The following is a 144179-nucleotide window of genomic DNA, read 5'->3' as shown; positions in this document are numbered from 1 at the left end:
AAGCTTGCAAAAACTTTTCAGAAATATGTTTTCGGGACGGCAGCGTATATCTCGGATCCAATTCTTTTATGAAATTAACAAATGAGGGTCTTTACACTTTTATTAATGGCGCTAAATCTTTAATTAAAAATTTTAGAAACAATTTGGTTAATTGAATACGTGATAAAATCGGTCAGCAGTTGGTTGTTACTTTTGAATATTATTTTTTTGATGCTATGCATCCCTAGAAAATGCCTCGATATAGTCGATGTAGAACTTTTTTCACTGAAGCCGGTACCACAGTGTATACAGATTTTTCTACTGCATATATATTTTAAATTGCCTCGAACGTGCGATACTTTAGTTCTTGAAGCCTCTCTCTGAATTGGTGGGTGTTTACGTTTGTAGAATTAGAACATGGTAGAATTAAAGTATAGTCAACCTATTAAGCTAATTATCATAAAAACAATATCCTCCAGAGTTATTATCTATTTAAGATAAATGATAATACAACTCTCGAGACCATTAACAGCCTTCTTTTTTTTTTTTTTAAACATAGTGAATAACATGACCCTTAAATTAAATTACTAATAGTTAAAAAGTTATCTTATGACGAAGGAAGTAGTTCTGACAAGAACCATTTGTTTTTGTTTAATGAACAATATATAGGTGACCACAGAGTGAGAGTTCATGGTCTCTAACTATGAGGCTCCTGAGGAAATCGTTAGTCTCCCAAAAAAATTAACTATTACAACTTATAAAATTATATTATTTATTAATATTATATTTGAGAGTGTTATGCTATGTTCCTCCTCCAAGAAATTATTGATGTCGAATGTAGAATCATAGAACTCTGATAAATATAATGGATTAGAGATCTTCCTTGATCTTCCAGTTAGTTTATCCAGACACTTCTCAAAAAATTCGATCAAACATTTTAATAATAATGAAAGAAAGAAAAATAGATACAGATATAAGACAACACTTGACAATAGTGTATTTTAGGCTTGTGTTCTTAGGAATGGAAAAATTGTACTTTCATACTTTTTGGTGTTCATGATTAATCTCATATCCTGTTGTTTCTAAATTTTTATTAAGTAATCATTATGAATTCCTTCTCTATTTAGTTTTCATGTTTTTGGCAGGAGATAAATATAAATGTATAGCTTCAAAATACTTACTATTACAAATGACTCCCTATATTCCTCGGATCAACTTCGTTATGTTCCATTACAATATATTCTACAACCATTTTATATTCCAAATTATCTTTATTTTCTTCTTCCATCAGGAAGGTGGGTTACCACATCTATCCTGCATGTACTTGTACATGTGCATATTTATATCTATATATAAATGATATTGGGATAAGTGCTACTATAACAAAAATATCATTTATATATATATATATATTTATACCTATATAAAAACTTATACGTGTACACCCACAATAGATGTGATAACTCGCCACTCGGATTAAGGAAAATATTAAGATGCCTAGATGAAATATCAAGAAAAGACTAAAAAATATTCATATTAGTGACGTCATCAAGCACCGAGCTTATAACTTTATAAGTCATATCCTTTGGATAACTAATACAAAAAAAAAACACTGCAGTACAACTGAGTACATTCCCTCAATTCCGATTGTAAGTATGGACATGAGACGATAATACTTATTAGTACTTATAGTTGGGTTTTTTTACTAAATAGATTCATTCTGTTATTAAAGATGTATGGAACTCACAAACTATTTCTTGGTAACTACATGTTTCAAATGATCGTTAATCATTATAACTTAAATTTTACTCTCCGTAGAATTTTCCAGTAGTAACAATGATTGAGATATATATCTGGCAATATAAAATACTATTCCTTGCAGGTGTTCAACATCCTGCGAAGAAAGATTTAAGGTTAGGAGATTTTTCATAATGGTCTTAAACGACCCAAAAATTTCAAAACATTTGATGTACTTGCGGAGATAAGTGATTTGATGTCATATATAGTCAAACCAAGTTGATAATTTTATGTCAAGATTTCAATTTGATCTTTTTTGCCTTTATATATGCGGACTTGAAGAGATGAATTGTGTTACTAATCCTTCTATTGGACTAATATTAATATCCAAGACTATAATGAAATTACCAACGTTGCTAAAAACGCATCATGAGGTACGGAAATGTATATTTGAGAACCGTGAAGGACATTTTGATTTCTAATTGAATAGTCCAAAGCTGAAATTATAGAAAGAAACACTTTAAATATTAAAAAAGCAACGTTTGTATCTCTGTCTTTTTTTAAATCTAGCTTTGAGTTCTGAGCTCCTTTTCATGATCAAATTGATCAAAAATTGTCTCGAAAACCCTTGCACTTTGGATTGTAGTTATTAAACAACTCATCTGATGGATGCATATACTACATCATTTGATAGATATTAAGTTATGCAACAAATTACTTTAAACAACTTTTTTTATAAAGTCATAAAAAGGTATGGTTCACCCTGACCATGAATTTGACCTTAAATATAACAAACATAATGTTTTTACATGCATGAATATATAATATCAATAGAATTTATTTATGATTTAAATTCTAAAGATATATCAAGACTTGTTTTTGAAAGGACATAAAAAAGATCCAACCTCAATAAATTATAATATGCCTATTTTCAAGATAAAAGTGGTTCACGACTATTTTCATATTCTTCCTCTATGATGGTTGAAATCATGCCACTTAAACAAACCATTTAAACAACCATTCCTATCCATATTGTATGAGCAGTTTGAATTATTTTACCCTTTATCCTTCGGCACTGGGGTGTATTTACTAACTTGGGAGGGGGTGCGAATTATATAATAGCAACGTTATAGTGAAGACGTTTAGAAATATTACACTTAGACCAAAAAACTGAGAAGGGGGAATACCCCCTTCTCCCAATGGTTCAGTCTCAATTCCCTATGTCATATTTAGAGATAGGATTTTGTAAGAACGCGAGGAGAATATGGGAGAAGACATACAGTAGTACTACTAAATTAAGACCCTTGTTAATATCAGTTACCTTTTTTTGCGATTTTGGAGGGAGAAAATAAACTACTGTTAAAAAAGAAGAGTTTATTTACTTTGAAATAGATGTAGTGTAGAATAAACATCTACACTGTATTTAAATTAGAAATTTTTATGTTATTTTGCACTTTTAAATCGATTTGCAGCAAAGATAGGTGAGAATGCTAACTTCAGAAGAGGGAGAAGTTAACATTGCGAGTACGTATTAAAAATGAACAAAAAAGAAGAAATAGCACACGCAACAGTCGTTTTAATCGCTAAACTTAGTTTTTTCTTTACATAGATCCCTTCTTTAATCATATTCATATGTCCACGAAGGGGCCGCATGGAAACAACAAACTAGATATAAAGGCTCTAGACATCTGAAATAGAATAAAAATTGATATGTCTGGAACATCCCTCTTTTAACCACCTTCATTCTATTCCCAACAAAGTTTCCAAAATGAAATAAACCTTTTTTTTTTGTTTCACTCAAATCTAAAATAATTACCAAATGTAAAATCTATTACTCCTAAAAATGTACTATTATTTAGTTTACAAAAAATATTTTCGCTGTACAGAGGCCCTCCTTCAGACCCCTATTAACTAAAAACAAAAATAAATATCAATAAGTGCTTAGATGATTAACTCTTAAACTAATTCCAACTAGTTATACTTTTATAAAATAAAAAGAGTCTACGAATTTAAGATAACATCAGAGTTTCAAAAGAAAATTAAATGAAAATGAAAAAACAAACAAAACATTCTGCGAGTCTGTAAAGTCAGAAAATATGTCACAGTTCAGCATCGGGTTGCACTCACACCTTCAATTAGATTCTGCTAATGCAACAATAATAGGTGGTGAAAACTAGCGAGAAATCGAAGAAAACCAAGTTTTTTCGTAGCCAACTAATTTTGAGCAAAAATTGATTACGTGATCGTCATTTCGTTTGAAAGAATTAAAATAAGAAATGTACAGATGAATAGAAAAAATTGAACAGAAAAATTGTGAACGAGTCCAAGCCAATGATGAAATGATAATAAACTAATATTTTTAGGGTGGCAATGTTCTTGAATATAAATATTTTAAGATGACGGCCTCACATGGGTATAATGAGTTTTTTCATATTGAAGAGAGGGTGAAATATATAAGAGCACTTACACTTTCAGTATTGGAGCTCGAATCCCTATACCAAACTTGTAAAAATATCCTGATAAAAGAACATGATAACTTTGCCGATAAGACCTAGATAAATGCATCCATTTTTTACTACTAGTTCCACTATATCACTAAAGGTTTGTTGCTGCAAATATTTTTATGGTGTGTATGTCGATACTAAATAACCGATTTGATTGTCTAGGGACTTTAAGAATTATGCAGAAGCCCGAAACAAGAGCAGAACTCCTAGGAACAGAACTATTAATACGGAGTGTAGGATTGACACCCCTGTAGATTATTAGAGTCAGAAACAATTAAATAAAAAATATGTTAATTCAAATTGGTTTCGGAATAAATTGGATATTCTTTTGAAAGAATAAAAAAGCCTTCTTTAAAAATATAAGTAAATATTACTTTCTAAAAATGTCCTTAAAAGAAATATAGACACAATTTATATTAATTAAAAGGCTAACAGAAGGTTTGGCCTTTACGAAAAAAGTTAATTTGAAAAATAAAACATTATTTTCTAAAACAAAAGAAAGTTCATTAATATTTTTGTTGGGAAAAAATGGGATGTCAGTCAGAGAATTTAAACAACGGATGATTTAATGACGGAATCGTGTTGGCCATCTATCTTAAAGTGCAGGGGCTCTAATATATTTGGCACGCTAAAATATACCTACACTGGCAGGGGCATCCAAATTATTATATATATATTTATTTATTTTCGGAGGGGGAAAGGGGGTGGAATTTTACAAAAAAAATTGAACCGCTGCATATTTTTAAATTAATTCCTTCATTAAGAGGGGGCTACAGCCCTTTTAGTTCACGCCCTGCAGACACCTCATTAGTGGTTTAAAGGATTTCTAGGACTTTTTTTGAGTTGAAATGTACATTGACTATATCAAGTTTAATGATGAAGAATTGTGACCTGTAACGATATCATTTGCTTTTAATGCAGTGCTTAAATTATATAAAAGTTATTGGATTATTAATAATAAATAATAAATCAAAATTATAAGCAACGTAAGAAAAGTTATGTTTCATTCAGATCAGACTAGTTTCTTAAGCTCTGGAGGGCAAGCTTGTTTTTTCTCTAATAAGTTGATTTTTTCATAAAAAAAAGATCGATTCCCCCTGTCTGAAAGTTTTTTATGGTATGGTTTGTAGATTCGAAAATGCACAAAACAAGTTATTGAACTCATTGAAAAAGGAGAATGTATATTACATACGAATAAAAAAAGGGAATTATGTCAATAAGTACAGTACAGAAAGGAGTGGATTAGCAAGTTAATCTTAGTATGTATCTTCAATCTTTATTATGGTTGAAGAAGGGGAACATGACAGGCTAGCAATGGCAATGACAATAAATAAATCACAAGGTCAAACATTTGAAAAAATTACTTTATATTGACCAAAATCAGTATTTTCACATAATGGTTTTTCAAGAGTCTCATAAGGGGTGCAGGTTTGATTATACTTAGATCAAATGGACAAAAACAGCAAAAAAATTTGTTTACAAGGAGGTTTTACAAAAGAAATTTACCTATTATATAATTATAGGAGATCGGTTTAGCTTAGAATTTAATTTTAACATAAACAAGCTAAATATAAATAAAATATTTTTAATTTGTTATTGTTAAGATAGCGCGTTCGTGCTAGTGTTAATTTTAACAAACGTATTCTAAGTTGCAATACTCGTAATGGAATATTCCTTACCAGTATATATCTAACAAAGCAACTTCTGTTTACCACAATCTATAATAAATATAAATAACTTCGGTAGACCGTCAATTTGTACCTATTTATTTGGTTTAAATCTAATTGGTATTATTATGTCACATTATGTGTGGTAATTTGTATTCAAAGTGGATAATATATAATAAATTGGATATCTATAGCATTTAAAACGTGATTATTTATATTATATTACAATCCTTTTCTTCACACAAAAAAAAAAAAAACAACAAGAAAATATACACAAAATCAGCTAGTAGTAAAGAAATTCTTTACACCTATAGATCTATTATTCGATCTTTTACTGGTAACTGTTCTCAGTTACACAAAAACTAATTTGAGTTCAAACAATCAATTTTCAGAAAAAGAAAAAGAAAAAAAGAAGTAGAAAAATCGACAATTGACAAAAAAATAAAATATAATTTGTATTCAGCCTTGGTTTTTGAAATTTTTTATAAAATATATACATTTTTTTTAATTTGACAAATCTACAGTTTTTACAAAAAAATTATTTTTTTTGGAAATAATTTCAAAAATTAATTAGTTTATTAAATTTCAGAAATTCATAGCTATTCAAAAAAATTAAATTTTTTATAAAATGTTTAAAAATTTAAATTTCAAATATTAAATTTGATGGAAATAAAATTCGAAAATCTATAGCTATTTAGAGAAAATTACATTTTTAGAAAAAATAATTTCAAAAATTAAATTTTTTGGGAAAAATTTCAAATATTAAAAAAAAAATTCAATAATTCATAGCTATTCACAAAAATTTCAACATAACTTTTTGTGCTCTACTACATAATTTGACCGAATAATTTTTTTTTTTAAGAAAATAAATCTTTAACAAAAAATTTTACTTTTATTTTCGCGTAAATTTTTTCATCATGATCTAGTAAAAGGAACAAATTCTTTCATTTGTGGGGTTGGGCTACAGCCCCTCCAGACCACCCTCTGTAGACGTTCCTATAATTTTTATGTTGCTGAAGTAACATTGTGCTACAACTTTTTATCAGCTTTTGGGTTCCAAGTACTAGCCTCTCATTATTGTATTGAACAAGATATGTTGAAATCAAATTACACTTGGAAAATTAAATTTTTTTTTTTTAAATAATTCAAAAATCCTTAGCTATTCACAAAAAAAAAAAAAAAAAAAATCTGGGAGTGCACCCCAAGTGTAAACAATTCCCCTACACTGAAATGAATAATGTCAACCAAAATCCAACTATTTTTATTTATACCAATAAAACAATAATTTAGAACATTAGATCCAATTACGTTGTTTATTACCTTTGTATCCATTATGTTATAATATGTCCTTAATAAAGTGGTTTGGCTTCCTTGCTTTATTTACAGTTTGCTTGTTAAACTTGATTTTTTTATTATTACAATGTAACATTTAGGACATAGGTAGGTTCAAAAGAGTATCAGATTTTTTACTTGTTTGGTTGTTCACAAAGACTCAAAATCTCTGCAAGATATAGTGGCTATGAAGGTTTGAGTAGTTTACTCATGTCATATTGGCAAAACTAAACAAATTCATTAGTCGTCATAACAAACATAGACCCGCGAACTAAGTAAATCCTACTTCTTTTGGATATTTTGAACTCTTTCGATGAATGAGATCAATAATAAGCTGGATAATGTTGTGTAACAGATATACAAATGACTAAAAAAATAAAAATAATGGAAGACAACATTAATGAAAAAGATTTACTAAGAAATATTAACAATGCACCATTCAATTTTGATATTTTCTTTAGTAAGTAGCACAATATTAAATTTCAAAGTTTTTTCGTTTTTAATTTACCCAAACAGGATCTTTCTTTGCTATAACAAAAGTTATCTAGAATTCAGAGAGCATTTTCCAAGTAACATGTTTGCCCTGTTGAGGAAACTATAACTTAAATGTATTTTTATTTGATATTATATTTATTAAAGTCTTTCAAATTCCCTTATTAGTCCATACTATGATTAGGGGTGGGTATATAGTTGAGTTCGAGGAGAGGGCGGGAGCGAGACATATGGTACTATGGATTAAAGTTTTTTTTTTTTTTTTAAAACCAATGCCTATTATGTAATTATATTGGCAAATATAACATGACCTGTTTCTACTAAGAAAATGAGAACCTTCAACTTTTATATAACACTAAAGGAGAGTGAATATAAGAATAGTTAAAAGTTTCAATATCCGGAATACATTATTTACTTCGTGAAACTAATGAAAAAACTTCCATATTACTATTATAGATCTATAAACATTGAGATCTCTTCCATTTCTTTCTTTAAAATAGAATGTGTTATACGATCAGAAATCAAAAATTAATTATTACTTTCTTTGTGGTAGTTATTATTTGTAGTAGATTACTAGTAAATTGATAAATTAAAATATTATAGCGCCTATTTGTGATAATAGATTAAATAAGTATGAGTAAATTGAAAAAATACAACTAAAAAACAAAAACTATTATTAATAAAGATTATGGTTATTAAAAAAATTATAATCTTTACAGACAAAGCAGGGAGCGCTCTAAATGCTCCCTGTTATTGCTTGTGAGTAGTAAAAAATATACAATACCGATATGTAAGGCAAAAAAAAAAAAAAAAGTGAAATGAGGCCATAATTACAAAAATGTGTTACATGTTTAAAATTTTAAAAACTGCATCTTAGACGAGCTCGAAAATTTATGTAGTTGCAACCTGAACAAGGATTCCTTTATATTCCTGGGGAGATAACATCTAAGTATACAGTGTGCGAGATCATGGAGAATGGAGAGTGTGGTGGAACTTATTTTTTAAATGTCCGAGACATGCGATCCTTAGGATCTTGTAAGTTTTTTTAGTCTATAGATTGGCTAGTTTTAAAACATTTTTGATATATATTAAAAAGTAACTCAACCTCCTTAAAGTTTTGTAATTTTACATTTTTTTAGAAAAAAAATATGTTTTTGTTTTGATATTATCATTACAGTGCTCATTCCAACTCTTGGTTCAAAATAACAAATTTAGTTGAAAAACATTTCTAATAACAATAATTTATAACTTTTTATGAGAATTCAGTATCTATGTCTTCAAAAGAACAATAAGGTTTGTATGATGCATTCTATCTGTCTGTTCGTTAGAGTATCACAGTCAAATAATTCAAATGTTTGCAAGTACTACGCATATTGTTTACTTAGATAAACACAAAAGTTCAAATTTGGATTATCTGGACCTGGGTTATCTTTTTGAGGAAAAATACCTAGATAACTCAATCTTAAAAATATGTAGGAAATGTTTGTGAAATAAAAACAGTTACAAGATATTTTTTGTAAAGTCACTCACAATTATCTCCGAGGTCAAATAGGCGAAAAGGTCAACGCCTATTTATATATACAGACTTATACCAGTCCTTAGTATGGCACTTAAAGTCGGTCCCGCTCCCCGCTCCATCCAGTCCCACCTCGTCCCTGTTATTGGTACAGTTTACCATTGAAACTAGTTTTGTAAGAGCTTAAGTATATTTAGTAACTGTGGAAATTTGCCATTATTCTTAATTTATGCCAAATTAAAGTGTAAAGTAGCCTTACTAAAATAATATAAGATTAGTTTATGACGACGTCACAGGTAGATTTATATGATGACAAGATTTTTTATAGATTGTACTTTTGTGTAGTTTTTTTAAAGTAAAATTTAAATCTAGTAAATTTAATCTTGGTTGTAACAAGCACACCACGAGAAGGTCAATGTTTTGAGAGGTAGATACTCAGAAGAAATCAAGAGCGATCTTGAGAACCACATCACTATATTTACTACCTACTTTTTAGATTGATATTAGCCAAAATCTGAATTTAGCTAAATATATCCAAGGAATAATCATTGCATGGTATGGCCATTCTTTGTTCCGCTATTTTTTTTTAGATCAACTACAAGTAATTTATTATAATTGAATAGTTATGAAAGGAAAAAGTGAAAAGAATGAAAACAATCTTGAAATAAATGTATTAAGAGATAAAAAGATTTTTTATAAAATAAAAAATTTTATTTTATCAAAATAGTAATTAATAAAACAGTTCTTTTAATTCCATAAGACATTCAGTACACGATCGTTTTAATTCAGTTCTATTTTTGAGTTCATAACTCTTCTAATAAGAGAAAAATAATATTAGTTGGTCAACAAAGAAAAAAAAGTACGTGTTTCGTCTATTATTTATAATATTATTTCAATGAATTGAAATGAAACTTAAACATCTTTATTATAAAGAGGGTTCTTCTATTCTAAGCGCTTGTAAGTCGAGAAAAAAAAAAAAGTAAAACGCTTCTGTGACTTTATTTTTTAACTGATTTTATAAAATTTTCAAAAAAAATCAACATTATAACATATATTTGACATTCCATCAATAAAATTGCCGTTTCCTCGAACCACCCGTTTACAACGCCGCCGGAAAGTCGCACTGCCTTCTTGACTGCCTCCTAAGTAAAGTCCAGAATGCGCTCCTTATCATAGCACTCATGGATCTTCTGGTGCTGTAAGGACCTTCATTGAAAACCCGTTCAACATTACTCAAGATAGAATAGTCTAAAAAGTTCAATTCCGCGGAGTTAGGAGGCCAAGAACACGGCGGGATATGCATCATATTTTCATAATCAAGAATCGAGTGTCCTTTTGCTGATGTGACAGGGTGCTTCGTCTTGCCACCATATCCAAGGTTAGTCTTTTATGATGCTGCAGATCCAGGGAAATACTTTAGTGCATAGAACACTGATGTAGATTTTGGTGTTGACCTCAGGCCCTGTTTGAAGATGAAGGGATGTATAACTTGACCCTCACCTCTAACAACGATAAGAACCCTAACTTACTGTGGTACTTGCTTTAATTATCCTAGGGACGTCATAAGGCCTTTTTGCCGACTATCTATTGTTCTTGGATTGATTTCTCAGCAAAGTAAGACTTCGAACGATTTAGGTCGCTTCTGGGTCACAAGACTTCTGTCAAATCAACGTCAGTGGGTCCTCAATATCCTGATTGACAATTTATATTAATTTTTGGACAAATCGTATATTACAACCGATTAATATAGCCAAAAACACGTCGTCTATTTTACCATTTAAATTGCACAAAATACACAAAAGTTTTTTTGTGTCCGATCCATACGTGTCTTTATAATTTAGAACGAAAATGACAGGACGTCAACCTTTTTGGAACCAATACATCCATAGTAGCTACTTAACATGTATTTTCTACAGGCCGGTTCAATGTAGTAATACCTAAAGTTGACATTTTTTCTAAAGAAAAAAACTATTTTTACGAATTAGAAAAGGAGAAACTGTGGTTGCGTTTGATCTTTCTTCTTTTTTCCTCATTATTTAATAGGTCGATGTGGTGTTAACTTTTCCTTCTGAAATAAACATTATCTCTATCTTTGGTGTATTTTTTTTTTTTTTAATGCATAATAAAATAAATAGGTACATATGAATTTAAACATAATTATGGTATTTTTCCCACACTAATACTATTTTAAATGTAGAAGCTTCTCCTCTACAGGGTTGATCATATCTATTTGTACACATTTTATTCTTTTCAATTTTTCAAGAATAAAATTTAAAAAAAAGGTTTTGTGAGGACATTTATTATACAAAATCATGTCAAAATAGTTCTTGGCACAGCTTTTATTGAATATATTTACCCTCACCTCTAATAATTGCATCAATACAAGCCCTAAATCCCTTGCAGACCTTGATGGAAGCCTCTAGAGACTAGACACTCCTGTGAGGAATAGAATACACCCACTCCTCCAGACTCGCCTATAAAGAGTAGTCCAAGTGGTTTGCGTCTGCAGAGGAGGGCGGTAACATGTTGAGGTCCCAAAAGTCCGGAAAGTTGTAGCTACCGAAGGCCTGGATCTTAATGGTCCAATGACACGGAGCTCCGTCTTGAGTAAAAACAAAGTTGTTCTCAAACTTTTTTTTACCACAAAATATTACTTTCTTATCCAGAAGTTCGATGTAAGCATCTGCGTTGAGCCGTTCCTTCCTCTCCACAAACATGGGAAGACAGACTCTACAACGCCCAGGACCATGGTTCCGGTCAGATTTTTTGTTCTGAAGACATCTCTCACGGATGTTTGGCTGTGATGTAGCGGGGGTTCTACTTATTCATAGTGGCATCAACGGGGAAAAATTTTTCTTCAGAAAAGAGCAAAACTTTCCCAAAAATGTGTTGGCCTTGTGATGATTTAGATTCTTCTAAATCTAAAACACAACCACTCATAGTCTATGACGTCACTATTCGTATAATTTTCAACTTAATATATCGTACCGACTACCGGGCAAAAAAAAAACCCGGATATTCAGAAAACACGCAACCACTCATATACTATGACATCAATATTAAAAAGCGTGGGGGAAGTCAAATATATTAACGTCGTGTGGAATAACGATACAATTCAACTACTTACGAAGATGTTGATCCAAATCTTTTTTTATGATTCGTAAAAGTTTGGGTACTCGAAGCTGGTTCGAGCCTCTGATAATACAAGTGTATCCGGGTTCAATACCCATCCTATCTCTAGTCGTTACTAGGATTTTTCTTCGGGAGGGGGGTCTGTGACAAATGTATTTTTGTCAAATAGAGGCTCATCCTAATTTTATACCAGGATTGCATTTTTTCACTAATTATTGACATATTAATCAGGATCAAAATCATTCAATGTCCCAAAAGGATTAAGTTTACTTTATGTACTCCAAAAAGTTGTTATTATTTTGTTCATTTAAATATGTATATACTTGAAAAATGCATATTTGTACATATTATGTAAGTATAAGTTTATATAATCCAAATATATTCCCTGTAGCTTGACCAAATAATGAATAATAACGTGATTAATGCGTAAATTATACAATCATACGGAAGTTATAACTTGATGATTCAAGGAACTGGAAACATTATTATTTCTTATATTTCTTCTTTATTTCACTATAGTTCATCATTTAAACAAAATTGAGATTGATTTAATCATAAAGCTGTGACGAAACATTTGTTCATCAATAAAGGATAATGTTTTTAAACGCCTTATATTTATGTCTTTGCCTCTATTTGTTTGTTAGTCAGCAGGACTACGGCAAAAAATTACAGATTGATTTTGCTCAAACTTAGTGCGAAGATTATATATGGTCACTCTAGGAGTCCATTAAATTTTGAGAGGTAAAGGTAACATAATACGAAGGTAACAAAAATCCTTAATTGATCATAACTTTGGAATATATTGTTGTATAAAACTCAAATTGTTTTCCTTATATAGGTTTAATGAAGATACTTCATATAGCTAAAAATCCAATTAGTAAAAATGACCATAGGCGGAGGTTTGCACTCCACCAAGTGCCTATTCTAGTTAACAAGTTCTAGTTAGCAATTGAACCATTCTATAAGCAAGTATTTTTAATTGCATAAAACTACAATTCAATCAATATTCGATTGCTATGAAACTGGATCTACTAGATTCAAATAATTAGTATTACATTCGTCCTCATAGAGAGACTTAAAATCAGAGCCGTGGCTACAGGAGTTATAGGAGTTGTAACATCCCCACTTCAACTTCGAAATCGAAAGATTATTATAATAAAACAATTATCCATTTTTATTTGGAAATGTTGCAAGTCACTAATTTCAAAGTCGAAGTCAATATAAACATCTCAAAATTTCTCATAACATGTTAAGTAATTGAACAACATTCTAGACTATGACGTTTAATAAAATTTAATTAAAATCTCAGGTTTTATAATAGATATATATCACAACAAACATTTCCCTAAAATGTATCTTTTTATGTCAAAAATGACAATGTTGAAGTCCTCTATAACAGTTAGCATTAGGCAACCCAGGTTTTATGTTGATTTGATAAACAAAAGACGTCATTCAATTGTATAAGAACAGGGTGGTTAAATAACTTTACATTTTAAAGTTATTGGCAATGTAACATGTCTCCGCCGTAAGAAGTATCCTCACTCTGCCCTATATATCTTTCTATTGGATTGGAATCGCGCACACATATTGGGGTGAGCGGAAACTGGACGGGACTGCAGTCTTCAGTCCTAAATAAACCCAAACACAACACTACATATATACATGTGTGCGCATCTAAAACTGATTACTCTGAAATTTAAAAAAATAGTTAAATAATTCAGTAATTTTTAAAGTGGTCGACGCATTAATTTAAGTAACATGAAAGATGAGTCTTAGACACATGTCTATTCAATATGGCCGCCCATGTTCTCGACTACCAACTCCAGCCTGGACCGGAACTTGCTGCATGACTTGGCGATGAAGCTCTGGTCGAGGTTGGCTCAGGCATTCTTGTGGGGAGACTTCAGCTGGTCCTTGAACTTGTATTGGACTTCCGACAGCATCCCCTTTAAACGCACAAATACTGCAAAGTCAAGCGGCGAACAATCAGGCGAGTGAGGCGGCTTTTTCTTAAGCTTGTTGAGAAGAATCTTCGACCTTGCAAGTCTTTTTTCCCTGTCTACAGGCTTGAAGGCCTCTTGTAGACCTTAAGGCCAAGATCTTTCTTAACTAGCCGGTCCATGGTCCTTCTGCTGACGTTAAACTCCCTGGAGAGGCCGCTGACGGTGACCTTGCCTCTCGTCCTAGACAGACTTTTTAACGGCAGCAACCATTTCGTCCGACCTTCGAGGCCTTGACTTAGATCTTGTGCTCGCCTCAGGAGTCCCTTTGGCTACCACGCTGTAAACGGTGGTGCGGATGCAGTTCAGAACCTTGGCAATTTCAGTGGGAGTTTTTCCCCGCGCGGAAAGTTCCAAAATTGCGACTCGATGTCTCTCCATATTATTGGCTGTTGTTTCACTGTTGCTCTTTAGATTTTGCTAGAGTTTTGTTTATAACTAGTCAAGACCCTTGCCTCGAAGTATAAATCGGTTTCAATTCAATAAAATCACGAACATGTGCATGACGTAAAATTTAAAGGAGTACAGTTTTAGACGCGCACACCTGTATTAATAATACAGTATTATGTACAAATAATTACGTAATATATGTATACATTTAAAACTGAAGATAAAATGGGAGTAATTCAAAATTCAATCAAACTTTTGAAAAAAATTAGCAGTTGAAGAATTTTTGGAAACACTTTTTTTTAATCATTTCCGTGGAATTGGCTGTTTGCTTCAGAAGCAAAAAAAAATGTATCAAGGAATTTTGATGTAATTTGACTGAAAAAAAGTACTGAGTTGTAAATTTATTTTTAGAAGAAGTTCCTGTTTCTGATGTCCCTGGAAATAGTAGAACTTGAACTTAAATAAGATGATTATCGATTTTAAAACGTATACAAATTGTATCAAAAAAAAAAAAAAAAATCCTTAACCAATTGTCTGGATGATGTTCGAAATACAAATTTGCAGTTTCAATGCTTTTTTATAAGAGTTACTACAATTCTTATTACAGCATCGTTCCATCTCTCGTTAACATTTATAACAAGTCAAAATGAAAAATTAAGGTATCAATTTACAATTATAAATAATAAAATTACTGGTGAAATAATTTAATTAAACAAAAAAGTCACTTTCGAAATGTAAGAGTGATTTTTCAGCAAAGTATAGATTTAATCAAAGGGATATAACTAAAGTATGAGTGTGTTTTCCTTTAAGATGCATTTTTTTGGATTTTGAATGTACGGCAAATACGAGATGGGTTTTAATTACAATTTCTACTAGTGATACTTTGAATGTTCAAATCGGCATGTTAGAATTATATTCGCATTTTTAAATATTCGAATGTTATTTTCATTCTTTTGTACCAAATTTATATTCAATACGAAATCTTTTGATACTTACCCCATCAAATTATGCAATAAATATCCCTATAAGTGAGAAATTGTAATTTAATTAATGAAAAATATCAGTTAAAAGTGTTATATCAACAAAAAAAACATTTTAATATTAAAGATGAATATAGTTCAAAGAGGTTATTTATTCAAAAATTCAACAAATAACGGTACATACTTATATCGACATTGATATATCTCAACTAAAAATAGATTTTACATAAATAAAATATAATTTTTTTCTAGAAAAATAAGTAATTTCCTATATAGAAGATATATTTAAAAAAAAAGATTACTTTGAATCAAATGAGTTGATGTTTTATGAGTAGATTGATCACGGATAGGAAGTAGTTTAAAAAAAAAAAGACTTATAAATAAATTATGAGGGAAAAAATAGCAGCGTGCTAATATGTACATAAATGTATCGTGAATTGAGTAAAAAAAAAAAAATCCCCCAACCAAATAATTATAAATCAATTAAGCATATATAATTAAGTATTTTTTTCAACCTGAGAATTTGTGACTGTTTGAATAGAATTAAGGAACATGGCATCATTCTATTAATTAATATTCCTGAGAAGCTTAAGCTCGAGTTGTGGATTTAGTATCAAAAAGTTTTCGAACGAAATATACTTGAGTCACTCCGGAGATGATTATAATAACACAGCCAAGGAATGACCAATTCCGGATGTATGTTCCATTGGACAGTAAAGTGTTGAAATCCCGAGATTCAAGACCTCGACTTAGCTGTTGAAATTGTCTCATGATTTGAATCCTTCTGTCTACACCACTAAGAGTATGAGTAAAGTTTTGGACGCTCATATCTAAGTCCTGGATGAAAATAAATAGAATTTAGTACATAATATGCAAATATTTTATTATGGTTTGAGTTTATACAGGATCCGCGGAAAGTAATATAAAAATGACTGGACTCAACAGTACTTTCAAAGCAAACACTAGACTTCCGGGATGGTGCAACTTGCAACACCTTCAAAAAGGCAGATTAGTAGTAAGAGTCTAAATTCAGTATTTTCTGAAATAAGCTACGAATCAAACACTGACCTGGATACTACAGATTACTTTAAGTGGTCTATTCTTGAAAATAGAGTCTTTGCAACTCCTTGCTGGAGTTTAAAAGTCTGGAAAAGCAAGTCGATGACTGCTTGGAAGATACAAGGCATTTCCAAGCTAATTTAAAGCTGGTGTGAAGGCAAAGAGTGGTAATTTTAAATGAAATTTTGTAATAAGGTTTTATAAAAGCATGTCTCTATGGATAACGTTTTAGCCAATCGAATAATTAATTATGTCATTAAGAAAATAAAACTTTTATCTAAACACTCTACAGACTTTGTAACTATTAAATATAATCTACCTGAAGATCCTGTGAATATTTTTCCCATTCGTCATATCGAAAGGTCGTCATATATAAATTAACTAACTTGGCAGCGAATTTGGAGAAGGAATTATCCAAACAAACACTATAATAACCCCCTTGAGTAGATGCCTCTTCATACTCTGCACTAGGCTTCCACTCATATGGTTTAACAACCACATTGTCTGGTTTTCTAACAGCAAATCCAATGGCTCCATCTCCTCCTGTAAATGGAAACAAATAATATGAGAGTACATTTTTAAACGACAAAAGAGAGTACATTAATTAAGAATCAGCAATAATTGATTAATGTGCTATAATATTTGACAATACTTACCCTTTAATACTTGATATGACACGTAAAACGTTGCTCCAGGATGTACATACTGCCAATAACAGTCCTCTTTTCCAGCATCCACATGGACTTTATACTCCATTGCAACTCCAGGGGCGGATCCCAACCAATTTTGAGCATCCTGAGTATAACTTACACCAATTATGCTTATGAATAAGAGTACCAAACATATTTTTTTCATTTTCCTTGGTGTTGTTATTTAAATGCCGTGAAATCGGAATCCAGTGAAAATAAAATAAATGTACTTCAGGTATGAGTCGTCATCAACAGGTGAATGACGATACAAGGAAAAACTTTTTTTTTTAATCATCATCACCAATTGAGAGAGGAAATAGTTTTGCTAGTGTTGTAAGCTAAAAAAAAGAGTGGGACTCGAGGGCAAGAGGAAAAGCTAGAAAAAGAAAGACAAGAAATTAGTGTATGCAACTACTATTATTTAGTATAACGTTGAATGATCAATCTCAATTGTCTCAGTAATAATGACCTTCAGTCATCTAGATACTTTGATTTATTTAGTATCAAAGCTCTATGTACTCTTTTATATTCTGTGACCCCTCTTATTACAGAATTTATCCCCTAAAGAATGGATTCATGTATACAAATGTCGGATCTATATCGAACATACCATCAAATCCTGATTGACATGATCAACTTCTCCTCAGAAACTAATTTTTAAAATTAATCAAATTCATCAATATTATGTATACACTCATACAGCATATACAAACATGAACTCCCGTTACTTTACCATAGGGAGAGATCCGGAAGAAAACCCTTCGATACATTGGACTTAATTAGCAAAAACAAAGACAAATAACTGATTTTATACATTGAATATGCCCAAAATGAACTATGAACTAAGTAAATGAATAACTTTAATCTTAGATACATTTGGGATAAAAACATCAGCTATTTTTGTTGCTGTTATCGTATTTAGCTGCAATGAAGTTGTACCTTCTAACATCTTATTCATTAAAGACGAACATTTACTTTAATATAAACGATTTAATTATACATAATATAATTATAAAACTAATTTAATCATCAAAGTGCCTCGCCGTCTTTAAATAATCATATAATATATATTTGAGCAGCTATCATGGACTATTAAGGATGTAATAAGATATAATATATAATTTGAATTAAATATTGTTCATTCATAAGTCATCAAAAATATTTCTGGGAGGTGATGAGTGAGTACGACTTATAAAACGTGATGGAGAACTGATAGGATCTACATCCTTGACTAATAGTTCCCTTTCTGGACTAGAATTCCCAATTGGATCATTTGAATAAAGATGAGTATCATCAGGAATCTCTAGATCTCTATTATTGCTGCTAATAGATGTTGTTGTTCTACGATTACGACGTTGACGCCCAGACTCATCATAGCGAGATCGCATTCTTTTCTCCCTATCAATATGTTCCTTTCCTTCTTTGACCATTTCAAGGGTCAATTCACTCTCTCTGTGGTCAAAAATTGTTGAAATCCCAAAGCTAAATTGAGATAATAATATCAATTAATTATTCATCAAGAAAATTCATGTACTATCCTACCTGATATGCATCTAGCTCCTAAGGAAAAGTATGTAGCTGTCGAGAAAGCCAAAAGTAACATTGGGAAATACACGTTGAAGTAATCGGAGATTAAAGATATTAAGTCCATATGACCCATCACACTTGTATATGAAGTCTCCTCTTCCGTATTACCAATAATATGAGAATCCATGTGAATAAGGGATAAAAAGTTCAAAACAAGGGGCGGGGTTAAACGACAAAGAAGAGCTCCCGAAAAGAGAAGGGTATACTCATCTGACTGATGATTTTTTGCCAAGTAGTAATAGTTTAAGATCCTTATTTTGAATACTGTGTAAACCGTAGCTGTGCATAAGTACAGAGTTGTGATCAATACACCAAACTCTAAGAGAAAATATCTTCCGGCATTTGATGACAGTTGAACAAAAATTGCAAAAAAGGAAAGTGGTGGACTAGCCACAAAAAAATGTTATTTCTGACCATATAATAAGTGTTGACATTATGACTGCAAAAATGGCTCCAATTTTCAAAGTTAAAGGTCGTAAAAGGCACTTCCAGTACCATTCTATCGTGGGATTATAAAGAACTCTCAAAAATATGTTTCGATTAGGCTGACCAAGTCGATAGCGAAACACATGTTCATTTGATATAATGTTCCTATTTATATCCTCAAGCTCCAATATCGTATCTGTCAAATCCTGCCATTGCGTTTGTGTTCTATGATGTGTTTGAAGGGATTTAATGACTCGTCTATGAAGACTAATAATACTTTTTTCTGTTACATCCATTCCGTCAAAATTACTAACTCTAGCCCTCACTCGGTGATGCTGATACAGCTCCACAGGGATTTTGGAAATGATGGTATCCACCATTGTCCTAATTGAGATAAAAAGATGAAAGGTTAATATGCAATTAAATATGAATTTCAATTACTCACTTGAGCTCAGGAGATCTTGAGGATTTTATCCTTTCATCAGCAAAAAGAACCATCGAGAGCGAGTCTTCGACCTCCTCTTCAGACTCAGCTTTTTCTGACATTAGTTTAGCCAATTTAAAATAGGCTCTGTTAAGAGAATATCCTCTTAGAGATGCGTTCCATAAATTCCTTGGAACTTCAATGAGTCCATACCCTAACATAAGTACTAAAACGAAGAGACCCCAAGTGTTTGATGCAGATGATGCAATGGCCTTTAATCGCTCAAGATTAAGATGGAGTCCGGGTTGAAAGAGAATGTATACGAATATAATTAATGCAATTAATAAGTAGGTCGTGTAATAAATAATATTGTCCCATAGAGCGGATTTAAGCTTCCCTCCAAATCCAAACTCTCCAGCTTGTGTAAAGGATCTCATTAAGGGAAGTACAAGCCACGTTAAAAATTGGGATGTCCAGTAAACAATACGCCATAGATTAGGTAGTACATTTGCTGGCAGAATGGAGTAAGGAGGCTTTTTTAAAAATAAAAATAAATTATGATATATTGGAGTCCAAATAATATAATATTAAATAATGATTACATAATAAACTGTATAATAATAAGACTATAACTCATGTTTCAGAAACACAAAGGTAATTAATTGTATGAATACTTACGTAGCAAATTTGAGACGTTTCATTCCTTTGAAAATTTTCTTCAAAAGTCAAATTGTGATTGCTTAAACAGTGTCGATACTTTGTCATAGATACATCCAAAGGAATAATAAAGACGATGATGAATGAAAAATACCATGCAATAAACACCGCAATCGTGACAATTATCCTTTGTCTGAACCAGTCGCCATAACGATAGAGAAGGAACCCAGATATAATAAATGCCAATAGGAGATCTGATATAAAAACAGTAGCACTCATTTTTTGGAATTATTACTTTTATTTTATTTTTTTGTGTGTGTGTTTCTTCTTTTGTGCAAGAGAGTTTCTTTAAAGTGTGCAATGGTAGTCCTTTTGGGAAAAAATTGTATTCAATCCTGAAATGAAGATATTAAAATAAAAATTATTTCTTTCTCTGAAATAAGATCATAAATATTATAATATATGAAATATTTATGCAACTTTGAGTATTTTAAGTCTCAAATATGAAATAACTATTAGAATAGCAGAATAATTGGTCGATTCATTGCTCCACGATGGATCATATAAAATGTTAACTTGTATCAGGTGGATAGAAAGGAATGACTCATGCCTAGAAGCTATCATAGCTAAAAATCGATAATAATTGACGGATCAATAGTAAGAAAGGAGAGCGGAAGGAAGAAGAGAACCAGACCTTGTAATCACTGATGAAATACGAAGCAATTGGTGGAAGACTCTTCGGACTCTTCTTCTCTCAAAAGAAGAGCCGCCTTGGCTTGAGATTCTTCTTGCATTTGTTCGAGTTTTTCAAGAGTAAAAGACTTAAGTGGAAGTAATTTGGGTTTACATAGAATGGGTTGAGTTCCAGACTCAGAAGCAAATGTCAATCCACCTTTTCTTGGAATATATTCACGAAATTGGGTTTCTGGCAGATGCGAGGATGATGAATTAGATGATGACGATTGTGATGACATTTCTTCTCCACACACGTAGAGTAGTATGAGTTGAAATTACTAGTAGTTGTTAGTTGAATGTTAGCTGGTTGCACTTGCTATTAAAGGCTTCCTATCAATTCGAGGGAGCAGAAGTGAAGAAAAAGTAGGAGAAAAAGCCATAGGAAGAGAGAGTAAATCTACTATGTGCATAAAATACTCATATAAATTATAGTACATAATATGATACCAAATAATACGCATGCATTCGAATTAATAAAAGGCATAAGGTCTATAAAATATAGTAGTAATATAAGAACGTTCTAACATAATGATTAGAGAAATAAATTAACAAAGAGTTAAAATAATGTTATACATAATTTATGTGTGACAAAATATGGAGAAGCACTAGCTAAATCACGTAACCTGTTGTTTTGCTGAAAAATAAATAATTAATTAATTATCTTTCATGACGTCGCTCACAACTCACAATATATACAAATGTTCTGAATGTTGAATTGTTGAACAATAGTTAAACTCAAATTAACTCTGAAACAGTGTCAATTTTATTGTAAGGAAAGATAATTTTTTTTTTTTTGTTTATAAATTTGAATTTAGAAAAGACATTTCTAACTTTATTTCGAATGATCTTTTTTTAAATAATATTCATTAATTTATAATCAAGTGCAGTCGGAGTAAATTTCTCAAATACCTCTCCCCTAAAGTCCACCCTGTTCTGGAGTATATAAACAATCAATATTACTAAATGATGAATAGTTATACAGTAGAGTTAGGAAAAATTGGATAACAAGTAACACGAACTGATTTAAGGTCTTAAATTATATTTCTCTTCTTTTTTTTTGAAGGAAATTTTGAGCTGAAATACAATAAAAATCACTTGAATGTGGCGAACAAATTTAACTTTTCAAAAATATTTATCAACTTCCATTCAATAAATATATTTATGACCTAGCGATAATTAGATAATGAGTTCAAAATGTGTACTAGAACTATATTAAGAAACGTGTATGTCGGTATCTTAGTATGATTTAACAAAATGACAGATTATTAATTAATAATAATTTTATTTGCTGTAATTGTGCAAAAATAAAATAAGTTAGCAAGTTAATTTAATGTTTTGTCTTCACTAAACTAAAAAAGGATATTTCCAGCATTACAACAGGTTCCGTGATTTAGTCAGTACTGTCTTTCAGATAATATGTTAATTAGTGTTGGGTTCGCTCTGAAAATCCTAGACCGGTCTGAGACCTTACTGATTTATAGTAGACCAAACTTCTTTAATAAAAGAATTTCCGTCTGGACCGGTCTCACAAAAATAATTCGGTTTAAAAATCCAAAACGATTTTTTTCGAATTTGATCTGGATCGTTCTTATTTAAAATTTGGTAAAGACCGATTCTATAGATGAATTATTAATGAAGTCAGTTGTGTTTCAAAATGGTAAAAATCGACTATATCAACGAAAACTGAAGTTGTCCTTCACATCGACCAACAATAACGTCATATTAAGATAAATGTGTCCCATAAATCAGGGAACACTGAAATATGTGTTCCCTGCATAAATTTGAAAACGATTAGATTTCGGTTCAAGGTCTAAAATCGGGGTCTGAACAGATATATCAGTTCAAATTTTTCCGGGAGAAAATCACTTAATTCGGGAAACATATCGGTTTTGGATCGAGTCTCAACAATAATATTAGTAAAAATAATTCATTAACCAAAGAGTAGTTAACTGATGACCATTTATTGATGAATTGATAGATTCATTATTGATAAATCATTCAGAGAACACTTCATTATATAAATGTTCATTTAAGTGTTCCCTGATTCGGATTATTCATAGTCCATAGTTAGAGAAAAGAAGGATGAAGATGATTCGATGAATAATGTAAGGACATCTACCACATAGATATATTAAATTAATATATATATATGCGAGCCGAAGTTCTTTATTTTATAATATGACAAGAATGACGTCATATGAATCGGCTAAAAGAGTAATAAGAAAGAGAAAAATAACTTGAATGATGTCATAACTCAATAACTGAGCGGGAATTCTTTTAATGATTGACGACGAATACTTCAAATTTTTGACGGTTGATAAGATCAAATAATTAAGAAATAAAATAATAAATAATGGGAGGTCATCAGACCAAACCAAGTCCCAAAGAAAGGACCACTGATGATGAAAACAAGGATCCTTACACACCAGTGAGCACTGAGTCCAGGAGCAACACTTCCGCCTCGCCCTCAGGCTTAGAAGAAATGGATGAAACTCCTGTGCGTAATCCACGCTTCAAAGGTTTGTTCCACATTTCTCAATAAATTTTGCTTATGAAAGTCAATGTTTATCATTATTAGCCTTATCCTCTGATCCCCGCTCACCCAGTGGCCTTCCCAGAACTCCTATCCTTGTGGAAGAGGATGCCAATAAAAAGAATATGACGCCACGCATCCCGACCCATCGAATGCTAAAAATGACTCGTAGTGCTGTGGAAGCATCCTGCCGTTCTCCTTTATTGATTGAAAATGACGAGGCCCTTGAACATCAACCAAACCATCTTCTTCTAAATAAAGTTCCGAAGAACCTCAACGAAAGTTTGGATGAGGGAGAATCCCTTGTTATATGATGGTGTGTCGAGTCCCATACTCAATTCATGTGATGTAATTAATTAATTCCTTGGAAACAAGAGTTCCTTTATTCCTTTTGAAAAAAAAAAAAATCTTAACTGAAATTGTAAATATTTTTGTATAATTATGTTAAATATCGCCTGAGCCTGTATTTTTTTTTTTTTTTCTTAAAGTTTTTTATATTTAAATATATATCATCTCAAATTGCCTTCTTTACTTTCTTTTTGCCCCAAAATCATTAAACCTTAATGAACGTTGTTCAACATTCCCAATAATTTTTTGAGGTGAGTGTCAAGTTCTCTGATAGAGCTTGAACAGATTATGAATCTATATGTAGCATTACTCTAGAACAGACTTGAGAATTGGTTCTGTAGATATACTAAATTGACTGTCCTTCCTCTGAATTATTACTTTATTGTTTTCACTTTTAAATGAATGATTTTACTTCTAAAAAGGTCTTAAATTAATGAAAGTCCGGACTGAACGGGATATTGCTGTATTAAGAGGGGGGGGGGATCCTAAGGAGTAATGTAGATTGAGAATTTCCAGTCTTGGTTCGTTATATGGCTCTTTTTTTTTTATAGAATATACTGTATTTCTTCTAGAATATCGATTTATTAGGTTGTGTTTTATTTTCTTCATATAATATATAATGCAATTATTGAAACTCCATTACATGGTTGATGTAATAATGGTGTAAGTTTTAACTTATGATCAAAAGTACTAATTGATAAGTATTTTTTGATACATTAGATAATTAAATGATCATTTCTGGCAAATAAATTTCAAATATGATTAGATAAAAACGAAATGTTAGCATTAATTAATAGTAGATAATTAAAATTACTAGTATTATGAAGAAATAAAACGTTTTGATACTTAGAAATTACAACTTGTCCCTGAGAATTACATTAATGGTTGCTTATATTGGAGGTATCAAATTCCTTTTGGTCTGTCTGATATCAATAGAAACCATTGAAAAAAGGAGGACTTTTTCTTCCTTATGCAGATTCATCATCAGACTGAATCCTAAGTCTGGTCCTCAGGATTTTCAAAACAGCTTTGCTTTCATCTCCAAACTGTTATTCAATATCTGCACCCATATACAATGAATTTACAATTTATTTGTTAAAATTTTGATATTTCTGGTGAAAAAGTTTTATTTGAAAATCGATCATTTTTATAATATGACAAACGAAGATTATTCTTAGCATATTCGAAGTGCATTTAATAACATAATATCAATGTTTGTTATAAAAACATATTCAAGTAAGTGAACAGAGCGGTTGGATATTTGTGAATATAAATATCTATACGTATTAATTAAAATCTATTTATTAGATATAGTATCCTTAAATAAACATAATATCACTTATTTAAAAAGCTAGAATTGAAGGCACTCATGAAAAAAGTACTTGGTCACACATCCATAAGTGAATTGACCCTATTTCTATAGCAAGGGAGAAAGGCAGGAGGCGAGATGGCGTACAATAAATTAAAAATGAAAGAAGCGAGGTTATCATATTTTGTATACATATATAAAGGATCCTTTTGGATGAGCCCATATATGAAGCGCCCTCTTTTCGTCAATTATATTAATTTTAAGAATCCTTAATTCATTGACATAATTCGGGGGAGGAAGAACCATCGCTCATGCTGTTAATTTTATGAAATTAATTCCAGTTCAATTTGAAAAAATAAGAAATTGATTCTAAAATATGAATGCAGGAGATTTACAGTAGTGCCTCTGTAACTGCTTTAAAAACAAGAATGGAGTTAGTTATCTTTAAAATTCAAATTTGTTTTCTCTTCTTTTTGGGTTTGTTCTTTTACATAAACCAGGGAACACAGAAATGCTGATGGAATGATATTGATATCTTCTTTTGGCGTGCGCTTATTTTGACTCAAGTGCAAAATAATGTTTTCTTATTATTAAAGTAAATGTTGTTGTAAATTCAAATATTTAAGGCCTTAGATCTTACCAATTTCAAATAATCATTAATTTTTTTAAAAAGAAAAGTTTAATCAATTAAACAATGATTTTTGCAACGGTATAGAATATGTATTATTAATGTAACACAATATTTTTATGTAACATTAAATATTATATATAGTATAGATTTTGACACTGAAGATAAAATGGGGCTAATTTACGATTTAAGTTAACTTTTCGGAAAAAATGTCTTCATTATAAAAATGGGCAAAATTAGAAATATATAAGTCATATTATATGTGATTGAAATGATAATTGCTAAGTGCTTAAACTTTCTATATAAAAAAATGTAACCATTTTTTAAAATGGGTAAAATATGAGCTATTTAAGTTTCAATTTATGTCCTTTACGTTATTAATATGATAAAGTTATTTTGCACTTCCGTCAAGAACAAAAAAGAGGGCGTTCCATATTCATTTCATTTTAGTGTTCCCTGCTGCCTAAACCTCTGGTGTTATTTAGCTTGAGTGGTACGTGAATGAGAAAGGAAAAAAAAGAAGGAGACTGAAAAAAGGGAGAATGAAGAAGAAGAAAAGAAGGGAAGATGAAAGAAAGGAAAGAGAGAGAGAGAGGGAGAAAGAAAGAAAGAAAGAAAGAAAGAAAGAGTGAAGTAGAAAAAGACTCGACTTGACTCGACTTTAAGAGGTGGCTTTTTTTACTCTCTTTTCTTTTCTTTGGTGCTCCGGTGTTTATAATGAGTGAATCCGTGATCCTTATGTTACGATAAATCAAGGAGTCATCGAAATTGGATTGATTCTTCATTTCCTCGTTATCAGCACAGGTACATGACTTGAGTTGTATCCTCCTGAGGAGGTGCACCGCCGTTGAGAGCATTTCACTTGATCCTCGACGCAACTCTTAGTTTTTGGGATGTTATATTCATGGTGGACATATGCAGCACTCATTTGCAGGATCCCGTTCATGAGGATTTCACGGATCTATTCCTTATATAAGGGGATTTTTAAGAAACTCCGCCTTTGCACCCCATTTTGGAGCGGGTCCCTCACTCACTCATTTGTATCTAATGATTGAAATCCCTATGAACGTAACGCTCCTTTTATATATTGAGACAAACGAAGGACTCTTTATATCAGCGTTTCTTTCAATTTCACGACACGTAAAACGTTGAGGAAGGATCCAAGGACCTCCACTTCACTCACTTTTACTCCATTTTATTCAATATCAATGCATCTTTTACTATTCAGCGTTTTCACGTTGCACATTTTGTGGGCCTAAACCACCACAAGTTTTATAACTAGAAACACCATTTTTTCATTAATATCAAGTGAACTATCATATGTCACAAAGGGACCAACAAATAAAAGGACTTGAATCTTTACCTTTTATCAAAAATATATCCCTCTATTGCCTAGTTGAATTATATATCTGACCCTAATATATCTATTATATCCTTATACAAGCCTACTTCCATAGGGTATCTCAAAATTGACTATAACAATGGAAACAATTAGTTGTTTTTCTCTAATTATCCTACTGTTATCGTTCATAATCAATCAAAAAAAAAAACCCACATTTTCAGACATTTCTTGGTGACTTTCAGTACATATTATTTTTATTTAATTCAAATATCACTGTTTATTATTGACAGTACTAAGTTTTTTAAAATTCTTAAAGCAATATAATGAAGATTTATTGGAATTTTTTAAAATTTTATGTTGTAAAAATAACAACTTTGAGCCCCCAGGTCTCCTTCAACTATAATGCAATTTATGACGTCAGTGAAAACGCTCTATATTGTTCAATCATTAACTAAAAGTATATTGAATATAAAATCACTTTATTTTGCAATTTATTAAATTGTTCGTAGGACTGATTACATAAGAATCCCTATAAATTGCAAATATCTACTACCCAATTGAATATAATTTGTCTTGTTATAAAAAAATGTATTGCTTATAACAATTAAGTTTTTCCCCACATACATGTAGTAAATGCATAAAAAATACGTCTATATTATTTTTATAAAATTAACAAATTATTTTTCCAATAATTTCCTGATAAAATAATATGAATATTGAGTTTCTTGTTTTGTTTTATAAGATGCAGGATTTATTAAACATTATCTATAAAATATATCAATATTTTATACAGGCTTTAAAGTAAAGGCGAACTTATACGTGGCAAAAATGACGAATATACGTCGGATTTTTATGACTTAATCTCTCACAAATGAAACAAATTGTTACAAAAATATTAAGGTATCATTCTTAATATTCATGAGGAAAAATGACTATTTTTATCGGGTTTCTACTTGTTATTAAATGTATTTAGGGGTTTAAAAAAAAATATGAGTAATTGATTGATTTTTAAGTCCCCATATTTCGTATTTGTTATTACAAAAAATCGTGTTTTTTTTTTAAAACACTAGATATTCTCCGCATAGTTTTCATATATTTTTTAATTTGTGAACATCTGTTCAAATTAGGTATTGTTTTTTTATATTACTTATCATTAGTTTATTTTTTCAGATACATGGATGCACCAAGTTAATAGCTATTTTATAAGAAGAGAGTAATGTTTGCCACCATGAAGGAACATGTGGAAATATAGTTTTTCTGCTTGAGAATTTTAGTATTGGGTGAAAATCACCTCTTAACATAGAGGGTTTGTCATCCTTTTTTTTTTTGGAAAGAGACATTATTCTTACAAATGCCAGAAGCAGAGCCGCCTACCTCTTCATCTTTCTCATCTTCTAAATCAAAGACTGCCAATCCTATTAACCAAGTCCCTCCAAGATCAAAGCACCCCGTCAAATCATTATTTAATGAACATGATAACGACTGGCCTACCGTTGATCTTGGGAATTTAATTACTGATTTAGACGCTGATATAAATCAAACAGCTTCACCCAAAATGAGTGTTAACAATAATTCGGTTGCTTCCCCATCAGCAAACAGTGGGAATTCCTCAACTTTAAATTCAAAATCAAATTCTAATAGTGGAGGATCGAAAACCCTTCCTCTTGTTACAAACAAAATCTCAGTACCTTCTAACTCGGCCAAACAAATACTGAGTTCTTCAACTACTAACATAGGGAATTGTGTCTCTGGAGGGACTGCCACAGCGACTATTACAGAATCCCGATCAATACTTGAGGGTGGTAATGAAAAGGGATTAAAAATGAAAATAAAGAGGAACAAGACAAGTATTAGTCATGGGGGTACTACGTGTACTACTAGCACATCCACAATTACTTCTTGTAGTTCACCCATATCGAAGACAGGAGATCCTGAGCCAGTAAATACTGTATTGTCACCAAATGCACTCTCAGCTTGTAATAATCCCAGTACAAAACCCGAAATAACGGCCCCTACTTTGCCTAATGTATCTACTCCAACAAATAATATTAATTCGAGCAATACAACCAATTGTTCTGACTCCAAATCTAATTCTCAATCTAATCCAAAGTTTAACCCTAAACCACAGTGTAACACAAAACCTTCTTCTGCGGGGAATAATATTACTCCTCCAATGAATAACAGCAAACAAGCCGTGAATGGGGAAAATTCGAAGGCTTCCAACCAATCAGAAGTAGTGACCTTGTCTCAAGCCACCAACAATTGCTCATCTCAAAAAGGTTTTCTTAAGGTAAGAAAGTTATTATAAACTTTGTCAAGAGGGAGCTGATTAAATATAAAAATAATATATTTCTTATCCATCTAAATCTTTCTTAGATGGATGCCTCTGTAGGAACTGAAATGGGAACGATGACCGAACCTGATTGTTTAGGTCCCTTAGATCCTGGTACATCTGTAACTTTAGAAGGGATTGTTTGGCATGAAACTGAAGGTGGTAATACTCTACAAATTTTTGATAATTGTTCCTTCCTTACTATAATCCCTGTCCATTTATATATAGGTGTCCTTGTCATTAATGTCACTTGGAGAGGTAAAACATACGTGGGCACTTTACTCGACTCGACTCAACATGTTAATCAATGGGCGCCACCAAGGTAATCTTTATTTTGTTTAAGCGTTTATAATACTCATTTTCCTTTTAATAGATATTCAGAGTCTCCAACAGCAGAGATCGACAATAAAAAAGGAAGAGGAAATAAAAGGTCTGGGAGACCTGGTTCTGAGCCAGAGCTCACCCGCAAGAATTTGCGCAGCAGTAAAGGTAAACCTATGAAAAGTGCTACAAATTCACCATCTAAACGCAAGAAGGGTATAAAGGATGAAGATAGCAATGACTCTCTAAGTAATTCAACTTTAAAACGCCAGCGAACTTCTTCCAAAAATAACTCCGCTGATGAAAATGAAGATGGAGTTGATTCAGAAAAGGAAACTTGTAGCAAGGAGATGAGTGAGACTTCTTCTTCTAACAATTCTAACATTAAGGAAAATAATGCTAAAGACAAAGACACAGCCGCAGCTACTGAAGAAGAAATGACTCCCAAGGATCCGAAGGAGGTTAAATACATTCCTCCTCCACCATTGCCTTATGCTTTGACCTGTCCTAGTCCAGGTTGTAAAAAGCGTTACCGACAGCACAATGGACTACGCTTTCACATAAGTCATTCACATAAGGAATTAATAGACTCTAAAGGTGACATTCGAGATACCACAGACATTGAGAAATGTGAAGACGAAGCGAAAGAGCGTCTTAAAAAACGAGGAATCATTTTAGATGAAGATAAGCAAAAATTACAACAACAATTGCTACTACAACAAGAAAATGATTTGTCTTCAGATTCAACCAAAAATTCAAATATTCTTTCGAATGTGGTACAAGATAATTTATCGGAAGTTAATAGTATTTCTAATTCAAAAGAGGACATTTTGAAATCTGGCGAATCAAAATCTTCAGAACTGACTCCAATGGAAACAGAACCCCCCATTGTTTCCACACCATCAACATCCACTACCCCAACTGTCACAACAACTACTGAATCATCATCGAAGCCATCATCAAGTGTTCGGCCACTCATGGTGTTAGGGGGTAATCAAACAAATGATTCTAATGAAGTTAATGAATCTCAAAATGGCTTAGTAGTCAATCACTCTCAGTTATTGTCCAAAGATGATACTAATACTTCACCTCCAACCAATAATATTATTAATAATAAAAAAGTACAATCACTGGAAAAATCAAAGAAGGATCAAAATGTACCAACCCCTGTCTCAGAAAATTCTACTTCATTAATGAATAATGGCCCAGAAACTTCCTCTAACCAGGTTAAAAGCCCGGCTTATTCAGATATTAGTGATGACGGCGGTGAAGATGAGTCTAAAAAGAATTCTGGCGATCTCAAAATGATGAAAAGTAAGCCCTCTACTCCAATTACAAGTTTACCTCCTGCCTTCCCTCCCTCAAATAATGAACAGCAACAACAGCAGAAACAACAACATCAACACCATCAGCAGCAACAACATCAACACCATCAGCAGCAGCAGCAACAACAACACCATCATCAGCAGCAACAACAACATCAACAACAACAGCATCAGCAGCAACAACAACATCAGCAGCAACAACAACATCAGCAACAACAACAACATCAGCAACAACAACAACAACAAAAACCAATAGTAACCTCATTTCAACAACCACCAATTCCACCACCAGCTGCTCAGCAATCATCACTAGCCTCGTCGATTTCTTCTTCGTCAAACAATCATTTTCCTTTTGCACCTTACATTCCTTCTACAACTTCAGCGGCTATCACAACGACAACTTCATCTTCATTTAAACCAGAAGTTTCATCCGCATCATCCAGAACATCAACTATTCCACATTTGCCTGGAACGTCGGACTATCAAAAAATGTTCCAAGCATATGGTTTTCCACAGTTTCCTCCATATCCTCCAGGGATCGATCCGAATCTTCATGTACACTTGATGAATTCAGATCCTTCTTATAAAGCTAAATTTGAGAAGGAACGTTCTGATAAGGAAAAGGCATTTAAAGAGCAGTTGGATCGTGAGCAAAGAGAAAAAGATCGTCGAAGATCTGTTGGTATAACTCCTCCGCCACATCCATCGGCAATTTGTAAGGTCCCTGAAGATCTGAGAAAGCATCCAACAGTAGCACCAATACCCAGCCCTCGTTCTATGATAAGTGTTAAACCGGAGTTTAATGTTCCCAAGTCTGAGCCCGGTCGAAAAACTCCTCAAACCAGCAAGGACGAAGGTGCTAAACCAACAATGGAGACTCGCGGACCTCCTCCAACCAATATCAATCCCTATGGATATCTGCATCCTTCATTAATCAGACCACCTGTAGGACTTACTTATGAAGCTCTTGCTGCTGCAGCAGCGTCTGGATCAATTAATCCTCTCTTACTTAGTCCAAATCCTTATATGCCCAACCCTTATTTACCTCCTCATATGTCTCACAGCATGAGACCTCCTTACGTAGGAGGTACACCCGATCTATTAAGAGGATCTTATTCTCAAGGACCTGAAGATTTAAGTCGTTCAGTGAGTGTTGGACCTCCCTCTGGAGGATCTAATTCTTCAATGGGTCATGTGGGACCATCCTCATGTCCACTTCCTCTCCCTAGTAGTAGTAATAGTAGTAATAATAATAATAGTAGTAGTAACAGTAACTCTTCGTCGAGCACGAAGGCATTAGATCTCCTTCAACAGCATGCATCCCAATATTATTCTAATTCACATAAAATACATGAACTCTCTGATAGAGGCATGAAATCTCCTTCAGAAAAGGCGGCAGCAGCAGCGGCGGCAGCCAACAAAGACTCAAGTAGTTCAAGGAAACGAACTCCATCTCCTGCTAGTGCATCATTGAGTGGTGGACTAAACCGTTCTCGGTCCCCTCCTCCTCTTAGACATGTACACACTCATACTCACACGCACTTTGGACTTGGTTATCCCTTACTACATCCTCCTGGAGGTGTTCCTCCCCCCGCTGCTCATACTCCCTTTACTCCAGGAGCATACCCAAGTAAGTTTATATTTCTTATTTGTACTATATACAACATTACTCTATTATAAATCATAATATTCATTAAACCTTTTTGTAGTTTACATGACTATGATCATGTACATTTCTATAGCCTTGTTTGACCTCAAATTTAACTTTGTGAAAGTCTTATCATCAAATTCTAAAATTTACATTTTGTAATGTTAATTTTATTGTCATCCATTATTTATCTGGCAATGGATGGGTTGTCATATTACAATAAGGCAGGTCGTTACTCTATGATTTAATATTCAATAATTATTATTTGGTTGATCCTGGGAATAATTTCTAGTTATGATCAATTAGTATCAATTCATTTATCGTGATTTACTATTATTTATATTATATTCATCAACTTAAGACCAGAAAACATTCTTTTAATGGATAGATGTTAATTTAAAAATAATTATCCATCAAATATAATCAAATTTATCTTAAGACTTGATTTTTCGATTAAAAATTACAATAAGATAAATTTTATTCCTACTCATACTCCTTAAAGAAATACCTTTTTGTACTCCATTTCAATTTCTCATAATTATTTGAAAATTGTGTTAATTTGGTATATATAGTAGGCCTGTGATGATATGCAATAAATCAATTAATTGTGTGATAAATTAAAATGAGCGATAATTTTATGTTGGCTCTAATAAATTCCATCCGCACGCTTCAATCCCGTTGGCGGATTTGTTTTTTGTTTTTGCCCCAACATAATTCTTCAAGGCAGTGCACAGGGTGAGACATTCAGTTGGTGATGGCTATTATTAAATATGTTAAAGGATTTCAAAAAATTTAGATTTGAAGGAGATAATTAACTTTATTTGGTGTAGCTTTTTCTCCTGATTTCAGTTATGCTAGTAAGTACGGATAATACTTGCACTATTATGCCATTATCAATATATAAGTTGAAAAAGGTGTGAAAACGGCAATTTGATTGCTTATCACAATAATTTCTGGGGCAATTAATGGCACAGAAAAATGTGTCATTGTGACAGGCCTACTACATACTTTTTTAGCAAAAAATTATTCGATTGAATCAAACATAAGAAACCTAAGTATCTGGACTCAGGATTTTTAATGAATTTGTTAATTGCAAGTATATTCAATGAGTGAAAAATTTACTTAATGCCAAGGAAAATTATTTTTTTATGATAGCAAATCCCATAGGCGGAAATTGGTGCGGAATTTTGTAAGAATAGCCTGTTTATTTAGAGGTATATAATCTATCTAATGGAATAGGCCATAATAAGCATCTCACCTCGATGTATAGATTTTGACATTTAACTACATCTACACCTATATATGTTTATACATATAAATTAATTGGAAGAAAAATCTTTGTAAATACATTGTGACCTCGTCCTTGATTAAATTTGAAATATTTTGTGTAAAAGACAGCGGTTTTTGTCAAAAAATGAAACTATGTCGTTATTTTTTTTACTTTTTTGTCATTATTATAAATTTATGGGGATTTTTTTCTTTCATTACAATAAAAAAATGATGTTGCATACTATACCGGTTTAAAAAAAAAATGTTATTATTATTTTTTTAAATTTTCTATCAAAAATTGTAAAAATATGTAAGAGTTTTGCTAAAAAGTAACCCAACATCCTTCCAAGGTAAAATGATACTCGTTACTCATACGACGACGATAGTAGGGCCAACTTTTGGCCATATAAATTCTTTTTCTAAACATTTTACAGATACGTACAAATGAAATAAATATCAATAAAATTATATTATGATTTATAATATTGCTATGCTGATCTGGTTCAATTTTCATAAAATTATGTTAAAAACATAATATATTTATATTATTAAAAATGTACGTACGGTATCAGTATTTTCATATCTATTCATGGTAATTTCGTGAGCTCAGAGTAAACATGCAACAAGTGTTAGTTCCTGTTTTAAGATATCAGCGATTTCTGTTTTCAAAATCTAGATATTAGAATGTCTCGTTTTTGGGGTAACTTTTTTTTACTCTAATTAATCATTTCCTACTGGAAGATATAAGAAACGCCACCTGCAAAAAATCAGATGTATAATGCTATTTTTGCCATAATACACTTTAAATATGAAAAAGGTCAAAAATGGCCCTTTTCAAATATCTGTTATCATTCCTATTTTAAAGCCATGTGCAAAATATTGAATATTGTTGCATAGGTCTTAATCTTGTCTTTAATTTTTTATTTTATAATTATATATAAATGAACCAATGAAATCTATCATATCTAGCACAAACCACTGCATTTTTTATAGTAAGATATTGGTTATACCTTGCACTGATAATTTTTTTATCTGAGGCTTTCAAATAGAATGATTCTTGTTCATATAATATATTAATGTGAGCTAAAAATCTCACTTATGACAAGAAACTTGTTGCAATTAAGATTTGACCCCACAATTTGTAGTTATACTTGATTTTCTTTGAAATGAAGTAATCCTTTCATTTTGTATTACCAATCATAGAAAGTAAGGGAATAGCTATTAGTGTAGGACTTGAACCGGTCTAAGACCATTATAGTTTTTTAAGCTCGGGTTTATTCGGTGTGGACCGAATTTTCTAGTAAAATTCGGTCTACAGACACAAAAGTTAGTCTTGATCGGTCAAAAACGATTTCTTTTTTTTTTCTTTGAAAAGAGAAAAAAAAAATTGCTATGTATGATCTTTTAAGAAAAATCGGCGCACGATTTAAGAAACCTGTCTGGACCGATAGTTCAGTCTAAGAAAAATTACTTTAAACCAAATCGAAAAAAAGAGTCAACACTAGAAGTAACTTTTTCTTTTACTTGTGATGAGGTAAAGGTGAATCTTCATATTTTAAACTACATTCACCAGTTGTATTCATTCCATGAAAAATAATTGTAATTTTTTTCCTCAATTTTTTTTCAGGTCATTTGTTACCCCCATCTGGAAACAAGGGGTCTTTACCTAGTGGCCCCTTAGGACAGAGTTTTCCCCCACCTCCCAAATAAATAAAAACCATTGGATCACTGGGAAATTAATTCTCTGTAAACACACACAAGAAATCGAAAGGACAATTATAATTATTATTTAATACTTTAAAAAAAAAATGATGAAATATTATTTTGTCACAGATAAATATACCAACATATACATAATTGTATGTATGTATATGTATTCATGCACACGTTTATAATCACATTTATAAAACAATACAAAACAAATACAACATGGACTACTTCTTCAAATTAAATTGAAGGCTGATGAAAAGAATAAGGAAACTGTTATTCATGCTGTGAAAGATATCTTAACGTTTTATGACATATTTTATCATAGTTCCTTATTTCTTGAACCCAACAATCCTCTGACGTTTTTTTTTTTTTTGATTATTTATTATTTATTTATCTTTATTTTTTCGGTTTGATTATATTATTATTATAATTACTACAAATATCTTAATGATTCAACTTTTCTTTATATACTACATACATATTATGTCAATGATGATTTTTGATTTATAAAACGCCATTCGTACGCGCCTTAGATAATAATAAATAATATCGTTTAAAACCTAGGTATGCTTCCAAAAACTCTTTATTTGATTTTAAATACGTAGTGTTACACATTATGTACACAAAAACATTCAAATGCTACAGTGAAAAGATGTTAAAAAAATCCGGGGACTTCGTAATGACATGTTCGAATTCATTGGGGCTCAACTTCTTGTCGTCATCAATGTCTCCTTCTATAAGGACCTGCAAACGGATAAAGAACATCATACTAAATATAATAGGTACAGCTCTGGTCAGTGGCACCAGAACCATCAACTATGAACTTTTGAGAAATGTTTATAGTTATCACAAAAAAAAAAATTCAACGTCATAATTTTCGTGAAAAGAAATATTAATTTCCATATCTTTGAAAAATAATTTAATCGTTCAAATTTAGTCTCTTCTGAAATTTTTTAACTCTTAATTTAAAAAGCACACTTTTCTGTCAAAGAAACCTTACACCTAGTCCTCCCCCCCAAAAAAAAAAAATCGAGCTGACGCCCCAATGTCGTCACCATAATATGATATGCTCTCCCGCCACTTGAAAGTACATTTCGACGCCGGTGACTGGTACTCTCTGTCGAGAGGTAAGAAGGTTCCTAGATTTAGGTGCATACAGTTTTGGGTTTAAGGGGGGACATTATGTGTAAAAAAAAATAGAGGAATAAAATTATCTCAGGTCCGTTATATTGGAATGGGAGTCAGAGTTACTCTTGATAAAAATTATGTTATCAAATGTATAATATTGTGTGTTTAGCTATTCTCAAAATTTCAAAAATTCATAGTTATTCACAAAATATTAAAATTTTTTGGAAAAAAAAATAAATTTTTTTTTAGAGAAAAATTTCAAAAATCCAAAGCTATTCACACAAAATTAAACTTTTTGGAAAAAAAGTTCAAAAATCTAGAGCTGTTAAAAAAATGAATTTTTTGGAAAAAAATTTCAAACAAATAAATATTTCGGAGAAAAATTAAAAAAAACATAGCTATTCACACAAAAATTAAATTTTTCGGATTTTTTTTTCAAAAATCCAGAGCTGTTCACTAATGAAGTTTTTTTTCTAAAATTAAATCAAATAATACATTTTTCGGAGAGAAATTTCAAAAATCTAAAGCTATTCACACAAAACTAAACTTTTTGGAAAAAAAGTTCAAAAATACAGAGCTGTTAAAAAAAAAGGAATTTTATGGAAAAAAATTTCAAATAATTAAATATTTCGGAACAAAAATTAAAAAAACCATAGCTATTCACACAAAAATTAAATTTTTCAGATTTTTTTTTTGAAAATCCAGAGCTGTTCACTAATGAATTTTTTTTTTCTAAAATTAAATTTCAAATAATACATTTTTCGGAGAAAAATTTCAAAAATCCATAGCTATCCACAGACGATAAATTTTTTGAAAAAAAAATTCAAAAATTAAATTTTCAAGGATCAAAAATACCTTAATTTGGGGTGGGGGCTACAACCCCGTCAGTCCTCCCCCTGTGGATGCCCCTAACTAGTGCGTCTCCTTATGAAAGACGGAGAGTAACAATGAGGGTTTACTTGGGAGTTATAAGTGTAAGTCTCTTTTGGACTCTGAGTTAAGGATCGAAGCTGGAGCCTATATTTAGCTTTTTCTATAGAAGTAGTGGGATTTGTGTTTATTTTCTTCTTCTTGCAGCTGCTTTTAATTGATCTGATATAAACTTCTCAAATATTTTTGAAATTGTCAGGATAACTACGTTCATTTTCTTTTATTTTTATAAACCGGCAAAATATATTTTATAAATCCCTTCTTATCGCTACTTCTATATCTATAATTTTAACTTCGAAAAGACATGGAATAATTGATTGTTGCAATTGATTTTTTAAATTTGTAATTACACGAAGAGCAAGAACTTATTTCTGTTTCGAGGTTGGACAATTCTACACGGAAAGATCAGTCCTCAGTGTTCTGAAATACAATTTCAAAATGAGAGCTCCAGATTAATACATGTACCATAACTTTAAATATTGGTTATATTAATATAATAGTTATACTGCTTTTGAATGATAAATTCTGATATTTGCTTGTCGTCGTCTTGTTTACAAAGCTGCGTAACAGCTTAGAGTCTCATTAATTCAAACCAATGTTGAAAGATGTGGTGGTTGAACATTAATTTGGGGGCTCTTATTCTAAGATTGACTTCCCTACAGCTCATGACTTTACTTTTCCTGAAGAAATGTTCAACTTCAAAATAAAAATAACTTGTGGTTTGTCTTTATATATAATCACTAGGGGTAGGAAAAATATGTGCAAATATTATAGAAAAATCTAATTTATAAAACTTTATAATAAAGGATGATATCCCCTTTCTTTTACATAATTAATGGAGATTGCAAACTTAATTATAGAATAATTCATGGTACACTCAGCGCCTTAGTGGGCAAAAAAATTAATTTGGATAAAAATTGAATACGTGGTCTTCGTTTAACCACTTAGTTTTATAGCTTTGGTGAAGAGTGAAGTGAAGTAGGTTGCATAGGCTCAGTAGACTGAACAGAACAGGCAGGACTAGTACAGCTACAAAAAATTTCCTATACATCTGTAGCAAATTACTAGGAAGTGCCAAATCCAACATTTTCTCCCTACAAAATTGAATTTATGTTATTTTCCCTCAAATTGAGAAAATATGTAAAACATATAATGAAAAATGTCATCATATGTTTTTCCGCTCCCTAGTAGTTACAATTAGTAAATCTTTGTTGAATTTATTTTAAAGGGTTTTCGAACATAAAATTAAACATGTAGTAATTAGTACCAACATTTATCTCTGTCAAACATTATAAGTTAATTAATTAACTAATATTACATCAATTTTTAAAAAGTATATTCATTCTAATCTTTTTCAACTGTATTAGAACAGTTTTAAAATTGAAGTCTTGTTGGAATACCATCACCATGAATAAAATAAGACACACTCAATATTCTTTCTTTATGATACTGTAACTCTAAACGTTCTGTTTAATTACTCTGAAAAAATTCGGGTTAAACAATGGATATACTTTAAAAATTACGCAACCTCTCTGAATATCACCCTACTGTTTTGATTCGATTATATAATTTTTTCTTCAACACTATTTCAAATTCTTTGCTTTTTATAATAAAATTTAAGTTTAAAAAGCTTTGGAAAAAAAATTCGGAAAAGTTTTCTTTTATTTTCTAAAAAAAGCCCATCCCAAAATAAAATCCTGGGGACGCCTATGTTAAGGTTTATTGATAGTATATAAAATTATGCTAATGTAGAGCATAATTATTTTTTTTGGGGGCAATAAAGGTTATTTTAATATTTGTTAAGGTAAAATCAACCAAGAATACAACGTCGCAATCTAAGGGGGAAAATGTATCAATTAGTGTAATGTTAGTTGGTTAAGAATTTATTGCCGTTTGCCATAGTACATACATACATTATAAAATAGTACATATATGCATACATTACAAAACTATACAAACATACGGCAAAGAACACGAGCACACAAAGGTGTATATATGCTACTACAGCAGAAATCGATCCTAAGTCCTACTTAATGTTATAGTTATTATCAATAATTTGTTGAATTTTTTTTACATGTAATAAATTTAAGAATACGAATGTCTTCATAATTTATTTAAAAAAAACTTACACTTTCCACAATTTCTTTAATTTCTTGAACACATAACTCATTCTGGGTTAGTAACTTCGCTGCCAGTTCAATATCAGAAGCATTAATGTAGTTGTCGCCATCAAAATCTGAAAATATAAGTAGAGCCCTAGTAGTATCTCCATGAAGAGCACATAAATCATTATAATTATATATTATTATGAATAGTTACCATATATTTGAAAAGCATAATGAACCTTGATTTCTCTTGGTGCATTATCACTAAACACGGAGTAAAGCATAAGGAACTCGTTAAAATCTAATCCTTTATTTTCCACATCATCATTGGGATAGTCGGCTGAGAACACTTTGCAAATCCGTTTACGAAATGGATTTTCCTTTTAAAAATATAAATAATTGAATAAAAGATTAGACAAATCAAAATCTCACTTTATTCAGCATTTTATTTATAATACATAAATAATTAATATGTATAATTATTTATGTATCAGATTCAGAGGACTGGAGTACTTATGTCAAAAATTAAGAATCTATGTATAAATGATTCCTTTTATCCCTAATAACATTTGTACTACTTTATTAATAAATTGGACAGATTATCACACATGTAGTCATGGTAACAACTCATGATCTTTTAATGAATACATGCAACATAAAAATAATGTTATATTCTTCAAAAGATTTATTAGGAATAATGATAAAGACTCATATAATTAGAGACGAAAGAAAATACTCTCTTAGTTACGGATTTGTTAACACGGTATAAGAAAACAACACAACGTTAATATCTGCAAGATAGAGCTCATATCCTCAGTTATCGTAAGAAACAAGGAAACAAACTACTAATAAACTAACAAGTATTTGGTTTCAATTTCATAGTCCCAAGGTGGTACAGAGATCCAGAGTTATATTAAACAATGCTCATGTTCTATTAACTCAATTTATCATTATTTTATTTGTCAATCTTTCCTTTGAAAAGAGAAGGTCCAAAAATTAGTTGGGAGTTAGCTAATCCTTCTCAATTATGGGACTATTGTTAAGTAATAATAGTATGCAATTATTTACAAATGAAAAGAGCTCATTTGATTCAACCAATCAACGCTGATATGGCGTTTTCACATGACCTTTTCATTATGAAAGTTGACATAAATTACATAATTTTATAACAATAAATATCTCTTTCTTTTTTTAAAAAGTAAGGAAAATGGGAATTATTGCATTTTCACTTACATGAATTAAGGATCAGCACTGGATTGATTCCTTCGTTGATACGGAGTGGGATTTGTGTTCATTTCTGTCCTTTCATAGCTGCTTGCAGCTAATCAAATGAATAATAAGCTGCTCGATTTTCAAAACATTTTTCAAATTGTCAGGGGTGCCCTTTAAATTTTCGGTTCCTTTTTTATTACATACTGAAAATGCTTACGATTTACAACCATATACAGATACCTATTATTAAAGTAAAGTTTGTCTGTCTTTTTGTTTGTTTGTCGACGCCTAATAACTCAGGAAATGCTGGGTACTCCCTCTGGTTACGATATAATATCTAATCATGGGTATAGGTTTATAGATTTGTTTCAGAGAAGGGAATAATGTGTTGTTTCTTGCTTGCATCGAATGGTTAATAAATAGTGTATTGAAGTATGTTTTTTTTCATAAATGTAGATATAACTAAGGATAATATGTGATAAATGAGGAGCTCTAAATTCTTTTATTATTAGAAATGAATTAATAATTCGGGGTTTTTCTATATATGTACATTAGGCCAGTTTGTTTTTCAACTTTTTCCTATTTCGATTACAGCTAGTTCGAAGAAGTTGTTATATGGTAAGAAAATACCTATATAAAATTTCATTGCCCTAAAATGTCATGTTGAGGTAGCACATCTTGTTCAATGTTTGAAAGGAGACAAAAGTTCTTTATTAACTCAACTAAGATAAAAAAACGCATATGTAATTATTTTGCATCAATATTTGATGAGATACATTATTCTAACCTATAAAAAAAGTATTTTTCTTAAGTTACCCTATGGAGCAAAAAAAAAAAAAGAGAAAAAGAGGTGCGCTATAGACGGAGAACTTTTTTTTTGGTCCAGAAAAGAATTTAAATAATCAATTTTTTTAGGATAAAAAAAAAGTCTTATAAAAATTATTTTAAGCAAAATAACTAAAAATGTTTTCTTAGTGTCTATATTTACTAAGTCAAAGAGTTTTTTTTTTTTTCATAATTTGATCGTGATGTACGACCTAAAGATCACTTCATGGGACAATGCTATTTTATATAAGTAATTTTTATACTATATCACAACTTTTCTGCAGTAGCCACAGTCAAAATTCGAAAAAAGTTGAAAAACAAACCACTCTAATGTACATATGTGTATGCTCCATGTTTTCAAAAGGAGAAAAAATAACCATCAATTATTTCTGTAATTTAAGTTTGACTAGAAAAGGTTGTATACATACAAGCTCCAACTTGTACATATAAACAAATTGTACAAGTCAAACCCCCAACAGAATTTGTAATACTTGTGATGAGGAAATGTAAAAAAATCTATAATAATTTGAGTATTTCTTAGATGGTTAATATATTATCATTAGTGTAAATTTTGAGTATTTTGAGGAAAATGACTAGTTGCACATTATAAGAGGGTCGTTGGAGAAGTCCAACTGTGCAAAGTCCCAGAAATGACACTACTGGGGCGTATCGATCTTATTTTTAATTAATAGCATCTCTTGGAAGAACACACACCATATTTCAGCCAGATCGGTCATTTCTTTCTGTTTGTCATTCATTTGAATCGAGGAAGTGGAGTGATTTTCAAAAAATGGACAAAAAATAATCTCGAGTGTTGATTAAACATTACTTTATGAAAGTCAAAACGCGTTAGGAGACTAAAAAGAACCTTGATAAATCTTATGGGGATTTCGCACCTTTGATTAGAATAGTTTATTAGTAGTTTCAAAATTTTCGGAGGGGCCATTTGAGCACAAGTGACGTTGAACGTTATGGACGCCCTGTTGATATTACTACTACATAAATCATTGATAAAATTCATGATATGTTGATAGATGACAGAAGAGTGGAAGGTGTGTGACATTGCTAGTGCTGTGGGCATCTCGAGTTGGAACCCTATTTCCATTAATTTTGCGACCACAACTGCTGGCGTATTGTCATGATGGATTAAGGACTTTTTTTTGTGGGCCAATCGTAGCTCAGTTTTCAAACGGCTCAATAACGATGAACAATATGCAATTGTAATAGTTTTACTCTTTTCTAGATAGCCGATGAGGAGTATTCCTTGCGAGTCGAAGAGACAGTAGCCATAATCTTTCCGGCCGATTCATCGATTCAAACGAATGCCAAACAGAAAGAAATAGACTGACTTGGCTGCTGAAAGTTGATGTGTTTTCTTCCAAGAGAAGCTACTAACTAAACTTCGATACGCGCCAGTTATTACATCTCTCGCACCTTGCAAGGACTTTTCAAACGACCCTCGTAAAGTTCAAATGCTCACTTATATATTGTACATAGTGTTGTATCAGTCCTTATTTAGGACTGAAGACTGCAGTCCCTTCCAGTTTAGCCTCTATCCGGCCCTGTTCAGTCCTGCATATCATTCCTAAAGCTTATAAAGTTTAGTCCTTCATGACGTCACTAATCTTTATTTATTTTAATCAGTTCTAGTACTGATTAATACCTACAGTTTTAAGGACCAATCTCAAGCGCTGATAGGACTGGTCCTAAGACTGGACTGAATAAATGAGGACTCCCACAATACTAATTGTACATGCATCTTACATATTATGTATATAAATACATTTTACGGATTATATTGTTGACAGCTTTTGTTTTTAGATAATAGTATTCCTCAATGAATGAAGTGATTCACTATTCCTTCCCCAATATGGAATTAATGAATTTGCTAACTATCAAAAGATTTTTGTTCTTTTCTCCGGTTTCATTTCAATCAAAAAGAAAGGTTTCAAGATAATTTAATGATAGTGACGTGTAGTTGTCAATTCTTCCCAGCTATGATTTTTAATTCAATGATTGGTCGCAGCTTAAACAAAGAGAATTCGAATTCAATCAATCAATGTTCATAACACTGATAAAAGAAGAAGAAAAAAAATAAAATAGTAGACATATTGAGAGTTCATAACAAAATACAAAGTAAATTTTAAAGTATGTAGAGTAATGCTGCGCGAAACACTTGATTTACAGGTGTTTTGGACACTGAATGCTAATTACCATTTTTTGAGTGACAAGGTATTTCTAAAATTTGGTGTTGTTATCAGTTCCCTTCTCCTCCAAATTTACCCTCCGAGACTGGATTTTAAGTTAAAAAACTTAGGTGGGAATGTAATCTGCTGTGGTCATTAATATTAATGAAGGGAGTGAATTCTAAAAGCGTTGCTTATAATTAGTGATGAAAATCGTGTGTGTAATGGGCATCGAAAAAAGAAAGAAAGCGAGAATCAACATGGTAACACTGACAATTTGAAAAATGTGGATGAACAACAATGAGATGTGACAAGGGAAGAGGGGGAGAAGGTAATAAACAAGGACTTTTGCTAGGATTACCCCGATGTCGATCCCCAATTCTACTCTGAGTCCAACAAGAACTTTCAATTATAACTCTACAACAAATCCTCAAGGTTACTTTTCGTCTTTTATGAGCACACACGAATGTTCAACCAGGGTTTGAATATAATTGAATCTATTTAGGACAGGAAGTTCACCCCTAAGGAATGGAATAATAATGACAACTGCTAAGGAAAAGAAAATTCATACTTGAAATTACCAATTCCAAAAAACAAAAGAGGCAGCTAAATAATTAACACGATTTACATCACTACTTATAAGAGTAAACGTAAAGAAAATTAAGGAATTTTTGTGGCTAATTTTGGATTCAAAAGGAAATCTTACATAGTTTATGTAAGATATGCCAGGGGCAAAAAGAGTGAATATTAAATAATATATGTATTAAGTTTTCCCCTCCCCGAGTTCTCTTCCTTCTCATCTCCTCTGGTCATAACCTTTACTCAAAGTGCAGTTTGTTCCCTCAAAGGACACTCTTTGTTTTATATTATTTATAACATTGAACCAGTCAACTTAATTTGTGAGGAAGGGTTAAAAAAACAACACACATTTATTTAATTAACAATTGTTTTTTTTTGATGATTTATTTGATTTCTGTAAATGCAGCATGGACAATTAATGGATATAAAATGTAATAACTTGATGAGGCTGTTATGAAAAGGAAATAAAAATGACAAAAAAGAGAGAAAGAACTGATTTCAATTGCACAACAGCTCTTGCTAGTTTAAATTCATCTAATAACTCTGCAGATAGCTCTATTATCGAGGTTGTATTAATAGATGATTCAGTTCAACCATCAACTTCAGGACTGCACGATAAATACTCTATAATTGTTAAAAGATGACAATGTAGGAGTGCGAACTTTTTGTAGTTGCAACTTGAGCAGTGTTTTATATAACCACTACAAAGCCTTTATCATTATTATTTTATTCTTGAAAAGAGAACATCAAAGTATAAAGTAATCACCTGTGCATAAAAGAGTGGTTTATAGCTTTGTCCCTACTAAAGCTCAATAAATACCGAAAATTAAGTGGTTCTAACTATCATACATATAGTCAAATCTATATATAATAATATTTAATGTTCTCTAAGATACCAATTTTTTTACAAAATAAAATATTTTGTATAGAATAAACTTGAAATAAAAATCACTTTTTTGGTATCAACTTTATAGGAATTCATGAGTCTAGCCGAAGGACAAAATTGAAATGAAGAATTCCCATGAAGATTTTCCCTTTTTTGTAGGCACAAATTATAAGATGGCGCCTTACATTTTTTTTTCTTTTCATGTTTCTTTTTAAATTAATTTCACATTGCTTTTCCCTCAGTACGTGTACATTTCATGAGTTCCCCCGAAAAACAATAATAATAACACAAAAAGCAAACATTAATGAATAAATATTTGAAATATATATTAGACATTAATAGTAAAAATTTAGTTATTTAAGTATCGGGAAATTGATTTTTTTTAAACTTCGGATTGAAGAAAAATTCTAGAAAAGTCCACTTTTTATCTCAAAAATAGTCATTTCCTTAATGCTGATTTGACTGTATATACGATGAAAGTTTTACGGGATTAATTCAATTGGTATACTGAGGCACTTTACTCTAATTTGAGTGTAAATGATGTCTTGTTTATGTAAGTTGACCTAGGTCGAAAGTGTCCCTGAAAATGTCCCCGATTTTGACACTGAATGTAATTTCTTTGAGAAACAAATATTATTACTGGCTTTGTTCTTGCAGTTTTTCTCATGTTCCCCTCTGGTCTTATTCTACCTAGTCTAGAAGGCGGAGGTGGATGAATGAGGATATTACAGTTATTTCAACCATTTTTTGATTGTCACCTTTTGTGTCAGAAATATCAATGCAGTATTCAGTTGTGAGTATAAAACTTCTCACTAAAAAATCCATTATAACTTATATTGATATTTGAGTCTTTCTTAGTGACGTCACACATTTGTTTGGAGCAATATGATGTATTATGTAATAAAAGCTGGTTAAAATATTAAAAAAATACTTGTAGTGTTTTTTAGTTCATAATGATAATATTGAAGGATTTGTCACAGCCGTATTGAAATTGTCCCTGATATTGAGGATACTTTATAATTTAGAACATTTTTAAGGACAGATAACAGGTATGGGAGTGGAAAAAAAGGGATGTTGTACAAAAACACATTTAAGGCCCTTATTAAGTACTCTAGTTACCCTATATATTCGTACTTACTAACATTGCAAATATTTATTTGCTCTAAAAAAAAAAAACTATCTGACACAGACACTGTCGTGCTGATTAATTGGAACCTAGATAAAGTTTCCTTGTTTGACATACCTACATTTGTACAGAATTGGCACACTTATTCGTAACTCTCTTTAATTCTAAGTATCACTGCATTATTTAAAAAAATGACAACGCAGATAATGATGGTTGATAGCATTAACAAGATTTGCAAAAATATATGTATACATACATATTCATGGATATAAATTTGCCATTTCAAGCATTTCTATTTTGTATTATTAAAATAATTGAATTTTACTGAAAATCCGTTTTGGAATCCATTAAATAAATGAACTTCTAGAAGCAGAAAAAAGCTGGAAAATCAATAAGTTAAATGCAATTCTTCGAATTATATATAATTTGTTTAATAATGTTGTTTTATTTTATGTAGGTATAATATTGTAAGTGGTGTCTTTTCGATAGAATCCTCGGTAGAAGTTGATATATACATATGTATGTGTTTCTTTTTTTACCATTTACATACACATAGTCGACATAAATTAGCTGAAAGCAATAAATTTCCTCTTTGACACTTTTCTTTTTTTTTTACTACTGCAAAATTATTATCATAAATCCTCAATTTGCAACCCCATTTCTTCATATCCCCAAAACGAGGATAAAGTTACTCTCTCCCAAATGAGTGAATAATGAATATTAGATATTAAAAGTCGTCAGAGTTTGTTGTTTATACATAAATGTATACATTATACATACATATATATTAATACCCAAGTCTACAACTAATTCCACGCTCAAATCTAATAAATTAAAACTTTTGCTCCTACTTTTTTTATTCACATATTTTTTCTTTATAAATCATGTCGATCTAAACATTTTTATGGTCTGCTTTGATGGTTGAGTATTAATATACATTTATTTGAATGTATACATCTCTGAACTGCAAGCTATTAAACTACAAAACCAATTTTGTAAGTGCTTCACATAGAGTTGACCACCACTTGACCCTTGATCAAGACTTTGAGGGATTGATATCGAAATAAATTAAATTGATATTTTTAGAGAAGAAATTAAATTTATTTTCTTTGGCTATGGCCAATGTAACGATATTTGGGGGAAAATCTTAAGAGGAAAATATCTTTTAAAAACCATCACAAAGTGGGGTAGTAAGCAAAAGCGTGATCATGAGTTCTTGAGCGGTACATATACTTTATTAATCTAAAAAATCACATCACTTTGCTCTACATCTAACAATAACCAACATCTTGGTTCGTATAGATAATAAAATTAACAAACCTTTAATGATACGTATCGATGATAGTGTTATGTGGTCCTTATTTGTTATTGAAGACTGCAGTTCAGTCCTACAAACTTTTAAAGTATAGTCCTTGATGACGTCACTCAACGTTATTTATTTATTTTAGATCAGTTCTGGTACTGGCGGCAGTCCTAAGGAGCGACAGTCTTAAGGAGCAGTACCAAGGACTGATAGGATTGGTCCTAAGACTGGCTTGGACCAAATAAATAAGGATTGACACAACTCTAATTGAGTCACAAGGAGCTGAATGGTCGTTCTCGTAACAAAAGCTGTTTTGTGTTCTTTTTCATTTATGAAGAATGGTTAAATACATTTACTTAACGAGTCTAGTCAAAAGAAGCTGAATTTTTCTCATATCTACAGTGCAAATTTTACTGAAGAACCGGTCCACTAAGAGTTATGTTCAAAAAGTAAAGTCACTTTTTAAACAGTGCCCAGTCTCTATACTTAGATGTAAGAATATGTGGCGTTATTAACATTTTAGAGACGATATGTCTTGCAAGAGAGATCATTATAAATTAAAGTACTCCTTGCTCGTTGATACATTATACTTTTTAAATAGGTAAACAATTTAGACAATATTTACATCCCAAGTAATGACAGCTAAGCTATAAAACATTTTTTAAATTATCTGGTTACAGGGTTAATTTTGGTTTTCAATTTTTTTACATACTGAAAATGCTTAAGATTTACAATTTTAATCATTCACTTTGTACTAACTAAAAATCCACCTTAAAAATACGTAACAACTTTTACAAACATGAAATTGGTGTAAATAGTTGATTTTACTCTATAAAATGTTGCGTTTGGAGAAGAACATACAATATTATCTATTCAGTTCCAATTCTCAACTAATATTTTATTCTAAATGTATCAATTATTCATCCAAAATAAGATATTATTGGATGTTCTTATACCTATTTCATTGATAATGTCTCTGAATGGTCGACTATTTGGCAAGACAAAAACCAAATTTGTTCCACTCGATAATAATAATAGATACATCAATATTGATTAACTATTTCCTGTAGAGATTCAAGTTGCAGTATTATCCATATCATTATCAAGAAGCAAAAAAACAAAACAAACCTTATATTATCTTTACTCATTCAAAATATATTTTGCCATAAAATAATATGAATACTATAATAGTACTTAAATTTGTTTTTTTTCCTCTCGAAATATTAGAGAGACATAGTTCAAAAATGGAAAAAATATAAATTTGTATTGTTATTGATTAACTAGTACTCTTTATTGCCCAGAGTCATTAGGCGTCGTCAAACAGAACAACGTTCTCTAAAAAATTATAGAACGCATGTTGGTGTCTATCCCATTCTCAGTAACCATATAATTTTTCTTTAATCATTGATGAAAATTCTTCTCAGCTTAACCAGAGCTAATGTAAACTCAACCAATCAATGTTTCTAACACTGATAAAAGGGGAGGGCAGAAAAATCAGCAGCTGACAACAAAATACATTGTACATTTTTGTGCTAGTGAGGTAGCGTCGTGACTTGTAATGTATGATTTGTCAGCTGCAACATAGGCAGCTGACAAATCATACATTACAAGTTTCATGTTAGGGAGACAAGGCAATGTTTTGACAGATACAAAAATAAGTACAGCAGCGACGTTATTTTGGACAAATTGTTGTTGATATATCATTTAGTTATTAACTTACTCAATACTTGACCGTTCTCTTATCAAGAATCGTTGCTAAGCCTCACGTTCATTTTTCTAAATTTTATATAGCGTACGTTCTCTCCTTTTTTCTTTTCTAGTATGAGCTGAACTAATTTAATTCGTTTTATACAGTGCTCACTGCTCCCTGTATATTATATTCTTTAAAAAAAATATTGTATTAGCATATGACATACTACATCAGGGATAAGGATATACAGTGCACAATGTGACTATTTTTCATACATTCAGAAATACATACAGAACTACAGAAAACTTTAGTATTTTCATTAGATGATATCAGGCTGCACACCGCACTCGAAGAGTCTAAATTTCCTCATTTTTAGAACAAAATAGTAAATATAAGTCAATATAAAAGATTTTGCATTAAATAGTTTTAAAAGTTTTTCTATAGCTTTCCCCTACAATAATAGTTTCTTAAAAATAAAAGACACACAAAAAAAGTGTGTGCTATACAACAATACTTTATTTATAAGACCTAAACTTTTTTTAAAAGAGTTTTTTTCGAAGTAAAAGCTTCTTTATTCTTCTAAAAATAATTTTTACAAAGGGTTAAATTTGGAAGAATGAAAAATCGTTCAAAAGTTTTTAAAGAATGTTCTTACAATTGATATTTTTTCATTTGATTTTTTTCATGAGGAAAAAATTGCCGAACAATCCAAAAGACGTCTAAACTTTTTATCTGATAAATTCAAACTATCAAACAAACGTTGTGGACATGGATACCGACATAGTAATATATAAAAAAAAATGAGAATTCAATTCGGAATTAGAAAATAACGGTTCCGTTTTGATCATAAAGTATACTTTCTTGTTGATTGGATTTTATCTCCACCAACAAAGTTTTTTGCCTCTCTTTGTTTGTTAGTCTGTTGGACACTAGGATTACGGCAAAAGTTACGGAGTGATTTTGATCTAACTTTGTACGAAGTTTATATATTTTCACAGTAAGAAGGAATTCAACTTTGAGAGGTCAGGGTAGCACAAAAGGAAAAATATACATAATGGACCATAACTTTGGAACATATTATGGCACAGAGCTTAAATATGTGTGGAGGTTTGCGCTCTACGGAGTGCCTCATCTTATTTAGTTTTGTAATTATGTACCTGTGTCTTTGTTTTTCAATAATGAAAGTTGAAGGGATTTTTTTTTACCCATACATATTTATCCTATAAAGATAAATTAATAATCCTAATAACGAAACAAGATAAATTATCCGTGAAAGTCTTGTACTAGCAAATTTTTGATATATTTTTATGTTACATATATAATACATACATATTCTCTGCCGCCATTTCTCCCTCACATAGATAGAAAGAAGCAAATGCATTTTTGCGAAAAAATAGTTATGTTATTTGCAAAATACATTCATTCATAATTTGTAATGAAATAAAAATTGAAATATTACAAAGTCACTTTCGATCCCTAAAATATTTGTATATACATATAATTATATGTTTAAAAACCCTTGCAAAAATTCTAAATATGATTTAATGGAACATAATTCCAATTATATCTTTGATTGAGTGATGCTTTTTCACTTTGATAGATATACTTGTATAATATTGTTCTTAACTCTTAAAGTTTTGATTCGTCTCTTCAAGTGCATTATTTTAATTAACATGACATTTAATGCACTATAAATGCAGGCTCACAACATGTTCACATTGAATTTTAATTACATACATACAGGGTTGCTCATAAGTTTTAAAGGAACTTTTGCTTTTTACTAGAAAATTTAAGATTTGAATTTTTTTCAAAAAAATTAATATTTGAAGTTAGATTTTTTAATTTCTTTCGCTAAAAAAATTTAATTTTTCAAATTTCCTTTTCTGTGAATAGCTATGCATTTTTGAAATTTTTCTTTAAAAAATTTAATATTTGAATTTTTTTCCAAAATATTTTTTTTTTTTGAAAAGCTGTGGATTTTGGAAATTTTTCTCCAATAAATTAAATTTTTTGTGAATGGTTGTAGGTTTTTTAAATATCGAATTTGGATCGCTAATTTTTAGTAGAATCGCATGGAAATCGGATTTTTTTTTTTAAATCGCCCCATTAGTTAATGAGCTGTTGGATCCTATGGTTTTGGCGCCACTTCTGAGATGACCAGGCAAGAAGTGGTCGCTCAATTTAAGAAAGAACTCGGATGAATATCAAAAGGTCCAACTAAAAGTGTATCAAAACAGTAAACGATCGATAGATAAAATGGCATCAGAAATGGAAATTTTGTAGGCATCAATGTATGGGTTGCAACGGAATTACTTGAAGATGAAACTTTTTAAGCTAACTTAGGGTCAAAAAATTACAGAGACTATAAGAGTTAAAATAATTTTTGTAAATTTGTACCCTGTAAAAAAGGAATATGGATCAAAAAGTTTACTAGCTTTTGGTCCAATGCTCTTTTTGTTTTCGTATCTTAACCAATACTATTTTCTTCTTCAAACTGTTCAGCATAATTTTCTTGAGATTGCTAGGGATGAATGGCATGGTTTCTTTCAGTTTTTCATGAAAATGCAAAATATATTTTCTTAACTAATCTTCTATCAATAGGAATTTCAAGAGAATTTTTGTAGTCATTGTCATTTGTATTATTTGTTAATGCTTTTTTTAGTGTCCGACAGTAGTTTTTTGAAAGGTTGAACTTTATTCGTAACTGAAGGGAAGTTTTCAACTTTAAGGTGTTTAACGCTTGCTAAATAAAATAACGAAACATCATTATAGCTTGATAATTTTGATCTCTTTACAAATATGGTAGATGCAATATTTTGACACATTTCAAAAAAATTACAAAACAATGGTTAAAATCTTAAATCATTTATTAAATCAAAAAATTTAAAACTATTTGAAAGCTTCTGGCTTCGAAATCTACTCAAAGTAGACACCCTTAGTGCTGATGACTTGCTCTACCCTGGACCTGAACCTGTTGCAGGCGCACTCAACCTGGTCCCTGGGCAACTTGTTGAAAATCACGGATGATGCACATCTTTACTAGGCCAGATGTCGGGGATGATGTAGTCCTCGAAGTTACTGGACGACAGTCATATCTGAGACAAATGACCATGATAGTCTTCACAATGTTCCTCAACATGCAGGCACACTTCATGACATCACAATCCTTAAAACCAAAACCAGCACAAATCGTCATAACTTTGGTTATTCTTTTCCATTGGTTAGACGGGTTAAAGTCGTCGGATTCCATTGTTGTCAGCACTGCGTGCTCTCAAATACTGACCCAATATTTTGGAAAAATGCTACAGTAATTTATTGCTACCCAACTGTCATTATGTACAATAATATCAAGTGTCAAAAATATTGTGTTGACCCCGTATATACCCTTCACTCTTATTGTGATTTCATTATTTGAATTTCCATTCTGTACAAATTAATTTTTAGATCACCCATGCCAATAATCCTTTGTTGTTGAAAAAAGCATAACATAGAAAAAATTTAGAACAAAATATTTTTTATGTTATAACATTGATCGAAAATAAGAATGAGCTAACACTAGATTTTTGATTATTTTTATAACATGCCGGATTTAACCTCATATACCGAACCTCAAAACTATGCCAATGGACACAAGATCGAACGAGGTTGGGGCTGAGCAACCACCCTAGTAGATCTTTTGGAAAAATACATACAGTCTTTTTCCACTTTTGTTTATTGGGTAAATTGGCTAATAACAGCAGTTATATTGAATAAGTAATTTATAAAAAATAAACTCAGAAATATAGTATAAAATTTATATTTTTACTGTTTCCTAAATATAATTTTGTCTGATTGATTATCGCATAAAATAATAAGTTTAATAACTAAATATGTATATATTTATATCAACAGGCATTGAAATAAATTAATTGCATTCTTGACGTCAATGTAAATAAAAAAACATAACTTAGTAGATATATTATTATGCTGTTATGAGGAAAAAATACAGAAAAATAACAGCATTGTGATTAAAAAATGAAACACGCTTGGTACTACCTATAACTTTTTTTTTTCGTTCTTTAAAAGTATAGTCAAGGCCAAATTGATATATTTAAATGATAAAAGAGAGTTAAGGTATGTTAGGAGCTATAGATGGCTGGCTAAAATTGGCGGGAGAATACCCGAAATTATGCTAGCTTGGGGTTTGAAACAAAACAAACTTAAAAAAACAAGCAATACTAAATAAAGCGTACATGCGAGGTTTATATAATGAGAGTTATATGGAGTATCATCTCATATATCTGAATTATATAAGGGAATGTCAACTTTAAAGAGTATTTTACGCGATAATCAATCAGACAAAATTATATTTAGGAAACAGTAAAAATATAAATTTTATACTATATTTCTGAGTTTATTTTCACTTATAGTACTTATTCAATATAACTGCTGTTATTAGCCAATTTACCCAGTAAACAAAAGTAGAAAAAGACTATGTTACACTGGGTTGATACAACAATTAAAAAAAAAATTGAATTATGACCCCGTTTTTATTTATTTCTTTTCTGAAGAAAGTTTTAGAGATACAATAAAGGCAACGATATGTCATAGAGTCATACGCTAACAGTTACAGTAAGCAAATAAATAAGTGAATAACTGTTATAACCTATTGAATAAGGTTAAGTATTTATATATATAATCTCAAATTAAATATTTTGATATTATAAAAATAATGTCTTACAAAATGATTGAATGCATCCCACTTGACGAAAACTAGTGGTATGGTGGAGGGATAATTGAAATAAATTTCACAATGTTCCCATGTAACTTCACGATACCTCAAGACTACTGGTACATTTGTATCAAGTGAAGTAATTTTTTCGATAGCTGGCAATATTATGACCGCCGATCGGTCTTGTTTATTACCAGAACTGTATGTAGACAAGCTCATCTTTTTGCTTTTTTAAAAAAAATAAATTAATGAATTATATAACCATGTATATTTTATATCAATCTTTGTTTTTAAGAGAAGTTAAGTATAATAAAGAATAATTTATTTTTACATAAAATATCGAAAAAACTTGAAAAACTACTTTAATTCTATTGGGAAATCTATTTTACTATTATACCGAAGCGAATTACGGATCTCTTTGAAAGAGGTTATGAATCATGACGAAACTTCAGCGACTCAAAAAATGTTGGTACTACTAGTAAGTAAATGACTTGAGTCTTTTATTAGTAAGTATTAACTACATAATTTCAGCTTTTTTAGTTTCCTTAAAAGACCGATAAGAACCGGTCGTAGGACTGACACATTTTATTAGGACCGAACTGATAAGACTGCAGTATTTTTAGTTTTTTTAGACCGATCAAATCTAATTGTTAATTATTTGTTTTTTATATTTATCAAAATTTGCCAAGAAATTGCTATGGTATATATGCGTTGTTTATCATAATAGTTTGTAAACAATGCGGCAGTGAGTTGCACATTCTTGCAGCAAAAAAATACACCTCCCTGAATGATAATATTATTGAATATAAAATATAGGCATTTTCACACCACCTTGCGGAGAATGGTTTTTTTAGTTTGCTTATGCCCTATTGTAATGCTTCAGTTTTGTAAAGTGTGAATATAAATTACGTTAATACGAGGCTGGTCTGAAAAGTTTCCGACCTAACAAAGCTATAAGACATTTTTCAACTTAGTCTTCTTATAGCTCTACACACTTTTCCTAACGATGCTCCCATCTCTGTAACCTGTCCAAGTAGTAGTTGGCGTTTTTCTATGCAAAATAATTCTTGACGTAGGGGATTGCCTTTTCATTTGACGAAAATCTGCCTTCAACTTGTCAAGTAATGATGTGTAGTATGCTCCTGCATTGGTTTTTCCTTTTTGAAGATAATTGATGAATATAACTACATGAATATACCCAAAAAATATTCACCATCACTTTCCTAGAAGAAAAACCAGTTTTTTGTGCATTTTAACAAATACACCCACATGACCCCACTCAACCGACTGTTACATAAAAACTACGCGTACAAAATGGCTAAATCTTTGGTCAGTAACTGCCAACAGATACTAAATAGAGGTGATTAGCTTTTATTTACGAGTGCTGCCTTTTCACGTTGAGGTTGCAAACTTTTTAGACCATCCTGGTATTGACATTTTTGATTAATTGTTAATAAACTAATTTCTTAATTTAAAAAAAACAAACAAAAAACTACTTTCAATTATGACAGATACTTGAACTCCGAGTGGCAATGCATTTTGAATTTTGACACTTCATAATGGATTATTTCAGGAGAAACCTATACATTAGAAAGGTATTAGATTCTACTTATATAAACATAAAATGCAAATTTTAAGGACCCAGAAGTAGAATTTGCCAAAGAAGACTGTTATCAAGACTTGCTCTTATATCCGAGTTGAGAACTTTAAAGGCGCCATAAGTGATTATATTAATATTTTTTATTTATTCAGCTTTCATTTAGCATTCATGGCTTTTATTAAAATCGATGAATGGTTAGTAAGAAAATCTATTTAAAAAATTGTATTGGTTTTTAAATAGAAGTTGACCCTGTACAAGATCCTAAATATCCTTAACAAAGATTTAATTAAAAAAAAGACTTGTGTAAATCTGTAATTTAAGAAACCTAAAGCTTATATATGGCTTCTTCATGCAACTGGAGGCAAATTAGAGTTCTATCGCTATGTCTACAATATTTTTTTGACAATTTCAAGTTGCACAAATTTCAAATGCACAAGTAACCCCTTTATCACATGATATGTATACATTGATAATTACAAAGCATCTACTTTCAATTATAATGAAGGTATCTTTTCAAGAAACCCAATATTCATTTATAATGATGAATGTTAATAAACATCGTTCATAGACGTGTTAGGATTAATGAGTTTTGAGGGATTAATTAGAGAACCATAATAGTAAATATATATGTATATCAATAATTGTAAAATGTTTGTTAATGAAATTATTCAGTCTACATAGTACATACGCATATAAAAAGACAGGTTTAATATAATTTTTCAGATAATTATTTTCGTGGTTCTAAGAAAAATTTGTCAGAAAAAACTCATTCAGCATTCTAATACTCAAATAACATTTTTTACTTTTATTCTTGTGTCTCTGATTTTTGGAAAATCAAATGCTTAGTCATTTATACGAATATAAATTATTGATTCACTTTACAAAGTTTACATTTGGAAAATAAACTCATATTTTTCTGTCAATCACTCCTTTCTTCTTATTCAGCGATGTATATGTATAATTTGTAATTTTATAACAATGCTTTTGAATAAGCCGTTTAAGAAGTATATGGTTAATTTAAGATTGAGTTTATAAAATATTTGATATCAATAATATAATAAATGATTTATGTGCTACTTTATTGGAGAATAACGAAAGCTAATCATCATGTTTTAGCGAATGATCGAGTATGCCTCAAAAGTAAGACCTACTAGGAGAATATTCAAATGTACAGGGATCGGAAGCAAAACGTGGACTGAATGACTGATTTTAGAAAAATGTCGATAATTCTATTTTTTCATAAATAATTTTTAAATTTTTTTAACAAAACTTTGAGACACGACTTTTGTGAACACTCAATATGACTCTCTAAGCAGCAATCACAGTCTTCACACGGCGGCGGAAAGTCTTTCAGGAGTTGATGATGAACTTCTCAGACAAGTTGTTCCACTCTTTCACAATGGCCGCCTTCAAGGAGTCCACGTTCGGATGAGATGTCTGGTTAGTCTCCCTATCCAAAGTGCCCCACATAGGAAAGTGCAACGGGATCAAATCCCGCGAAGATGATGGCCACATGTCCTTGTCCCAAAAATAAGCCATGTTGTCGATGCAGAACTTCTGGCATTTGACCAATGTGTGTGAGGGTGCTCCATCTTGGGTACACACATAGTTGTCCTCTGGGTAGGTGGCTTTGAGCCATGGCAGAATCGTGAACCTCAACTTCTTGTAGTAGGGCTCCTGGCCGATTTTCTCCCTAGCCTTAAAAAAGAAGGGAGGCATCTTCTTGCCGTCGGACGCCACAACCACAAGACCATTATTTGAGCCGGAGGCTTTGTATGGAACACCCCCTTTTACCTCTTCTGGTGATCCCCCCCCCAAGACAACAGTCGTTCCGGCATTTGCACATCTGGTACACAGTGAAAATCTACTCGTCGGAGAAAATTTTTACTGTGGATCAATTTGCCTTGATCGACTCACCAACTTTCTTTCCCATCTACAGTATCCTTTCCTTCAGAGTGTCTGTCAACAGGTGGCGTGGGGTTCTTGTGTAAGAAGACAAGCACAAAATCATCCTTTACAGCCCTTCTGATTGTCCAATCGTCCACGTCAAAATAGTTAGAGAGGCGATTCATGGATTTTGTGGTGTCTTCCTTGATCTTCTTCTTCAGGTTCCTACAGACTCAGAATCCCTTTTCAAGTTTTGTCCCCCACTTCCTTCTTTCCTTGAGAGGTCTTTTCCATACTTTTTCATATATGGAGCACTTCACAATGTCCACCTTAATTTTGGCATACAGAAGGTCTAAGATCTTCTGCCTTTTTGCTTCTTGCTCACTCATGATGAAAGATTTGAGAAATGTTTATTAATGTCTACTTATGCCGAAAGGACAGGAGATTCGGAATATTTGGAGGGAAAAAATCATAAAACCTCTCTATTTTAATTACATATTCGTTTGTTTGTGTTTTTTAGTAAAATGTCCATTAGGTAAATGTCCATTTCGGAAATTTCATTTTGATGAAATTACATTGTATTTTTTTTTAACAGAAAATAATTACAAATCTTGTTTTTTTTAAGAAAATGGTTTACGTTAAAAACAGCGCCCAGGGCACATGGACCTAAAGCCCCTCTATAAAATCAAAACTATATGTAATTGTCATGGTCGTCCTTATTCTAGAAATTTAAATTTATCTAGTTTGTTTTGGTCTCAGCAACTAAATTGATTTTTCTCTCTCTCAAGCAAGGTTGTCTGCAGTCTTGATCACTCCATCAGAATTAACTATCAATTCCCTGTTAAGTATGTAGCTAATTAATTTAACCGACAAAATTTCAACTTTGCTTTCCCTAAGGTTGAAATGGTTACCTCAATTGTTTTTAGCTCAAAATACATAAATATTATCTTTATAATTTAAAATTTCTGTATTTGTGGCCTACATAGTTATTTATTTTGCTTTTTGTTCAGAATTATGATTTTATAACATCTACATGATTGGCTGGTATTTTTTTCCTTAAAAAGATCTACATAATATATAAACAGACATAAAATATAGACAGTTTGCAGTTACATACATATTCATAAAATATTTTCATTATTTTCCATTTTTTCATAATAAAAGAAAATGACTTGTAAGTACAAAAAATCATAGAAAATGAACAATTTCTTTGTAAGCTTGATAAATTAATCATTTTTGAACACTATGATTAAAATTATAGTTTGTTTTAAAATGAAGACATATAACTTTATTTTAAAATAAAATATATATAATAAGTTATTTAAGATTTATTGCCTGAATTTTGTTTTATTAATATTAAACTATCAAGATTTATTGACATTTTTTTAAATTTTGTACTCTTTAGACCTTAAAAGCATGTTTCTTGAGGTAAACTAACATGGGACACGAGAAGAAAGAAGAATATTAACTGATACTATTGTACTTGCTATTGTTAAAAAAGTGATGTTAATCAGAAGCATTTTGGGCATGCTAAAGAAAGAAACAGAAAATCGACCCGACCATTTGAAAAGCAGCTTAGCTGTCGTGGCATTTTATTAAATCAGCCGTAAGAATAAGGCAATAAATACAAATCCCACTCAATTATAACTCTGTAACAAATCTTCAGAGTTATTCTTCGTCTTTCACGAACTAGTGATTACTTTATACTAACTTTCGGCTTCAAAACATTATCCTTTCTTTTGCTCAGTGTAAGAAATCTATGCATTTTATCTCGATGCATGATGATATGTATTATAAAGAGTTAAACCAGCATAAATAAGAAACACATTAGTCATATTTTTTGCTTTTAAAAATAATACATTCCAATATCCATTAATAGTACATTCAAGGGACTAAGTATTTATGATAAGTTGTATAGAAAAGATGAAGGGAATTCCATGACGACTAATGTATAGCACAAAAAAAACACTTTTTCTTATAACATATTTGTACTTGTTGTGTATTTATTTACCAGTGTTATAATAATCAATGGTTCTTTTCCCATTAAAAAATTTAAATACAGTTTATGTAGTCACTTCCTTTCAATCGTTGAAAGTTCTTTTTCAACGATTTTTTTTTTTAAATATAGGTCTGTTTTAAGTTGTATATTAGAGTATGCCATTAAGAGTATTATTTTAAAGGGAATATTCCTCCAAAAAGTAAACTTTATTTATAACAAGATCAATACAATAATTGAAAAATGTGAGAGCTGCATTAACTTATATAATATTATACATCGAATGTCTGTTGCAAGACAACTTAAAGACATGTGTGAAACAAATCACTCATTACGTACGTGTCTGAAATATATCTATTTTTAGTTAGTAACATGTTTGTTTGTGGGTTGCCATTTCTCTTTTAGGGCAGAATAAAAAGTTTTCTTAAAAAACTGCCAACATACCATAGAGAAAAATAATAGCCTATTTAACCATTAATAAATAATTTAAGATAATAAAAATAAGTGAAGAAGAAGCTCTGTTGCAACACATTTTTGGCTGCCATTGAACATGTTTTATATAATGTATAATATAATAATATCTAGTCTTTTTTCTTTTCTTCAAGAAGATGGAGGGAGAGGAGGGGGGATGAATGCTTTTAACATAAAAATACATATTGTCTATATTTTTATGTTATAAATGAAAAAAAAAAAATGTCATTTAGAATAAACAACCCCAGTAAGAGACTAGACTGCTGCAATACGGCGTTAAAGAGTGAATAAGGGAAGAATATATCATAATAAAGTTTTCAAAATTAAAAAAAAAGACTATTTTCTTTACACTAAGGTTGAGTCGTTAATTTGTGACTCGACTCAAATTGTATAAATTGGGATGTTTATGCGGAAAAACTTGAATTCAACTACAAATTTTTTTTTTGAGTGGATTGTACAATTAATCGCAAAATAAAGAAAGGGATTTCCAAATGTCAAATTGTAAGAGGTGAGGACTTGGACTTGAGTCTGTATTTTGTATACTTGAGACTAAAATCAAAAACTCAATAGTTGACTTGGACTCAGAAGCTAAGAGTCATGATTTGTTAGACTTTTTTAACTTATTTTAAAAATCCTTTATTCCTTACTAAATATAAAGCTTACTCTTCAAAGTACTTTTTACAGAAAATAAACTCAGCACAAGGTAGAATAAGTAGCAACATATTAACGATTCTACTTAACAACTAAAGGTTGATTGTGAGAATTACTTTTCATTTATTTTAACAAATTTATAATGGACTCAAGGGGAATCTGAAGTGGAATTTCTCAAAAGTCCAGTATTATTAGAGACTCATAAGTACATAAGGAAGACTTGGAATCAGGAAAGGATAGACACACAACATGTCGACCAGTAATATACTTTTGGAGGAGTCTAGCTTGAAGTGGATACTTTTTAAAAACAGAAACATATCAATAAGAATTATAATCGTCTTCTTTACAGGGCATCTTAAAGACATGGGAATGGTGGAAAATGAATCATGCAGACTGTTTGGTTATACAGAGCAAGGATCATACTGTCGCCTACTTTAAACCTTGATAACTTGAAGACGACATTATCAAATAAAAAACCGGTTACCAAATAGGAAAGCTATTCTCATCAGCTGACGATACGTAGTTCAGTTAGCATCATGCCGTCATCATATGAGGAGATAAAGAGCTATAAGTGGAACGAGGAGCTTTGGAGGTCCGCCGTAGTCATGGCATTGGTTAATAATCGAGGTGAAATCTCCAATTCAACGATTGCTTCAACCTTAGGAGTGAATTTACAGCGTATCTGTAAGAAGCTAGAGGACACCTGGGATGTTGATGCCACCATAAAGAGGGCACCCAAGGAGGAGGGCGCCGACAGGAAGGTCAGAGACACCGACTTTGTCGACAAGGTGAAGAAGATGGTTGAGAATGACCCTACCAGGTCCATGAAGGCCATGGCGAGGGATCTGGGATGCTATGAGAAAACAATATGGGACTGTGTATCTGAGGATTTAAGGTGCAGGAGCTACAAGATGCAAGTGGTCCCGATCTTGACCCAGAAGGCAAAGGACAACAGGCTGATGAAGTCAGCAAAATTGCTCAACATGCTCAAGTACCCAAAGCAGCCGGGATGCTGTGGTTTTTCTCTGATGAAAATAATTTCTGTCAAGATCAGAAGGTCAACAAGCAAAACAACAGGTGGATAGCCACCTGCACCAGCCATGTGAGGAAGACCAAGTTCCCTGCAATGGTCATGGTGTTCGGGGTGGTCAGCAGTGAAGGTCATGCTATGCCTCCCCACATGTTTAAAACGGGTCTAAAGGTCAATACAGAGGTCTACCTGGATGTTATGGAGAAGGTGGTTCTGCCGTGGATCCAAGGGGTGGCCGGAGACAGGCCCTGGGTGTGGCAACAGGACTCATCACCCTGCCATGTGTCCACAATATCCATGCAGTGGTTAACCGAGAATTGTTATGACGTCGTAACCAAGGATTTGTGGCCTCCTATCTCTCCCGACCTTAATCCTTTGGACTAGTTTGTCTGGGCTATGTCGAGAGACATACCAACAGACATCCCCATAGCACCAAGGCCAGCCTGATGGACTCCATCAAGGAGGTATTCGGCAACATGGACAATGAGATGGTCAGAAGAGCCTGCGGCCGTTTCAGAGGCTGTATTGAGACCGTTATTGATGCCAACGGTGATTATATCGAATGAATGGCTACTTTATACCTATATGCTCGTCATAGTTTTGATTTTCAATAAAAAGTTAAAAAATGTATATGTTGTGTTGTTTTTTTTGTAGAAAAATATTTTGGCGACAATTTGATCCCCACACCCTGTATAACATATACTCCAATTCATTTATGGGCAGAGTATGATGCCCTGGAGAGTATCAGGAAGTAAATATGGAAAACTAGACTGAATAAAAAATAAATCTTACTCTTCATTGAAGCTGTTAAGGAAACTGGCTATTTGAATGACGCTTTATAAATCAGTGCTATTATTTTGAAAGACTATTTAAAGGCCTTGTTTTGCTTTTTTTTGTTGTAATCTATATGATTTTAATAGATGCAAATATATCCCAATCTTACGGGTATATGTTACACAGGTTACCGTATTTAATTGGGGCTTCTGTGGCTATAGGGGTAGGTGGCTCTCTTTTCGAAGTAATCTTAAGGCATTTTGTAATTTAAAAAAATGGACTCAAGAAAAACATTAAAACTCGATTTAAGAAACATATTTATGCGCTTGAAATGAGCTGTAAATATATTTGAGGACTACAACTTGACTCGTTTGATAATATTTAAGGACTCAGCTTAGAATTGACATAATACTCTACCCCAAAGGTTTGATAAACTGCTTGGACTTGCAATTTATCTAGAGTCTTTTTCCCATTTTTGCAAATAAGTGTATAAAAGTCACATACAAGTAAAAAAATCAATTAATGTTCAGCGATTGTTTACAAAACATTAATCTAATCAATCACTTCTCGACGTTGCTTGTTCGAATTAAATGATCAAATTGGAGGATTAAATAATCATATTAAAGTTCTTATTTACGTCATAAATACGATAAAATAATATAATTGAAATTTTTGACAAGTCATTCATTATTTTGTATATCAGTTGATAAATAATTACATAAAATAGTATTAATATCCTTTGCTCTAATGTAGTAAATAAATATTGAACTACATATAACGTTCTATATACGACGGAGGTCTTAAAAGTTTCCGATCTTTTCGTGGAGATACAGTATTGTTAAATAAAAGCTAGTCACATCTATCTAGCATCTGTTGAAAGTTACTGACCAAAGTTTCAGTCATTTTTGACGTGCAGTTGTTAATTCACAGTAGTTTGAGTGAGTAAATGGGAGTGTTTTGTAAAAAAAAATAATTATGAATTTTTATTTTATTTTTCAAAATACCACATGTAACTCTAAATAATTCTCACAACGATGCACCCATCTTTGTAACCTGTCTTGTTTCTAACTTTGCTGGGAGAAGTCTGTGAGTTACTAAGATACTTTTTGGGGGGAAAAAACCCTCACATAAACTCTTTCAAATGACTGTTAGATAAAAAATATATTCCCAAAAGGACTGAAACTTTGATTTGGAACTATCAACAGATGCTAGATAGATATGACTAACTTTTATTTAACAGTGCAACCATATACATGAAACACAACAAATATATATAGAAACATTTCGTCTTTCATGACTTTAAAAAAATATTTCTGAAAATAATTAGACATATATTTAGGAATGCTAATCAAGATTAAGTAATACATAATTTATCTTTCAAATGTTATAATATTTTTTGTCAAATATTATTAACTTTAGTTTTTATCTAATAATAGACAATACCAAAATAATGCGCTGAGAACTCATTCACAATAGCCTTTCATGTGGTAATCTACCGGCCTTGTTCTTTTGTACCATGACAATAACGAAACATTCTAGTGGATTTCAATATCAGTCATGTCAAGCCCTCCTATGGATTTGGGAGCTGGGAGTCTTTGATGTCCAACTAACTTTGGATATCCTACAAATTCAATATTCCCTTTTCCCACAACTGCGCTTGTAATGAATCTATTGGAGTGCATCTGAGGATATGATTAATTCTTGGTTGTACTGTCATATTCCAGCTCTTCATTTTATATAACACCCTCATTTTATGTTTTATGTATAAGCACCGATAGGAACTGAGATATCTTCTTATCTATCCATACATGACTCTATAGTCTCTACTCTCCAATCGATACAACGTTTCCAATGACTAATAAAAAACTTTGAAACATATTGAGAGAGGGAGATGCTATATATAAAGGTGAGGCAGCAAGGATGTGTGTTTTTCATTATCAAGAGAAGAAGGAAATTTTAATGACGTCAATATTGATACACATAGCACTCTGTCCTATATAATTGTAAAGTAATAATTTTAAAATCTAGACTTAATTCATTCTAAGGCAACATAAATTAAGTGAATAAATTAAATAAATATAATTAAAATCCATTTATAGTACACAATGGTAAACTTAAGACCATGCCAAAAAGAATAAAATGCAAAAATATTTAACTTATATTGATATTAATATATATAAAAGTAAACCCTTTCCAATACTTCTTTCGATTGTTATGAAACTTGACGATATCATTGCTTGATACTTTATAGTATAATAAAATCAATTTCATAACTAATTATATAAAAAGACTAATATTAATTGGCATAGAGTATATTTTAATAATAGTAAACTATCTTTATGTTAGCTTATATTAATATGTTTTATGTATATTATCTGATGTTCCGTTTTATTACATTATATAAGAGTGGTGAATAAAAGAATAGAATAAGTAAAAGTTATAGCATGCATATTTTTTTACATGCAAACATGAATAATAAATATTAATTTGCAAGTTTTCTCAGATTAGTACTTCCGTTCTTCAGTTTGAGCTTTATATTAAGTTTATTTACTTTAATTCTTGTCATTGTTTTCACGAAGGATATGATGACTTCTTTTGGCCTGTTACGATATAATATTTATTGATGGCAATGCAGCCCATAGAGAAAGAAATTCTCTATGATGCAGCCATTCAAATACGTTTGGGTTTATGTCAATTGCGTCTTTATGATTACAATGAAAATCTTTGGAAAATTTTCCCAGACAATGACAATGTCTTTTTCCCCTAGTTTTGGATAAATTTCTTTAATCTTTTTTGCCCAAAAAACCTACAATATCAGCCAAATCCTGATCTGAACAATAATTGGAAACTTGAAATCCTTCTTTCTATCTGCTATAATTAATTTTTTAGCTTCAAGAAGTCCAAGATTTCTTAAGACAAGCTTATGATTTTTTCCAATCAAAATTACTTTTAATCTTCTGAATGTTTCCACTGGGGATGGATGAGTATTGTTTCCTGTGATGGCATTCTTAATATTAATCGGGGGGTTTCTCCTGCAGGCTGAGCTCTAAAGACACTGGAGTATCAAATTTTTCTTAGAAAATCCAAAATACTGGGTATCCCGTGGATTGGGACAACAGTGCATGGTACAAACACGATTTGAACCTTGAGATCTACACAGATCTAAATAAGTACACTTCACTTACATGAAATTATCTGAACTGCCGCAACAGTGACATCACTATGTCAGCTGAGTCAGCTAACGCCAACCAGACTACCTCAGAAGATCCTTGTTGCCTTCTCTTTATATGTAGTCACCTTTGGGTGAAGCCAGTAACACAATGTATCTATCCACTGCATGTGAAAACTAAAGGTTTGGGCATTGCTGATGCTGCTGCAATGTCCCCGACTCTTGTTAATCAAATTGCCTTACACCATGATTGCTCCATTTTTCGTGTGGAGAATACGGTACAACGTACAATCGTTCCCTTCAGAATGAGGATTTCAATAGTATCGGTGTCCTTATTTAGAAAATGCTCTCAAACTCCTACTTTAGACCCTGTTAAGTACTATCGAAAGCGGTGGAGAATTAAAAAGGATATTTGTGGGTGTATAAATACTTTTAAGAATTTTTTATTAACGTCTGCAGAGAAATAGTTCAGATATAGAAAACTTACGGGAACTCTTGAAGTGGGAACCAAATTTGATTGGGACAATCGAGGTGAAGGCTTTTTAAGCGAAGTATTAGAGACGGCATATCATTTTTTCTGGGGTTGTTTGATATTAAATAATGATTATGTGGAAGTTAAAATTTTACAGGATGTAAACTCGATTAGAATGTTTTTAACCTTTTTTATGGTCCTAGCCATAGGGAGATTAAGGGTTAATTAGCAAAACGCAGTATGTTTTATATAGGATGAGAATACAGGGAAACTCAAAAACTAATGGATTAGTAAAACTTGCAGAACATTATATTTGTGTTTTATTAAATATTTAGCTTTCATTTGAGATAATTTACTAAATTATTTGTGTTATTATGCCATAACTTTGGAGATTTTGTTCTTTTTTTTATGCATGTCTACCGATGTCATTTTGTATATAGTTACTGTTATATAGTGTCATGACGTATTTTGAAATTATATGGATGCCACAAATAAAGTGAAAAAAAAAAAAAAAAAAAAAATTATGTTTTTTAGGACCCATAAGAACTGAGATATATTCTCATCTAACCTTCCAAGGCTCTCGAGTCTCTACTCTCCCATCAAGACTACGTTTCCAAAGACCATAAGAGACATAACTAGAGATGATGAATGTCCTTATATTGGTGATTCTTTCATGATTAATCAATAATACTGATTCTCTTCCATTTTATTCAAGTATTTATTTTTTTTTTTGAGGATGAGTTGATTCTTATCAATATTATTATCGCAATGTGCAGTTTTCTAAAAAAAAAAGAAGTTTGGTGATCATCTTTTAACTTGGACATTTTTTCAGAAGAGATTCCCCCACAAACTAAAAAAAAGGAGTTGACTTATCGTATCCCCTTAGCAAGTAATCTTTTGCAATCTGATGACTGGATTCTCCTCAATATCAATCACCAACTCAGCATTTGATAAGACATTGTACACACTGTTGTTAAGCTTTAGTTTTATAATGTCTGCTTCAAAATCCCAACTATATTTTATTTTTGGATCTTTTATAAATCATTTATGATTCAACACATTTATTTTGTTATTTAATGCATATATAATATAAGTCGGTAAATACAAGAATATGATAAAGTATAATGTGAACTGGTAATATAATACTGTCAGAAATAAGAATTTGATATCATAACTCCCTTAAATGTATAATAGTTTGTTGCTGTCTGTGCTTAAGGACCTAGTAGGCTTGCATCCATTGTTGAATATTTCTTACGCCACTACTATTTTTATCCTGATCTATAAATAAGTTATTATCAAATATAACACAACCCCTTTGGAATCAAGGTACACACCAGGAAGCAGGTAGACAGGAGCCCAACTTATATAACTCTTGAATTTATGTTTCCCCCTTTACATTTACTACAGTTTATAAAACAAAGCATTTTATGCTATATACAAGCAGTAGTACCAGGCATTGTTTTGAATAATTAAGTGTCGATTAACAGATTAACTTTGCTATAATAATATAGAGCCGGGCTTTATATTAACTTTTTTTTTTTTTGAAAAAACACTTTACTTGTACTACAAAAAAACTGTTGCAGTATACACTTTTGTGACGCTTTGTAATTATGCAGGATGTATAAGTTGTGCTTACACATTGGGTGAGAGCTATAAGAAGAAAAATGTCTGTCGATATAAATTTGTTAAATTAAAGCAGAATCTAATGCCTGTAGAGAGACAGTAAAAACACATTATTAATCTGTCTGATACAAAAAGTTTAGCCTTGTAGATACGCTAATTTTTTTTTGAAGATAACTCCCGAACAAATCCTCAATGTAATTTCTCCGTTTTTCCATGAGCACACTCACGTGTAGTTACTCTATATTTAGATGTTATCTCCTCAAGAATGAAAGAATAATAATATCTGTTTGAAAAGAATACTAAACATGGTAGAATTTGCAAACTACAAAAAAACACCCAGTTAAAAAATGCTTAACATTTACAAGCATAAATATATGTACTTCCCCTGTCTTTTCTATTTTAATATGATGCGATGCACACTCTAGAGTACTCGTAAATAAACTTTATCCATTGTCAAATGTACAATCTTTTACTTTTGATATGTTCTCTTGTATTACTTTTCCTTTTCGGATTTATCGATTTAAGTCGTTATTATATGACTTTACTTAACTGAAGTTGGCATAATCCTACTTTAAACTTTCTTTACTTTCATGCATACAAATGCAAATTGCATACGAGTTATTGATCCCTACCGCCTTGGAATAATATGAAAGCGGCCTTGTTAAATCTACTTTATAAAATTGTTAAAAAGTATTATTAAATTTTGACATTTATTACAAACTGGAGGGAGTATCCGGTCTCAGAATGATTAGTCGTAGACAACATACAAACTTTGGTTTATTAATATATACTCCCTTGAACTCTTGTCTTTTTAATATGACCCACAGAGCTTTAGTTATACATGTTCGTTGTTACATTGTTATTTGTTAGATAAAGCAATCATGCAGTTCTAAGACTTTAATCTCATATTAAAAAAATACTAAACGCACGGATCTTTAGCTACACACTCTCGTATCTTTAAGATCATGATTAAAAATAAGGTATTTGCAAATATATAGAAAAACTTTACTTTATTAATATATAAACAAATTTATAAATATGTATTTAACATAATAATTCTGCAAGTTTTATTATTTTAAACTTACACTAAAAAAAGAAGTAAAAAAAAATCTATGAGGTTTTATAAGGTGTAAATTTGAATAAGCAAATCTTATTTCAATTCAGAAAAAAAGTGTTTAAAATTTCTGATTCAACATACAACAGCAAAATTTATAAAGTTAAAAGTTGAATCTTTTCTGATTTTTTTTTAGAATTCAAATTCTGAATATTTATGATAATCCAATCATTTTTCATGGGAGTGAGGGATTAATTGTAAGATGTGATTTATATAATATAAAAGTTATATGTTAGTTTCAAAGGCTACATAAATAAGCAGTCTAGTTTTTGGTATAATATGAAAGTACATATAAAGCCTTATATTCATAAGACATTATCCTTTTTTTACCAGCTTTTATTTTCTTGGTATTACTGTTTAGCACTAGTGATGTATTGATTTCAATATTTCCGTTCAGTTTCGTCTTTAATCTTAAGGACAAGTCCAAATGGGACTCATGTTTAAAATGGAGTAGTTTGTAATGAAAATACTATCTATGAAAATTGCGTCTGGTCTTTCTTCTTCTCCCTTTAAAAGAAGTATTCTCGCCTATTTTTGGTGTAAATTATTTAAAAAATGCATAATTAAATAAATTATAAATGGATTTAGATATAACTACAATATTTTCCCTACACTAAGGCTATTTTAAATCTAGAAGGTTCTATTCTTTATAGGAGTAATTCATATTCTCCCCCAAAATAATAAGCAGCTGTTATTAAAAAGGGTTTTAATTCAGTAGTACCATATGACTCTCTCCCGACTTGTCCTCGCCGTTTTTTTTTCATGAAAGAATTTTCTTTCTACTCATCATAATAATCAGTGACACCACCATCTTAGATGTACAAACCTCCAATGATTTTATGAACAACAAATTGGTCCTAACTGAATCTGTATAACTAAATAAACTATAAGAATAAAGTTGACAAAACATTTGAAATAATAATTAAACAAAGATATTAATCAAGTTAAGTTCCTAGGAATCCAAGGTGTTAATATCTTCCTCATTTTTATGCTTATTACCTCTTTTCTAAGAGTTTCTTTTGGTATAATAATGAAAGATGCATACAATTTCACCGAATTAATGAAATTGGTAAACTGAAAAACTAAAATTATGTATCTTTAAAGACCCATAGTAGGTGCAGAACTGATTTTAATTCCCATATTTAGGATTGTTTGCTTATAATTTTCCTCTTCCCAAATACAAAAATAAGCCCAAAATATCTTGGTTACTTACAAAGTGTTACCCTTCTCCGCCAACAGTTGGACTAATCTTTATTAAATGATAAATATATGTTTTCAGATTACAAAAGTCAAGAAAAATTTATTTAAAAAAAATAAAAAATCGAAATCTATTTCTACATAGTAGCACATGGTACGCTGATCACATAACTAGTTATTTCATATCAAATCTGGTATTTGAATATTTTAACCCTTTTTATAGATTTGAAACGATTTTTGCATAGAAAAAATGAGTAAATTTACTCTCTGCAAAATTGTATGCTAATTTCAAATATGGGTTTATATTTTAATGTCGGGTTATCCAATCATGAGGAAATGCAATTTCAAGGTTCTAAAACTAACTATTTAAAGGGTTTTATTTGAAAAGAAATATCGCTTTGATGTGTTTAAAACAAAGGAAATTATTTGAAACGAAAATAATTAGTCTTGGATTATCCAAAAATAATTGCTTACAAGGATTCCAATTCAACAACAATACTGATTTGATTTTTTTTTTAAATTAACAGCTTATAAAAATTGTAACGTAATTTGGATGATGAACTCTCGCATTGATGGAAATTTGCTCAACTATAGAACAATTAAAAGGGCTCAACTCACTAAGGTTCAAGTCTACATATATTATTTCAAATCTTAAATTCTTCATTAAATTCACATGATTATATCTTTGAGCTCCGTCAATATCTTAAATAGAGGAAACGAAAAAATTTCAAATAGTTATTGCATTGGAGTCCTTAGTTCACTACCTTTAAGAATGATTTATATGTAAATGTATACTCGAAAACACACAATTTTAGACTTTAGATTTTTTAAATTCATTAAATCCAATCATTTACCCATATACCAGTTAACATGTAGTAATATGTCACACTCTTTTGTGAGCAGTAATTCAGCCTGACTGTGTTTATTTTTAAATACATTTTGTAGTGTATATCACACTATACAACAGTATTTTTCCCACAACCTAAAAAATACATTTATTGTTATTATTTATGCAATAAAACACAAAAAAAAGTTCAATCGATACAGGTTTGTCTTTTGCATAATTTAAAAAAAAATCACGTTTTTCGAGTATAATTTAGTCTCAGAGCCATATTTTGGAATGAAATAACTATATAGATGACAATTAAAATAAATAACAATTGATGAAAAACATTCCGCCATTCAAAGGATAAAATGTAGATTAAGATATCTTAAATACAGTTCCTACAAAATGCGAACTTTATATTACAACTTAAAAAGATTTGGCATGAAAAAAAAGTTCGATTTTGATTGATTTTTTTAACTTTTTTAGAGAATATTTGATAAATATCCAATGTAAGGTTGCGTGAAAATGTTGTGAAATACAATATAAGTAAGTAGACTATTTAACTAATAGTAGTAAATAATTTAGAGGTAGGAAGATTAAGCTCATTATAGATATATTTCATATACAATCTATTCTATTAGTACCGAGTGGTCCATTAAAATTTGAACACTTTGAATTTTAAACTTCAACAAGATCTAATTTATAAATTAAAAATGCAATTTCAAGAAAATTAATACAATAAATAGATGTGTGTATGAGCTTTCTTAATAATTATTGTAGCCGTCTTTAGCGGCTATGATGGTTTTCAAGAGGCGCAGGTCTAGCACCTGCTATAAATATATTCTCTGTCATGACATCCCAGTGCAGGCTGACAGTGATATTGATACCCTCGGTATTTGGATGACATACATTGAAGACCTTTCCCTTGAAATGCACCCAAAAGGTGTAGTCGAAGGGGTTGGCATATGGATGTAGAGGGAGGGACAAAAGCAAGCTTGTGTCCTTATTGGTCTTGCGGTTCAATCGATTCTCGTTCTTAAACAGCTAGAAACGGAACTGTCTAATTTGGACCAAAACCGGAATCGGTAGGGCAATATATTGCTTATCGGTCTCGGTTCTTCTGCTTTTGTTCCTATATAATGAAAATTAAATATATATATTAAAAAAATAAATTAACTTTAACCAATAAGTCAATTTCCTGAGTTTTCTTTTTGGAATTGCAGCGTTTTCCAATGATTTTTTAGGTCGAGGGTGTTAAAAAGGGGGAAGTGGTGGGGTAAATTATGGATCCAGGTCTGCTAAAGTTTGTTGGTACCCTATAATATGATAACTATAATATTTCTTAAGCCAAGGTTTCCCAATGCTAGGGCCCCTTACACTAAAATATTTTTAGCTGAGGCTCCCTCTACACGAAACATGTATGTATGTGTTGACTGGAAGCAACCCTCAATTATCCATTTTCCTACGCCCCCCTAGCCTCCCCTCAGAGCTTCACTTTGAAAACCATTGTTTTAGGCAATTCTAGTGGAACTTGGGGCACTACGCAGCACTTTTTGTTAGTATTGAATACCATTTCCTGGGTCCGAATTTTCTAGTGCCCCTTCTAGTGCTGTTTTAAGTGTCTCTTTCCAAACTGTTTGAAACAAAGAACCGAGACATTTTACCAGAACTGAGACCAATAAAGATATATCGAGATCGTGACTGAAACTGTTGAAATGAAAGAACTGTAGTCCTGGAAACGCACAACTTTTTGGAGTGTACAAATAGAAATTCGTGTATCACGCTTAATTGTAATTTTCTCAACTTGTCCGCAGCTAGAGAGCTCAGATTTTTTCTTTTTTGTAACTAATTGTTTATTCTTTAATATATCGAAATATAAATAAATTAAAATCAATCTTCCTTAGTTAATAATAGAATTAGGAAGTATTTAGATTTCAATTGACCACCCTATATTTATTCATTAGATATAAATGATGTAATCGTCTTATTTATATTAAATTCTAAACTTTTACTGTTTCTAAATTATTCATTACTTCTTACAATTAGTCAAATAATTGACTTGGGATATTTATCACAAGTAAAACTAGTGATCAGATCGGTTAGAATCATTTTTGAAGAACACAAACTTGGATCAAGATTTTGTAGCCAAGTTGTAAGAAATTGTAGAGAATGAACCCAACAATTTTCCTCCTGTACTCTTTAAATTGACTTAATCTATTCAATCACATAACTTTTATACATCGATTTGTGCATAAATAAATCAATAAAACATCATAAGTTATTTATTGAATTAGTTACCTTGAGCTCAGGACATCTTGATAACTCTGAATATTTGATTCGAATATGTTGTAGATCCTCAAAAGTAAGCTCCTTATTGTCCTTTTGGCCGCTGATGTCCTGAAAACGTTTGAAGACTCTTTAAAGAGAAAAAAAAAAAACATTTGAAGCAAAGAAAGTTTTTCCAGAAAAGTATTTTTTTTTAGTTACAAATTTTGTTAATTTTTGTGAATCAGTTAATCTTAAAGATATAATTTTTATTTTTATTCCAAGCAAATATTCTTTTTTTCTTTATGAAATTTAATAGAAAATTTACATGTGTTTACATACGAATCTCGATATAAGACGTTCATAAAATGAAATATTATCTTACGCGTGTGCAAAATATATATTTTTATATTATGTACAATATATAGTACCCTACATACAGGCAAAAATAATATGTAAATTAATATGTCAAATTATACATATACTGACTAAATCATCATCAGAAATATTTATTTATTAACAAATTTTTTAAAAGTTTTCTTCATTAAATACTCACTTGTATTAATTAAGCTCTTCTGTAAAAATGAAAAAATAAAAAATTTACACTTTTAAGCCTTATAATTTATATTGTTATACCAGTTTATATTCTGTTGGATTGTACTTATGTGACGTAAATTAGAACCTAAAGTTGATTTGTTCTTCATGCGAAAGATCAACTACGTTTATTAGTGAGTGAGTGATGGACTCTATGATGTGATTAACTAGAACTTGCAACTCAATATGGACTTGAGTTTATATTTTGAAGTATAGTGATGCAACATGGACTAGCAGAACAAACACTTTTTCCCACGTCTGGTATTTAGTCATTTTTTCAAAAAGGGAACTGTTTTTCAGTTAGTAAGTCATCGACTACTTCAAACCCAACCAATCAATATTCAGAACACTTATAAGGGACAAAAAGGAGAAAATTTTCCTAAATGTTCCTGATAGTAAAGTCATGCCTGCCGTAACTTATACAAAAATATGACTTTATAACGTTCATGCAACCTCTCTAACCACAAAAAATAATGATTAGGTAATATCTCAAATAGCTACACACTATTCCTAAAAATCTAAGAAAACAATTAATGTCTTGTTAACAATGTGTGCTGTACGGGCTTCTTAATCAACTTTTGGTGATAAGGATCAGTTCCTTTTAATAGCTTTTTCATTCCTAAAAATAGGACTTTTTATTATTGAGGATTAAGAACGTGAGTAATTACATGGTATTTTGACTAAATCGTGTCAACAACATGACGGAAATTACATGTATATTTCACTTTCTAATTTGTATGAAACACAATAAATTTACTTTTCTAATGTTCCAGGAACTAATTTTGTAAATGTTAATTCCCTCGATTTTATCAGGAATAAATAATGCTAAACACTATATATGGAATTAAAATTGATGTGCTTCTTAGGTATGTCAAGATAAAATACTTTTCTGTATTTCTCTATAAAATTATAAATTATACTAAGGATATGATCTTAGATTAATTTTAGTAATGTTCAAATGATAATTTATCATATTCTATTAATACAGTGGTTTCCAAAAGTATTGAAAGTAAGGTATCCCCTTCTCTAAAGCTATATACAGCTTAGACTTACACCAAAAGTACCCAATAAAAATATCAAAAATACATGTTTTCTTTCATAACAATGAGTGTAATAAATATATACAATCAAATCAGAAATATCAAGTTATATGTTTTTATTATCTTCTTTAAATGTCAGCTCTAATATTTTAAGGTATCTTAAAGCATCATAAATAAGTTTGTGGGGGTGCTTTTTTAGCTAAGTGGCACTTTTTCGTGTGGTTGTCGCAAAATCTAAGTATTAAAATTCTGCTGTATCTTTCCCTAATCTTCCAGGCAAAAAATTTCAGTACCATGGACACATGGTAAAGATAGGGGAGCATATTGAAATCGGCACTTACAGAAGTCTACAAAATCGTTATTATAAAGGAAGATCAAGGTTGTACTGGAACATCTTCAATGAATATTAGTTGATTAAAACACTGTTTGCTGCATAATTAAATCACAAATTTATCAAAAACCATTACATATAAAAAATACTTATAAACTACACTCAGTAACAGTTTTTCAGTCACCAGACAGTTTCAGATCTTCTCCTGATTCCACGAAACCAATCTGTGACGGCTGAATACTACGTAACGGATATCCTCAGCAAGTCTCTGATGTCAGCTTTGTCTCATACTGAAGAAACTGGACCTCCTTTGAAGGGAAAAATGTAGTCTGACACAACAAGAGCTATTTTCCAGCAGGATGGTGCCCCTGCTCACCACTCCAAGAAGGCAAAAAAGTGGTGTTCAGACAACTTGGATTCTTTCTGGGGGAAAGGCATATGGCCTGCCAACAGTCCTGATTTGTATCCCATTGAAAATTTGTTGTGAGCCTTGGTCCAGGGGGAACCCAATGAAAATGTGTCAGCAACTTCAGAGGAGGAATAAAAAAAAAAAAAACTGACATAAGCTGGAGAAAAAATTTCTCCAGATACTTTGAATAATCTGTATGAAGAGATGCCGAAACGCATACAAAATGTATTAAGTTTAAAGGTCGTCATATTGGGAAGTACATAAAGTTTTTCACCTAAAAAATCAATTGTTTATGTTATTTCATGATTTAAAAAAAAAACCACCATAATTTTTGGACATACTGTATATTTCATTGGTATTTTTAATCGATTTTTAACAGTCTTTTCCATAAAACCGGACAATTCCATGAACATAATCTAAAAGGGGATATGTCTGGTCAACAGAAGAAAGTTAACCACTCATCTATAAACATTTAATTCTCAGCTATTTTTTTCGAAGCTAAGGGGGAAAGAGGCTCATATATTTTTTTATAAAATTTAGTAAAGTATATATTTACAAAAACTTGTTTTTTTCGTATTTGAAGGAAATTTTTGCTTCTTGCTATACCACAAAGTGATATGTTTCTCACTTATCACATGCTGCAATATTAGTATCCCCAAAATATCTACAATTCCTACTTTTTTTTTTAGTTGTTGAATTGCATATGTATATTCACTACACTTAATATTATTTGAAGATTTATTTCCTATAACCAAATTAAATCTCATCTAGATGTGAATATCGTACCATTTGAAGATTGAAGAGACAAAAGTTTAACAGAATAAGAGGTAATGGCGACATTGACCAACTACTATTTTATTGAGGGTAATTTCTATTCCCTTTTAAGAAGAAAGGTACAGTGATGCAATGCATACTCCAAGTAGTTCCATCGTAAGGCTTTCCCCCCATCGACCACTCATTTTTGAGTATAAGGTTCATATCTTAGAACTGTGTAATTTCTTGATATAAGAAATAACTTTGTAGTAACAAACATGTTGAGATAAAACTTAGAGCGTAATATTTAAAAAAAAGAGAAAAGTGGAGTACAAAATTTATATTTATTTATCAAAGTTTGTCTTTTTTTCCTGTCAGCAACTCCTTTTTGAGCGTACGTTTAATATCTTAGAGCTTCGTGATTTCTGAATATGTTAAGTAACATTGTAGCAACGGGCATATTGAGCTAAAGCTCAGTGCGTCATTTAAAAAAAAGAAAAAGCGGATTACAATATCTATATTAACATGACGAAATTTGTTTTCATTCAAGCCTTAATATTTTAAAGAAAAAAAGCACATACAAACTTTGAGCAAACTTCGCTAGTCATCAAAGAAGCCACTTTAATTTACATACGAATAAACAAATAAGTAATAGTCCCATAAATCAAGCATCATGATTCATGTTTGGACCATAAAATATCACATTTAAGCACATTCATTAATAACAACCAACATATATATATTCAAAACAATTTGATTTTTTTAATGATGATTTATGAGAGTTTTTGATTTATTTTTATTTTTTCAAAAATAAATACCACACCATGGAAATAATTTGACTCAAGTAAACAATTTCTTCTTAAACTTTAAATACCACTTAATATAGGGGAGACTTATAACAAATATAAATAGATATCTCTTTTTCACAGGTAAGTTTTGTGTTGTAGTAGGGGAGATGGGCAACCGTTGTCATACATTTTGTTTTTGGATTGATTACTTGGAGCAAAATATTATCGTTTAAATATATTTTAAGATTAAGAGTCAACTCCAAAATGTCCAAAAAACTCCAAAAACGTTACTATATATCCCAGAATTTACTAATCTTACATTTCTTTAAACTACATATTCTCAGCTACACGAAAGCAAAAAAAAAACAAAAACAATTTGTAAATCTAATCAGTTAGGTATTTTCAAGACTGAATAAAATAATCAAAAATTTACCTATAGTCATTGCACGTTCTTACGTCGAGGAGGGTACTTTTTATATATATATATAAATACCTATTCCATAATTAGGCATTTTTTTATCAACAAATATACACTATCCTGTTCTACAAATTCCATGTTCTTTAATTGATTAAATCTAGAGATATGGAGGCTTAAAGTCGGTAAACCAAAATAAATTATGTTTAATCAAAAGTCTTTATGACTTTTATTTAAATTTGAATAAGTGCTCCACCCATTAGATTTGCAAGCTAATTTTTTTCCATGTTGTATGTGGAGTTTAAGAAAAAAGATTTTTTTTTTTTGCCCTGCTTTGTCACATTTATAAAATTGGCCTCGAAAATTGGTGTTATAAATTATTGCTAGTTATTTTTGAGGGGTTATATGCATAACTAAAATGTTTTAATTGATATATGAATTATTATGTTGAACATAATTGGATATCAATTAAGCAAGTTATTTATCTTGAAATGAAAGTACCTTTTTTATGATAATATTTAAATTTTACTAACTTTAGAACCCCAATATCTCTAGAATTAAGAAACAAATTGATATCAGGTTTTCATTATTTATTTTCATAGCTAAAAAGGGGCGTCGCTTGCATTTTTCATGGAGGTTGAGTACCATAAGTTTCAATAGTTGAATAGAATACACAACGCGCGGAAAATTTCAACATTTATTGCAATGGATCCCTTTGTACTGAGCGTTACAACATTTTAAATTTGTACTACTAATGGAGCAAGTTTTTAATTTCGATTATATTATATTAAATGACTACAAATAACATACAATTCGGATGGTCTTATAAGCTATGATAAAAAAAGGAAAAAGTGATTGCATTATTACAAAAAAATTATCCCCCCCACCCTCCCGTGTAGACGGACAGACACACTTTGCTTTAATATTATAAATGATGACTCCCCATCAAATCTTCAGCGTTACTCTCAACTTTTCTTTAGCACACTCACACGATTTAATGTGCCAGGGAGTACTTTATCTCGTTGTTAAACCTCATTTAAAGTAACATTTATTTATTTATATTCATACAAGGTACTTCCCATTTTTTTCTTTTTTAATCTGAGTGGACTTAAATGGCTGTGAATTTTCATTTATTCTTACAATTCGTTTTTATACAATTATATACCCATCCTCTCTTTATTACAATTACTTAATAAAACGTTCACGCTTGATTGTATAGTTACTTCTTAGATAAAGTATCTACACTCAAAAATGACTTATTAACAAATATATACATACAAACTTTGCTTTATAGATTAAAATTTAAATTATGTAGCTGTATAATCTTTGATGTTCTTGAATTAGGGACCGTGTTAACTGTTCCCGGACTCCCCTACGATTAAAAACCCAAAAGTAAAAGTGATCTATATTTATAGACCTATAAGACAATAATATAAATATACTACTTTAAAACGATGTACTTAAATAACATTGCCTTGTAAAGTATGCATGCATGGTTATGCTATGTAATAACAGGAGCAAAAAATACACAAAGAAACCACACAAAGAGACCCTTGCTATAAATGTATTAAATTATTATCATTTTTTTCTTATAAACACATAAAAGATGCATAAAATTACATACTTTTTGGAATATATGTAGAGTGGTACCATTGTGTTTTGTTTCTGACGAAACAGTCAATATTTGAAACAAAAGGACATTGCTAAATACAACACATTCGTTTTATAGCAGTTTGTTTACTAAACATCAGTATTTCTAGGATTATGACTTTTGTTGAGGTAAGAGATAGACAGGGCGGATATTAAAATATTTCCCGATCCGATATTTTACAAATGTTTAGACCTATACGTAAAACAGGTATTTGCTTTGTTTTGTCATAATGTGGTTGTCTCGTTTGCCAACAGATCCATATCCCAACAAAATACAACTTCCTTCCATTTTCATTATAGTCTGTAATCTGACCTGTCCTTCTGGAGCTGTAATCATTTAATAGTATTTTGCTCACTCATCTTTCTTAGTCCTTGTTGGTTAATGTTTAATTTTATCGAAAAGGTTGACTTGTGAGAGACAAAGATGTTAGAATTAAAATATTTGAGCTTTAAATAGGGTTTCCTCAATTTGATTCCGGCTTAGTAATTTTAGTAAGGTGTCCAATTAAAAATAAAGAGTGATTATATTGTAAAACAAACTTGACAAATAAAACCCATCTTGAGTTATGTACCTAATGTTACCAGGGAGGTAAATTTTCTTGTATTTAAAAATATGCATCTTTTACATGGGCAAACTTTTTTATATTCAATTTTTAACTTTAATTTCCGTTTCAAATCCAATGTTAAAACATATGGTATAAGATAACCTTATTTTTCTTTTTTTAAAGTATTTCCACATTTATATAGTAGGTACAATAGAATCATTTATTTTTGCAAAAGATTGATTTGTTAAATTAAGAAGGGCAACAAAAATGTACATTCTTACATTTTACAAAACATTACAGAAAAAAGATTTAAAATGATAGAAAATTTCAAATATAACTACTAACGAATAGGTTGATCACATTTTTTCCTATTAAATTTCCTAAGCATAAATACTTATATAATATAATTAGTGACAAAAATCGTTCGTATTTTGGGCATGTTAAAAAAAGAAAGAAAATATCTAGATGGTAACCCTAACAAATTTGAATAATATTTTGAAGGAGAGCAGCTTAGCTGTCATGACGTTTATTTAGATCAGCTATAATCAGCTGTGATAAGGAAGAAGGGGGAAAGGAAATAAACAAGTAATTGACAAGAATTACTCCAATGCTGATCCTCAATTCTGCTCAGAGTCTAAAAATACTAACAATTTTAACTCTGCAGCAATTCCTTTAGGTTACTTTCCGTTTTTTATGACTACACTCAAATGTTCCATCAGGTTCGGAATATAATTGATATGTAACAGGAAAGGAAGTTAAATAATAATGAAAACAAATCATTCTTCCAATTATATAAAAAAAACCATCCACCTGATACAAATATACCCGATTTACATCACTAAGTATAACTAATACTCCTGTTGAGTCTTAAGGTGAGTTACTATATGTATTTATAGTCATGAATATTGGATATCTGGGGAATAGTGGCTCTCACGAAAATTTATTTAATCAACTGACGAGATTTATTATGTTCATGCATATTAGGGTTGAGACGGTACGGTAAATCCAAGGTACAGTACGATGCAGGGTACACTCTTCACAGTACGTGGTTATGCACGGTATAATAAAGTCATTCCACGTCAATTGTACACACTCTCACGGCATGCCCATCACCGATTTTGAGGATTTTTGGTGAGCTGGCTTTTCTATATGAAATAAGAGAGTGTGTGAAATATTAGGGTTCTGTGACACACTCGGACCATTCTAGGCTCACTTAAAGCTGGGTCTAATGTTTTGGACCAGTGTTGTTCAGAAGCACATTATTCCGCTCATAGCAGCTTGATTTAAAAAAAAAATACGTAAAAAGATACACACATCATAATCTTATTTTAATAAAAAAACACATTTTGGGGCTCTAATGTGGCATTCAAAATGGGTCCCCTGTCAAGCAGCCAAATCGATTTTGTTTTTATTTTGGTAGAACATGTTTCAGTATATTTTTTCAAACATATCCTAAATTCAGAGGGGGATCTTAATGGGATAACTTCAACCGGGAGCTTCTGAGCAACACTGGTCTAACTCATTACTTTGAGCGGCCTAGAATGGCCCAGGTGAGTCACTGAACCCTAATGTTTCACACATTATCTTATTTCATATAGAAAAGCAAGCTCACCAAAAGTCATCAAAATTGGTGAGTATCATCATCCCGTAAATTGCAAAAAGTGATATCGAATGACCCAATAGAAAAAAATTATAAGATATTTTTTCACAAAGATGAGCTTGTTTACACTATCAGGTAATAAATAAGTCCGATTAGCAGTCACAATATCACCAGCCGTCGAAAAGGAAAAAAAAAAATCGCTTATTACATATGCACCTTTAGTTGCAAGGAATCGTGATGCTAACTTGGAAACATTGATAAATTTATATGAATAATCCTTACATAATAACAATGGGTTTTTGTTAACTGGGATGTATTTTATCAATTTGCAAGTCATGATCTCTTTTTTGTATAAACAAATACATAAATTGTTTCTTATTTAAAAGGATGCATATGGATTAAAATCTTACCTCACTATCTAAATCTATTAATAAAAAAAAAAAAAAAAAAAAAAAAAAAACAAATATTAAAATATTTAATATTTGATTTATATACATATTTTTACGCGTTCACACACGATAGATGTGGTAACCTGTCTTTAGAAATAATTAATTTCGTCAAATAAATTAGTAAAAAAATGTTTTTTTTGTACGATGATTAGAAAATAAAGACAAAACCAAACATTAAAAAAAAATGTTTGATTTGTATAAATAACAATTCATTTCTTTCCTAAACGAAATAATGACAAGAATAAATTTGAAAAAAAGCAAGAAGAACTTAACATTGGTCTCATATTCGTATTAAGAGATTATCTTAAATATATTGAATCGAATAAGTAAATTTTCATGTATGTTATGGATCAAATGGTGTTATGCATCCGTGTTTACAGCGATAATATTGTGACACTGAATTTTACAACATAATACATCTACATAAATCAGTCCAGCTTTGAGTTTAAATATGAAAGTAAGTTACATCAGATTATTAATTAAAAATCTTTATAACTGAAACAGTACGTACTATTGTAATCTGTTTTGTCAAAAATAAAAAATGTAAAAAATGAATAAAAAAATTCCCTGATTTGTTTTTTTTTTGTAATGAAAAGAATGTCACAAATTACATATTTTTTGCAAAATGACTTCTCACTTCGTTTTCATAGAGATGTGTACAAATTGATTTACATAAAAATCTGCTACGAGATAAATAATTTAAACAATGACAACTTCATTTATCCCTCCCATAAAGAACTTTTGGATCACTCAAGTTTGTTGAACACTCCTGTAAAAATATGTATACTCTCCTTTCAGCCCTTTTTAGTGGTTTTACATATCATAACTAAACATGTTTTGTACTAGTAGGTAGAAAACTATTAAATGTATATGCAAAAATGTTTGTAAAATTTCTCACAGTTCTAAATTTCTTAAATTAAATATGATTAAAACCATACTTATATTAGTACAAACACCAAGAAGCGGTTTTTTATTTAGTATGGGAAATACATAAAACAATCGATGGCCTACGATCAGTCTAAGTAGAAGTTGTCGATGGCCCCTCTCTTATTTCAAACAACTTATATGCATTATATATTGTAAAAGAAATAACTGCCCGAGGAAGATCGCTCGAGTAGTAATATTGTTTTGTCAAAACATACCAATCTAAATGCATAGCTAAAGTGCCCTTCAAAAAATATTTTCCTGGATGTTTGGATTTATCTATCCAAGTATTAGTTATAGAAAAAAACTCTTTAATAATTTTACGGATAAAAAGCTTAAGAAAGTCACAATGGATTGTTAAACAACGTAGATTGTTCTATGTTTATTATGTTTCATGATCTTTGGAACTTTTATCGATCAAATTGAGACAATACTTATTGAAGTGAGACAATCATTTGTAAAAATAATTATGTTTAAAAAAAACCCTTGAAGATACAATTAAACAACTAAGTCTTTGTATTCTGTACCGCGAATGAGAAATTGAAGCTTTACCACAGATGTATTTGCAATTATATTTTTTTAGTTTACTCCTTTTAGGATATTAATAGATGTTATACAATTTTCTATAAGTTTTTTATCGTGTAATATTCCTAGTGTAAAGTATTTTCTGTGATTACCGTTAAAAACAGCTTTGCATAACTTTTTCCATACCTAAGTGTATATTTTTCATTAATATCTTCATATCATTTATCAACCTTTTCTTCAAATTTTTTATTTGGAAAATTTGTCTATTTTTACTCATATAAATAACAAATATACCTCCAACATGGAGTTACTTTGGTATATAATGCAACCTGGGACACCAGTTAAAAGGTTCCATTGTTTAGGCTATGGAAATCTCCTTTTTAAATATGTAATATTCTTACTCTTGGTTAGCTACAGAATTCAATTTTAACGCTATTTGATATTATGAATAAATAATAATTGGAGATAATTTGGATAATAAAAAAACAAATCACTGTTACTAAAGTTGAAGGAAGAAAGAAACATAATAATCTCTGGATTAACTGCTTAATTAATTAAGAAAATAAGTGTGATCAAAATTTAATATACATACAATGGTAAGCGTAGAAATGAATGAGTTTTGATTAAAAAAAGTGCATATTTAATAAAATTACATTTTATATGCAAAAAGCTTAAATCCTTTGCTAGAGACTAATAATATTTTGAAGATACAGTCAAACCATCTCATAACCACGTGTTTTAAGTGTGTCACCGCACTAAACCGCCATATTCAGATATCCAATTTATAATTGTGACAAAATAGGAAGTCTGGGTTAAGAAGTGACATGAACTAAGCAGAAACATTACCATTTTTATTTGCCAGATATTTTAATATATGTTTGATTGTATAAGGGTGCATAGTGAAAACAGTCCTATTATCTCTTCTTATGAGCTAAAATACAGTCAACCCTTATTAAGTTGTCAGCCAAGGGGAACTAAAAAAGTGGCAGCTTAATTCAGGTGACCTCTTACACCTCGTTACCTACTTTGTAAGAATGATAAATTTGAAAACAAGATTTGTCCGCTTAGTGCAATGACACACTTAAAAAGGGTGGATGTTTACCAGGTTTGATCCAAGGTAGATAAAAAAAATTATTTATTTAATATTTTTTTTTAAATCCTTGCCTGCTTAGATGTTGTCATGTCACATCTAGTCTCTTTTTCTTCCTCCTCTGTCTGTCAAACATTCAAAGTTTATTAATTTATCTCATAGAGCTCATCGACCAAATAAAAAAATTGAACTGAAATAAAAAACAATATAAACATGGATTATATATTCTCAAAAAAGCAAAAGGGTGTTTATTCATAAAAATTAAATTAATTGAATCTCACTGACAAAAATATTTTATTATTATATATATATATATTGTAACACATTAGCTAAAAAGTTCTTGGCTTAACCAAGGAACCACTTTCTTTTCGTTCAAAATTAATATCAAGAGCAACACAATCATTTCAGCACCGCTCTAACATTCCAATACCACTTTTATAAAACGTTTTATCTTTTGCCTCAAAATAATTTTGAGTTTCAGCGACTTGGAGGTGAAATTTCTAAGAGGCCAAACATTTTTTTTAGGTCTGCAAACAGCCAGTAGTCGCTGGAGACGAAATCTGGAGAGTAAGGTGAATAAAAAAGTAATTTTAAAATCAATTAATGTAGTTTTGCCTTTGTTTTTTTTGCTTTGTGATAAGGGTCACTTGTGTGATAACTTGGTGTGTTGTCCTGGTTAAACATTACTTTTTTTTTGGTACAAATAATAATATCATTTATTTCATTATAATAACCATCCTCATATACATACTCAACCATTAACTATCTTAAAAATTCATTACATTATTATTCTTATATTATTAACAATAACTAATCAAATCATTACCATTAATCATCTACTCAGAATAAGAATTAGATAAAAGAAAGGAGGAAAAAAGAAAGGGGGAAAAAAGAAGAAGAACCTGTAGATCTAGAGAGAATATCGAGCCAGTTCTAAGAAAGATGTTGCTAAACATTATTATTCCAAACCTACCGTAGCTCCTCTCCCATCAAAAATACTAAAAATTCTTATGTATATCTTCACCAGATCTTCCAAACCTCTAGGCCTAGCTGACTCGGAAGACCTTGCACTATCCATTAGAAAAAGCACCTTCGAGATTATTGCATCTAATTTTATATCCATCCTTAACCCTTGGATTGGTAGTCACCAGCCAATCAGATTTTTATGGCTCAATTCAGTACACATTCCGGATTAATGAATTAATTACAGTCCTTACTTGAGTAATGTATTTGCAATAATATAATAGATGTCCTGAATTTTCCCTCTCGTATTTGCATAAAGATCACAGTCTTTCCAGCAGCGTTTTTATTTATTTATACACAAATAGTGACGACGTTGTCATTCGGTACCAAACCCACTTCTCCTTCAGATCCATGATGGAGTTTCTCATAAATATACTGAGACTATTTCTCACCCTTTCGTTGAGTTATGGGGCTGGATCATTGGATAATGTTTCTTCAACAATATATTTGGAGAAAATACTTCTGAAGTCCTCATCAAAGTTGGTTGGACAAATTGGGAGTTTAATGCTTCTAAACCCAGGCAAAATAGAGTTGGTGTTCCATAAAAGATATCAATGGTTACTATTTCTACTGACACTATTCTATTCAGATAAAAAAATTTCCATGTATGCTTGATGTCTTAGTCTGGATATGTCCAATTGTAGTCAAATAATGTTCTTTAAATAGGACATCCCCCGAACATATCATGGAGTTAAAATATATTGGCTCATTTGGTCTAAATAATGGAAGTAGTACTTTTGGAGTGGAAGCCCATGAGCTACACCTTTGTTTCCAGTAAATATTAAGCGCTCTCACACATATTAATAGTTCATTTGGTCCCATAGCTATTCTAGTATCATTCATCCGATTGAATTCGTGTTTTATTATCCTTACTCTAATTCTTTTTAGCCATGTGAGATTCAGCTTTTCGATACCCTTTCAATATTTGAGAAACCCAACCCACACCTTCCTATGGGAGTCTCTATTATTGTATTTGAAGTATAAAACTTCTTTTGAATACCACAGGAATTCCTCACGTATCTTGAATACCTCTGAAACAGTAGAACATAAGGAATTCATTATTCCTTTTCAGATGAGTAGTTTTAGGAAGTATATTTTGGTTCCACGCAATGATCCTTTCAGGTATGTTTAGGTGGAAAGTGTCGAAGGAGTCCTGGTTTTCTTTTAAAATCTTTAGTAATCTTTTTCCATTTAGTTTTATAGTGGATTCTTTGCCATTTTTGGAGATAAATATGGATAAAAGAGTTGCATGAGGTTCTATCATTATCTCTGGAAGATTTTTTTTACTATAGAATCTAATGAAGTTATCACCAGAGTATTTGCTATGTTTATTCGGATTCCAGCTTTGGCCTCAAATTCTTTTAAGATATTGAATATTCTATTGATAGACCTTGCGATTTCTTGTTCATTATTATATATAATATTGGAAATGTCGACTGCTTATAAGAGATCACTCATAGTCTTGTCCCCTATCGATTGAGTTTCCACTAACTTTTTTATCCTTCTGTATCCGATCCCATAAAGCATTTATTGCCATGATAAACAAGGATGGTAAAATCAGTCTCCTTGTTTACATCCTCTTGATATATCAAATTCTCATAGAACACCAGGTACGTTTAATTTTGACTTGGAATTTCTAAGTCACTACTGTTATTTTTGTATCAAATCCTTAGGAGTTTTGTATCTTTGGAGTTGATTTATTAGAAACTCGTAAACTATGGAGTTGAAGGCTTTTCCAAAATGAACAAGCAAGATTTTCGACATCCTCGCCATTTTGTCTTATGGTATCTACGGCGTCTTGGATAGAACGAAGAATGTTTTCGCTCATTTTTCCTCCATAAATCCTTCTTCTTAACTTGTTGACTTCAATCGTTTTTTCCAGTAGGTTGTTCAGGATACTTGTTTACTTTCTTTTTCTTGAAATTGGGCCATTTTACCATGATTTCGTCCTTCAACTCCTCTAATAAGGCTATATAATATTCACCGTTGATGGTATGTAAATATTTCCCTTCACAAGGTATTTTATGATTATTATGAAATCTGAATTCTAAGACACTAAGAAATACCTCTACAGCTGATGATTGTGCTTGCGGCATTTCGAACGAGTTTCCCCAGTTGTTGTCCTCTCAGATGATGATCGTTTTGATTCCAGAGTAAAGTGATGGATCCATTTTTCATCCATCATCACATAACGCAATAATACCAGATATTTTTCATATCCAACTTATTTCATTAGTATTTATTCATTAAATGTAAGTAATCTAATTGACTCATGTTTATTTAATTTCTGAACTTTTCCTACCACTAAAATACTCATTGTTTCTTACAATCGAAATTATACGTAAACTTGATTTAAAAAAAACAAAACAAAAAAAACAAAAAACATTAAATGCCAAATTTACTGTATTTAAAATTGATAATCAGTGACACAATCATGATTCTATATTTATTAATGATTCACATGTTTTATATCATTAAATAATGAACTACATTGCTCTAAGCAGTTATTAGGCGTCGACAAAAGGACAGACAAACTTTGTTTAAAGGACGCGTTGAGCTTTATCTACACACAATCGTTGCTTAACTTTTTATTTCTTAGATCAAATAGACTTGTTTTTCTAAGATATTGAGTGTAAACTTCATTTTATGTATATAGATTTTGATTAATGAATCAATGTTAATACATACACTTTTTACGTTTAAAATGAAAGGATGGGTGCACTATATATGTTTGTTCACACATCATACTATCTCTTTCTAGATAGTTGACAGCAGAAAGTTGAAATTCAATTATTGCAACCTTTAAATACTAAGGAAATAACTTTGTGAAGCGAAGAATATATTATTACCATTAGAGTAGAAGGAGAGGGACTCAACTTTTTTTTTTGTAGGTATTTGGACAATTAGCACTTTGGAGGATCAAGAAAGTAGATGGAAGGTCTCAATATGTGGAGAAGGTTATGCATTTCTCCCTTATAGATTATAAAGGAGAAGGAGAGGAAAAAGAAGGACTACAATTCGATCCAAAGACAGAAAACAGGCCGGAGGAGATCACATCGTAGAAATAGACGTAGTACTTTACATAATGAGATGTGATCTCCTTCGCCCTCATCCTCAGGCCACAGATTGACTCTTAGTTCTTCTCCTTATATGTACTCCAATAGTATAGTTTTTGCGTAGCTTCAATGAGCGAAGTTATTTTTTTATTAATAAAAGGTTTTAATAATTGAACTTCAACTTTCGACTGTCGCTGTCTCCAATTTTGAGATCGAAAGAGAAAGTATGCCGTTCAGGTAAACTTATACAGTGTACCTGAACAGATTATCTAATGTGAAACACTTTTCAAAAAGTGAAAGGATGAAATAAACGGAATGAAAAATAAATGGGCCAATCCTGGGCGTAGCACATAACATGTATTTTTCTCTGGGTAGTTTATTGTAAATAAAATAACTCAACTTCTTCCAATATCCCGGCTGAAGATATTTCTATAAACTTTTGTATTTATCTTAGATAATTTATTTTCGTCTAATGCACAGAATATTATGTAGGTACATATTACACACATTTATGCGAAAGTATAAAAGACTAAAATATTCATAAATGAACATATTATGAATATATGTATGAAAAATGAAGACTATTCATTTTTGCATATATATTTATATTTTCTTCTTCTCCAGGATTACATGAAATAATCCAACTTCGTAGATTATAGAACTGTACGTATTTATATGTATATATTAAATAAGTTTCTTATATATATACAATGGTACATATGTAGTTGAATTCTTTTTTGATATATTGTAATGCAATTTTTGTATTTTGCAATACAGGTTGATGAAAAAATACATTGAAGAAGTGCGTCTAAAAAATACAATATCAGAGTTTGATTAGTCTAATCAATCTATGTACCCAATTCAAATTTTCATACATTGTATACCCCCCCATCGTGTGTTTTAATAATCTTTGTATTTTATAGCATGCATATACACATATTGATATTGAATATCCTCTTCTCACCGTCTTGGATCCCTCAATCCTCGACTATTTATCAAATAAACAAAACATAGTACATACTATATTAAAAGGACATTAATTTGTTCATAAACATACCTTTGGAGGTTTTCAAGATACGGAAAACTACATATATGTACAAATGGAGCAGAAAAACCCTCCGTCAGTCAACAGGTATTTTCTGCATCCCAATTTTGACAAAATTGCTTTAAATCTGTTTAAAGCAGATTTTTTTTTTTGGTAAAAACAGCATTAATATGCTTCTTAAACATCTTTCAGAATAAATGCAACTTTTTGTTGCAGCAAAAGTATACTTTCTTGGAACTATTTGCAAAATCTGCAATTTTGAATAATGGTTTGATAAATTTGTTGACTTTTAACTAATTATTTTGCATTGTTTATTTCCCTTTTGCCACCTCAAGGTATATACATTGCTACAAATGTAATATCAGCTGTTATCCTATATATAACAATCAATCTCATCAAAGTTAAGGAGTATATTTTTAGTATCAGCAGTTCATAAAAATTAATAATATGTCATCGAAAATTATTTGATAATATTTCAACTATAATAATCACAAAATTAAATCTTGTTGATACCCAAATCTAATTTTATTATGAGTAATTAGCGTAATTTTGAGTCAATGTCAACTGAATATCAAGAAATTAAATTCGCTTCATATTTAAGTTAAAGTTGAACAAAAATAAATTAATATAAAGGGTGCAGCAAGTTTGGCTTAACACAGTTTTGAAAATCATATCAAATTCTCCGTACACTGAATAAAACAAACTTCAATATTTGAATGCACGGCAATTTTTCCATTTCCTATTTCTCTTTAAAGTAGTTTTCATTGAGAGGTTTTAAAGGAATGATTATTATATAAAATTAAAATTAGTAAACAATATAACTTATTTACTACTTATCCATGATTTTTTATTAGACAATTAGTAATTAACGATTACGCAAAGGTATTAAAAAGGGTAGTTTTTCCAGAATAAATCAAATTATGAAAATGAGTTGATTTAAAAAAAAAATTAATAATTGAATCAATTAACTGATTTTCATAAATTGCATAAATAAAACTCAAGTGGTAAATAACGATTAGTTTAATTTTGTAAAATATTTGCCATTTTATATCAATATTAATATTCGATAGCAAACGCAGGTTTAAATATTAAAATAAATAATATAACACTGTGTTTATCCGCTTCATCAAACATGAATTTTCTTTTGTCTTTCTGAGGCTTTTTTTTAAGGATGTATTTTTTTTAAATTTACACTCGAGTGGAATTACTCAATATTTTGAAGACTCAGACTCAACATTAAAAAAGGCGTGTAGAATAAACCTGCAATGTTTATCACAAATCATATTTTTAACAATGACGTGGAGTCAAAATATGAATTTTAAATTTATCGCAATTTAAGAGAATATTTTTTTTAATTGATATGTTTGTCGCATCTTTCCTTGGAGTTTCTTTCGTTTTGATTGTGTTTTTTTGGGTTATATCTTTCTTTCCAAAAGAGAAATACACTGACATATATTATTTTTGTACACATAGAACCCAAAAAATATATATCTTTCATCTCATATATGCCTTTCATCTTTTATTCCTTCAATATAAAAAAAACAGTAAGTACATTCGTGGTATAGCTCTATTTTTTCCAAGATATGATTACAATAACACTCTTAATGAATATTTAAATACTCTATGCCTTGAGCTAAACTAATGTATGTTTATTGTACATAGACATATTACTTCACCTACAAAAGTTTTGTAGTTCCCTGTTGTATGATTTTGCAAGAGAAAATTAATTATTTATATAAATGAAGAGCCTTCATTTAAAATACAATTATTATAGGGAAAATTTATTTAATAATGCATTTTGAAATAAATGTACACCAAATATAGGCGATAATTCTTCTTTTGGAGGGAAATGTTAACATCCTTTTCTAATCGCTAAACTTAGTATTTTCTTCACACGAATCCCTTCTTTAATAATTACCTCCACCAAAAAAGTTGAACAGAGGTTATATTAGCATAAAAATGACCATAGGGAAGGTTCGCACTCTACCGAGTGCACATATTATTTTTTATAAAAAACGTCTTGTTTGACAAGAATTTATTAGTATGGAAATAATCTGTCAGTCAACCAAATTTAGCAATATTTTCTCCAACTACCATTTTAGATTACGTTATAAATTCATCTGTATAACTTAATGCCATAAATGTATTTAATTTTTTTACTGATGCTGCTATATTATATTATGTAATAACTATATCAGGTTGGGAAAACAAAATTTTATAAAGTTTAAGTTTCCGATTTAATGTGGGGGTGGTTAACCAACTTGTGGAAGATTTCACGTTAGGTCTTTAATATAAGATGCCAAGAGGCATCAATTATCTCAAATTACGATATCCAACATAAAAACATTTAAGAACCATTCTAAAATTTTAAAGATAAGCCTACACAATATGTTGGCAATATAATTTTAAACTTAATTTGCGTGATATATGGACTTATTTAGTTCAATTATAAACATTGAATTCAAATTTCTAGGATGATTTGAGATATATTTTTGATCATTCATTTTATTTATGGGACTTCCTTTGGTTGTCTGGTCCTGCAAATAAAATATATCCAATTATAATTATGTAATTGCAATTGGGAGCATTTAAAAAAAATAAATACTTGTAGGAAAATTGGGGGAAAAAGTTAACATTCGTCAGAGTTTTTTTATTTTATTATACATTTCCAAAAATCACCAGTTATTTTGGATATTTTATTTCCAGCTAAAACACAATTTAGTTACTTTTAAATATCATAAATGACAATTACTTGAATTACTCAGCCATTGCGGATCCAAACAAGACTGACGCAGCCATAAATATACAAAGCCCAAATACACGATATTTCCAAATTACTTTTGTTTGATTTCATATATTGGGATATGTAAGGTTCATTTTGAAATTCGAGCGATTAACCCTGAAACAATTCTGACTCAATTACAAGCTCTTCAAAATTTATTTTCTTTAATGGTATATATAACGAGTACAAACGAGTATCATTAGTGATAATTATGTATTTTTGGTGTAGAGCGTGCATTATGTAGTTTTTAAAAAGAAAGTTAACTCATTGTATAACTTAATTAATTATTTTTTTTTGTTTCCTAATTCTATAAATATTTTGTAAGTTTTTGATAAACTATCAAAAACTTTTGACAGACTTCATCTTTACTGTCAGTAGTTGGTATTTAGCCAATTACAGACATCGTTCATCTAAGTCTTTATTTATTTATTTCCTTAAAAATATGCAGTTTGACTACTAAAAATCAATGACACTTAATTTGGAAGAATAGTAGAAAAAACGTCAGTTGACAACATTTTTGAGCTGAAATAAAAAAGTTTTTTGATTTAAAAACTTAATTAAGTTAAGTTTTTCAACTTAAAAGTGTTACAGATGTTACTTTCAACATTTTTAAATTAATCCTTATTCGAATATTGCTTTAAAATTGTTATTAGTTTGTTCACGTCCTTTTCTTTCCAACTGTTTCTATTTAAGAGGAAGAGTATTCGCAGATGAAACAAATTTAGTTAACATTCAAAAAATCAACGTGAAAGAGACAAATTAAAGGGAAAAACAACATTTAAAAAGTGAGTCTAATTTTTGCTTTAATGGAAAAACATTGGCTGTGAAAGGGCTCATAATAAGAAGAATCTCCGTTTTTCTCGTTGGATACCGTTTCTTATTTATAGTGGGGCGAAGGCCGAAAATAAGGACAATTCTATAACAATTATAACGTAGTTTCTATAAGTTCTTAAACTATAATCAACCAACAAAATTGTGGATGTAGTGAAAAACTTAATCAAATTAACAAAAAGGATCTAATTATCAAAAAGAGTGTTCTTAATTGTCACATAGTTTTTGATATCTACGTATTTATGGAGTAAAAATCAGTTTAGGAACACTAATCTTATTGTTTATTATTATTTTTAGGTATATATTTTGCCTCTTTACGAGGAGTAAAGGGAATGCCTACGTGACTTGAAACACTAAAATTATAACCCTTTCTGAGTACCTAAATATGTATATGTACGTTTGTATATAAATAAAATAATACTTTGAGCTGTACTGAGTTTCTTAGAATTAAGTAAGAATTCTTCAAGGTGTATCTGTTATATTAGAAAAGGATATTAAAATTATTATTAAGTTTCCATGTTTTTACGATATATAGATATATATTATATAGTTATCAAAATATTAAAAAAGGAAATTATTTTTTTTGTCACTTTATAAGTATAGATAATTACTCAAAAGTTTGACGTATCTATGTAAAGAATCGACGTTAGGCCTTAATATTTTTGTGAATTGATTGGCTGTAAGTATCTCCAATTGCCAAAAATATAAACAAATTTTACTTAGACTGATAGATGGTGTCCTTGTCGCCCATATTTCCCATAAAAAACAAAAACAGCTGCGTGTTTATGAAAACAGCTGTTTTTCATTGGATTTAATTAAAAAAATTGGTAAATATATAAAAATTGAATTTATAAACAAAATTAGTTATAAGACTCCTAATATATTTTTTCATATAAATTTGGTAGTAAATTATGATTCATATTTAAGAATATTAATTAAGGTCTATTGCATTAGTTATTCAGGATACATATTTATGTATAATATACCACAATGATCTAATTCAGGGCTTCTCAAACTGTAGGGAAAAGTAAGTATATTTAAAAAAAATTGAAATTCCATTTTATAAAAATGAGGCCGTGAAGATGCTTAAATGTGATTTGAAGGAAGTTGCAAGAAACAAAATTGGAGAAGAATTGATATAATTAATTAATAGAATAAGGATTTTATTCCTATAAAAATGATTTAATACGCCTTTTCGAAGATAATACATTTCTTTTATTATGATATCATGAAAAAAAACTCTATTTTTCTTTTATTACATCTTTGAATACCCTTTACATTCCAATGAATTAAAATCAATATGAATTAAGTCATTTAAACACCTTTAAACTACTTTGACAAATGCATTAATATTCCCTCTGATTTTCATTTTTTTAGAATGTTTCAAAATGAATACATTTTGATTGTCAACATGTATATTTTCTCTCACTTTAATTAAATTCGAGTTGTAATTTTTTCATTCATGTCAACCGTATTCGCAACTTTTATTTATTTATTATATAACGTCTGTTACAAAGAAATATATTTCAAATATTACCTAACCATTTATATATATATATATGTATATATTGTGTACAAGTTTTAATTTGTATACTCATATGATAGAAGATTCAATTTCTACGTTTTATTACATTTGATTTAACTATAGATCCTTAATTTCAATCATCATATATAAATTGATGCTATAATTTCATTTCATTTAACATATTATAAATTTGTTACATATTGATGAGTAACTATGGACATTCAAGCTTAATAATATGTCATAGAATACTTATGAGTTTATAATATTCAATGAAAAAGTACAAACACTGCATCATTAATATATAAAATTACATAATATTGTTATTCATTATTGCAAATCATAGTTTTTTTTAAAAATTATTCCATCAAATACTTTTTTTGATTTAGTCGGCTCTAAGGCTATTAAGTATAACGTCCTATACGGCTAATTGACTTCATGCTGATTTCAGCACTAACATATATTTTTCAGTAATAATAATGATTTCTCACTCGAATATAAGAAAAGTAGTTAGCTTCTTCGTTCTTTTCAGACATAAAATGAGTTTTTATACCTAAAGAACTCTCTTCACACACATAACTTTCTCAGCAAACGGAATGACAAATAATTTGTTTAGTAATTTGAATAAAGTTAGTTTGATCCAAGATATCTCAAAAATTCAAAATTCAACAAAAATACTTATAGGGAACTTATGGTTTTAAAAAAGGGTTAATTTTCTCAAATTAAAAATTACGGCAAATTATTCTTGTTCATGAAAATATTAAACTTTTTACGGATCGAATTCAATTGGTAAATTATGTACCATTGGAATTCGTGATAATCATGACATGCAAAATGATTTTTAAAATTTAGGACGTTTTTGAAGGACCTATAACAAAGACAGAGGAGATGCAACCTTGCACCGAATAAAATGCAATATCTTTTATGATAAAAAGATAGTAACAAATATTTCTTGCAATTTACAAATCCCTTTCTAAATGTCAAAATATAATTTTAGTTTTCCATACACCGATTCACATATATTCAAAATAAGCAATTTCACTCTTATAATACTATAAAACTTACCGTAGAACTTCTGTCTTTGTGAGAAACGTTGCATCCTGTAACAGGTAAAATCATAAATGCATAAAAAGTTTATTATTTGAGGATAAAGTTATAAAAAAAATAAAGTATTATTTTTAGGTAGTTTTTTTCTTTTTCTAAAAGACTGCATACATGCCTACGTATGTATTTATATTATATCAAGGCATATTAAATTTCAACATATTTATTTTTTTGCTTTCTTACTGAGACAATTAAATAATTATTTCCAAATTACTTGTAGAATAAATACAAACGTCCATACATAATGTGTACTAAATTATAATAATTATTTTAAATGATAAATTGCGTGACCTTAAATTAAAATATTGTTTTTAGATTATCAAAACATTTGATTTAACTCCTATTAAATATATTTAGAAAAAAAACAAAAACGTACAGCCAAATTTGTATACATATAAATTTTTAGGAAATAATATTTACAATATTATTTTGCATAATTTAAGCGTTGTCGCTTTTATTCCATTTTGCAATATTGTCGGATTTTCATTAATATGTATTTATCTCTGTTGAAATTTAAACATGCATTCAATGTTGTAGAGTTCTTAACAGAATTTCAAAAATGTGTGCATACGACATCTGGAAATACAGGGTCGATATTATCAAATAGTAGACATTTTTTTTTCAATTTTTCAAGAGTACAATTAAATCAAGAGGACATTTATTTACCTTATCTGAAAATATTCCTTGGCACAACTTTTATTCAATGTATGAACACACGTACTAGGTTTTTTTTTTTAACTCATGATTTTAATTGTTTTCCAATCCTATTGTGATCTTGAATTGTTAAATAAAATCGTATGCCTTATGGCCAAGAAAAAAAAAATATATATATATGAGCACACAGCTATAATAATTAATACGAGGACTAAATCCCTTGCAAATCTTGACTATGTAATCAGACTCGAGCTCTGTCCACTCCTTCTTGATGAAAGCCTCTAGAGACTCGACACTCCTCTGAGGAGTTTCACTAATCTCTCCTCCAGACGCACCTAGATAGCTTAGTCTATGGCCATAGATTGACATTATGGCGTGCATTGAAAACTACAACTTTGTAAATATTTATATATCTTCATTGTTTATCATGACATTCAAGTCCATAGGTTACACAAAGGCTTAGAATATTTAATACACATTTGTTGTAATAAAACTTTTTAATAAATTTCACAAATGCTTCTTGCTGCAAAAAATACATTCTAGGAGCACCTCAGTTATTTATTTATTGTCTATCGGACTGTTCTAAAGTCAACACACCTACATGTAAGAAGGGGAAAAAAGTTCAAAGGTCCATATTCATTCTTTGATTCACATAACCATTCTTTTTAAAAAAATCAAAATTATCTTCATCATTGTTTTACTTTAGAATTTGTAGAGTCTTCATTATCTATTTGATCATTCTAAAGATATTTTTTTAACAATATTTTGAGGGTTAGGTAACTCTTTCATTGTACATATAGTAGTGTCCTTATCTATTCAAGTGAATTGCAATCGTGGAACAAGCTACCACAAAGTTACTTATATTTTTTTAAAGGATATCTACTAACAAATGTCTAAGAAGTATTATATCTTTTTAAATAAATTAAGTTGAAGATTACTAACAATGGGATGTGTATTAGGTGCTTAGAACTTTACCTTAGATTTATGTAGATTTTTACATACATTTTTAGTAAATAAAGCGTGGAATTTACTGTAGTTGCATGATGCATTGTATATTAAAATACTTTCGAGGTAATATGGTTATTACTTTAACATGGACTTGTACTCAAGTATTTATAGAGTTTGGGTTGACTTACTTATTACATTATAGATATTTCCAGATCATATTCATCATGTGATATGCCATACGCACACATGATAATATGGCCTCAATTCTAGATATAACTAATCTACATGATGATAGAAAAACTCTCACTCAACGATAAAACGGCCCCTCTACAGTAGTTATCATACACATACATACAATCATTAATAATATACGATTATAGAAATTATAATATACTGAAATTAACTAGATAATATATATATATACAATTAATACAAGAAAGATATTAACAACAATATAATATCGATGATCCTGATCACGACGATCCCGAATGACACTGCCAATATATTGCAACTAAGCGCTAAAATAATATTGAACAAAAATCAAGAAAAGCAGAAATTCCCAATTTATTTATTTAAACTAATATTTGAAGCACATATTTCGATCAATTTTGAGCTTTTTATCGGAATTTATGGGAAAAGATCAAATATTAAATAGTGTTTTATTATATGTGTTTCGTGTTTAAATATTAATTTCATGTATGAGACTTAATTTGTCTCCGCTTTGGCTTTTCAAATGAAATCCATTAACTTCTTAGTCCTTTTTTTTTGGCAGTACATTTTGGTAACTGTAATTGAAATTTTTGACGAGTACAAAGGATTAATCAGAACAATTTAATGATAGAAATTGATGCTAGTTTGTTAATAGTACATATGTAATCTAGACTCAAACTGTCGGAAAATATTTTATAAAATTTTGGATTGTCTTTTTGCAAAAAAGTAAAACAAAATTATTTTGAGTGATGGAAATACAATTGTCTGTATTAAAAAAAATTCTAGCTTAATTTTGGGCTGACGTGCCACAATATGTATCTATACTATACTTACAAATACAAATCTTCTGACCCTATGTACCATCACAAAATGCCTGTCAATTCTTATGAGTCTACTAGATTTTTAAGGATATTCATTTTGCTCTTACTAGCTGGAAACGTTTCCAAGTAATTTTGCATCGGGAAATGTTGCCTTAAAGCATTAAGCCTTATGAGATTTGGCATCAAAGCCAATTTGCTTCAAGGATATCTCGCCTTATTATATAGATAAATGAGGTATTATTATTAAATCATGTATTTCTACACATCATACAAAAACATACAATCAGTACATGCACATGTAAAAATAACTTTAACTTGTGGTACCCTCACAATAGTTTGCAGGATTTGATCTCGTGCTACAGTCCGTCCTGGACGTGTTCTAGGGATGGTGCATTGTTCAGCCAGCGTTCAACATCAGAATTTATTAAGAAACTGGAGAGACTGGAGACGGAATGTCCTTGAAAAGGTCTAAAACTGTCCAAAAGTTGCGTACGCTCAATTATAAATTTAGAACACTCATAAACCAGATGAAGTGTCTCTTCATGTCTTAAAAACCACACGCACGACATAGTGGGCTAACTTCATGGTGCATAAGGGGATAGAGTTGGCATAGGAAATAATGCCCAGTGGTAAACTGAACCAAGAAGTTCATTTTTCTTATTGAAAAACCCAATAGATGCATCTAACTTTCTAGTATAATTCTAAGGAACATCACATGGCTTTGCCGGCAGAAATGAGGTATATTCGTCATAATTGTCGATTATTTGGTTGAAATGAAAATATGCAATATTGATTAACATAAAATGGATTAAATGTTTATTTTCTATTCAAATAATGATAGAATTATGTTCTTGTCTCATATTATGCTTGTTCGTGAATCCAAAAGTCTTTTATATTATCAAAAATATATCATGTCTAATGATTGTTACTAACGGAGAAATGATTAGCAATACTTGTATTTGAATTGCTTTTGTATTTTTATATTTTTGTTTTTCTTATTATGCTAATTTTATTACCTACAATGTCTTTGGTTCAAATTAATTACATAATGGGATTTTGTTGGTGTTTGCATTGCAATTTTGGGGCATGATTACATCATTTTTCCAACAGAAAACAACCGTCTAATGTCTTTTATAGAATTACAAATTACATATTTTCATTAAAAAATTCCAAAGGAATGTCAATTTTAACCAAAGATTACCTATAAAACTCATTTATTTATATATTAAGAGACATAACTTTCAGCCCTTTCTAATTCGCTTCTCACTGAGTAATTAAGTGGGTATAAGAAATGAAAAGTTTAAATAAAAATGTATATACATTTCTGGTAATTGATTCTTTTTAGAAATGGTTTTTGTTTTTTTTCTTTAAATGACATACTTATATTTGAAATATAAGTTGGAAAATCTACTCATTTAAAACAATGGCCGTTTAATTGAATGCATTTTTTTGTTCGAGTATATAAAAAAAAAGAACAAGATTTTTCTATTTTCTTAAGAGTTCCTTTACTGCAGGCAATAACACAATAACCTCATTAGACAGTTGTGTCTCTAACGATTTATATTTATAGTCTATATGTCTAGTGTTAAACAAAAGCCAATTCAAAAAGATTTAGTTATAGTTTACTAATTATCATCAGTCATATCAACATCCTTTCGGACGGGCTCTATAAAAGTTGTTGACTTCTTCAAAGAATACAATAAAAAAGATTGAATCAAAATGTATATATTGATTGTATGCTGAAACAATAAATGAGTATAATACGTAAGTACTTATAGTTTAAAAAAATAGGCTTCCAATTATGATTTTGTGTTTAAAACATCCATTATAACATTTTCAACTCTTTATACGTTCATATCAACACATACATATACATATATGATAGCACTAGCAACGGGTTGCCCGGCGTTGCTCAATCCAAGGAGAGAGCGGTAAATAATATTGGCAATGGTGAATGCAATTTTCTTAAATTCTTTGCTTGCGGACGAGTGTTAGAATATTCTATAATGGATTATAATAATATAGGGTATGTATATTATATAAAATGTCTTATTAAGAATTTAAAAAAAAAATGTGTTTCAAACAATATAATAACATATATGTAGAAAAAATAAAGTCAATTTTTTATTTTGGGGGAAAAAATTGACAAACGAAATTCGTGAAGACAATTGTAAAAACGATTTTTCAATAATTTTGCAAAAAATTAGTAAATAAATTTAATTGCCATTGTAAAGTGGAACACTAAACTAACAAGATTTTTTTCCTACTTGCAATACCCAAAAAAGTTATGGAGAATAATTTCGTGGAAAAAATAGCCCTCGATAACTGGTTCATTCTTGCAAATATTGCAAAAATTATGTATTAAAATTGAAAGCAGAAATTGAAAATACTCTATTGTTTGCAGTAATAATTATTGCTGCAAAATTGAAAAATGACTTTGATGAAAAAAAGAAAAATTAAAGAGATGGAATTTTCTGTTGATTATTTATTTTTATGTCACATTGAAATTCAAACAAATTTTCTGACAAATTTCTACAAACTTTATTTTTCACCAAATCCCATATTCGATTATAAATTTATTTTTTTGCACCTGTATAAACTATAACAACTTTATTGAAAATCATATAACTACTCACGATCACGAGATAATGAATGCAGTTAAAATTAATGCAAAAATTTTGAAGACTTCAGGCCCATCTGGCTTTACTTTTGAATTTTATAACAAATATATCTTTCACCTATTTCATTAAAGTTTTATGAAAAAGTCATGAGTGTTGGTTATTTTTGGGAATACGCATAATAATGCCAATAATGGCAGTTGACTTTGCTAAGACTTTCGATATGTTGTCTCACACGAATTCATAGTTAGGACGTTGTATCGTAAGGGATTTGGAGACTACATCATTCGAATGGTTGGAGTAACCTTGTCAAGATCAAACCAATGATACACTACGGATAGCACAGTACATTTTTCTCGAATAAAAAGGGCGTCCGCCAAGGTTGTCTCCATACAGTAGCTTTATGGCTAAATATGGCCAATTAATAAATTTACTTATAATATTAATATCTTGGGATCTCGGATTGGCGTTAACTCTACCACATTGAATTACAAAGAGATTCAGTCAAAAATTAAGAAAACAATGAACCACTTCCCACTCCTTCATTTACATACTTGGGATAAAATATGTGCATGAAATACGTATATTGTACCAAATGTCACCCATATTCTGCGAGTAACTCATTTCAGTGAGAAAATGGCTTTTGAAATAAGCGCCGTTCAGGAGTCTTTTTTTGGAATTTATAAAGAAGAGGAACATATCCTTTCAAAAAATACAAAATCCCTTGAAACTTGGTGGTTTGAATATCATACCTATTGAAGACATGAGGAAATGTCTTAAATCCTACTGGATTAGGAAGTTGTGGGATAACCGCTAATACTGGTCCGACATATTACTTGCCTTTCTTGAGAAACATAATATTGATTATTGTATGCACCCACCCGTAGCCTCTCAAAAACACTATTAAAATTTGTACAATTCTCGCCCAGAATTAAAGGCTTATGCGATGGATCAGTCGATGTATTTAAAAAAGTTGAGCTTTCCTTGTGGTGGGAGATGCCTATAAGATACACATTTAACGTGAACTGTACTACAGATGGTGATTCAGAAATTGCAGCGGATGTCGTCGCCGCAATATTGCAAGGACTCCCAAATTAAGTATTAAAGCAATTAAAAATAAATTGTTGACACCACCCGATAAGTGGTTCAAATATAGAGTTTTGTCAGGCACTCTTGAAGTTGCTGGCAAATACTTTAAAGACAGTCGATCTAATTGTTTCTTGTGTGATATAACAACCGAAACGACTGACCATATTCTATGGGATTTTAAAAACTTAGCTCACACTTATAAGAGAATTCGAAAACTCTTGGCAGAAAATTTTAAATACCAACTACATCAACAAAACTTTTTATCTACTTTGAACAACGAAAAAATCGATGCAATTACAACCAAGGCACAATATATTATCTATACATACCGAATTGTCAAAGAAAATAATATTTCTTAAATCATGCCTATTGTAAAATTGTATTATAATGTTTTAACAAAATTAGCTTGATTTTTAGTTTTTCACTATTGTTGTTTTAAACACTTTATAATAATCTTGTTTTTTGTTACATGGTTTTTTTTAACTCATGATTTTAATTGTTTTCCAAACCTGTTGTGTTCTTGAATTGTTAAATAAAAACGCATGCCTTATGGCCAAGAAAAAAACAATAAAAGTACGAAAAATAATTAACTAATTAAAACACATCAATGATAACATAATGTAATACTTGAGTAATACTCTTCAATGATACTTTTTTATGAAGTTAATCGCTCTTCAAAAATATTTTATGGTGCCAGACAATCCTCTTCAACGTAGAATAGTATTGCAGGGAATCTGATAAATTATACTTAATCAAATAAAGGGCATAGGCCCAAGAGCTACCTACCAAGATATGGAAAGTGGAATAGCGTGCAGATATAATTATTGCCCTGGAATCTTGCAACCAAATTGTTACACTTTTAGATAGTTTTGAAGCCATAACAGCGTTGGCACTTTACATAGCAAAATGTATCGCTCGACTTTCTTTGGATGGTTTATCTATGTAACGTCCAATAAAATTGTGGCTTTAATTTTTAAACTTTTGTCGTTGACAATGGGAACAATCCACTGTAATTTTTTTTTATGAAGTAGAATAGTTCAACCGTGAAAATATTTTCGGACATAAAAAAATTCACAATTGACCAATGACTTTCAAAATCAAGAATATAAGTCCCAGTGGTGCTCCACTTAAAAAATCCAGCCAGATTAATGGCCCTCGGAGTAATAGGATCTGATGGAAAAGTTAATCCCCTATACTTCTTTAAGCCGAAAGATAACATGTTGGCTAAAGTATATATATGGGTTCTGGTCCATGTTTTTTAGTAAAAATTAGGCTAATTAACCCAATTGGAGCTATGTAAGGTAACACCTTGTAAGTGTAACACTGCCTTTACAATACAGGAGTTCTGAAGAACCAATTCAAAAATTTCTGGGATAAGTCGAACTGGCCTCCCTCAACCCCAGACCTTAAAATCCTTGACTACTATTGGTGGAGTTTAGTTGAACGTAGGTGCAACACAATTAAACCCCTAACTTGGAGAACCTTCACAGAATTGATGGTGAGCTCCAGGTGGTGGCGGAAGCTGCTGCAAACACTCTGGATGAACTCGGATCTCGTGTAGGTCCAGGTTGACAGAAGTCTTCAGGGTGAGTTAGCTGTTGTGGCCTCTCGTGTACCTAGATGGAATAATCTAGTGGTTTGAGGTCTTGGCTCTGCAGTAGCCAGAAATCCTCTTCCCAGAACTGCATGTTGGCCTGGTACCACTTTTGGGCTTTCTTTGTGATGTTGTGAGGTGTTCCATCTTGTTTGAACACCCAGGGAGAATTGCCAACGATGGATTTCATCCATGGGAGAACTTCATCAGCCTTCAGCCTGTATCGTAAAGGGAACCATACGGGATTCATGGGGTTCCCATCGGATGTTACGAGGTATTACATCATCACTCAAGCAGGGTGTTTGTTGGGGAGAAATATCAGTGCTCCTCTACTATATCTCCAAATATTGCTACTCGATATTCTGCCTGTTTAAGACATGGTCAACAATAAAGGTCTTCTCATCAGAAAATATGACAATGAGTCCCCAGATTCCCTGTTTTCTCTTGCCTTTTTCAGAACCATTAAAAACGCTGATGGGGACTTGTTCATCTTCCAGGCCATATCTGAAAATGAGAATGTTTTTTTTTTTTTTAAAGGCTAACATCAGGCAGTTGACAGACACGGAGGATTTCCTGCCTACTCCTGAAGAGTGCCTGAGGTCCTTCTCAACGTACACCACATGAAAACATTGTAAATTATCTTCCTTGAGACCCCAGTTTACTCCCAAATGGCCTTCTAGGACAATCCCGCGTGGAGGAGGCTGTGATCTCAATCCTCTTCTCGTACTGTGTGCTAACGGTGGTGGCTAGGACAATGTTTTCCTTAGCAATCAATAGCTAATTATGTGTTCTAAAACATTGTTCTTTGGAATATTGTAAAAAATGAATGTTAACCTATCAAAATTTGCATTATAGAGATGAGTAAATAATAATGGTTGGCCCGGTATATACAAACTTTAAACCTTTTTTTTTACTACTCACTCTGTATATATAAAGTATTATATACTTTTTACTTAGTAAAATACTTTAACCAGAAATTTACTTGATATGTTTTTTTTTTTCATAATTAAATTTATTCGAGTGGTTTGGTCCATTACTATTATTGGTTATTATAGAACCTTAAATCAAATATTTTCAATATGGGTTAGTTCTATGGCTTCAGGGTTACTAAATCAATGACATTTTTTTTCTTATATCAAAGGTAGAAATTATTATTTTAATTTGTGTCTGTAACATCGGAATGTTACTTTAATAAATACGGGGTAAAAACTAAAAAATTAGAAAAAATTGAAAGCAGTTTTCACTTATACATATTTTTACTTTGTGTCATTTTTATGGCAAACTTTTGAAGCAAAAGTTGGTAATTCAACAATTTCCTAGACTTTTTATTCAATATGTCTCCCTCCATTCTGAATGATGGCTTCTCTACTGGGACAAACAGAAGTAAAACTGACCGTCTGACGAGTCTGAGAATAAGTTGTTCCACTCGTCTGTGATCACAGTCTTCAGGGAATCCACTTTGGGATGAAAATCTTTGTTCATATTGACCTCCAAGACGCACCAAATATCGAAGTCCAGGGGGGTTCGCGTCGGTTGAGGACGAAGGCAAGAAGTCTTCTTGGTGGAAGGTAGCCAAGTCTTCTCTGCAGAAATACTGCACCTTTTGAACTTCTGTGCCGGGGTACCATGTTGGGTAAACACATAAAATATAACAAGACATGGTACCTGGGAACCAAACCGGACACTCAGGACCATGACCTGAGTAGATGTTTGGTCCTGAAGGTTCCTTCGACCCGAGCTCTGGATTTAGCCAAGAATCGATCATTTTTCCTGTTCAGAATAGCGTCCACTGTGAATATATTCTTGCCGGAGATCGCAGACCCTCTGCCGTTTTGATCTGACAAAAACAAAACAAACATCAAATTCTAGCTTTTTGTCATTCCTTTTGATTGGCACCAAGTAAAAAGTTGTCAGACTTAATAAAACCCAGGCTAGAGGGCCTCGAAAAAGATTCTAATTTTTAAGTCCTCACCCTGTATATGTATATAGGAGGAAATTCATCAAAAATATTTGAAAGGATTTTTTATTGGTTTAAACAGTTAATTTTTTAAATAATGCTAAATTTTGTAGAATTAACAGCCTTTCTAAACTTTTCAAGTAATATCCCCTATAATAGATATTTACTTTATTATTTTTTCAATAATAAATAATATATAATAATAATAACAGAGTACACTAAAAGACGCTTAATCTTTTTATCGATGAAAAAATCATAAAAAAAAAAAAAAAATCCACACAATGCAAATGTTGAAGATATTTGTATTAACATTAGATATAAAAAATAGAGAATCGAATTATAATTGATTTCGAAATTAGAAAATAACGGTTTCTTTTTGATCCGACATTAAATGTAGATATATATTAATATCTGTATTAAAACAATATTGAATATCCTTTACGAGAAATGTCGAGTAATCATAAATCTTTTAAAAAGTTATTAATAGTAATCCATAGAACATCTAAAAATGTATACAAATATTTAATGAAATGAACGTAAAGTTAAAAGTTTGTCAATTATTGATATATTGGCATTACATTTTACATGATAAAAATCATTGGTGATTTTTTTGTTTGAAATAAAAATCTCCCACTTTTAAAGCAATTATAATGTAAAGAGTTCTTTCAAGTTTTTTCATTAAAAAGTACAAAAAAACTATATTGTACAATGTACATATGTGCAAAGTCCTTTTGTTTCATAAATTATAGTGGGCAATTTTTTAAGTATTTTTCTGTATGTTTTAATTAATAAATATCTATATATATATTTTGTGTCTATGTGAGAGTGGACTTATAATAATTAATTATTGACATATTTTGGCATATTTTCGTTAAGAGTTAAGAGCAAATGGAGTAATCTTATTTATACAAGTAAAAATTCTACAATATAAAAGATGAACTAACATGTCAAAATTTATAAAAATCATTCAATCATTAACAAAGTGAGCTTTGGATAATATTTTTTTTCGAATTTGACAACAAATAAAATAATAAAATATACATTAATATCACTCATTTTTGTTTGAAGTTTTCCTTATTTTTTTTATAGCATGTATATAATGAGTGGCCCATTTCGAACTTCTTTTGGATATGTTGAGCTTTCATGGGCTAAAAATATCCATTTGGGTAAAAAAAGGATGTCTGACAAATTTCGACAAATTTTGAAAATATTTTAGATGAATTTTTGAAAATTGACGTTTTTTTCAAAAAAAAAAAATTCTTCTTCTTTTAGTATCCTTCAACAAGAAGCAGATATGATGATAAATTTATTCATTCTGGGGGGATTACATACATACCCTATAGGTATAAATAAAGATTTTAGTTTATAACCAGGGCTCTAGAAAAAAAGAAAGATATCCGCATTAAAGAAATTCTGATACTTGAGGAATATAGTGATTAATAAAATTACCCGACTAAAAAATATATATACTCGTCTAAAATTATTAAAAAAAGAGTGATTCAAATGAACAGCTTTTTAATTAAATAGGAATTTAAATTGTAAAATTAGTTGAGTAACTAAAAACTATTGGAAAAATATATGAAAAAACAAAAACAACAACAATAACCTAAATATGTGAAATTTTTTAAAAGTGTGAAGCAATCGATACGGAAACTTTAAACTCTTATCTGAACAAGACCTATAATATTTTTTTAGATCTCCAACACACCTCCATTAAGTTAAAAATATATTAGGACTCTTGATAAAAAGGGATAAATATCTTGCTGCAGCCACAATTAATATTGTGCTAAGATTTTATACTCTGATGGGCTCTCAATAGTTAATTTTTCTGCAATCAAGTTTTTGAAGCTCGTTATAACCTGTTCAAACTTCTCGATTTTTAACTTTACAGCTTTTTGAAGGGAGTCCTAATAACAATGAACGGATGAAAAATTTCTGACTTTTTTTTATAAATGCTTACCTCTCATAGGCTTGGGTAAAATACATTCGGAAAAAAACAATGGTGACAAATTTTGAACAATTTGATAAAGTTTTATAGGTCGCCCAACGCCGTTAAAGTTTTGAAAATAGATGTATTTTTCGGAAATGTTGTATTCATCTTTTGATATCCGCCAACCACAAGCAGATATGATTAAAAGTACTTTATATCCTTTTTTATGTAAATAAATTATCTTTAAAAAATATTTGTTATACTTTTTCCTTGAATTACTTTTTTTGATTTTAAATGGAATAGGAGTGACTCATATGTTTTTAACTATTGCTCACAGTGTACATGATCGATCTTTTTTTTAATATGACAGCCAAATCTTTAAGGTAAAACTACACAATATTAAGAGGATGAAATTGATCTTTTATATAAGGTTGGTATAGGATTATTAAAAGAATAACTATGACGTCGATTGTAAGAGTACTTTTGTATACTATTTTGTTATTCATGCAACTATTTTTTTTTTAATTTGTTATAAAGGGTTTTTCATTAACAGCGCTCACATTTTTTTTTAAATAACACAATAACGGTTTGAGATATCGACAATTTCTTTATTTGCCGTAAAAATAGATTCAAGTTAATTTATGAATGAAATTCGATGTCGTTTGAATGACCACCACGTGCACGTTTTACGAAGTCCAATCGTTGAACCCAATTTTCGACAACTTTTCAGCATAAATTGGCTGAAACTGTAGCAATTTCGCGTTGAATATTTGTTTTGAGTTCTTCTAACGTCGACGGATTATTGGTGTAGATCAGGGCTTTCACGAAACCTCAAAGAAGGCTAGAGGCGTTAAATCGTACGAACGAGGCGGCCAATTGACTGGTCCATTTCTGGAGATAAGACCCTCGCCAAACTTACTCTTCAATAAATCGAGTGTAACATTTGCTGTGTGTGAAGTCTTGTTGAAACCACATATCCTCCAAGTCCATATCTTCCAATTCAGACCAAAAAAATCGGTTATCATGGCGCGGTAACGATTTCCATTCACAGTAACGTAGGGATTGTAATCGTCTACGAAAAAGTACGGGCCAATGACACCGCCAGCATGCAATCCACAACAAACAGTAATTTTTTGGGGATGTAATGGCGCCTCATGAATCACGTGTGGGGTTTTCCGGCCCAATAGCGCATATTTTGCTTGTTAACAAAGCCATTGAGCCAAAAATGTGCCTCATCGCTGAAGAGGATCATTTTCGAATTTTCCTTCAGCCCATTTTACGAATTGCCGACGTTTGAAGTGGTCAAGCGGCTTCAGTTCTTGCGTCAACTTGATCTTATACTTATTTTTATCGCAAAATTCGCCACAACGATGTCACAGAGATGCCTAACGATTGAGAACGGCGCGTAAGAGACAAATTTGGGTCATCTTGAATTGATGCGCTTGCAGCAGCAATATTTTTTACACTTCGTGCATTTCTTTGTCTCACTGCCACAGGAACATTATGTAGCGTGTATGTGGACTCAAATTTTTTCACCAAACGTTAAATTGTTGATTTTGCAGGTCGATTACGTTGACCATAAATTGGCGTTAACGCTCTTAAAGTTTGGATCAAAGACTCACCACTTTTGTAATATATTTTAATAACTTGCAAGCGTTGCTCGAGTGTGTACTGCTCCATGATAAAACTACAATTATTTTTGAGCACAGCTGTCAAAAAAACAATAACAAATATGACGTCATTTTTGAAACCTATCAACATAAAATGTGAGCGTTCCTATTGAAAAGCCCTACACCATCACATATTTATAACAGTTGAATTTAAACGAAGAATACTGATGTAATGACAGAATTGACTAGGAGTCTAACCAAAGATTTGTGTTTGCTTGGATACCAACTTCGAATAATATATATGGATAAAAAATACATTCGTGACAGTGCTTCAATAATGATATTCGATAATATGCCATTATACAGCTAGAAAATAATAAAAATCGAACGTCTAAGACTCATCAATTAGATATAAATGTGTTATAGAAAAAATAAAAGATTTGTTCGATATTGAACATAAAATGCAAGTATTCTCATCAAAAATCCGGAAGATTTATACTTCCTTTTGTTGTATAGACAGAATGAATGTCGAGGGTATATAGGCGTAGCAGATAAATCCCATTCCAAAAAAGTAACGAAAACAGTGGAGAGGCGAGATACGGAGTCCAAAAGGCTATAAAAACCAATAACATACACTCAAGTAAATAATTGATTGTTTACCATCATATTGATGAAAAAAGTACATATAAAGATAGTCATAATGATTATAGAGTGCATTACACATAAAAAACAAAAGAATAAAAAGTATTTTAAGCCCCAGCAAATATATCTGATCGAAATGCAACCTTTTTACTTGCATTAACCGTTAAAAGAATTGACAACAACATTAAATACTTCCACCTCAGCGGATCATATATAATAACTTGAAAGACAAACTTAGCCCTAAATCTCAGTTAGCTCTACATTGAGAAGGAAAATTGTCGAAGTGCCTGAAAAAAAAAAAAAAAAGTCCATCGCGTACCTGTAATTATATATGGATTCGGTAATAGTCAACTTCTGGGTGTTACTAGGTTAGTCTCTGGAACTGGTAAAACCAAGGCAAAAGCTTTCTACTAGCTGCTAGAAGATTGGGATGTCAAGCATTTGGTGAGAGCACTATGTCTTTATACAACAGCTAGCAACACTGGTCAGATCAGTAATCTATGTGCATTGCATGTGTAAAATTTGAAAAAAATCTTCTATATACCCTATGGACATAATGTATTTGAATTTTTAGCAAGTGTTTTCTCCATTTTTATGAGTCCCTCATCTAGACCTGATATTCAAGTTTATAGAAGGTTTCAGAAGGAATGGTGAAAGATCGACGAAACAAACGTTAAATCGTTCATGACCAATGATTTAAAAGTCATTTCTGATATGAAGGATAACATAATTGACTTTGTCATGATAAAACTTTAATATGTTCAAGTAAGAAATGATTATAAAGAGCTGTTAGAACTTGTTATCATTTTTCTTGGAGGTAATCATCCACAAGGTAAACCTCTAATTGAACAAAAAGCCATACGCAAAGCTTATTGGATGAGTTAGAGATTGTACACTTTCATAATTTATATGTTTCCAGATCAATTCAAACTCACTGATAATAAAATAAGAGGAATTTCTTATATTTCTATTTTTATTCTGAAAATATGTATAAGAGCTTGGTTCACAGCTCTTGATGTTATATCTTCTCCTCGACAAGATCTTCAATTTCTTATAAGCTTGTTTAAAAAAAAAAAAACATCCACCAATTTCAGAAGCTGCAACAAGGCACCTTTGGTATTTAAACGGACAAAATATTGCATTGACATTTTTTAAATCCAAAAGTTTAATTTTAAGAGATACAAACTATGACCGAAGCAATTATAAATCCAGTGAACTTTTTTCCTGTTTTTTTTTTAAATTAAACCTCAATATTCAATTTTTAAGAAGAAATGCAACAAAACAATGCCTCTTGGAAATAAAATTTAGAATTTAGCATTACAATATAGTACTTTCAATTGCCAGAACATAAATTTCGAGGGTTATTTTTTCGACAACTTTATTCTCAGATGCTTTTTTTTTTGCAAGTACGAAAAAAATTCTTGGTATTGCTATTTACTATTTTTATTCCCAAATTAGTGCGTAACAGTTTTTGTAATTTTCTTTGCGAATTTAGATTGGGCAACTTTTTGACAAAAATAAAAGATAGACTTCTTATCTAAATATTTTTTTATCCATATATATTATTCGAAGTTAGTAATACAAATTTTTTTTAAAATTCATAATAATTAACTTTCTATAATATACAGGTGCTATATTATAATCTATAATACTCTTAGACACCTAGGTGTCTAAAAATTAACAAGAAATAATATTAACCATTGTCAATGTGATATCCAACTCCTTCCTTGGCCCAAGAAACGCGTCACTAGTATTATTTAATATAAAATAATAACATACGTAAAATTCTTCATTTTTTAAACAACAAGCTACAAATTGTCACACCACCTTGAAAAAAATAAATTTTTTTGTTTGCTTACGTATTACAGGGTTAACTTTTGTTATCAAAAGTAAAATTATACCGTACTAATCTGAATACCAGACTGATCAAACCGGTACTAAAACTTTAGACTTCCACTAAAATAAAAAATGACTATTTATTTGATTGTCTAGGCCAATTTTTTCTTCCACTCATTCACTAATTAATGTTCATAACATTAATTGGTTGAGCTTGAATGAGCTTTGTTAGTAATTTTCTATTATTAAAAGAAGAACGGTTCAATATTTGAAGAAAATTATACAATTACCGACCGCTTTTGGCTCTTTTTCAGAGGGAAGGCTGCTAGATACAATAAAGTGATCTATCATTAGTGATTAAAATCTTGTTTATTTTGGGTATGCTAAAAAAAAAAAAAAATTGAAAATCCTATATAATGAACCCTAATCATTTAAAGATTTGATTGGAGGAGAACAACTTTCCTGTCATCACGTTTCATTATATCAGGTACTATTAGTTGTGAAGAGGAAGGAGATGTAGAAGGAAATAATTGAACACCGATGTCGATCCTCAATTCTACTACGAGTCCAACAAAGATGTATAATTATACTCGTAACTCTGAAACAAATCCTCAAAGCTACTCCCACTCGAGTGTTCAGTAAAATTTTGTATGTTATCGAAAAGTAAGTTCAGTTCTCAGGTGATAAATAATAATGACAATAGCTGAGGGATAGAAAATTCATTTTTCAGAATACCAATTCCAAAAACGGACGAGCAAAAAAATATAATAGATTCCCCCTTTCTCAGCCCAATTTTTAGAGCAGATATAAAGGTTACCGCAATATTACTGAACTGAAAATGAAAATTTCATTGACTCCTCCTTCTCCATGAGTAAAATTTTTTTATACAAAATATATATATAAAGAAGTTTAGAACATTTAGTAATATATTAATTTTGTTTAACTTACAACGTAGTTGTCTAATTGCTCTTCTGAGAAAACTGAATTCTTGTTACCCATACTTTTGTTTAAACAAATGGATCTATATTCAAATATTATTGTCTGACTCAAACAATATCACGTATTCAACTGATTGTGTTCTTTGTCTTTTTTTATTTTGGGTGTGTTAAATATCGACCATTTTAAAAATGGAGTCTACTTGTACTTACCCTGTAGATACTTTACTAATAGCAATTTATGTACAAAAAAAGACTGGGAAAAGTTGTGCTCCACCCCATATTATTATTTTGTTCTTGTACTAGTAAAACAAGGGAAGCTTTCGCTAAAAAATAAGCCTTTTTAATTAACTTTGGACTCTCACTTTAAATGGCATTCCTTATGTCAGTAGATACGTGTTTTTCAAACTTTTTGACTTGTGTCCATCACAGTGCCTTTAAACATAGATACCAAGAACAATTACCAACAATTTGCACCTGATATTATGCAATGTACAAATATTAGAATCTCAATGCTTGTATATAATAGGTTGGTGAAAAGTAATTCCGTATTTTTCGCTTTATTTCGATGCTTTCTTAGAAATCTTCCAATTTAACCCAATTATAACCCGCTGTGTTCAATAACTTGATGCCACGAGAATCCAACTTCATAATGCCCTATTGCAGAAGAGTTTGCCCCTATTGGCAAAAACTGGGTAATCAATTCTTACAGGCTTCTATTTAGGCCAAGTTTATACCTCCAAGTGCGTTGGCCATAGAAAGGAACAGGTAGTAGTCACTTGGTGTCAGGTCCGGACTCTAGGTTGGATGCACAAGACTTTTTCCCCAACCTTATATATAATTTGTAGACTACAAAATTTATAGAATGAGAAAATTCCATTTTCTTTGTTGGTTTTTGTATACATTTAATTTACTGATTTATTTACATACTCACTTGTCAAATTATATATATTTAATTTCATCTCTAATTATTTTTTATTGTGAAATAACATAAACATTAATTTTAATAATTGATCATATAAAATAAGAAGAAAATACCACATTGTAGCCCATTTATATAAACATTGACTCAAAATTAAGTACAGGTGAATTTTTACTATATTTTTTCTCCAAAAGGGTGGCATTATGTTTGCCTGTAACTTGTTTTTGTTTTATTGATAAATGCTCGATAAATTGATAAAAAAATGCTGTAGTACATTTTAAAAATGTTTGCCCTAGTAATTTTCATTTTTTTGGTTAAAATATATCATTTTGGAAGGATAAAGCCAAATGTGTATTACCATGAAAGATTAGTTCAATTGATTATAAATGTATATATTTTTTATAAAATCAGCACACATTATTTGTTTAATTATTTTTGCTATATTATATAATCAAATTTGTACTTCTGGTTAGCTGTTCTATAGTTTGTCTAATTACTAGTATAATAAATACTTTGAGTAGCTTAAAGAAGTTTCAATATTCTTGTAAATTTTTCATTATTTGAACAAGGAGATAAAATTATGACTTATTGTAATTCATCAAATCTCTTATTAATTGTGGTAATTAATTATTTTTTAGTAACGAAATTTGATCTTTTTTATGAACTAAAATTTTAATAGTTATTTTATATTATTTGCTTTTATGTTTACAAGGACAACATTATATATTTTAAATGAAAACTTTTGTTTTTATGATACATAAATTGATTTTTTAATGTGTAGTAAAAGTTCAAACTTATTTTTTCCAACATACAGAAAATAATTAAATGAAAAAATACTTCGATATTACATATTTAAAAAAAATAATTCTAGTTTTTAATAATGTATTAAAAAAATAGACATATGAAATTTGCTTTTAATTTGGGACTATTTTTTCCAAAGGAGTAAAAAAAGATTACTCTTTAAAAATCAAAAATTGATAAAACTATAATCACAAGTTATAATGATTTGAATATGTCTTTTTAATGGAAATAAAACATAATCTTAAGATTTCACAAAAAGACAAAATTCAAAACCGAATACTTTTAAAGTCGTGATTCTTGATAATATCAAATGTTTTGGAGATTCTACGTATTCAATTTCAATCTGAGCTAAGAGGGATTAGACAATATTTAAAAAAATGAAATAACAATACAATTTGATATTATTCAAAGTGACTCATTTGATTTTTCAATATCTTGTGATTATTGGATTTTAATTGTTATTATATACAATGAAATTTTATAAATTTAAAAGTAAATGATCATTTCCCCCCATTTTATCTAATTTTTAAGTGATTGTATAAAATTCAAAGAAAGAATGGAAATATTTAATATATTTTTAAAAACTGAAAATCTTGGTCTATAATTTATGATTAAAGTATTTTAATTAATTTTTTTCTTTATAATCTAAAATAATAAATTTGCACTGAAAAAAAACCAAAAAAACCTGTAGATTACAAAATCAAAATGTTAATTTCACATTTTTCAACATAAAAATTTTTATTTTTGTATTGTATTATTACTAAAAAAGGGATGTTTGTAAAGAAAACCAACTTACCTACCTATTAGAAGAATAAAAAAGGTTGTTGCTTTTCCCCTTTTTCATTTTTGTTCATTATTGAATAAGTCGTGGGGATGAGTTAACATTTCCCCGACTAATGCTATTTGAAATGTAGAAGATTATCCTCTTCCTAGTAGTAATTCATTTTTATCCTACCAAAATCATTTAACAGCAGCTGTTATTAACATGGGTCTTAATTAGGTAATAACATAAGTTTTTTTCCCTTCTTTTCCTCTCATTCTTACAAAAATCCCATCTCTGTTGATGCGTTTGTTAAGATATATTGATTTATTTTACTTGGAACTAGATTTCTAAACAAATCACTTAAAAACGTATAAAAACATAAAATAAAGCAGATAAATAGTGGTAGCTTCTTTGATCTTTTCCTTCATTTAAGCTAATATACATTCTCATTAATATAGATGTAAAAAAAATTGTATTCATGGAAATATTTATTCTTCAATGCACTACTTGTAGGGAATCTGTATTAAATTTGTATTAATTGGGTTCCCTAGTGATGGGACGATTAAAACAAAAATCCCAATGCCAATTCCGGGGCAATTCTAACTAAAAATATTGATTACCATGCCGATTCTTCATTCAATTCTCACATTATTTATAACACTACCAACGGTTTTAGAGAATTTTACATCTTATGATATTTTCAGTTACCTAAAACAATCACTTGTTAGAGGGTAATAAGTATAATTGCCTAATGTATGTGGGTGGATCTATGTTCAAGGACGACTAGTGAGTATAAAAGGTAATCCAGTATAACACAGTGATCACACACGTTGAGAAACAGTCAGTAAATTCCCATACTACATTTACAAAAATATTGTACACACTAAAATAACAATTGCTGCACAGGGGTATGCCTTTAGAACACGTTTGTTTATGTTCAGATTGTGTCCAATTTGTTTCTTCTCGGTTTCGGAGCATATTTTGATCATAAATTATTTTACTACGATCTTTTATAAAATTATAAGACTAAAGTCATAAATTCACATGATCATTTCCTGTATCTTGACGGAAATTTATATATATTTTTTCATAACTTAGAAACAATAATAAATATCATTAATAAATAATAAAACATAAGAATCAAAATTCGAAAATCGTAAATTACACATTTTTTCTTGAAGCCAATTCCAGAAAAAGCACTCCCTCCTCCAATTCTGATTAATTGTCCCCTCACTACTTTTTCCTATTTTTAAGATTCAAATGCTATTTCTCAGGTTTACCGTAGTTTTTATAAAGTTTAAAAAAAATTTGGAATGAATTTTTCAAATATCTATTATAACATGCCAAGTAGACGTAGGGAAACATTACAGAGACCAAATACTTTTTTATCATGGCCCATAAATAGAGCTAAAAAAAAAATTTGTAATTAATTTATGAATATCTTGAATTTGTCAAAAAAAATATTTGCTGTCCCTATATACAACAACAACAAAAAAAAAAAAAAGACGTCAAAAATACAAATCTTATGTGTCTGTTCTTATGCTTTTGAACTCTAAAGATGTTTTTCTTTCTGATTGGTTTTAAGTTGAGCAATGATTTGACTGGAACAGTAAATAAAAAAATAATTACCTGAATATTGGCTAAATTATAGTGGACATAAATGATTAAAAAAATAAATGCAGGTAAATTGCTCTTTATTTTAAAAACTCTAACGTATTAACAAGCAATATAGCTTATAGTAACACCTGTCAGCAGATATGTCGTGTCTCAAAGTTAAAATATTTTTAATGACATACTTTCAGGTACTGTGCTTATGCTCACTGCAATTTAGCCAATATTCTCATCCCTCAAAGTATATATCTATTATAATTTTTGTAATTATTTAAAATGTAACCGTATTCAGTATCTTTAAAAACAATATCATTTAAGCATCTATTTCTGTGTCTTGCATCTGCACGACCATCAATATATGTACAATATTTACATTATTTAATACATCAGTTATTTAGGATAGAACCAATTTTAGTTCTATAGTTGGAGTTTGTTTGCAAATGTATAAAAAATAGGGTAACTAGAGGTTAAAGTTAATAATTATCAATACACTGGAAAATGACAGCATTCGTTTAAACAGTTTTAAATGAATATTGCTTCAAAAATAAAGCCTACAAAAGAAAATATTCTTTAAATAATGAAAAATCATACGCTCACACTTTGAATGAACTCATTTTTTTCTTAAATTTATGAAAAACCAAGGAGTTAATCTTTTCTTAAGAAACCTTATTCAAAAGGGAGTATTTTTTAAACTTTATTTTTTTCATTATAACATCTCACATGACCATTTTTATTTACTTTCTTAGTCTCAAATATATATGAAGAGTAAAATAATTAACAAATTGAAAACGATCAGGATCTGACAAAAAACAAACAAAAAAACAACCTCATTTTAGATAAGTAATCAAAGTATTAAATACCTTTTGACCTTTGTTGATTTCTTTATATTTTCACTTTTTTTGACAAATTTGTTTCTCCAATAATTATTAATACCATACTACCTCCTTATTATATAAATACAATGGATTGCCAAAATATAGCAGAAATGTACATACGCCTATATTGTTTTTATTCTAATAATAGAGATAACAAAAACAAACCATGCTGCTTCAAACACACGCCTTCTCTTGAGTTTGTCATTTATTTGGATAGTTTAATCTATGTACATTCTTGCGTAACAGAGTTGGCAACAGCAATGATTAATTTAGGTATAAATAAAGGGATAGAAGAATGGTTAAGTATTGTAGATTTGGATGTACATATTATTAAGTAAAAAGGTCTTCATGATGGTTTTATTTTAAACTAAATAATGTGTTTTCTTTTTAAATACAAATTAAAATGTGTTAAAATAATTAAGCAATAATATATATATTTGTCTATGCAATTGACTCTTTAACACTTTATAATTTTAAGAAGATCTCAAATCTTAATTTTCTTACTTATATATGTAAAATAAAGTAATGTAACTATTGTTTTTAGGAATAGATACATGACCGCTCCCAGATGAACGTTTAGGCAAAAGAAAACCCTCTGCAGAATACAATTTTTTTTTTTCGAATTGACAAATATTTGCAAACATCCTCTCAATTTGAAACAACTCTAGACTTGTTTCCCTAATCCAATGTGAGTTTTTATTTATTGATTTCGTCTTCTCTATGATACCAAATCATCCAGATCAAATAGCTCTAAGGTATAAATTAAATAAAGATGTGGAAGAAATTTATATTTGCATGGTCCTTTGCAAATTCGAAATAGACGTTAAGATTTCAAAATAATATCACTGTAGTAGGGTCTGTAATGTGGTTCTTAAGAATATTTTGAAAATATGAAGGTCATTTCTCATTTGATCCATATACGTTAATTAAGTATTACTTGAAAAAATTATTAAAATTGATTTAACGTCTTTTTGACAAATCATACCAAGGTTAAAGGATAATAAATGGTTTATCATGGCATGGCGAGACATCCGATATTATCAACTGTCATATATGAAAGTTTAAATTCAATTTACCATTTAAAGTGACAGCATAGGTATGTCGTACTATCTCATATAAATATATCGATTACAAAAAATCTACTATCCTTTCAATGTTTAGGACATTAGACCAATACCAATAACTCCGGGAAGATCTCTTCATAGTGCAAAGTTTTTTCTACTCTTGAACCATAATACTCCTCCTTGTAATTATCATAGTTATTTATAACATTGCTCGCTTATATTAGATCCCAATAATCCTGGGTTGTTTAAATTACCCTTGAAAGCTTTGATTTAAGGTAGGTTTGATAGGTCCATCCGTACTTCAGTGATGTAATCACTTCCTCTCTAAATCCTTTTATAATTTTTAAATATTTCTTCAGACTCATTATTAATTGGATAATTCCTTACTTAATAAATCTTCCAAAAAATTTCATTCATTCAACAAAACTCTCTTGAAGATATTTATTAGAAAGACAAGTATATCATTTTTGATACAATATTAATTGAAGGCACAAAAAAGTAAGAAAAGTAAGCATCTTATTTGCTGATTTTTTTATTCTAATATTTCATTACTTAGAAACATATTTTTAAATTCATATTCATATATATTATAGGCTTCAATGCAATAAAATACATTCTTTAGACAGACGTGGGTAACCACTTTTACCAAGTCACTTTACAAGAAAAAATCAATTTTTTTATTAAAAGCAAATTTCCATAACTTTCTCTTTTGAACAAAAACAAAAATATATATATGGATATCATTTATGATATCCACTTTAGTAAGACAAAATTAATTTACTACCTAATTATAGTGTTAACAAGGTCAAAGTTAATTTTCTAATATTATTTGTTGATATTTTCTCAACTCTCTACGGTTTAAACATCACCATCTATAAAGTGCCATTGATATTTAATACATATGTTTTTTAAGCTCACAAAAATGAGTTATATCCATTAATGAATGGAAAACTTTGTAAAGAAACATTACTCACCTGCTCCAAATTTAGGATGAGCTCCAGTTATTCCATATTCCTTGAAACCAAACATAAGTCATATGTGTTTCTAGAAATTGGTCCTCAAAACTTGGTTTTGAATAGCCACATAAAATAATCTCCTTATAACAATTAAGAATCGCTTTTTACTGCTTGACTCTCCTCTAGTAGAAGGGATTCTAAATGTTTCATGAAAGATTTTTGTGAATCCTCTTATAAGCTTGAAAGATATACGATTTCCCCTCAAGATGAACAACTCTTCACTCTTTGTCAATAAATCTGAGAAAAATGAAAAAGATAAAAAATCTACTTCTGTGGTTTGGCCTTTACCTCACAACAACAGGTTTATGACTTTTTAAGGGTGGAAAATATGGCAAAATTAGTTATGAATCATATAAGGGACTCCTTTAACGAACTATTCAATTATGAACATTGCTTTATGTTAGTAAATATAATATGATAATTAATGTGTATAATTATATATTTTTTGTATTTTGCTAAACCAAAATATGGAATTTAAAAATTTTCATATTGAAAAACTTTGTTTGTATATGCAAAGAGCTTGAGTTTATTTTGAAGTAGAAATCCTCATCATTTTTGGATATCTAATTACTGTGAAATTTATGAGTGGGAGAAAATGTACAAACAATTCAAAATAACGAAAATTGATTTGATGAACTCAAATTAGAACTTGTTAAGTAGTAGATATCCCTATTATTACATGAATGAAGAATTTCCTGAATTGGTAAGAGTGACAAAAATGGGATAACCACCAATTATTTTTTCTTCTCCCTTTTAGAAAAAAATAAGCACAACTTTGCTTTATATAACTGTTACTTACTTCATAGAATATTAAACACAATTGTTAAATATTTATCGTTTGTTGTCTGTTTATGATATTAATACGTATTAAGTAAGAGAGATAGAGAAGAGTTTGCCTTGTTGGCACCTTTTTCACTCTTTGGCGTGTTACTGAGCTTGGTGATATGACATCTGAGTTTTTTGGTTTTTGCAAAGTTCAAAACAATATGCAATTTTGACAGCAATTTTATGACTTATTTATTAGTAATTTATCTGTAATGATGGCACAGTTGTGATTATCAATAGATAATTATAGTATTTATGGCTATTATTCAAACAAAATTAAATTTCACCGAAAAGACTCCAAATGAACTAATAAACTACAATTAAAACTTTTTTTCCCTTGTGGCAACTTTATGGTTTCAAACATTTTTTGGAAAGCTTTTTGGCTCTGTTTTTTTCCTTTTCTTTTCTTTTTTTGCACCAATTATCGTGATTCAACTTCTACTACTATTTGACTTCAAACACTAATATCTATCTAAACTCCATTCAACTCTTAAACTCAGGAAAATAATAATATTTTTATAAAATAAATTGTTTAAAATTCAAGCAAATACTTAATAAATTAGTAAAAATAATTAAAATACTCCGAGGTTGGAAATTTAGGAAACGAGTCAGAACTCAGGACGGGGTGAGTAATTACCACCCTCAAAAAGCTGTAGTTAGTACAACATTCATAGGCAGCGAGAAAATTGTTTTGAAAATAGTCGAATGACTATCAGAAAAGTTGCTAAGGAGTTTGATGTATTGGTTGGCTCGTCCCATGAAATGTTTTCGAAAGTTTTGGACATGTGACGAGTGTCAGAGAAGTTTTTTTCGAAACTGCTTCGTTTTGAAACAAAGAATCGTCACATGAGTCACAGCTTGATTTGCTCAAAAGGGTCCTAACTGGTGACGAATCATAGTTATGTGGTTATGACATCGAAAACAAAGTCCCAAAACGGAAGATACCTATAAAAGGACATGTAGCAAAAAATTGCCAAGCATACAAAATACTGTTAATTATTATGCCTCTCACAAACAAACTAAATACATTATATAACTTTAAACAAAAAATATTGTTTTTTATGTACTAACATTTTTTTAGATAGTTATGTAAGTAATTTAATACAACCAAATTTTCACCATTAAAATATTATATTTAATTAATATATTCAGTAAATTTTTGAGTTATTATTTGTGGGGTGCACTCACGATATGTACCTATATTGATTGAAAAACAGTAAGAAATGTATAGAAAAAGAAACATACAGAAAAGAAGTGTTGGAACTATCTAAATATTTTTAACCTGTAAAAAAGGAAAGCTATAAAAGAAACTTGTCATTATGCGGATTTTTTACTTCATATTTCTTCTATGCAAAGTATTGCACCCAGTAAAAAATTGGTATTTGAGAGAAAGTTGACTGTCTGGGGTTTTTTTAATTTTCCAAATTTCTTATAGTCAAATTTGATGTATGTGTAGTAGATGAAACACTTTGTTTTATTGGGGTAGTAGAGTGATGATGAGAAATTGGGCAGGTCTTATGAAATGATGATGAAATAATGGTTATACTAGATTAGGTTAACCTTACGATTATAATATTAAATATATATTTATGTCAAAAATCACATTATAATACTTTTTTTAAAATTTTATATTTTTTGATAAATATATACATATTTTAGAAAAGTCCTATTGTAAATATTATTTATATGTTAGAAAAAAAAAATTTACAAAAGAAAATGATGCATTTCCCTTTTACTCAACAAGATGCATATAATAATGTCACAAGCAGTAGCTTTCCCCCTCACCCTACATTTTTTGCTAAGAAGAACGTACTTAGCAAATTGTTATTAATGCCCCTCTTTTTTTTTTAATGTGACGTATGTAATATCCTTTCTACTAATGATTAGAAGTACTCTTCAAAATTATACAATCCTGCTTTTAATTTAACATTTGTATATATTGTTTAAATGAAACCCTTCAAAGAAAGAAATAAAGAAAATAACCCGGTTCACGATGTATAAAAAATAGGTACTATATTAAGACATATTTTCATTGTACTAATTATGTCAAAGTCTTGCAAAAGAAAAAAAATATTTAGAACTTATTTGTGTAATTACTTACTATAACATTAGTTGGTTCTTCCCCAGCATAGTTGTATAGAAATGCATATATATGTCTTAATATTTTATGAATTAGATGCCTTTCAGAACAGCAACAAGCTAAACAAGCTAGGATTGTCATTTTATTAAGTATTCTTCTATATTATTTCATATGTTGTTCTAGAAAATACTATGAATATCAGAATATCGTTGTAATATTGGTATTTTATAAAGGATATCGGAATCGATCCAAATAGGTTATATCAGTATTATTTGTGAAGATATACATATAATTAATAAATAATTTTTGTAGTAATTTCTTAAATACAAGACTACATGAAGTTTATCTCCAGTGATTTCAGACTTAATGTAACATTAAAAATAACTTAAAACCTTGATAAGTTCTGAAAAAGTATAAAATCTAAAAGAGGGCTTTCAGCAGTAGAGTTTTACCTCACAAAACTGAGATCCAATCTATCCAGAGATTCTCAGAGTAGGGAGAAGTATATAACTTTTATCCACAAGACCAGCGAATTATAGCACGTCTTCAGAAAGTAGAAATATTTCATAGGTTGAGGAGTTGAAGCGGCTCAGATTTGAAGATACTTCATATGATCCTTGACAAGAATTATAATCCGAAAATAAATTTACTGTGAATTAAATATAGGAGGTATCCATGGAATGTAGTGCATCATTTTGAAGCACTGGATCCATTATATTCCTTCCTGAGACAGAGTTGAGAGCACGGATGTGAAATTCAGGATTTGTGTTCCCTTTTATTAATACGAGTTTCTGAGGTAGGTTTTCTTTACAATTTCTTTTTTATTTGTGCACCGTGTAACTGTTTCTCTCTCTTTCTTTCCTATCAAAATATGGGACTCATTATCTGAAAGAGTGTAAATTCATATTCATAAATATAAATAAAGTACCATAAGACATTTATAATTCCCCCCTTATGAGTGATGCATTAAATGAATATTTTCTGAGTCTTTCTTTGACTTTTGTGAGTGACTAATAGTCCACTGGTTTACTATATAAAACATATAGTCTTATGTTACTTCCCTTTCCATAAAAAAGGGGAAAAAACGATGTATGCAAATATGAATATTATATTCTTTATATCTTGATGTACATTTCTACTATCTTAGTACATGAGTGGCTTTTTTTTTAATTTATAAGCTTTTTCATACATGAAAATATTATGCGTGGTGAAAACATGAAATTTACAAACTCAAATGCTACAAACCTCTATGGGAATTTTAAGTAATTGACTTCAAAACTTCCGAATATCTATTGTTTCTATGAAATATTACCTCATAAAAAAATCAGAGCATGGAAACACGGCTGAAAGTCTCAACTTAAATTTGTGCAGGTCATAGTCTAACTGTAATTTCAAAGCTTATTAAAGTGTCCAGAAAGACTTGAAAAATAAGTTGGAAATTGATGGGAACTTTGAAAGACAGAATGCCTTTGGTAGGAAACCTACGATTTAAATAGATACCGCGGCTTTGGGCTTTGTGGTATCAAATGGAATTGTGGCACCCATCATTAGGAGATAGAGGGTAAATGATTATATCTACATTGAATTATTTCAAGACAAATTGCTTCATTTGACGGCTAAGAATGTACTTGAAGGTATTGTATAGTCTTCCAACGGGATGGAGCTTCTGCGAGCAATGGCCAAAAAATCAATTTCCGGGTGAAAACAAAGTGGTCATTCGACAGCCCACATACAAACCCTCTTAACTATTTATTCTGGGCGAATGTTGAGATGAAGGTATGTAAGAAGCGACATGGGAGTGTGGTGACCATTAAAACAGCTGTAAATAAGGCCTGGATTAGAATGAATCCACACTACATATGCAAGGCTTGTATTGTTTTCCGAAAGAGAATTACTAGTACTGTCATAGTTGATAGTAGCAGGATAAAATAATTATATACCAGGCATCCTTTGCATAATTTGTTTTCATATTTAAAAAATATATACATTAATATTATTATAAATAGGAAGCAGTTATCTACTCATTGTAAACTGTGTTAATTTCAAGTTTTCACCCAATATTTTCAATATATATGTGTACTTATAAATTGACATTATATTTCATGCTGACAAAGCAAAGATATGCTACATAATCAAGTTTATCTGCTTAACAAATAAGTATTTGCATCTGTTCGACAAGCATATTAGTGTATCAATGCCTTTTTAAATGTAAGAGATATAAAAAAAAATAAGATACTAGGGTATACTTATTTATGCCTTACCAGGAGTTGATTAAAATTGAGGACACTTTTGTAGTAAATACGTTTCTTCCAAATTAGACAAATATGTATATCATACTTAAAAGGTTTTATTCAATATAATTTTCATTTGAACCCACCAATTTTTCAAGTTGGGGATTTGAAGTTGACACAGACGTTGCAGAGTACTCAGTGAAAATGAAAGCACAAATTAATACAAAAATCACTTAATACATGATACACTTTTGTAAAGTGTATAGGGGTCTTCATCTCTACATGCACTGAAACAGATAAATCAAATATGTTCAAATCTTGACGGGGCATCATATCCTCTTCCCAATGACTAAGATTTTCACTCATGATAGCGTATTTGAAGTCAGAGGTGTGAGGTGAGGGGTATTATTGGGCTGGAATACATATGGATGGTCTTCAGTAACATTCATGATTTAAAAAAGGACTTTATTTCAAAGTAAACCCATAGAGAGTATGAATCCGTCTGATAACCAAATTGAAAGGAGGTAGAAGTAATTTGTGAGTACGATTAGACCAACAATCAGAAAGAGTTCTTTGTCGTGGTTTGAATCTTTCCATAGCGTAGCCTCAAAAGTCACAAAACTAACATTTTCACGACTTATGCTCGTTGTGACTGTATTTTTTTTTTTTTTTGGTCGTAGAAAAAAATAATTCCAAAGTTTTGTTTGAGTCTAAAAGTTCCTCTACAAAAAATATTTTCTATGTTTTGTATAAAACTTGAAATATAGCTTACAAATTAGATGAGTATAAATAATGCGATAATTCTATATTTATATAGTTCATATATGTATTTAAATAAATAGCTAATTAAGAATCATTGACAAAATAAAAAAAAAAAAAAAAAAAATGCTTGTCTCATAATGCAGAATTAATCATTTATTTATGAATGAAGGAATAATTGTTTAACGATAGTAGCTTTTTATTTGTAACATTATATATATTTTTATCCATGTTTAAAAAAAATAAATATATTTTTCACCAGGTTTTTTTTATTTGAGTTAATCAATCTGAGGATAAACTTCCGTCTACAAAACTTTACGAAAAATTAAATAAATAGTTTAACCCTTTAATGCCCACATTTTTTAAAGCAAGTTTTGTACTTCGATTATGTCATGTGTATAAAAAGTATTCAAAAAAAGTTTTATTTTTGTATAAGTCATGCTTATACTAGCGATATTTAGTATGGTGGGCAGCATCGACGTATATATAGATATTTAAGAAATAAGGTTTTATTTTTAATAACTTTTAAGTTTTTTATCCTGGTAAACATATTACATATTTAAAAAAAATGTTGGTTTGGTATTTTTGAAGAATTTGATACATAATGGTACATTGCATTTGCAATACTTTTATGAGGGCTTTGATTTCCATTCTTGTTGTCCATATTTCCATCCTTGTTTCCCAAGTGGCTCAACAAAATATTGTCAAATTTTGTTTCAATGTTGGAAAAATTTAGTAGTCTACGTCAATCAATGGAATCTCTGGGAGGAGCCTTGCATAATCAATGTTCTGGAAATACTGCTTCTAAACTCAAGCTGTGAAATGTTTTCTTTTTTTCGATGGCAAACCAGGTATTTTGAATGCCACCACCATATCTTTGATAGAATTGAATTCTATAATTATTGGTATTTTGGTCTATCCTATCTGTGATTTACAAATCTGAGAGATTCTGATACTATTGTGTTAATAATAGTGTCAGCCAAGACAAAATTGAATTTTTCATAAGACATAATTCTGAGATATTGATTTCAAGATGTTCATTGGTGGACTTGTCTTACACAACGGCTGATTGAAATTGGCATCATTTCTACATAATAAATTAGATACCAAGGGATTTAACCTTTTTCGTATTAAATTTGGATGTTTCAACGCTCTTCGGATTTTGTTCACCTATAACACGCACTTTATCATTTTTGAATATATATTCAGCTTCACTTTGAAGCTGACGTAGACTTAAACCCCCATTATCTTCATCTGCTGAATTACAATCCGATTCTGGATTATTATAAGAAGGAATTATAACAATTCAATTTTCCTCCTATAGAATATCTAATATTTCTTGTACTGTCAACAAAGAAAAAATCAATTTTCCTTAATACCTTCAGCATGTATAAAATACAATTAATCGTTTACTCAATTTATGACCAACTTATGTGTTTAGAATAAAAAGTCTAATTTTGACAAAATTGACGGGAAAAAAAAAAATCATCACACTTATAAAGTATGTTCTCTTTTTCTACCCGATATACAATATTTCGTAGTTAAAAATAATTTCACTATAATGTTTAGGATAACTAAATATAATCACATTAACATGATTAAAAATTTTAAAAACATAAAAAATCATGTTATTTATCTTTACTTTTTCTTAGTAGTTATTATGAAAATTTCCAACAAGACAAAATAATATTGAAAAATGATATGATTAAAACCTAAAATGAATTTTTTTAGTGCAATCTGGTTAATACAGTGTTGATATGTATCTGTAGACAAAAGAAAAAAAGGATATTTAGCTTATAAATTTGTTCATAACGTCAAATACATATATTACTATATATAGTAGGTGGGGTAGATATACAAGTGGGGGTCATTTGGCTAGAAAAAGAAAAAAAAAGAAGAAAGAAGGGACCTTGTTCAGTTCGTTGCTAGAACTTTAAAAGTTTTTAAATATAAGTCTAAAAAAATAAAATCATAAAGTATTGGACTATAGAAGTGATTAATAAAGGTAGGTTAATAAAATAGTAATGTATATTTTAAATGGGATATCACTTAAATGTATGGAGTATTAAGTTCCTTGAGAACCTTTGAGGCTAGATCTGGTAAAATATTTATTTCCTTGTAGTGGTGCTTGGCATGCACTGTTTAGAATTTAATGATAGTCTTATAAAATAAGAAGAGGGATCCACTTTTAGTATTAAAACTATGTTGGCTTATAATTATGGATGATCACTAATGTAATTATATGTTCGAGAAGGAAATTCTTGAATGTTTTCTAATTATCTCATATTGGATTATGTAATAGTGTTTCATAACTATGTCAACCATCATCTTGAAGACAATACCACCTCATTCAATTAGTTCCTGGTCTGACATATATTTGAAAACATGGCATTGAACAGTATGTGTCAAAAAAAATTGCATTCTCTGATTTAGTTTAGAAGTGACAGCCGTATAGGTGACTCCAGTTTTGTAATTTTCAAGACAATGGATAAAAAATAACTTTGTGTATTGATTAAATACTGTTTTTACAGAGCCAAATAGTGGTTTGAAAAGAATTTTGGGGTCTATGAACCAGGGAAATCAAATATTATGTTCTAGTAAGATTAATTTAAATACGGTCGTAGAATCACAGATGATGCTGAATACTCTGGTGGCACAAAATAGGTAGTTCTTTAGAAAAAATTGCACAATACGTTTAAGCAATCGTAAAATAAAGTAACTTGCACCTTGAAGATATCAGAAGGTAGTGTCTTTACAATTTTACATAAAAACTAAGGCATGTTCACGTTGTTTTCAAAGAGGTGCCGCGTTTGCTCACAACGGACCAGAAACAACAACCCATCGTTGATTAATAGTGCTGTTTGAAGCTGTTCAACCAAAATAAAACGGACTTGCTATTCGTTATGCAATAATGGATGGAATATATATCTGCTACCAGCCATTATTTGAACTTTCATCCAGCAGAGTGTTCTTTTAGCTTAAGATATAATTTGTGGTATAAGTGAAGAGGTTCGTATAATTTAATGAAGAATCATCCACTATATTTTAGGATTATTACACTATAGTACAGAATAATCACCTTCCTTATGCAAAATGAAATCTCTTTTTCACCCTCTTTGTAAAATTAAACTTATGTTATCCGTCACACAGAAGCACGCTAAAATATCTTTCTCCAAAGTGAGCCTGGATGACATTTGTATTTATTCACGAAATATTCTCAATTTAAACAAATTATTACTATTAACCATATGTAGATGTTGCAAATTGGTCTTAAAGTAGTAAAAATTCATCGTTACGATGAAATCATTGATCTTTTTGAAAGGCTACATCGGTCCCAAATTAAATTTTATACAGCAAAGAAAGATTCTTAACTATATTTAACATTAATAGATATTCCAAATTATCCAAGTTCTTTGAATTCAATGCCTATAAGTAATCGAATATAGTTTTGAATTATTGGGTCGTATATACACAAGAGGTTCTCTTTCAGATACTGGTATTGCGTTTTTTCGGAATTTTTCGAGGATTTACACCTACGGGAAATTTCTTGAAAATCTTGCATGTAATTATTTAAAACATACAGGTTGTTGAGATCAAATCATTACGTTTTTTTAAAAATCTATCAATTTTCACTGAGACAGCATTTTCCAGCGGGGTTACTTAAAAACTAGCTTGAATTTTACGTAGAAATGAATGCTGAGAAAAAAAGCTCATTTATTTAACTGTCTCTAAAATTAATCACAGCCTGGACAAGGGCTCGCAAGGAGGAACAGGCATTGACGAGGCAGTTCCTTGGAAGTTGATATTTATTTCCTTGATCGATGGAATAAGAGAGTCCTTGATGGAATGAGATGTTTGATTTGTTTTAGGTTTGACGTAGTCTCAGACAAAAATATATATAAGATTAAGATCTGAACTAGAAAGGGGGCATATTTTCTTCCCAATAAAGTCATACCAGTACCCACTTATCTATTTGAGATATGAGAATGTGCTGAGTCTTGTTGCCAGACCCAGGACCGATCTCCAGAGACGTCCTTATTTTAAATATCCATGTTTATGTGGACAAAAACCATCGTTATGGCACAACACCGTTCTCCTCTGTAAATTCAATCTTCTTTGTATGTTGAGCAGCTGTCGCCATGTTGCCAAAACTTTACTAAAGTTTATTGATACAACAACGTTTCTGCTGGAAAAAAGAGACGACATTAAACAGCTACAGCATAATATAATCACTAGCGCACACAAGAGCCGATTTGATCCTACACCCTGCCCTGTAAGTTTAAATATAATCCTGGAAAAATTAACTTGTTCATCTCTTTTTATTTGTGGTTCAGATTGTGTAACAAAATTTAAAAGAAAAGAAGCTGTATAGGCGAACTCTAAAAAATAATCCACGCGTTATTAGTGATAACGATAAAATGAAAACATAAGAATGTAAAGAATATGTGTAGGACACGCTCTAATGTTATTAATTCTTTTGAAAATATATAAACCAATATTTTTATTTCACATTATTAATTGTATATTTATGGGATCCTAATATTCCTGTTCGAAAACAATTTCCCATGAAAAACTCTTTGGTATAAGTTAATTAGTTAAATATTTATGAATGCTTTCATACTATACATAAAATAAAATTGTAGAAATATAAGGCAACGAACACGAGCACACAATGGGGTATTTTTAGGAGCCAAAGTAGTTGAAGGATGCCCTCACCTTTTTGATAGTCAAGAAGTCTATGATAAAATCATTTATTCGCATGGATGTTCTGGAAAGACGTACTGAGTCTACATTGTAGGAAATAAGTTTCCATGAGTATGTTTAGTGATTTGGCAAGTGATTATGCGAAGCCCTAATCAGTTTTAAGAAGACCAATAGATTTGTACGTCGTTTTTTGAAATCAAATAAGTTAAGCGATATCGTTTGGATCTCCTGATTTTCTGCAAAAACTCCACCCTGGTTATCTCTCCTCTTTTCTAAGAGCTGAACGATAAGCATTATTTGCAATAAGAAAAACTTCGACGACTTTTTAGTTCCAGTTTGCAAAGTTTATAACTTATCCTGGCAAGATGTTTGGTCCACCAGGGAATTGATTTCGCTCTGATAGTTTTTTCTTTTTTGAAATCCCAGTATCTAATGTCATGTTGAAAGCCCTGTTAAGCGATTCAACGTACTTATCAATAAAGTTTAGGTTTGAGCCTTTAACCAGTATGATGCTGATTCTGTGTGGGACCTGAAGATGTCCCAGTTAGCTTTTCTAAAATTTCTTGATTGGTCAGCGATTGGCATGTATTCGCTCATATGTATATGGCTCAGTTATTAGGAATTTTTGGGATGTTCTCAATTTGAGCTCCGAGTTTGCTGTATTAGAGTAAAAATATTTTGTGTGTGGTTTTTGTAGCTTGATCCATTTTTCTACAGTACTATCAAAGAACTTGTCTATTTTGAATTGCTTTTTTAGACTCTTCCCAGTTGGGTTTTTAACTTTTGTTGTTGGCTTCTTTGTGTCCTGATCAACTTTTTCCGCGCTTGGCTGGGCTGTTGTTTGTTCTGTTGGTGCTTCATCTTCATTGAGAGCTTCAGTCCCTCCAAAATTGGGATCAGTGGCACCATCATGGATTTGTTGCAACCACTATCAATCTCAGTTTATTTACTAACTTAAGCATTATCTTTTTTTGCTAGTAGCGGTATAATCTTTTATACAGTGTCAAAAGTTATTTTTGATTTATTATTATCTCTTTGATTTGGTTTTGTGGTGTCCCCTTCTACTTCTTCTTCCTCTTGTTGGATAATGGGTGCTCTCCTATGTTCTTGGAAACGTACCTTTCCTGCTGATGCTATTCTAACAATGAAGTTTATCAATTGCAGGGCTTCAAATGCCAGTGAGTATGTAGAGTACTTTACAAAAGTTAAAAGTTTTAATCCTATAGCGATACCCTTCATAGTTAGGAATTAGGTCAATAATTGGTTCAGACCGACGACGTACGTTGTCTGTATCAAGTATTTTAACAACTTTGTTCCATTTAATGATGGAGATATGGTAAAAGTTATTTCTTATTAATACAATTTTGTTTGACTCCTTAGCAATGCCTGTGTCAAGAAATTTCTTTTTGGTCCTGGTTTCTTTTTTATATTCTTTTTTGTCCTCAGTAGGATTTGAGGAATATGAGCTTTGAATCCTTGTTTTTTATCAGGATTTTTCTTGTTTCTGGCCTCTTTCTAGTCCCTTTTTGGTTCTTTCTTCAGGACATTGTTTTGGGATCTAACCCTCTTACCTAATTGTTGTAGGTGATGGTTTCCCATTTCAAACCCATTTTTGGGTATTCCATTCAATATATATTATATTTTATAGCACTTACTAGAAGACAAGGAGCAGCTGAAATTCTTACTTATTAAATCCCTTAATAACTTTCCAAGGAAAAAAGAAGAGATCCAGGAAGTCAAAAGTCAGCCAAAGTCCTCTAAAAGAGTTAACAGGCTCTTACATAACTATTTAATCGAATGAAAAGGTTAAAAAACACTCCCTTGATTTATATTTAATATCACAGATGTCAAAAATGACATGTACCTTGTTATACATGGTTTTTTTTGTATAAGTTAATTATGCAAAACATAAATTATGTATTTCTACTTTTTTCAATTTATGTTAGATATTGTTTTATGTTGTGTTAATTCAGTACATATGCTATGATTAAACTTCATTATATTCGTTGATAATTTTTTACTTATAAGTATGTAGATATATCCCATAAAAAGTTAAAAAAATAACAAGTTATAATGGAAATAAATAAATAAACATTATTGAGTATCACATTTCTTTAATTGGTTCAAGAGAATATTTATTGTAAATTTTCGAATAAAGTTTAAAACGTTTGACTTTCTTATCTTTTTTGATTTCTTTTTCAATTCTTCCTTCTTCTTTTTTGGCAAAGTAATTTTTATATATATTTTTAGGATTGTCCCTGATTTTTTTATGCATAGATATTATAATATTTTCTGTGTGTGAAACTCAAAGTTTTAATATTTGATTTTTTTTTTTGTTGAAGCTACTTTTGACAAATATTGGTTTATCGATTCTTTTTTTATAACATTTATAGATATATATGTAAATAATTTTTCATCCGCATATAATATTAATATTTAACTTGTCAAGGAAAAGTTTGTAGTAAAATAAAATCTATCGATATTTTTGTAGGTACATGTGTTTTACCCAATATATCCCTTTAAAAGATGATTAATTACTTTCAATCTAAAACTAGGTATATAAATAAAGTCCCTTGCCTATATTAGACAAAACCCGTTTATTTTCTTAGTTTTTATTTACTTGTAAATCTAGTAGTTCTTGATTGAGAGTATTATTCCTGAATCTCTGTTATATTAAAAACTGTGTATGTTTGTATTAGGATGATGCAGTTGCCCACGAATTTAGATATCCTTTTCAGAATCAGCGGAACCTAATTTTGGTCCTGCAGCTAGGTAATTAAAACATAAATACAAAATTTTAGCAGATTTGGTAAACGTCTACCTCTAGGACAATTGTAATTACTAAAAACGTATAAAGGAAAACTATTTCTTCCTGCGTTATTTTAAAAACATGATTTAAAGTAAAATATTTAAATGAAAAAAAAAAGAAGAAGATTATGATGTTTTATAATTTTTTTTATGACTCTAATTACTTTGATTGTAGCGATCAACAAGTGATTGCGCCTAGACCGTTTATTAAATATAATAAACATTATTAAAATTCGGTATAGAAAGATAACATATTTTTTTCCGCCTCGGAAAACGTTTTTCATTGTGACTTTTGTTAGAATACTGTAAGGAACTGGTAATGCTGGTGATTTTCAACTTAAGTTAGGGAAAGGATAAGGGTTTCAGACAGTTCATTTGACTTGGTGCCTTACACAAAGCAAGGTTGATGGATAAGCTTCTTTGTGCTATAAAGATCAATCTGTTCAGCAAAATTATAGTTCAAGAATTGCCTAAGGGGACTGTTTTTGTAAAGGGGCAGGAACAGAATCTAAATCGCTTTGTATGGCTTTTTATTTGCTCTTACCTGTCTTGGTGGTTAAGAGTTCCACTTTCTTCAACAGCACATTTGAATGATCTCATACCAGTCAATAGCTTGATCACTTATAGGAAGATCAATAAAACTTGCGCATATGCAGCAATCATGGTAATTTCGGGGCATTTTTGGTAACTAACTTAAGAATTTGTACCATTAGTATTATTTTTGATCAAGTTAGAAATACCATTGAAGCTTATATGGTATCGGAATTACTGACTTTAAAACAAAGACTCTACAGCAAGAGTCATGGCTCAATATATTCCCTTCCAAATCAAAGAAGGAAAAAGGAAAAATAGTTTGTATTTAAAAATTGACGAGTGATCTATGTATTTATACATAGTTACTAGTTTAATTATAATTATATTATACAAAAATGATGATTAGTAAAAAAGAAAATAACTTATACGTAAAAAACTTTATTATTTTTCTTCTCCTTTTATCAACTAAAGTTAATAATGTCTTCTTTAATTAATAAATTTTAAAGGAAAGGATTCCTGGGAATGATTTATAAATTTTGATCGACATTAACCGTAGGAATGGAGTCAGTTTTGTGTATTGCTCCTCTAGACAAATACATTAAGGAATAAGATACGAAATCAAGATGGAGGACGAATCATTTCTAACATAATACCTGGGATGGAATTGGTAATCTTCCAAAATATCGGGGGCATCGGATACATAGTGACAAAATAATCATGCAACTCGGAAGTGATCAACCAAGTGACTACATAAAAAGTAATTGCATTTGGATAAATAATAGTCAGATTAAGAATCTTGACTCGATCATCTATGCGACGGCTCTTAAGACGAAGACAGAAACACTGGGGCTGGATGAATCAATTTCTCATTCAATGGCTTCATTGAGTTAAGAGGTTTCTATATTTCAGGCATAGATTTTCGTGATAACACAAGGTGTAGAAGCTCTTCTCAAGTACGAAAAAACACAGAACTATGTAATAATAACATTAGACTCCCAAGCAGCAATTGTTGCCATCTTTAATCCACTTACTACTGGTAAAAAAGTTTTAAAATGTAAAGAAACCATCATCAAAGGAATGAGTGAGAAAAATATAGATCTGAAATGGTGCAAAGGACATTTTGACATTACAGAAATTGAATTTGCAGGACGCCTCCAAGCTAGCTACATAAAGAAGATAAATAATGATTTTTTATTTCAATGTTGGTGTGACCGATATTAAAAAGATGATACATACACTTACTATTCTTAATAAGCCGAAGTCGAAGTGTACCAAGCTCGGAGGAGAAAAATGGAGACTCATTGTACATGCTTACACTGGGCCTGGCCCTTTTTTAGCCGACCTAAGCAAGTGGAAGGACATAAGCTCAACGTGCAATGTATGTATGGAAGAATTGCAAAGTGCAGATCATCCATTTCATCAATAGATGCTCCACCCTATCTTACAAGAAATATCAAGCCCTGAATAAGGAACACAAAGACATTCGGATTTTAAAATGTATGAAATGTAAAAGAAATATAAAATATTGTTGAACAAAGTTTTAATGTATAATAGGTTTTCTAATCTGCTGTAGTGGCACAAATACTCCGTTGTATGGTTGTGTTCGTTGCCTTATATTTGTACAATTTTATTTTATGTATGTATGACATGCAGTAATAAACATTTTACTTACTAACTAATGTGACTCAATATAATCGTCGGACGAAGTTTGATCTACATCAAAAAACAACTTTTGTCCTTTTCATTACCACTAACAAACTAATAGAGGCAAAAACATAAGCTTTGTTCAACTTCGTTGGCAAGGTGGAATTACAGGGAGCTTGATGACTTTTTTTTTGAACAAATGAGAAAAACTAGCCCAGAAATTGCATGACTCTTTTTTAATATTAGACAATTTATCTATTTTTCTGACGTTGTAACGCTGCAACTATTAGTTCCGAAGCACATTTAGTATTTTATAACTTCTTTAAATGAGTCAATACTAGGAGGTATTCCTTGAATCTCAGGATCCCTTTTTCCTGGGAAAATCCCCCCCCCCAAAAAAAAACCCAGGAAATTTTTTATTTAATTATATCCTAATAAAATAAAATGGAAATTTTACTAAATTTGTATTATAGATTAACGCGAGGAAAATAAGTGCTTTGCTTTTAGTAGCAAAAAAAAAAAAAAAAAAAAAAAAGGAATATTTAATTATAACTTCAAATACTAACCTAAGAAAAATGAATAAATTTAAGACTTTTGACTAATTTACTGGTAAGGCTAATCAATTTTTTTTAAATTCTATAAAGCTTTCGGGATTGTCTAGAAAATGGGAAAGCCTAGTCAGTAGCACTTTACAAAACAACACTTATGGCATGTACAATATTCCTTGATCAAAACTCCTCAAATGAATGTACACTACGTAATTCGAATGATCTAACAAGCCATTACAGCCTCCATCCCTATTATAACATTATCTTAAATAAGTCCCTTATGTATTTGATTACATATCGTTAAGTCCAAATAGACACTCACTTACACAATAAAAATAAAACACAAAAATAATAAAATATTTAACTCATTTTCCTAATGGAAAAATATTTTTGGAATTTTCATTTATTTCCGATAATACTTTTAAGAAAATGAGAAAATACACACATGTAGTGGGTAAATACACTTCCCTTCATACCCATAAGTAGAAAGTAGCCATTAAAAAAATGCCTAAGTTTATGTTTCAATTAAATTTGGATAAATAATAATATTACTTAACATAAATAACCTGTGTAAAGAGAAGTGCATTAGTTGAAAAGCATTGTTTGCACTACTCAAGGTGTATGAACATATACAGAGATTGAAATTGTATGATTTATTTGTTTATATATAAATATATATGTATCAATAAATAGTTGCAAAAAAATATTTTTCTTTCAAAAAATCTATTAATAGATAAGCAAAATTGCTTTTGAAGGAATCTTATTTTGTTCATTTCTCCTTATTATTGTAGAAACTTTCATTTGAGTAATAAAAATAGAAAATAAGCCAATTTTATGATACATTAATTTACTCTCAGATAAAATGGTGGAGGATTAAACCCTATCGGCAACTCATACATTATAATATTTGGTGACATTAGAGTTTTGAACATAACACTTGAGGCTCCCACTAAAAATCCTCATATTTCCCTACACTCAAGATCAGCTTACATTACGAGATAAGTATGTTTATTTTTCTCATTAGTCTAGAAATTACAACTTAATTAAGTTAATGTTTTTATAATTTACTTAACCTAAAAAAACAACAACTGTTAGCTACTCCTTTGTTCACTTTGTAATAACAATTTTAATTATAAAACAAGCAAAATTTGATGAATAATTAATTAAGACGTTTTATCATTATTACTTAGTTTGAGTATATTATTCCTCTATTTTAACATTAATTTATAAAAGATCGACACAAAAAGAGTCAAAACAAAGGATAGTTTAGTATAATTATTATATTATTCAAGAAAAAGGTAAACAAATACTAAATATAGAATAGTGATGATATTTTCAGAATTTACTTTGAAGAAGAAACAAAATACGTGGTGAACAATAAGAATAACTCATTTTTTTTAATTGGGTGCTTCAAATACCCTAAAAAGTAACGAATATCTTATATGATTATTGCTTTGTTTTGGATTTATCTTTTTTTCAATTTAAAATTACGTATGAATTTACTTTAGGAGATGTTGCTTTTCATCTTTTTTCTAATTTTAATTATGAACAGTACGAAAAAGTTGTGATATTGTATGACAATTACCTATACAACATTGCATTGCCCTACAAGGTCATCTTTAGGTTGCTCATCATGATAAAATTATGAATAAAGACAAAATCACTTTACTAAGTAACTTTTGATTAAGAATATAGTTTTAGTAAATTTACATTATTTAATTCTGATAGACATTATTTAAATCTATGAAAAGAGTATAAAAAGTTTGTTTTTTCTCGCATAATCCTCCTATGATATAATACTAATAATCTAAAAAATATGCTTCTGAGTAAGGTTTTAATATTAACATAGATTTTCAGTGACTTCCATATCCTTATAGCTTTTTTACATATTATTAAGGCTCATAAAAACTTATTTTATTATATAAAATATGTAGGTAGATAATTGAGTTATAACATTAAATAAATAAATATTTTAGTTCAAATAATAGCACAGCATTAAAAAAAAGGGTCATTAATAAAACATGATCAGATATAGTAAAACAAATAAAAATAGAATATGACGATTTAAACGAGCATAAATGATAAAACAATTACTAAAAAACCGAATCAAGAGTCTAAAATTCACATTCAAAACAATTACTGCCCAAAAACTTCATAAGAACTAATAATTCTTTCCAAAGTATTCAAATATCTTGCTGATATTTTCTGGTAGTATCGTATCAAATTTGCTCTATATTGCCATCCATAACCCGCCACATTTGGAATTATCTTTATAGCTATTAATATGCCTTATAGCTATTAATATGTATCTTTTGAAAAAAATGATATATTAAAAATCAATTGATTCATATATACGCATATATGAATCAGTGACAAGAATTCAAAATATATAATAAGATATCTGCAATCATATGTTCATATTAAATTTAAAATTTTTTCTTTCTTTCCAATACATTAAATGGTGTTCATGTTTACTCAACCCATCATTTTAGTATGAGGATATCCGTTAATAAGTTTTTTTTCTTTTTTCCGCTTACTTGCTTTTGAATTTTTAATAAAAGAATAAAAAAAAGTTATATAAGATCACTTCAAATAATGATCATATAATGAAATAAATTAATAATTATTATACTCTAATAAGAAAGCCTCCAGGAATGTGTCAAGAGGCACTGTTGCAACATCAATATTACTATAATTAGACCTTTAAAAATATAAATCATATCCCCCCTTGACATACAAATAATATATAGGTCATTAAAATATATGGTTTGAAAGTTATAAATCCTATTTCCAATAAAAAAATGTTAAATCAATAACTTTCATATTAAAAAAAAATTTACTTAATGGAAAAAATAAATTAAAATGTAGCATATTTTTTTCTAAAAAAATAAATTGTTGAATTTAAATACAATTTTTCTTTATTTAAAAACGTAATATATGTTTTCTTAAGCCTCTATCCAAATATTATAATAATGTTAAATAAAATTTCACTGACACCACAGACTGTATAAATAAAAGAATGCAGGGACATGATATAAATACTAAGTAATTTATAAGATTACTAGAAAACCTTAATAAGGGCTTTAAAAAAAAAAAAAAAAAATCAGGAATTGTTTTTGCTATTAATGTAAGGCCTAAAATTCTTATAAAATTTCTTTATTTACACCTCTTCCAAGATGGATTATTTATAGAACAATGACATCACGAAGAAAAAGAAGAAAATAATAATTCAAATTACTTCATAAAATCAATTGGCTTTTCCCTAAAGATAAATAGTTGAACTATTTGATTCTCTGATATAATATCAAACTTACATGAGATAACAAATATGCTTTCAAACTCTTAATCTTATTTTCCAGAATCGTACGATTTGCTCTAGATTCAGTTTTTATAAAGGCTTAAAATGGTCTGGAAGGATATATTAGACTCTGTATATTAATCTAAAATAGATAAAAATATTGCTCAACATGTATTTTGAAATAAGAAGTTTCAAAATAATATCCATCAATGAAAGTTTTCTATTTATAGTTGTACATGTCTAGCTGATATCCAAGAAATTCCTAAGTTTAGTCGTATAACTCTTAACTTTTGTTTGATACTGTGTGAAGGTCCAACTAATATATCAGCGCAAATTCATTCAAATAGTATCATATTCAACTTGAGAACAAAACTGACCAATATTTTTTTTTTGGGAAAAGTGACAAAAAGCTATAAAATAGCATTAAAGAAATTTTATAAAGTATGAAAACAATTTTTATAAGATATGAAAAATAATTTATACTAACAAAATATGAATTTTTTTTTGTCGAAAGTAAAATAAACACTTGTTACAAAACAAAGGATGAGAGTCTCCAAAAATGTCAATATTTACTTATTTTACATATATCTATTGTTTCAGTTATGAATGTTGAATTAAATTCAACTTCTGAAAAACAAAATATGATTGGTTTTAATTTGATAAAATATATATATAAAATTTGTTTTAATATATCCTATTTAAGATGAGAGTCGTTGGGTTTTTTATTAATATATAGATAAAGAAAATCTGCAAAAATTTTACTGACGATATGAAATACATCAAAAATAAGGGCAACGCCATCATGGAGGCAAAGAGGTGGAATTTTTCTACTTAAAAATGGACAGATTTCCAATTAAATAGCTTTGGAACTTTATTAAATGAATTAAATCAATGTAATGCGTACAAATAATCTCAAAAGATGGTTAGATCTGTAAAACAATTTTTAATCGATTAGGGACACGAAAAGTAAATAAATTAATCATAGAGAAGTATTTTATTATTTCCATTGTAATAGTTAATTCACAATAACATATTTTTAAGTGATATAAGGGTCTGATATATAGTAAAACTAGCCATTGAAGGATACATTTTAAAAGACAGCTGGGCTTCAGACATTTAATTTGTTTGTACAATTTGTTGTACAAAACATACAATAGTCCACTATTTTCTTGAATATGAGTGAAAAGGGTTTCGATTGTTATAAAAATTAGTTGTTTAGGCCCCAAAATGTCCAGTCATAGCAATGAAAATATCACATGAAAACGCTTTATGTTTGTATTCAGTTATTTAGGTTGCAGGTATATTCTCCGAAATTTAAACTTATCAATATTATTTATATATATATATGTTATATTGAACCATAGAGAAATAAATAAATAGAGGCGACAAGAGATTTTGATTGTCTTGCCTGCAAAGTAAGGCAGTAGTAGACTAAAATTTTCAGTCAGCAGAAATGAATTGAGGGGTATGTTATTTTCAACGTCAGCTAAGGGAAGAAGTTGATTGTTCGACTTTTTAATACGTGATCAGATTTGAATATACTTTCTACAGTTGCGATTACTGATCTTAATGGACAAACATGAAATTCTGTATTTGTTTATAAATTTTAGTTATATACTTTTACTTAGATGTTAAAATATTGTGCTGTTTACATTTGCTTTCAATTTGGACAAGGGTTCGTCATATGGGCGTAGTTTCCATAGGTTTTCTAGAGATCCAGGTATAAGTTAAATAGAATCATAACAATTATTTTAATATCAAGTTTCGTGTTCTTGAATAATAAAATTTAATAGTTAATAGAGATTCGTATGAATGGATAAAAGCTGTTTATCGTAATGACTTCACGCCGTCCTTTCATCATGCATTATACTTTAATCACTTTGCCAAAGAGCCATTTAAAAGCTCAAGAATACAACGATAATATTAAGGAAATTGAAATACAACACTTTTCCTATCAAGTTTAATATAATCTCTCATAAGTTTTAGCAATATAGAAGTAGTCAAAGAAACCAAATTGATGCAAGACAACTTGACTGAAACAAATAGTAGATATGAAATCACTAAGGAAGAAATGTGAATCCTAATGTTATTACTTTCTGTTTGGGATGATAAAGATTTCTTAAATTTCTCGGAATTAGAAAAAATTAAGTATATTGTTTTTTACTGTTCTGGAAATACTTCTCGTTCAAATTTGTTTGAAAACAAATACTTCAAGTGCAACAATCTTTTATAGAAAGATAAACGTGGTGATCTCCATGACATATTACAGATCAGACAATGATCCACCTGGCAAAAGACAAATAAAGAAATTGTCCAAATGAACTCTTGAATAAATAGTTGATATCTTTAAAATATTTAATTTTTATTATTAAAATATATGATGAATAACTATATAAACATTTCATTACAGTTGTTTGTTTGATCATTTCAGTTCCATACTCTTCCTAACTTAAACTTGTGTTATTCATTAACATAAATACTAAAGTTGCTGTTAAAATAAAATGAGAATAGAGAAGATTATGATGTTCTTCTTGACTTAATACACATTAATCCTTAGATGACCAAAAAATGTCTTTTTTGGCATTCAATGATGTGTTTTATTTATACTTTTTTCCCAAAAACTATGCAAAATCATCAAAAAGGCATTTAGGAAAAAACTTAAAACCGATATGGCAGGTTATAAGGTTTAGATTCCTAAAAAAATAATTTTTGAGCTTCTCACATTGTAAAGCATTGATAAAATATAAACACATATCAAAATTCAAAAAGGTATATTTTGAATTGGTATAATATTATATATGCAATAAGATATATCAATTCATTTATTCTTTTTTTAAAAAAAGTCAAATAAAAGTTTATTTTTTAAATGATTTTTTTTGTATGTATGTATTTTATGACTGTTAATTGCAATGTTCTATAAGGTCTTTTTTAGGTCGCACGCACATTCTGACTCTTAACAAAGTAAATATTGGCACTAAGAAGACATTTTTTTATAAATTTTCTATTAATATTTTAGATTGGTAAAATCCATATACATAAAGTATATGTCTTTCTCTTGGAATCACCTGGGCACTAACATTCACACACTGAATTCAAGAGAATACCTTCTTCCGAACGCGTTGTCCATGAGCTTTTCCATAAAGACATTTTTAGGTCATTTGCATGATATAATTTTATTTTTTAAATCTTTAAAGGATTTTTCTTATAATTCTCCTATGGAACAAAATAGAAAGGGAAATTAGATGATCCGCGTATAGGACGTATCTTTTTTTAAACATATCGACATTCTCTTATGTTATTTTGTCTAATTGGTCCAAAGGGGCTTTAGAAATAAACTTTATTAATATTTTTTATAGGTTATTGTCTTAAAAATTGACGACTTTGCCCAACCAGCCGTAATTCAATTTCGAAAAAAATTAATTGACAAACCTCTTTAATGTATAATATACCAATGTATATTGGTAAATTAGTTCATATTTTTTTCTTATTTAAAAAGAAAAAAACAATAACATTTTTTATAAGGAAAATTATTATTATCGTTGTATACTAACTACCTTGACTTTACTAAAATGAAGAGGTAATTTATTTTCTACACTTATATTAATAATTTATGCAGGTAAAGTCAAACATGATTTAATGTTCACTGTGTAGCGTCACTAAACGGCCATATTCAGTTCATATTGTAAGAATTTTAAACCCTTAAAAAAACTTTATGTCCCTGCAATTACAAAATTATTACATAACTACTACAGTTGTTTAAAAATAAATCTATTTTTAAGGATCAATTAAAACTTTTAACCTTGGCAGGTTTGTCCTTTGAAAAATGAATGATTTATTACTTAATCTTGATAACAATTAATCCACCGAAAAATTTAGTAAAATGAAGACCATACATGAAAGCTAACATCCCTTTTGTGTTTTCAGGTCATAGCTGAAATGATAGAATATAACGTATTTTTCAATTAAAAAAAAAAAAAAACTTTAAAAAGCTCGATTTTGATTGATTTTTTGTCATTTTAGTTTTTAACATTTGTTAAGAAATTTAATAAAATAGGCTGGTTAGGTGGTGTGAATATTATAAGGGGATTAAAACAAATTCATTTATGTTTCATATTAAAAAAATTGATTAGTATTCACTCATTTATTAATTACATAGGTAAGGACCTTACACCATTTTTGGTGTTTATATACCTTTGTTATGAATTGTACTCCAGGAAAAAAAGGTATAAGAAAAAATACAAATGTTGGATGTGTCATCCGAATATGAACACCGTGTAGCCATTATTTTGTACCACTTTGCCGGTTGCACACTCAAGGATTGAACTTACAAAGCTCTCCAAATCAACTATTTATGATATTGTTAAGGCTTTCAAGAAGCTTGATAGGCTGGGACCACCTGCAAGGAATACTCATAATTAATTTATAGAACACATTTTATTAATGAATGAATAATATGTGGTTTTTTAGCTTGCCCCATCTGAACCACTTGGACGTCTATCTGTACTATATATATAAATGTACAGTATCTTTATTCTTCATCATTAATGAT

General features: G+C 30.1%; 5 protein-coding genes across 7 annotated transcripts; 2 read left to right on the top strand and 3 right to left on the bottom strand.

The window, feature by feature from the left end:
• Positions 1 to 15861: 15861 nt before the first annotated feature.
• loj (p24 family member logjam) lies at positions 15862 to 17915 on the bottom strand. Its single transcript, XM_040710120.2, has 3 exons — positions 17445 to 17915; positions 17108 to 17331; positions 15862 to 16566 (listed from the first exon to the last, which is right to left on the bottom strand). Exons 1-3 carry the CDS (start codon positions 17641 to 17643, stop codon positions 16318 to 16320), a joined length of 672 nt encoding a protein of 223 aa, XP_040566054.1. The 5' UTR covers positions 17644 to 17915; the 3' UTR covers positions 15862 to 16317.
• Positions 17916 to 18447: 532 nt separating this feature from the next.
• On the bottom strand, positions 18448 to 21710 carry LOC121115934 (LMBR1 domain-containing protein 2 homolog). The gene is given in 7 exon segments (XM_040710119.2): positions 18448 to 18928; positions 18931 to 18959; positions 19020 to 19464; positions 19466 to 19874; positions 19936 to 20447; positions 20593 to 20966; positions 21266 to 21710. Coding segments are annotated over 6 exon segments (1962 nt in total). The 5' UTR covers positions 20851 to 20966; positions 21266 to 21710; the 3' UTR covers positions 18448 to 18619.
• Positions 21711 to 23550: 1840 nt separating this feature from the next.
• Positions 23551 to 24362, top strand: LOC121115933 (uncharacterized). The gene is made up of 2 exons (XM_040710118.2): positions 23551 to 23825; positions 23885 to 24362. Exons 1-2 carry the CDS (start codon positions 23660 to 23662, stop codon positions 24151 to 24153), a joined length of 435 nt encoding a protein of 144 aa, XP_040566052.1. The 5' UTR covers positions 23551 to 23659; the 3' UTR covers positions 24154 to 24362.
• Positions 24363 to 26621: 2259 nt separating this feature from the next.
• Positions 26622 to 65301, top strand: LOC121115931 (uncharacterized). 3 transcript variants are annotated; one of them, XM_040710115.2, is made up of 6 exons: positions 26622 to 26928; positions 28637 to 29756; positions 29843 to 29957; positions 30027 to 30120; positions 30172 to 33074; positions 35989 to 36634. In XM_040710115.2, exons 2-6 carry the CDS (start codon positions 28818 to 28820, stop codon positions 36069 to 36071), a joined length of 4134 nt encoding a protein of 1377 aa, XP_040566049.1. In that variant the 5' UTR covers positions 26622 to 26928; positions 28637 to 28817; the 3' UTR covers positions 36072 to 36634. The 3 variants fall into 3 exon arrangements, with proteins under 3 accessions (XP_040566049.1, XP_071744018.1, XP_040566048.1); XM_071887917.1 differs by lacking the exon at positions 35989 to 36634 and adding an exon at positions 64598 to 65301 and having other exon boundaries at positions 26672 to 26928; positions 29843 to 29960; XM_040710114.2 differs by having other exon boundaries at positions 26672 to 26928; positions 29843 to 29960.
• Cib2 (Calcium and integrin binding family member 2) lies at positions 36636 to 113282 on the bottom strand. The gene is made up of 6 exons (XM_040710116.2): positions 113161 to 113282; positions 96265 to 96299; positions 73861 to 73978; positions 40449 to 40614; positions 40259 to 40365; positions 36636 to 36815 (listed from the first exon to the last, which is right to left on the bottom strand). Exons 1-6 carry the CDS (start codon positions 113209 to 113211, stop codon positions 36711 to 36713), a joined length of 582 nt encoding a protein of 193 aa, XP_040566050.1. The 5' UTR covers positions 113212 to 113282; the 3' UTR covers positions 36636 to 36710.
• Between the last annotated feature and the right edge of the window lie 30897 nt (positions 113283 to 144179).

This window comes from Lepeophtheirus salmonis, chromosome 4 (assembly GCF_016086655.4).
Source record: "Lepeophtheirus salmonis chromosome 4, UVic_Lsal_1.4, whole genome shotgun sequence".
NCBI lineage: Eukaryota > Metazoa > Arthropoda > Copepoda > Siphonostomatoida > Caligidae > Lepeophtheirus > Lepeophtheirus salmonis.
This window is presented reverse-complemented; position numbering and strand designations above follow the sequence as displayed.

Excerpts from the sequence above, each read along its gene's own strand:
- Cib2 (XM_040710116.2), bottom strand. The coding sequence starts at position 113,211 with ATGGGTAACAAGAATTCAGTTTTCTCAGAAGAGCAATTAGACAACTAC. Across the intron at positions 73,979-96,264 it reads ACAAAGACAGAAGTTCTACG|AGTCTTCAAACGTTTTCAGG; the intron begins GTAAGTTTTATA and ends TTCTCTTTAAAG. Across the intron at positions 36,816-40,258 it reads TTAAAGAAATTGTGGAAAGT|GTCCTTATAGAAGGAGACAT; the intron begins GTAAGTTTTTTT and ends ATCCGTTTGCAG.
- LOC121115933 (XM_040710118.2), top strand. The coding sequence starts at position 23,660 with ATGGGAGGTCATCAGACCAAACCAAGTCCCAAAGAAAGGACCACTGAT. Across the intron at positions 23,826-23,884 it reads GCGTAATCCACGCTTCAAAG|CCTTATCCTCTGATCCCCGC; the intron begins GTTTGTTCCACA and ends TATCATTATTAG.
- loj (XM_040710120.2), bottom strand. The coding sequence starts at position 17,643 with ATGAAAAAAATATGTTTGGTACTCTTATTCATAAGCATAATTGGTGTA. Across the intron at positions 17,332-17,444 it reads GTCATATCAAGTATTAAAGG|GAGGAGATGGAGCCATTGGA; the intron begins GTAAGTATTGTC and ends TTCCATTTACAG. Across the intron at positions 16,567-17,107 it reads AATATTCACAGGATCTTCAG|GACTTAGATATGAGCGTCCA; the intron begins GTAGATTATATT and ends ATTTTCATCCAG.
- LOC121115931 (XM_040710114.2), top strand. The coding sequence starts at position 28,818 with ATGCCAGAAGCAGAGCCGCCTACCTCTTCATCTTTCTCATCTTCTAAA. Across the intron at positions 29,961-30,026 it reads TTGGCATGAAACTGAAGGTG|GTGTCCTTGTCATTAATGTC; the intron begins GTAATACTCTAC and ends ATTTATATATAG. Across the intron at positions 30,121-30,171 it reads AATCAATGGGCGCCACCAAG|ATATTCAGAGTCTCCAACAG; the intron begins GTAATCTTTATT and ends TCCTTTTAATAG.